Here is a 144179-nt window from a genome sequence, read left to right as displayed (position 1 = left end):
GAAAACACTCAAAGAGAGAAGTATGTGTGTGTGCTCAGTCGTGTGTGACTCTTTGCAACCCTGTGGACTGTAGCCCACCAGGCTCCTCTGTCCATGTGATTTTCCAGGCAAGAATACTGGAGTGGGTTGCTATTTCCTCCTCCAGGGGAGGTTCCAGACCCAGGGATTGAACCAGGTTCTCCTGCATTGCAGGCAGATACTATCTGTGCCACCAAGGGAACCCTAAAGAGATTTGTTAAAGAGGAATTTTAGAAAGTAAAAACTGGTTTGCACAGAAGTAGAAGCTATAATGCCTTTACCTGATGGAATATTTTGGAGTCATTATGTGCACTGCAGAATGTTACAGAACCTGTTAGTGTAAATTGTAGTGTTAATAGTTCACATGAGAAAAATCAGGTAAATATCTCAATGAATGCAAAAAATAAAACGACATAAAATCCAATATATATTCCTTTTATAAAGCAAAAAAGATCAATTCTTGTATTTAATCACATCTAAAAGCATCATCAAACAATGATCAGACTTTGAGTTTTCCATTTAAATTTCACAAACAAAACAAAGATGCTATCACCACTACACATTGCTCTGGAGGTAAAATTCAATGTAACAAAATAAGAAAAATAAATAAGGAGTCTACATACTGAAAAATAGTATACAAGATTGTCATTATTAGAGATTGTATACATGTGTGTATGCTGAGTTATTTCAGTTGTGTCTGACTCTTTGCAACCACATGGACTACAGCACTCAAGGCTCCTCTCTCCATGGAATTCTCCAGGCAAGAATCCTGGAGTGGGTTGCTATGCCCTCCTTCAGGGGTTCTTCCCAACCCAGGCATTGAACCCATGTCTATTATGTCTTCTGCATTGCAAGCAGGTTCTTTTACTACTAGCATTACCTGGGAAGCCCCATTAGAGATTATACGATGGTATTAAAGGTTGAACCAAAGTGACTAGTTAAAAAATGCAACTTGTAAAAATAGACACTTTTCCTATATAGAAATGATATTGAAAGAAAAAAGTAATTAAGCAATTCCTCAAAGAGCAAAACAGATAAATAGAATCATCTGAAGAGTGAATGTGCAGTACAAATATGAAGAAAATATTACAACTTTCCTAAAGAGACATAAAAGGAAAGTTGAATAAATGGTCCTGCATCACTATCAATTTAACCTTCAAAGAAAATCACCTGAAAAAAACAACAAGATTTTCAGAGGTATTTGACAAAACTATATTAAATTCTGGGTTTCTCCTGTGGCCCAATAGTAAAGAATCTGCTTGCAATGAAGGAGATGCAGGAGACTCAGGTTCAATTCCTGGTTCAGAAAGATCTGCTGGAGGAGGGCATAGCAACCTACTCCAGTATTCTTGTTCAGAGAATCCCATGGACAGAAGAGCCTGGTGGGTTACAGTCCATGGGGTTGCAAAGAATCAGACATGACTGAAGTGACTGAGCACGCACACACATGTCAAATTCATCTGAAAGATTAAATACACTAGAAATAGGCCGGGAAAATTTTTGGAGAAAATAAAATGAGAAAGGACTTATTTTATCAAAAGTTAAAACAGAAAGTTCCAGAAGCTAAAATATTTTGTGGCAGGACTAGGGTATCAGGGATCTATTGTTGCATAATCAGTTCAGTTCAGTCGCTCAGTCGTGTCCGACTCTTTGCGACCCCATGAACCGCAGCATGCCAGGCCTCCCTGTCCATCACCAACTGCTGGAGTCCACCCAAACCCATGTCCACTGAGTCAGTGATGCCATCCTCTGTTGTCCCCTTCTCCTCCTGCCCTTAATCTTTCCCAGAATCAGGGGCTTTTCAAATGTTGCATAATAAATGTCCCCAAAATATATCAGTTTATGAAAAAGGATCGAAGAGAGTCAGACCTGACTGAAGTGACTTAGCATGCACACAGGGTTGTCTTAAGGGTTAGCTAGGGAAGCCTAGTTCCTTAACCTGCTTCCAAACTCAGCCACTTAGTTGTTGGAAAGACTCAGCCCCTCACAGGCTGTTGGTAGCCCCTCACAGGCTGTTGGTCAGAGATCTTCCTCATTTTCCTGCCATATTCCTTCTCCAGAGGGCAGCTCACAAATGGCAGGTGGCTTCACCAAAGCAAGCCTAGGAAAAGGAGAGGGAGGGGGTGTGGGGTTAGGGGTGGGTGGGGGGAGAGGGAAACTAGCAAAATGGAAGTCATGGTTTTGTAATCTAATTGCTGATCTGACATGCCATCACTTTCTTTAGAAAAGTGTCCACTTCCTTAGAAGCAAGTCACTAGGTCCAACCCACACTAAAGGGAAAGGAATTACACAAAAGCATGAATACCAGGATACCATGAACACAAGGATCAGTGGTGATCATCTTACAAACCTTCCCACCACAACTAGAGACAAATCAATGAAAGAACATGAAGAGTATTTTTTTAAAAGACCCTAATTCCTTTGAGAATTCAGTATGTCATAAATACAGCATTCCATATGAATGATGAAAAGCTCTATTGATGATCATGGCATTGCCAAATCAAATTATTACCAAAGAATTATTTTTGGATAAACAGTTAGTGATCTGGAAAACAAAATCTGGACACCAATCTCTTGTTCTTATTGTTGTTCAATTGCTAAGATGCACCCAACTCTTTGTGACCCCATGGACTGCAGCATGCCAGGCTTCCCCATCCTTCCCCAACTCCCAGAGTTTATTCACATTCATATCTATTGAGTTGGTGATGCCAGCCAACCATTCCATCCTCTGTTACCCCCTTTGCTCTCCTGCCCTAGTCTTTCCCAGCATCAGGTCTTTTCCAATGAGTTGGCTCTTTGCATCAGATGGCCAAAGTATTGGAGCTTCTGTTTCAGCATCAGTCCTTCCAATGAATATTCAGAGTTGATTTCCTTTAGGATGGACTGGTTTGATCTCAGTGCTATCCAAGGGTCTCGCAAGAGTATTCTCTAGCACCACAGTTTGAAAACATCAAGTCTTCAGTGCTCAACCTTCTTTATAGTCCAACTCACATCCATACATAACTACTTGAAAAACCACAGCTTTGACTCTATGGACCTTAGTCAACCAAATGATACACCTGCTTTTTAATGTGCTGTTTAGGTTTGTCATAGCTTTTCTTCCAAGCAACAAGCGTCGTTTAATTACATGACTGCAGTTATCCACAGTGATTTTGGAGCCCAAGAAAATAAAATCTATCATTGTTTCTACTTTTTCACCATCTATTAGCTTTGGACTGATGGGACTGGATTCCATAATCTTAGTTTTTTGAATGTTGAATTTTAAGCCATCTTTAATATACAAAAATTAATCCTTGATGGATTAAAATGTAAATGTAAGAAGAATAATAAGTAGTAGTAGTAGGATTTTTAATAATTACTCTGTCAGAGTGATTTTTTAATCTGACACAAAACCCAGAAGCCATGAAAGTAATTTTTGTTATCATTTGCCTATATGAAAACATTTGAGCATCAACATGGAGTGAAAAGTTGGAAAAGAATGTGAGCTGTATATTTGACAAAGAATTTATTTCCATAATATAGAAATAGTACTTTTAAATAAGGAGACATTAATTCAATAGAAAAATTGATGAATATGTAGAGATCTAACATATATATGAAAAGGTGCCCAGCTGACCTCCTAAAGAAATGTAATGTTAGAAAAATGAGATACTGTTTTTAACTATAAAAGTTGCAAATATTTTCAAGTTTTACAACCTACAGTTGGCAAAAGTGCAGAGAGAATGTAAATTTAGGCTGTGTTTTTGAATTGGTTAGTTAATTCATAGTTAAAAATTGTGTATATTCTTTAACCCAACAACTCCAATACTAAGAATTTATCCTAGGGAATCCATGAAAGCATACAAAGATCACACACATAAATATAATTCTGGCTGCAGTCAGGGCTGCCGTGCATCATCTAGGTTATGCCCTGCACTGGTCACTCAGACAAAGTTGTAGAGAGTTGCCTGGGGGGTAAGAGCTCCAACCAAACAAATCAAACATCATTGTGTGGAGCTATAGCTGCAAGGAAAAACATGCGTCATTTTGAGTCCCAGTAGGAAATTGATGGTGCACTCAATTGGGTAATTTGAGTAGAGTTCAATAAATGGGCTGTTTGCAGAGGTAGAGCACAGTGTAGAGAAACTAGAAAGGCTAGTAATGCAATATCCTAGTACTCAAAGGGCAAGAAAAGGAACAGGTATCAGATGAGAAATGTAGGACTTTGGGAAAGAGAGAGAAAATTTGAGAGAGGAAGCCAGCCTCCAGCAAGCAGACCAGAAAGAGTTGGGGGAATAAATAGCCCAACCCCTTGTTGTTTCCTCTTTCCAATTTCCTGCAGCTGCTCCTATTGGCTGAATCCAACAAAAAGCTAAAAGCACATTGATATGATCCATATGCAGATCAGGAAACAAGCAAAGTGGAGAGTGGAACTGGAGGAGTGTGGAGAACATCCCAGTATCATTTTCTAACCCACGCCAAGGTGTCACACAATTGACAGCTCTCTTAGTACCCAAGTTTTATAATGGCAAGAAAACAGAAAGAGTTCAAATTTTCATTGCTGAATTAATGTGCATAACACAATAGAATGCTACTGAGCTTCTTAAAAAGAAATTATAAGGTTATTTGTTTTATTTTATGTATTCATTTTTAAATTTTATTGAAATATGGTTGATTTACAATATTGTATTGGTTTCAGGGGTACAGTAAAGTGATTCACTTATATATATATATATATATATATATATATATATATATATATATATATATTTATATTCATGTATGCTGCTAAGTCACTTCAGTTGTGCCTGACTCTTTGCGACCCCATGGACTATAGCCCACCAGGCTCCTCTGTCCATGGAATTCTCCAGGCAAGAATATTGGAGTGGGTTGCCGTTTCCTTCTCCAATATATTCATATATATATGTATATGTCAATTCTTTTCTAGATTCTTTTCTATTATAGGCGACAGGTTTGAGTACAGTTCCCTGCACTATACAGCAGGTCTTTGTTGGTTACCTGTTTTATATAGTGCTGTGTATATTTTAATCCCAAACTCCTAACTTATCCCCTGTACCTTTCCCCTTTGGGAGCCGTAAGTTTGTTTCCTGTGTCTATGAGTCTATTTTTGAAATTGCACAATGGAATAATACTCAGTCATAAAAAATGAATGTCATTTGCAGCGACATGCATGGATCTAGAGATGATCATATTAAGTCAAGTAAGTCAGACAGAGAAAGACAAATATGATATCACTTTTATGTGAAATCTAAAAAAAAAAATGATAAAAGTGAGCTATTGAGCTTTTATTTTAAAAATGAGGGATATGTTCATAGACTGGTCTGAAAAAGAAACCAAGGCATTTTAATACATTAAATACAGTCTGAATGATTCTCTTAATGTGTGTGTGCATGTCTAATAAACTGTAATGTGGAAAATGTTACATTATCTAAGAATACACTTTCATATGCCCAAGAATTTCTGATAGAACATCTGACACTCTTAAAAGAGATTCTCTTTAGGGAAAGACAGAAAGGGGGAAGGAAGAACATAGAACAGGAGACTTCATATTTTTATTTTATATTATTCATAATACCAAAACAAAACTTAAAAGGTTACTTTGGCAAAAACTATTTTTAATATTCTTTACCAGGGATGTAACAATACTGTGAAAATGCAGTTTATATAATATTAAAGCATAGTAAAATTTTCTATATAATATGATTATAAAAATATTTTTAAAAATGTATACAGGGGAGAAAACTTCTTAAAAACGAAATGAAGCATCAGACATTACCATGGTTGAATAAAGGAGGGGGGATTATTGGCATATTTTAACCCTTTGTACTTCCTAAATATTTTTAATCAGAATATGATACTTTTACAGTGGAGAAAGGAAATAATTCTTAAATTATGGTTTTGAAATTTTAAAGTGGAAATCACTTTCAAATGAATTCTAACGCAGAACCTCAATCACAAGGACAACATTTAGATATTTTTTAGATGAATTTTTTTAAGTGGCTTGCTTTTTCTTAATTCAAAAATTTTTAAAAAAAATTTTTTTTTCCTTACCCTATGTGGAATGTGGGATCTTGCCTGACCAGGGATCAAACTCACGTCCTCTGCACTGAAAGCAGAATCTTAATCGTGAGACTACCAGGGAAGTCTTCTAGATGAATTTTGAATTTTCAAAATTAACCATAGTTGGGAACATCCAGTATAATGAAATATTAAATCATCTTCAATCTCATCAAAGATACAGAAATGTGGGTACTGTTATCAGTCATCACTGAATGTTTTAAAAAGCATACAAACACATTATCAGTATTTTTTTAAACCAAGTTCTGATTTCTTAGTTTTGTTCTTCATTGGACAAAGAAACAGACTAAAGAAAAAATTTGAAAGCTGGAAATGTCAGCTTTAAACAGGAGGATAAGTAGAAATTTTAGTGCTAGCTTAAGGTGACTGCGTAGTTTTGTTCCAGAAATCTCTACACATAGTCTTCTTATCAGGAGAGACGAGATAGATATATATGACACAGTTTCAAGAGTTTGGATGGAACCCCAGATTTCCAGAATCTGGAGCAGAAGAAGGACAAAGGAGTGTTTGTCTTTTCTTCAGTGATGCTGACTCCTACCCACACAGCTCTCTGCAAAAATGAAAAGGCATATTAAAATTCCTTTTCTCATTTATGGCTAAATGAGACGTAAGAACACTTGCCGTAAGATATAATTTTAAGAGAAATTTAGCCAACCTTCTTGGAAGAAGAAATGAAATCATCCAAAAAAAGCACTTTGGGAACTCTGATGAAAAATGGGGAAACGAGCCCTTCCTCTTGTGTCTAAAGATTCAGCATTCTGCATCTAGTAATGAATACACTGGAAACAGAAACTGTTTAGGAAGGAGACTGACGGCTGTTAACATAAAAAATAAGCTACATAAAATTCACAACTCAGATCAGAAGTTCATGTGACCAAAAGACAAAAATTCTATTGGGAAAGAAAAATCATTCCATAGTATGTGTCCTATTCTGTGCTGACTATTTCCTCTACGCAAACAAAAATCATGACGCAGTAAAAGGGAAATGGCTATCTGGGCTCTGCATGAAATAGCACTGGATAAAATTTATTTTTTACCAACTCATGAACTGTAGAGTTATAAGGAATTGAGAGGTCCAGCATAAACCAAAGCTTTTCACTGGGAGATGGTAAAACCCACATTCTGAACAGAGATCAAAGTAAAGTTTACTGCCTACATTTCCTTACCTTCTTTATCAAAAGGACTTTTAAAAATTTATTTATTTGGCTGCATGAGGTCTTACGAGATCTCTCATTAAGGCGCATGGACTCCCTGGTTGTGGTGCACGGGCTTTAGTTTCTCTGAGATGTGTGGGATCTTAGTTCCCCAACCAGGGATCGAACCCACATTTTTTAACCACTGGACCACCAAGGAAGTCGCCTTTAGCATAAGGATTTTGAAGTGTGAGGAAGCTTCATGTAAACATTCTTAAGAAAGGTAAAAGATGTTTTTCATTTTTCCTCTTGTACAATCAATTAAAATATGAATTTTAAATATAAAATGTGAATATAGTTACAATTTCTTATATATATGGAATTTAGAAAAATGGTAACAATAACCCTATATGCAAGACAGGAGAAGAGACACAGATGTATAGAACAGACTTTTGGACTCTGTGGGAGAAGGCGAAGGTGGGATGATCTGAGAGAACAGCATTGAGACATGTATATTATCAACTGGGAAACAGATCACCAGTCCAGGTTGGATGCGTGAGACAAGTGCTCAGGCCTGGTGCACTAGGATGACCCGGAGAGATGGGATGGAGAGGGAGGTGGGAGGGAGGATCAGGATGGGGAACACATGTAAATCCATGGCTGATTCATGTCAATGTATGGCAAAAATCGCTACAATATTGTAAAGTAATTAGCCTCCAACTAATATAAATAAATGAAAAAAAAAGAAAAGAATATAGCTACAATTTCTGATGTTTGCAAAATTATTTCACTGGGCTTTATATTGTAGAGCAGTTCTAGGTTCACAGCAAAAGAAGGTGCAGATATTTCTCATGTACTCCCCACTCCCTCTCATTATAGCTCCTAGCTTCTCCATTATCAACACCCCCCCTCCCCACCAAGAATGTACATTTGTCATCCACTGTTGAACACAGATTAACACTTAACCATCGGAAGTCCGTAATTTACACTAGGATTCATTCTCAGTGTTATGCATTCTGTGGATTTGAACAAATGTATAATGACACATTTTCTCCATTTTAGTATCATGTAGAGTGTGTTTTAGTTACTTGATCTTGTCCAGTTATTGCGACTCTGTGGACTGTGGCCCACCAGGCTCTTCTGTCCATGGAATTCTCCAGGCAAGAATACTGGAGTGGGTAGCCATTCCCTTCTTCAGGGAATCTTCCCCACCCAGGAATCAAACCTGCATCTCCCGCATCACACACAGATTCTTTACCACTGAGCCATCTGAGTTGTCCTAAAAATTCTCTGCGGCCCATCTATTCACTCCTTCCCCTCCCACCCCATTCCCTAACAACCAGTAGCCCTCTATTGTCTACATAAGTTTGCCTTTTCCAGAATGTCACACAGTCCAAATCATAGAGTATGTAGCCTTTTCAAGCTGGCTTCTTTCAATCAGTAATATCCATATAAGTTTCCTCCATGTGTTTTCATAGCTTGAAAGATTTTCTTTTTCTTTTTTTACACTGAATAATATTCCATTCTCTCAATGTACCTTAGTTATTTATCTATTAGATTACCAAAGGACATCTTGGTTAGCTTTCAATTTTGATAGTTATGAATAAAGCTGATTTAAACATCTGCAGGTTTTTGTGTGAATGTTAAGTTTTCAATTTCTTTGAGTGAATACCAAAGAGTGTGACTGCTGGATTGCATGGTATGAGTGTGTTTAGTTTTGTAAGAAATCACCAAACTATCTTCCAAAGTGACTGTGCCATTTTGCATTTCTACCAGCAGAGAATGAAGGTTCCTTTTGCTTCCCATCTTTGTCGGTATTTGGAGTTGTCAATGTTCCAGATTCTGGCCATTTTTCAAAAGTGTGTAGTAGTATCTTGCTATTGTTTTCAGTTCATTTTCCTGATGACATGTAATGTGGAGCATCTTTTCTTATGCTCATTTACCATATCTTCTTGGATGAGGTTTCTAGTGTTAGTTCTTTTTTTTAAAGTACACTTGATTTACAATGTTGTGTTTTAACTCTTGTTAGTGACTGCTAAGAAAAATATTCTTCAGAAACATAGTCAAGTCCTTTTCTGCAGAAGAACAACCTTGACAGTGGTCAGCCTCAAATTCATAGCCCTGAATAAACTTTGCAAAGCTTTCAGGTGAAGAAATTCTTTCCTTTAGAAGAGAATCTGGGGTTTGCTGAGCCAGCAAATGGCTTGAAATCAGAAAGCGTGGATTTCAGATTCTGGCGTGCTTTTAAGAGCTTTGAGCAAGACACAACTTCATTTGGTCTCAGTGGTTTCATTTCTAAAATCAATAGGTCCCATATGGCTGTCACATCCCATAATTCCCACCAGACATCATCCCATAAATACTAGTTCTAACAAATCCAGGTTCAAGTGAAGATCGCTCTATAGCCTGTTTCTGTGTTTCCTCTTAACATCTTTCCCCTCAAGATTTCTTACTTAAAAACTCTAGCTTATTCAAGATAATATCCTATGATAAACCTGTAAGAAAGTCATTTCTCTTATAATCAAGCATTCTAAACAGATACTATTTAGCTAACAAAGTAGCCTACACACTGTTAGTTCTTAATAAACATTTGCTAAAACACATTGAAGAGCACAGTCTGGGACTTCCTTAGTGATCCAGTGGTTAAGAATCTGCCTACCAATGCAGGAAACACAGGTTCAATCCCTAGTCCAGGAAGACTCCACATGCCACGGGGCACCGAAGCCCATGCCCTACAGCTACTGAGCCCACTCTCTTACGCACCACAACCACAGAAGCCCACGCACCCTAGAGCCCATGTTCTGCAACAAGAAAAGTCACCCCATAGACATGTGTACCCCAGTGTTCATCACAGCACTGTTTATAATAGCCAGGACATGGAAACAACCTAGATGTCCATCAGCAGACGAATGGATAAGGAAGCTGTGGTACGTATGCACAATGGAATATTACTCAGTCATTAAAAAGAATGCAGTTGAATCAGTTCTAATGAGGTGGATGAAACTGGAGCCTATTATACAGAGTGAAGTAAGTCAGAAAGAAAAACACCAATACAGTATATTAATGCACATATATAATATATATGGAATTTAGAAAGATGGTAATGGTGAGCCTATATGCAAGACAGCAGAAGAAACACAGATATAAAGAACAGACTTTTGGACTCTGTGGGAGAAGGTGAGGGTGGGATAATTTGAGAGAATAGAATTGAAACATGTATATTACCATATGTGAAATAGATCTCCAGTTCAAGTTTGATGCATGAAGCAGGCACGTAAAGCTGGTGCACTGGGATGACCCTGAGGGATGGGATGGGGAGGGAGGTGAGGGGGGGGGGGGGGGCGGGTTCAGGATGGGGACACATGTCCACCCATGGCGGATTCATGTCAATGTATGGCAAAAACCACTACAATATTGTAAAGTAATTAGCCTCCAAATAAAATAAATTAATTAATTTAAAAAACAAAAAGAGAGAAGCCACCCAAATGAGAAGCCCATGTACTGCAGCTCGAGTGGCCCACACTCACTGCAACTAGAGAAAAGCTCCCACAGCAACAAAGACCCAGCACAGCCAAAAGACGACAGTCTGGACATTCTCCTCAACCGTTTTGTCTTCATAATTATTAAAAAGCATCAAATTAAGTCATGGGTTATCATTTCCTAACCCATTTCTCATGAATATAAAATTTGAATTAGGTGGAAATAATACATTTTAGGCATATTCGTGAAACATTTCTCAAAATCATTTGCAAATCACAATGTGAGGATGTCTTCATAGCATACAGTAACTCAACTGTAGTAACATAATATGACCGTAAAATTTGACTAAGTATCTACAAAAGAACCCTCAAGATTCTAGGTTGAAAATATTTGTAGAAATAAATTTGTGTGTCTGTTATTAACGTTCGACTGACAACATTTGGAATTAAAGAATGTAGGATTTACTGGCCAGCTTTATCACTATAAGCTGTAACTTTGAGCAACCGATTTTAACTTTGGCTTTTTTATCTATAAAATGGCTGTTGCTTTATGAAGGTCCTCACAGTTTGGTGTGTGGATAGGAAAGCATATGTACGACCCCGATTTAACTCAGATTTTGGTGCTAATGGTACAGGAGGCTTGGTTCTTTTGTGATAGTTCGAAACAGCTTAGGAATGGCACTGAACCACAGCAATGCGTTTTGTTATAATGGAGGTGGTGGACGTGGCTGTGGTTTCAATGGCTGAGTTTGCAGATAAGGGGACAGAGAACAAAAATGTCACCAAAATTTATCTGGCCGAGATCTTCTAGAAGGAGAAAGCTTGTCTGAAGTTGCAAGCCTGAGACCACTTGCAGCTATAGCCAAGTCGGGTCAGGTCCATGATCCCAACAGTGGATCTTTTGGTTGTTTACAGAAACATTTGCCTGAAGTGAGTTCACCGTCTTCAGCTGCCAGGATTAATGCCCCCGCAGAGCAGGTCTGAGCTGTTTTTAGGAGCACAGCTCGGGCAAGCTGTGGAGAAATGCGGCCGAGTGAGCACAGGATCTCGACATGGGTAATTATGGGCTGATGGTCCGGTTTGCAGAACTCTCCAAAATTACAGAGGAGGCTTGTGTTGGGTCTGGGCTTGTCCTGCTCTGTCATCATCATTTCCTGTCTCTCTGGTAAAGGGCTGGAGGAGATGCTTGCCAAGATGAGCACATGGAGAGACCAACTTACCCTAGTAGCTGCCAGATCAGAAACAGAAACTCAGTTGCCTGAGATTGCATCTAGCCTATTTCCCAGCCAACACTTCGACAGAGTAAATAAAGCCTCACTATTTATTCATTTGACTATGAAAATACTATTTCAGGTCTTCTACTGGATCCATACAGTATGCATCAACACAGAGCTTTTAGCCACGTGCTCTGGTGTGTGGGGGCTTTCCTGGTGGCTCAGTTGGTAAAGAATCTGCCTGCAGTGCAGGAGACCTGGGTTTGATCCCCGGATCGGGACGATCCCCTGGAGAAAGGCATGGCTACTCACTCCAGTATTTTTGCCTGGAGAATTCCATGGACAGAGGAGCCTGGTGGGCTACAGTCCATGGGATCTCAAAGAGTTTGGACATGACTGAGCGAATAACACTTTCTGGTTTGTATACAGTCTGACCACAGACTTCTTTTAGAAGCTCCTAGTTTAGTGTCTTTCAATTTACAAAACATCCATGTGGATATTCCTGAAGAACCATGTGTTAGAGGTATATATGTCAGTTTCATTCATGGTGAGCTCCCAACACTTGGAAATGCCCCTTGGACTACGAGGAGATCCAATCTGTCAATCCTAAAGGAAATCAGTCCTGAATATTCATTGGAAGGACTGATGCTGAAGCTGAAACTCCAATACTTTGGTTACCTGATGCAAAGAACTGACTCATTGGAAAAGACCCTGACACTGGGAAAGATTGAAGGTGGGAGAAGGGGATAACAGAGGATGAGATGGTTGGATGGCATCCCCAACACGATGGACATGTGTTTGAGTAGGCTCCAGGAGTTGGTGATGGACAGGAAGCCTGGTGTGCTGCAGTCCATGGGGTCACAAAGAGTCGGACACGACTGAGCGGCCGAACTGAACATTGAAAGTGAATGTGTGAGTCGTTCAGTCATGTCCAACTCTTTGCAACCTCATGGACTGTAGCCTGCCAGGCTCTTCTGTCCATGGAATTCTCCAGGCAAGAATACTAGAGTGGGTAGCCAGTGCCTTCTCCAGGGACACAGAAAGCATTCGCTAGGTATTTTTAAATGGATGCTACCATAACTTGGAAAAACGGTTACTTTGATGTGCTAGTGAGATAATCAGCAACTCATCTGAACGTGGAACAACTGAGCAAAATCCCCAGTGCTTCTTGCTCAAGGATGGGTTGCATAACAACAGTCTGACCATGTAGGTTATCAAGAAATGAATCAAATGTGTCAGCTTAACAAAGACACCTTGGTGAGTTATCTTGGGAATTCATCTTCTGCGTGTCTAAGGAAACAGCCCATTTTGACAGAAGAGTCACAATTCATGGTTTCATGATATAATTGACATAATTGCAGCACTGCACCTAAGGGTTTCTTACTTTGGGAGAGATCTTACCATTCTCTAGTGTACAGTGTATATTTTTAGAAGAGGGTATAAACAACGAAGGACACTCATCATAATTATACAAGTGTGTCAGTGTCATTCTTTTTAGAGGACAACTTCCTCATTGTAAGTAAGTTATTGTCAAATATATTTATATTGTAGAAGCCTAATTCTGAGAGGCTGCTCCTTTCAATGGAAAAACAAGAAAAGCACCAATGGAGATGAATGATTTATAGAGAAACTGTAAAAGTGGAACATATTAGGAATTAAAACAAGACAGAGGAACCTGAGTTTTGGGTTTCTATGGTATCAATAACCACTGCTTTGCAGCTAGAGGTAGAGACACTCCACCTGCCTGACATACTATCTGGGAAAGCCCAGGCTGAGAGGGGAGAGTAAGGTATGTAAGTAGGGGCCCCAGATAAAAACTATGAAGAAGAGCTATGTTCATTTCGAAACAAAGCCATGTGTAGATCATAGAAGAGCTACTGCTGAAGGCATGGACAGAAAACCCAGGCAACTTGTCTGTAGAAATGCCAACCCAAGTGGCTGAATCTTAAGAAAGAGAATTTTAGGCTAAATCAACCTCTTTGGCACATAAATATGAATCATTTTTTCTTAGCAATGTCTTTTTTTTTTTTTCCCAAGCATGAGTTGCAGAGTCAAATAACCATTGTTCTCATCTGAGTTTCACCAGTGCTGCGTGTTGGGCAAGTAATAGCTCTCCCAGGCCTTCAGCTCTGCCTCTCCAAATCAGAGAAAACAGTTCCTCTTCTCACGTCTGGAGGGGCCTTAACACAGGGTCTGGCATATGGGAAGCCATCAGTCAGTGGCAGCTACTCTTTTTCAACTTTTTTATGAAGGGGGTGTGGAAATTGTTTCCCATTTCTTTTTATATTTTCCACTGGTATTTTAATCAATTCTTTTTTAAAGTATTGAGCTCTACCCAGAGTGCTAGGATGGAGTAAGAAAAGGTGATGCTGTCGTTGCTTGCATTTGAGAGAGAGTGGCAAATGCAGGGAGTCCTGGCACAAAAGCTGCATTTCCACGCGGTGCATGAAAGGCAGAGACACCCAGGAAAGGAGCTAGGGAACCTGAGACAGTTCGTCCCCTCTCTCTTCAGTCTTCTTTTCTTGTCTGGCCCTGGACTGTGCATTTTGTTCATTCATGTGTTAAGTTACTCATTTCATTCAGCACAAATGTCAGGCATTGTACTCACTGTGGGGCAGGGGACAGACAAGGGCCAGGAGCTCAGGCAAGCTCTTTCAAATCCCAAGATCCAGGAGGGAAACAGATAAGGAACAGACAAAGAAACTGATAAATGTAATTCTGGGTGATGAAAAGAAAGGGTTTAAGGGAATGTTCTCAGGCAACTCCATTTCTGATAAAAGACCACTAGCTTTGGTGCCCACACACATGTAGATAATGGTAAAATATTTGACTGATGTTATGCATTATAATAGTCATTGTTTTTCAAAGAAGCCAATAAAAATAAATACAGGAGGGTTTATTTTATTTTATTAGCAAAGATAGTTTTGCATATGCCAAAAACCATTTTCATTTCTGAAAGAGAGGCAGATTCTCTGGTCATTCTATGCTGAAATCAAATTTTTCTTCTATTTCAAGTTTTACCATAGAATTCAATTACTGCTACAGATTAAAACACCTATCCTATAAGAAAGTAAAGAAAGCTAGTGTGTGTGCATGAAATTCTTGGATTACATATGGGTGCTCCGTCATATCCCCATAAACTATAGCCTGCCAGGCTCCTCTGTCCATGGGATTTCCCAGGCAAGGATACTGGAGTGGGTTGCCATTTCCTCCTCCAGGAGATCTTCCCAACCCAGGGATTGACTCCACAGAGAGGGATCAAACCCGTGTCTCCTATGCCTCCTGCGTTCGTAGGCATAGGCAGACTCCTTACCACTGAGCCACCTGGGAAGTCCCCTCACCATGGTAAATTAACTAATCAAGTAATCAGTTAAAATCATACAAATAGATGCATTTATTCTTACATCTCACTTTTCTTCCATCTTCTACTTCTCGAAGTCATCTTGATGCCCAGGTCTCTGTTTATGTCAATTCCCACATCTTCTGGCCTGACTCCAAACCACAATGATTTTGAAGCCACAAGAGCACTGTTACAGAGTCAGCCCAAAGAACAGCAAAGTGGACTTTTGTAAATACCAGAGCCACCAAATGAAACCAAGAGATGAAGTCAAACACAAATGGAAGCAGCTTATGGTGTCGGAGACATGGCTTAAGGCAGGAATCAGGAAACCTCGGGGAACTAGATACAGACTTCATCTTATAAAAAAGGAATACTGGGGAGGACTTTCCTGGAAGTCCAATGGTTAAGATTTCACCTTCAATGCAGGGAGTGTATGTTAAATCCCTGGTTGGGGCACTAAGAGCCCATATGCCTCGCAGCCAAAAAACCAAAACACAAAACAGAAGCAATATTGTAACAAATTCAATAAAGACTTTAAAAATGGTTCACATCAAAACACAAAACAAAAAACAAAACCTTTCAGGACTTCTCTGGTGGCATAGTGGATAAGAATCCGCCTCAGAGCAATTAAGCCTGTGTACCACAACCACTAAAGCCCACACACTCCAGGGCCCTGGAGCCACAACTGAGCCTATATGTTGCAACTACTGAAACCCTCAAGACTTGGAGTTTATGTTTCACACCAAGAGAAGCCACTGCAATGAAAAGCCTGTGTGTCACAGCAGAGAGCAGCCCCCACTCAGCGCAACTAGAGAAAGCCTGTGCAAAGTAACAGAGACCCAGTGGAGCCCCAAATCAATCAATCAATCAATACAATTATAAAAAGGAATCTTTAAAAAAAATAAAAGGAATACTGGTATAGGCCTTCTCAAGTGGGAAAACCAAAGAGATCTTCTCTGTCACACTTATATGACAGCCCTCAAGGACAAGAAAGATGGATCAGAGGGTTCTGCATAGACCCTCACTTTTCTTGTGAACTTACACATCTGGTATAGCACCCTGATGGGATGAATTAAGGTATTGTTCCCCACATTGGCTCTCTTCCCTGGAAAGTGATGATACATCGAATCCCATTTCCAGGTGACTTGCAGTGCCTCTCTATAAGGAGAGTACAGTTCTCCATCATGTTACCAGATCCGGCCATATGACTTATTTGAGCCAATGAAAGGCAAGCGGAGGTGACAGTGGCCCAGTTCCAAGAAAACACTTTGAAGAAGCACATTTTTCAGCCAATTCATTTTTCCTCTCTGTCACAAAAATAGCATGTTCCAGCTAACCACTGTTCTTTTGCTGGTTCCTGGAAAGAAGAAACACTTGGAGGGGAATTGTAACCACAGATGCACAAGCACCACCATGTAATGAGTGGGAGATGAGAATGTGCTATTGTGAGCCCCTGGGACGTGGAGGCCGCGTGTTACTGCAGTTAAACTGACTAGCATATCTGATAGCACAAAGTCGTAGCACAACTCCACTAGGATAAGCATCTCATCTCTTCGAGCATACCATCCTTTAAGGAGCTTGGATTTTATTCTAAAGGTGAGCCAAAGGAGATTAGATAGGATTTGTTCAAGCCTTATGTTGTCATCTATAGTCTGAAAGTACCAGGGATCAAAGAACAATTGTTGTACCATCCTACAAGAGCTGAGATGTTGAGGTAAGCCATAGTTATCCTGACAAGTCACAATGAGCTCTTCCACAATTCTGGGCGTGAACATGAAATACATCAACCTTGAAGGGGTGAGGCACAGCATAGGTTTATATTTGCCCCACTACGACCCATTTCTTAGGATCCACAGCAAATCAATTTGTCCTCCATTCCTGGAGTCTAGATGGGCTTCTGAGGTGGTGCCGTGGTAAAGTATCTGCCTGCCAGTGCAGAAGACGCAGGAGACCCAGGTTCGATCCCTGATTAGGGAAGATGCCCTAGAAGAGGAAATGGAAACCCACTCCAGTATTATTGCCTGGAGAATCCCATGAGCAGAGGATCCCAGTGGGCTAAAGTCCATCGGGTTACAAAGAGTCAGGCATGACTGAATGACTGAGCACACACACACACACACACATGGTCAGGGTGATCAGAAGGTCACTAAACCATGTCTTTGGGCTCCCTGTTCTGTACCTGCCTTGATGGCCCCTCCTCTTCATTTTCATTTGCCTGTTCATGGGCTGTTTGACAACTCTGCTGCTAAGCCAGTGGCCTTGTGGTGCAATTCCAGATACTTTAAAACTCAAAGTTGGCATATTTTCCAAATGAATTGAAAGCATTTAAAAATATCTAGAGAAGAAGCCAAGGGCAACTGAAGTCCTAACCACCTGAACAGGAACTGACAAACCCAGGTCCTGCCAGGACCAGCAGGGAGGGGAGAAGAGCTATGATTCAGAACAAGAGTTGGATGGCAGAGACGCAGGGCTAGGCAGAGGGGTTTGTTCCTAGAATGCTGCTGCCTAATCCAGGAAGGACAGACAGGGCTGGGAAGCCAACGCAAGCACAGCTACGCCTCAATCCTTGGCAAGCTCAACTTGGTGGAGGGGCGCAGGGCTGCTGAGAGCAGCCCGTGACGAGGTGACTAGGGGAATCAGAGATGAGGTCTACTGTCCCTGGAGTGATCCTTCAGATGAGTGGCTAAGACGATTCATTCTTCAGCCACACCCACTTGAGCAGATGACTCAGCCTCAGGGACATAAAAGTCTGGAAAGGATGAGCAGAAGGAACTCATGGGAGGCAGAGCTCAACAGTAATGAAACAAGGATTTTCCGGGGATGTCCTATCATGAAGCGGCCACAGCTGGCAAGTACAGAGGAGTCTGCTTCCTCCAAGGCCAGTCCCCTTCTGTGACCGATGAGGAAACTGAGCCCAAGGAGGTGGGATGACCCACCCGACACCATAGCCAGCGAGTGCATGGGCCAAATTTCCCATCTTCTGGTGAAAACTCTTTCTTAGTCCCCACACTGGACTGTCCACAATAAATAGAAATGCTTTGCCAGAACCCCTAGTGTCCAGGTCAGGTCAGCAGAAAGAAGCTGTGACCCCACAGGAAGGGCTTATGAACCTTGTTGCAACTGACAAGTGATCAGACCAAGACAATGACCTTTCTGCTCTAAATTTCCAAAAAGGTATGAAATACTGTTGTATAGACTTACAGAAAGCACGCTTATGGTTACCAGGGGAAAGGGTGGGCGGAAGGGATAGTTAGGGAGTTTGGGATCGACATGGACACTCCACTATATTTAAAATGGATAACCAACATGGACCTACTGTGTAGCACAGGGAGCTCTGCTCAGTGTTATGTGGCGGCCTGGATGGAAGGGGTGCTGGGGGAGAATGGATACGGGTATATGTATGACTGAGTCCCTTCACTCTCCACCCGAAACTATCACAACGTTGTTAATCGGCTATACGCCAATATAAAATAAAAAGCTGAAAAAAAGATACTGCTATATAATGATTATCTGCATATGGAGGGGGAAAAAAATAAAAATCAACCCATGTAATGCCCAAACTATTGAAACTTCATATGTGAGAACTCTGCGAGTCAGCCATACTGTCGGGGGTAAGGGGCCTCCTTAATGAGAATTCCATAAGGCACACCTAAGACACGTGACACTCCATTTGGGGCTGGGGGTAGGGAAGGCAGGTGGGTGGCGTGGAAAGGGCCCACAAGAGGAAGGAAGATGAGGGAAGTGCTCGCCAAAAACTCTCGCTGACAAATAATGAAAGCAAAGAACTTGGTTGGGGTGGGTGCAGTTAAATTAGGTTTTCATTTGAGAAACAGATCAAAGCACTCACTTAAAAAACTCTTGTAGAGCAATAAGCGAGTTCCTCTGAAACACTGGATTGACCCAAAGCTCTTAGAAATATCCTGGAATGATGCAAGTTTCTGTAGGTTTCCCTCACTCTTGCCAGTCACCATACTTTCATTTCCTCCCTAATCACATTCAAATACCCATTCAGCAAAATTAATGCATGAGATCCTAAGCAGAAATCTTCAGCTCTCAAAAGGGCAGCTTAACCTCACTCTACAATCACTGTCAGGCTCCAGCGGAAGACGCTCTTCTTTTTATCACTTGCTCGCTCACCCTTTGTCTGGTGGTGTCTGACTCTGCACCCCTACGGATTGCAGTATGCCAGGCTTTCCTGTCCTTCGCCACCTCCTGGGCTTTGCTCAGGTTCATGCCCATTGAGTCTGATGCTGTCTAGCCATCTCATCTTGCATTCAGATGTCACCAAATGATGAAGTTCACAGGAGGAAATATTTCTCTGGTACTTGCTAGATCCGTTTACTCGTGTCTTCGGACCGCCTCTCACAGTGCCTATTTTTGCTCTGTGGGACAGACTGACCAGAGTCTCCCTTTGCATAAACCGCACAGTAACCGTAACCTCAGAATAGCTTTCAGGGCTTACTGAGCTGTGACAAAACTCGAACAGTGGGAGCTAAAGGGTTTCAAAGAATCACTGAGGCATCTGAGCCTTCTGAAGGTGATTCTATCACCAGACTATCTAACAGGGGCCACAAGCTGCTTGAAAGTTAAAATTGAGAATGAGAAAATAGATAGGCAACGTGATGCCATGTAACTTGGGCTTTTCCTCTGCAAAGAAAGTCAAAGCAGACACAAGAGGGCACTTGAGCCCATACTCATTTTGGAAGCAAATTCCTTGTAACTCCTTCCACTCTCTTGGTCTCCTCACCTCAGGTCCCCACCTGAGTCTATGAACCTATTTCTTAAAGGCGCTAAAACCCACCTACAAAATGAAAAATATGAAGTGGGTTGATTTTAAGTTTCACATAATAAGGCATCAATTATCAGAGCAATACTGATGCTAAGATTGATACTAGCATGGACATTTAGTCTTGGTCCACAGCAGTAACTTTATTGCCCTTTTTGATCACAAGGCATGATGGGTTCACAGAGATAGCATGGCTCACCCTTAATCCAACGGCCTTTTCTAGTTTCAAAATCACCCTCCCCAAGAAGGGTGAGCAAGGCTCATGTCAGAGAAACCAAACTGGCCAGTTGGAGTTTCATTTCCCTCCATTCAAGAAGCCATGATGAAACACCACAAAAGTAACTGCTTTAAAAATCACCTAGATTCCCCAAGCTATTTTAGATTACCTCATGGGGAATAGCAAAATATACATGTGCTTGTTTACAAAAACAAAAACCTTAACAAATACTAAAGTATAGATTCTGTAGACAATATTATCTGATCTTAATTAATAAAGTTATAAGTAAATAATAAAAAGATGTGGTGCTAGTGGTAAAGAATTCGCCTGACAATGCAGGAGATGCAAGAGACCCGGGTTCAATCCTTGGGTTGGGAAGATCCCCTGAAGAAGGGAATGGCTATCCACTCCAGTATTCTTGCCTGGAAAATTCCATGGACAGAGGAGCCTCATAGGGCCACAAATGAGTGAGCACACAGTAAAAAGATGACAGAAAACATCTTAATTATCTGGATGTTAAGAAATAGCTTCCAAATTAATCCTACATTATTTTTTTTTCTCACTAGTTAAGACCTCAGGAAGGGCATATGCTGTGAGCTGAATTACATCCTCCTCAAAATTCATGTATCTGGAACCCTTAGCCCTTAGTATCTCAGAATGTGACTGATTTTGAAGAAAAACAGTCTTGATTTACACAGATGATTAAGGCAAAATGAGGTTGCTAGGGCAAATCCTAATTCAATGTGACTGATGTCCTCATAATAAAAGGAGATGAGAGCACAAACCAACACAGAGGCAAGACCGCGTGAAGGCACAGGGAAAAGACCGCCTTCTACAAGCCAAGGGGAAAGGCCTCAGGAGAAACCCCACACTGCCGACACCTTGAGTTCAGGCCTCCAGAACTGTGAGGAAAGAAGTTTCTCTTGTTTAAACCAGCCAGTCTTTGTACTTTGTTAGGGCAGCCCCAGTAAACTAATACAGTGTATTAACTCCTTCACAGTTTACGTACATACCCCAGTGTATTCATTAGTAAGTAAAAAATTCACCATTAGAGAGTCACTTAAAAGCTAAGTATAATCTATCTCGCTCACATTTCATGTTTTGTTGTTGTGTACAATTCACTGGAAGCATGTCTGAATTATGGAAATTATGACAAGGTCAGCTTGGAATTTAGGCTATAAATCCTTAACACTTGATCCAACTAGGTTACTATCAATCTCCATTTTACAGATGTGAAAAATGAAGACTTGAAAGGCTAATCAACCTGTTCAGGTTGTGCAGTTGGAAAAACGGAAGGGCTAGGGTTTGAACCAAGGTAGTCAAGCTGTGTTTATAACTACTGTGGGACATTACCTCTCCAAGCAGGGAGAAAAGAGATACTGATAAATTCTGAGCTTTAATGGCTGACAGAAAGTTTGTACCATGGGCAGAAACAAAGAAGATCCAAAGTTTTGTTTTGAGGAGAAAGATAATGAGTTGAATGTTAAACCTGTTAATTCCCATGGGGACCTGGGACAAAGAGCTGAGAGGGGAATAAGGGGGCTCCTTCGTGGAGAGAAAAGGGAACCCTCTTGCACTGTTGATGGGGATGTAAATTGATGCAGCCACCATGGAGAACAGTATGGAGGCTCCTGAAAACACTAAACGTAGAACTACCATACGATCCAGGAATCCCACTCCTGGGTATATATCCAGAAAGGACAGAAACTGTAATTCAAAAAGATATATGCACCCAATGTTCATACCAACATTCCTTGCAATAGCTAAGACATGGAAGCAACCTAAATGTCCAGCGACAGATGAATGGATAAAGATGCGGTACATAAATACAATGGAATATTACTTAGCCATGTACAAGAACAAAAATGCCATTTGCAGCAGCATGAATGGACCTAAAAGTTATCATATTGAGTGAAGTAAGCCAGACAGAGAAAGACAAATATATGACATCATTTATATGTAGAATCTAAAAAGTAATACAGATGAATCTGTATACAAAACAGAAACAGACTCACAGACATAGAAAACAAATTTGTGTTTACCAAAGGAGAAAAGGGAACACAGAGATTAATTAAGAGTATGAGATTAACAGATACACTACTATATATAAAATAGGTAAGCAATAATAATTTAAAGTATAGTAGAGGGAACAGTATTCAATATATTATAATAACCTATAATGGAAAAGAACCAAATATATATATATAAGCTAAATCACTTTGCTGTACAACTGAAATTTTAAATCAGCTATTTACTTCAATTTAAAAAAATAATAATGGGGCTCCTTCACAGACCACAGGGAAGTAGATAAGACAAGACCTCAAAGAAGAAGATCATGAAGAGACAGAGAATGAAAAAGATGTTGTCTGAGTAGGGACACAATTAAGATGAGAATGAGAAAGATGTTTGGAAAGAAGCCAGAAAGGCAGAGCAGAACCAGAAAACAGTGTCTCAGGGATCAAGTTTAAAATAATGTTAAGAATACGGTGGTAAATATATTAAACAACAAAATGCTGGTTTGTGTTGTTAGCAAACTGAAGTGTGTTACATTAAACAATTAGGATAGCAGGCAAGTGATTGGACCCAACTTTCTGTTATTACTTGGGTCACTATATGATAAACTAGCACTTTAAAATACTTGTTTATTTGGCTGTGCCTGGTCTTAGATGAGGCACACGGGATCGTCAATCTTCATTGCAGCATAATTTTGGCATGTGGAATCTTTTAATTGCAGTATATGGAATTTTTAGTTGCAGCACAAGAAGTCTTAGTTGGGGCACGTGGGATCTAGTTCCCTTACCAGGGATCTAATGGAGTATCAGCCACTGGGCCACCAGAAAGTCCTGATAAACTAGCATTTTTAAAAACTTAATTGTTCGTTTTCACTTAACTATGAAAAAATGTGAAATACATAGAAATAGAAACATACCACCAGCCTTGAAAATAATCACAATGATCTGAATATGAAAGAAAGCTATAAAATCACTTCTTAAATTCAGAAAAATATTTCAGGGCTCAAAAACCAAGATAGAAAGCTAATTACATTTTGATAAAAGAATGGATATTAGTAATGTAAATATCTAGTGATTCCTCATCGAGAAAATAAAACTGTAGTTTACTAAGAAAGAGATAGAAATCCCATGATATGGCTAAATTCATGAAATGAAAAGGTCCTTCAGTGAAGTATTGTTGTTAATAGAAAAATATATATCTCCCACATATTTACTATCATTTTTCAAAAAATTAGACTAAATCTTACTATTTGACATAGAAACCTTGAGTTAGAAATGTCATTTAAGCTTAATTGCCACATCATATATATCAGCAGGAATTCCCTCTGCTCCATCCCTAACAAAGGGTCGTTCAATATCCACATCTTTGCTTACATTGATTATAGAACATTCTTCTTAAAATTGAGTTTAAAGCTGCTTCCCTATAACATTGATCAAATTCTTCCCCAGAGACAAGATAAAACAAGTTTGGACCAAAATACTTATCCTGTCTCTCCTTAATCATCTCTTCTGCATGCTCTAATTCTTCCGGTAGGTCTACCAAGTCCAGAGTTTTCAGACCCTCCCACTGGGGCATCATTATTTGTGTGCATTCCAGCTTAGCAGCTGACCCTTAAACTGTGATGGCCAAATTTTAACACAACACTCCAGCTATGTCTGACCATTACAGTTGTCATTCAACAAACAATAACTGAGAATCTGTTAAATTCAAGACACTGGGAATATAAAGGAATGTAAGACACAGCATTTACAATTCAGATCTTCTGGGGAAAATCTGCACTGTAAGACTGTGTTTTTTTGGCAACCATGTGGTATTTTGGTCGCACAGAAAAGTCACAGTTGATTAATTTGTCCATGTTTTTTATTTTTGTTTTCTCAAAAACTGCTGTCAAAGAAAGGTTTGGGGTATCTTATTGTAAAACTGACCAATAGGAACTAACTTATTTCATGTCATTTTATAGCCAGTTGTCCAAACTGGTGAGATCATTGCAAGCTTTCCATCTTTTACCCCTTACTTTGTAAAGTGGACATTTGTAAATTTTATACACTTGACTTTTATGTTGATGTCAGGGTCACTGATAAAAATTTTCACAGGAAAAGTCCACAAAGGACTGTGGCATGCCTGGAGATATTTCCTGGTGGGTTGAACTCCCTTGATTTTGTGATTGTCCAACTACCTGAAATGTCATCTACTTTAGCATTGGCCATCCAGCATCCCTCTATCTTGTACCTAAGATCATTTAGATAGGCTTCCCCTAATGTATGGAGAAGGAAATGGCAACCCACTCCAGTATTCTTGCCTGGAAAATCCCATGGATGGAGGAGCCTGGTGAGCTACAGACCATGGGGTCACAAAGAGTCGGACACGACTGAGTGACTTCCCTTCCCTCTAATGTAGTACAATAATAAATACAATTCAATAATAATGAATGTAATACAATAATAAAGATTGCCAAGGTTTTATTTGTGCTGTTTATAATTACTTCTACAGGAAGAAGAAAAAGAAGAACTTTACAGATAGCTAACTGATAAGAAAGCCAAACGAGGAACGAACCACACAAACAACAGCAGAAATGGTGCCTAAGGAAACCACAGAGCTCCTGTAGTGGCCGCATCCTGAATGCATCAGTTCTTCAGTGCTAAGGCTTCTTGGTAGTCCAGCTCTCACATCCGTACATGACTACTGGGAAAATCATAACAAATCATTCATAAATGGTCGTGAAAACACAGAAAACTTTATCCCTTTAGCAAATGTCCATATTTTATACATTCAGTTCAGTTCAGTAGCTGTCGTGTCTGACTCTTTTTGACTCCATGAACCATAGAACGCCAGGCCTCCCTGTTCATCAATAACTCCCAGAGTCCATCCAAACCCATGTCCATTGAGTCGGTGATGCCATCCAGCCATCTCATCCTCTGTCCTCCCCTTCTCCTCCTGCCCTCAATCTTTCCCAGAATCAGGGTCTTTTCCAATGAGTCAGTTCTTCACATCAGGTGGCCGAAGTATTGGAATTTCGGCTTCAACATCAGTCCTTCCAATGAACACCCAGGACAGATCTCCTTTAGGATGGACTGGTTGGATCTCCTTGCAGTCCAAGGGACTCTCAGGAGTTTTCTCCAACACCACAGTTCAGAAGCATCAACTCTTTGCACTCAGCTTTCTTCACAGTCCAACTCTCACATCCATACATGACTACTGGAAAAACCATAGCCTTGACCAGATGGACCTTTGTTGGCAAAGTAATGTCTCTGCTTTTTAATATGCTATCTAGGTTGGTCATAACTTTCCTTCCAAGGAGTAAGCGTCTTTTAATTTCATGAGTGCAGTCACCATCTGCAGTGATTTTGGAGCCCCCCAAAATAAAGTCAGCCACTGTTTCCACTGTTTCCCCACCTATTTCCCATGAAGTGATGGGACCGAATGTCATGATCTTAGTTTTCTGAATGTTGAGCTTTAAGCCAACTTTTTCACTCTCCTCTTTCACTTTCATCAAGAGGCTCTTTAGTTCTTCTTCACTTTCTGCCATAAGGATGGTGTCATCTGCATATCCGAGGTTATTGATATTTCTCCCAGCAATCTTGATTCCAGCTTGTACTTCCTCCAGCCCAGCGTTTCTCATGATGCACTCTGCATATAAGTTAAATAAGCAGGGTGACAATATACAGCCTTGACATACTCCTTTTCCTATTTGGAACCAGTCTGTTCCTAACCATTATATGTACTACTGTGGGCAGGAATCCCTTAGAAGAAATGGAGTAGCCATCATAGTCAACAATAGAGTCCGAAATGCAGTACTTGGATGCAATCTCAAAAACAACAGAATGATCTCTGTTCGTTTCCAAGGCAAACCATTCAATATCACAGTAATTTAAGTCTCTGCCCCGACTTGTAGCGCCAAAGAAGCTGTAGTTGAACAGTTCAATGAAGACCTACAAGACCTTCTAGAACTAACACCCAAAAAAGATGTCCTTTTCATTATAGGGGACTGGAATGCAAAAGTAGGAAGTTAAGAAACACCTGGAGTAACAGGCAAATTTGGCCTTGGAGTACAGAATGAAGCAGGGCTAAATCTAATTATACATTACCATATGTAAAATAGATAACTAATGGAAAATTGCTGGATAACATAGGGAGCTCAGTCTGCTACTCTGTTACAACCTAGAGGAGTGGGAAGGGGTGGGGAGTGGGAGGGAGGTTGAAGAGGGAGGGGACATACACATACTTATGGCTAACTCATGATGTGGTATGACAAAAATCAACACAACATTGTAAAGCAATTATCCTCCAATTAAAAATAAATTTAAAAAACACACTTGAGGTTTCCATAACACAAAATATTTGAAAAGTTAGACAGGGAATTCAACTACCCCAAAGACAGAAGAAGAGATTCTCACTCTCATATTGAGTAAACTTGAAAATTCTCTCCTATTATTTTGAATATCTGTATTACAAAATTAAAATGTAAATGCTTATTATATAACCTTGTAATAAATATTAATTTTTATAAAAAATAAAATGCCTATGTTTCTAGGAAATATGCTTCTTCATTCCCCTAGAAATATTCTGAAATAATTTAAAATGTGTGAAAGGAAGACACTGGAGAAATGTTAAAGGATGTAGAGGTGATGATTATAGTCATGGAGAATACCTGCCTGGGTCATGGAAAATGAAATCTTCATGGACTTTGACAAGATCTGATCATTCCTTTAGACAGAGACTTGTCCATATTTGTTATCAAAGTTAGTTTTAATTTGAAGCTGTTTCTACCTTTAACTTCTCCTATTTGGATTGAGATTTAATGATGACAACTGAGGCTCCCAGAGCCAATAAGTATATAGTTTGTCTGCTATTTTATGTTGATCATAAAATCTAAGAAATTTAAGATAAAGGAAAATGGGAATCAATAAACTGACATTAAAAAAAAAAAAAAAGTCAGTCTCTTACTGATTACCATCTTCTCTTCCAAGAGTTCAGGGCTTGCCTTGTAGCTCAGTCAGTAAAGAATCCACCTGCAGTGCAGGAACCTGCATTCAATGCAGGAGACCAGGGTTCAATTCATGGGTCAGGAAGATCTCCTGGAGAAGGAAATGGCAACTCACTCCAGTATTCTTGCCTAGAAAATCCCATGAACAGGAGCCTGGCAAGCTACAGCCCATGGGGTTACAAGAGTCAGACATGACTTAGCTACTAAACCACCACCACTTCCAAGCATTCATCAACCAATTAATAAATGGTTCTAGACATCTCAAGTCTATTTTTTAAACATTTGCACATTGCCAGGCTTCTTTTCCTTCTCCTATTTCCTGATGTATCTGACAATACATAGTGCCATCCTATGCCATGCTAATTCACATCAGTTGAGTCCAACTGTGTGTGACCCTATGGACTATAGCCCGCCAGACTCCTCTGTCCATGGAATTCTCCATGGCAAGAATACTGGAGTGGATTACCATTCCCAAACTAGCTTTTCTCACATCTAACCTGCATTGGCAGGTGGGTTCTTTACCACTAGCGTCACCTGGGAAGCCCTACGTCCTGAAGACCTTTATATTCTGAAAGGCAACTTATCTCTACTGGAAGCATGACATTTAAGATCACTTGAGGCTCTCTTATCTATCTTTCTAAATCCCACACTTGATGACTGAGTGGAAAGAAAACAACTTTGAATTCAGAAAGCCAAATGTCAAACTCCTGGCTCTGTACTTACAAGTTGTGTAACTTTGGGCAAATTGCTCACCCTCACAAGCCTCATTATGTTTCTCTGTAACTGTAGATACCTCATAATTCACGGGGTTATTATAAGAATGAAATGAAAATATGCAAGCAAACCAAATAAGTAAAAAATATTATCAAATGAAATCCAGCAATATGTAAAAAGAATTATATAATATGACTAAGTGGGGTTTATCCTGGAAATGCAAATCTGGGTGATTCAATGTAATGCATTATATTGAAAGTACAAAACAAAAACTACATGATCTTATCAACTGATCAGAAAAGCATTTAACCAAATTCAACATCCATTCCTGATTTATAAAAACAAAAATTTCTCTGCAAACTAGGAATAGAATCAAACTTCCTAAACTTGATAAAGAGCATCTTCAAAAAAACCATCAAACAACATGAAACTTAATAGTAAAAGACTGAATGTTTTCCCCCTAAGATCAGAAATATGCCAAGGGTATACATTCTTACTTTACAACATCCGTTGGATCATCGAAAAAGCAAAAGAGTTCCAGAAGGACATCTGTTTCTGCTTTATTTATTGACTACTCCAGAGCTTTTGACTCTGTGGCTCACAACAAACTGGAAAATTCTTCAAGAGATGGAATACCAGATCACCTGACCTGCCTCCTCAGAAGTCTGTATGCAGGTCAAGAAGCAACAGTTAGAACTGGACATGGAACAACAGACTGGTTCCAAATCGAGAAAGGAATACATCAAGGCTGTATAGTGCCACCCTGTTTATTTAACTTATATGCAGAGTACATCATGCAAAATGCCAGACTGAATGAAGTACAAGCTGGAATCAAGATTGCTGGGAGAAGTATCAATAACCTCAGATATGCAGATGACACCACCCTTTTAGCAGAAAGTGAGGAAGAACTAAAGAGCCTCTTGATGAAAGTGAAATAGGAGAGAGAAAAAGTTGACTTAAAACTCAGCATTCAGAAAACTAAGATCATGGCATCCGGTCCCATCACTTCATGGTAAACAGATATGGAAACAGTGACAGACTTTATTTTCCTGGGCTCCAAAATCACTGCAGATGGTGATTGCAGCCATGAAATTAGAAGATGCTTGCTCCTTGGAAGAAAATCTATGATCAACTTATACAGAATATTAAAAAGCAGACATTACTTTGCCTACAAAAGTCCATCTAGTCAAAGCTATGATTTTCCCAGTAGTCATGTATGAATGTGAGAGTTGGACTGTAAAGAAAGTTGAACACCAAAGAATTGATGCTTTTGAACTGTGGTGTTAGAGAAGACTCTTGAGAGTCACTTGAACTGCAAGGAATCAAACCAGTCAATCCTTAAGGAAACCAGTCCTAAATATTCATTGGAAGGACTGATGATGAAGCTGAAACTCTGATACTTTGACCACCTGATGTGAAGAACTGACTCATTGGAAAAGACCCTGATGCTGGGGAAGATTGAAGGCAGGAAAAAACGGGGATGGCAGAGGATGAGATGATTGGATGGCATCACCGACTCTATGGACAAGAGTTTGAGTAAGCTCCGGGAACTGGTGATGGACAGGGAAGCCTGGTGTTCTGCAGTCCATAGGGTCTCAAGAGTCAAACACAACTGAGCAACTGAACTGAGTACTAGAAGCCTAACCTGCACAATAAGGTGATAAAACAAAAAGCATACATACTGGAAACAAACAAATAAAAATGTTTCTATTTGCAGATGATATGATTGTCCACGTAGAAACTCCCAAAGTGTTTACAAAAACAATTGCAACAGCAACAATAGTAAAACTCTTAATAATGAGTAGATTTATCATGATCACATGATATAAGATCACACCTCAAAATCAACTGTATTTCTATCTTCTAGCAATAAACAATCTAAAATCAACATTAAAATTATAATATCAGTTACAAAAACTCCAAATATGAATAGCTATAAATCTAAACAAGTATGTGCAAGATCTGTATGCTAAAAACTATGAAACACTAGTGAAAGTAATCAAAGAAGACGAAAATAAATGGAAAGACTAACTATGTTCATGGATTGGAAGACTCAACTCTGTAAAGATGTAAATACTGCCTAATTGATCAACACATCCAATGAAATATTCACCTAAAATCCAGCAAAATTTCTGTAAATATATGCAAATTTATTTTTATATTTATATGGACTAGCAAAGAAACTGGAATGGTCAAAATAATTCTGAAAAAGAAGAATAAATTTGGTGGAATCACACTACTTTATTCTAGGATTTCCTAAAAAGTTATAGTAATCAAGACAACATGGTACTAGTGAAAGTTTAGACATATTGAAGGATCACTTAGAACTGAGGATGCAGCTACATTACATTACCTACATTACAAATATGACCAAGTTTTGACAAAGTTTCAAAGCCAACTCAATACAGAAGGGTAGTCATTTTAACAAATGATATTGGGATCATTGGACATTCATATGTAAAAAAACTCAACCTGAGAGAGTCATTTCCTAGGCAGGTTGATAAGAAGTCTAGGGGTCCCCAAGGAGAGAGGGGTCTGGAATTCTCAAGAAGGAAGAAAGGACAAGCTTTTTCTCTTTCCTCTACATTCCTTAGGATTATGTAACAATAATGTACCCTGCCTGAGGACAGTCTTTGCATTAAACCTTCTGACTAATCCTGTTATCTTAAAATGTAAATTATGGGAGTAGGTCTGCTGAGGTCTTTACAACCTCCAGACATTCTTAGGATTCACTGGAGAGTATGTGATTCCACTGCTAACACTAGCGGAAGTGGGGGGGGGGGGGTACTCCTTCTGCCCCCTTCTGATGTCTATGTCAGAAGCTTTCTCTATCTCCTTTATACATTAATAAAACTTTATTACACAAAAACTCTGAGCGATCAAGCCTTGTCTCTGGCCCCGGATTGAATTCTTCTCCTCTGGAGGCCAAGAGGTTCAGCAACAACCTTTCAAACCTAAACTTTACACCCTACACAAAAATTAACTCAAAGTGGATCATAGATCTAAACACATACAACTATAAAACTCTGAGATGGAAGCATAGGAGAACATCTTCAGCATCATAACTAGGCAAAGTGTTCTTGGCCATGGCACTAAGGGCACAATCCATAAGAAAAAAATTATATATGATACTTCATCAAAATTAAAAACTTTTAGGACTTCCCTAGCAGTGCAGTGGTTAATACTCTGTACTTCCAGTGCAGGGTGCTCTGGTTTGATCCCTGGTCAGGTAACTAAGACCCCACATGCCAAACAGCCCCCAAAATTTTTTAAATGTTTTAACTTTCAAAAATTTTTTTTAATTTTTTTAAAATTAAAAACTTGTGCTCTATGAAAGATATTGTTAAAAGACTGAAAAGACAAACTATTGAATGGGAGAAAATACTTGAAAAAACATATATTTGACAAAGCACTTGTATCCAGAATGTAGGAAGATGTCTCAAAATTCAAGACTAGAAAAATCAAACTCAATTTTAAAATGGACAAAAATAAATAAATAAAAATAAAATGGACAAAAGACAGACACTTCATCAAACAGGATAAGATCATGTGAAGTTGCTCAGTCATGTCCAACTCTTTGCGACCCCATGGACTGTAGCCCACCAGGCTCCTCCATCCATGGGATTCTCTAGGCAAGAATACTGGAGTGGGTTGCCATTTCCTTCTCCAGGGGATCTTCCCAACCCAGGGAATGAACCTGGGTCTCCCGCATTGCTGGCACATGCTTTAACCTCTGAGCCACCAGGGAAGCCCAAACAGGATAAGAAGATGTCAACTAAGCACATCAAAGTGAAATGAAAGTCGCTCAGTCATGTCTGACTCTTTGTGACCCCGTGGACTATACAGTTCATTAAATTCGCCAGGCCAGAATACTGCAGTGGTTAGCCGTTCCCTTCTCCAAGGGATCTTCCCAACCCAAAGATTGAACCCAGGTCTCCAGCTGAGCCACAGGGGAAGCCCAGGAATACTGGAGTGGGTAGCCTATCCCATTTTACAAAGTGCATTCTGTTAAAGAAATGCAAATTAAAACCAAGATGAAATAATTCTACACAACTAATAGAATGTCCAAAACAAAAACTACTGGCAACACCAAAACCTGACTAAGACCCAGAGCAACTGGAACTTTCATGTTTTTGGACATGCAAAAATGGTGCAGACACTCTGAAAGATAACTTAGCAATTTCTCATAAAGTTAAATGCTTATTTGCCATATGGCCTGGCAAGCCCATTTCTAGGTATTTACCCCCAAAGAAGTGAAAATTTATGTTCACACAAAAATCTTTACATGAATGTTTATAGCTCCTGTGGCCATACATACGAAACTTGAAAGACCCTAAATATTCTTCAGTGGATGACTTAAATGGTGATTCTTAAAAAAATAAAAGAAATATTATTTAGCAATGAAAAGGAGTCAACTACTGATACATATAACAGCTGGTATACTGAAGTTGTATACTGAGTATACAGCGGTATACTGTAGCAAAGAAGTGGTATTCTGAGTAAGAGAAGCCAGTATCAATAAGTTAAGTGGTATAAGATTCCTTTATCAAAAATATAAAACTATAATCCAGAGAAAAGATCAGTGATTGTCAGCGGTTAGCTGTAAGGGGAGATTTTGATTACAAAGGAATACCACTGAGAAATGTTGGGGAGTAAGAGAACTAGTCTGCATCCTTATTGTGGTAATGGTTACATGAATCTATATCTTTGTTGGGGTTTCCCAGGTGGCGCAGTGGTAAAGAATCTGCCTGCCAATGAAGAGACGCAAGAGATGTGGGTTCGATCCCTGGGTCAGGAAGATCCCCTGGAGGAGGAAATGGCAACCCGCTCCAGCATTCTTGCCAGGAAAATTCCATGGACAGAGGATCCTGACAGTCTACAGTCCATAGGGTCGCAAGGAATCGGACACAACTGAGCACACACACATACATGTGTTAGAACTCACAGAACTCTACAACAAAAGATAAAATTCAACCTTACCATACATTAATTTAACATTGTTTTATGCTAAAGTGAAAAGACATACTCAAGGATACTTCATTCCTATATCCTTCTCTATAAAATAGAAGTTTTAAACTAGCTTTAGAGGTTACAATGAAATAACAGGAAAACTATCAATATGGTTTCTGCATTGAGTAGTCAAGTTTCCTCATGCATAAAAAGTGTGGAACAGAGGTAAGGATATATTTTAATTTTGCAAGTTTAATTAAAGTTGCCATGGCCCAACCCTCCATGATAACTGGAATCGAAAGGAGTTGCTTTCCTGAACTGACTCTCCAAATATTTTGTTTTAACTTTTTATTTTGTATTGTGTGTGCACGCATGCTTGCTAAGTCGCTTCATTCCTGTCTGACTCTGTGTGACCCTATGGATTGTAGCCCACCAGGCTCCTCTGTCCCTGGGGATTCTCCAGACAAGAATACTAAAGTGGGCTCCCATACTCTCCTCCAGGGGATCTTCCCTACTGATGGATCAAACCCACGTCTCTTGTGTCTTCTGCACTGGCAGGCTAATTCTTTAGCTCTAGCACCACCTGGGAAGCCGCTTAGTATTGGGCTGTAGCCGATTAACAAGGTTGTGAGTTTCAGGTGGACAGCAGAGGGTCCTAGCCACACATACACGTATATCCATTCTCCCCCAAACTCCCCTCCCACCCAGGCTGCCACATAACATCAAGCAGAGTTCCCTGTGCTTTGCAATAGGTCCTTGTTGGTTATCCATTTTAAATGCAGCATGTGCGTACATGTCCATCCCAAATTCCCTGACTATCCCTTCACCCATCCTCCTTTCCTGGAAACAAGCTTGTTCTCCAAGTCTATGAGTGTGCTTCTGTTTTGTAAGTAAGTATTTGTATCTTTTTTTTTTTAGATTCCACATATAAGGGATGAGTGTCTGAATCTTATTTCTAAATATAAAACTATTAACTATTTTTGAAACTGCAAAAGAAAAAGTTCTCCAGTAGTTTCCAAACAAAGTAAGGACACAACCCAGTGTCCTTAACTTTAATAAACAGAAACAAAAGAGGCAGAAGACTGTGGACACAGCAGAAGAGAATGACACAGATCCTAATCTCACTCCTATGCCCCAAGAAGCCATTCAGTTCAGTTCAGTTCAGTCGCTCAGTCGTGTCTGACTCTTTGCGACCCCATGAATCCCAGCACGCCAGGCTTCCCTGTCCATCACCAACTCCAGAATTTACTCAAACTCATGTCCATTGAGTCGGTGATGTCATCCAGCCATCTCGTCCTCTGTCGTCCCCTCCTACTCCTGCCCCCAATCCCTCCCAGCATCAGGGTCTTTTCCAATGAGTCAACTCTTCACATGAGGTGGCCAAAGTATTGGAGTTGGGCCATATAAAAAAATTCCTGAGAATTCTGACTAGCATACCCTCACACACATATCTGAAAAGAAGTAAATTCAGTATGTATTATTGTCTCTTTCCTCCTCTGACTTGGAAGGGTGAAAAATAGGCACCAAAGAAAAAGCAACCATGAAATTAAAAGCTGCTTGCTCTTTGGAAGAAAAGCAATGACAAAGCTAGGCAGCATATTAAAAAGCAGAGACATTACTTTGCCAATAAAGGTCCATCTAGTCAAAGCTATGGTTTTTCCAGTAGTCATGTATGGATGTGAGAGTTAGACCGTAAAGAAGGTTGAGCACTGAGGAATTGATGTTTTTGAATTGTGGTATTGGAGAAGACTCTTGAGAGTCCCTTGGACTGCAAGGAGATCAAGCCAGTCAATCCTAAAGGAATTCAACTCTGAATATACATTGAAAAAACTTATGATGAAGTTGAAGCTCCAATATTTTGGGCATCTGATGTGAAGAGCCATCTCATGGAAAACACCCTGATTCCAGGAAAGGGGATGACAGAGGATGGGATGGTTGGATGGCATCATCGACTTAATGGACATGAGTTTGAGCAAACGCCAGGAGATAGTGAAAAATGGGGAAGACTGGCATGCTGTATTCCATGGGATCACAGAGAGTTGGACATGATGAATGACTGAACAAGAACAAAGAAAAGCAGGAAGTGTAAACAATATGAATGGTTCTCTGAAAAAAAAAAAAAAAAACTGTCCCCCTAAAACGCTCGTGAATGGAGGACTAATGTGGATCCAGAGTCTAGGCATGGGATACACTCCAACCAGGTGGTGAGAAGCCAGGTGCCTGACAATAAGTGAAGTGAAGTGAAAGTCACTCAGTCATGTCTGACTCTTTGTGACCCCTTGGACTATACAGTCCATGGAATTCTCCAGGCCAGGATACTGAAGTAGATAGTCTTTCCCTTCTCCAGGGGATCTTCCCAATCCAGGGATCGAACTCAGGTCTCCTGCATTGCAGGGGGATTCTTTACCAGCTGAACCACCAAGGAAGCCCTGCCTGACAATAAAGACAGCCTCAAAAGTGAAAGCACAGACCAGTCCCCGGCTCCACGCACCAAACCCCAAGCACACAGCATGCCCTTAGGTTACAGGATAGTGAACAAAACACAAAACTCTGTTGCGGTAGTGATTGGTGGGGCAACAAAGAGAAGCCAGGTTAGTCACACAGTCTAGTCCAGAGACTGGTGAGAGTAACTATTCAGATTCCGTTTAAGTTACTTTTAATTGTTTCACTATCAAATCAACAAAACATGCAGAATTTCAAGGTTTCAAGTGGAGGGGGTAGATCCGAATGCCTCCCTTTGCTCTTCAGGGAGAGTCACCTAGATCCAATGGTATCAGCAGCTTGTAAAAGAAAGCAATGCATCTACAGGCTAAAGGAGTCAAGACTCATGGCCAACAATAAGAATGAATGATCTTTTTAAAAGTAAAAAAATGCTATAACACAGCGAAAAGAAACTGTAGGCAAACAGGGGAAGAAAGAAAACATAATATGTAAATAATAATCTAACCTAGGGAAAACAATGCAAGCAAGAAACAGGGAAATTTTTCCACAAAGCTTTGAGTAGTAAAATAAGTCAACAACAGACTCTTAAATTTGCCAATATAAAAGCACAAATATTAGAAGACAAAGAACACTATACCCTGAAAATGGGAAATACTTTTTCTTGGAGTTTAAATGAGGATAAAAATAATATTATTAAATATAAGCAAGCTCAGAACAAGAAGAAACAAGTAAATAAGACTTAAAAATAAGAAACTAAAGAGCACTGAAGAACTGATGCTTTTGAACTGTGGTGTTGGAGAAGACTCGAGAGTCCCTTGAACTGCAAGAGATCCAACCAGTCCATCCTAAAGGAGATCAGTCCTGGGTGTTCATTGGAAGGACTGATGCTGAAGCTGAAACTCCAGTACTTCGGCCACCTGATGAGAAGAACTGACTCATTGGAAAAGACCCTGATGCTGGGAAAGATTGAGGGCAGGAGGAGAAGGGGATGACAGAGGATGAGATGGTTGGATGGCATCACCGACTCAATGGACATGAGTTTGAGTAAATTTTGGAGTTGGTGATGGACAGGGAGGCCTGGTGTGCTGCAGTCCATGGGTTTGCAAAGAGCTGGACATGACTGAGCCACTGAACTGAACTGAAGAACAACAAGAAACAAGTAAAAAAAGACTTAAAAAGTAAGAAACTAAATCAACTTACCTTTAGAGAAAGATTATGATCATCACAGTAGTATAAAGGAGCATAGAATACTTCAAGAAACACAGAGAAACTACTAACAGAGAGGACTGGAACAGGCCACAAACAAATGTACAATTGGTGTCCCAGAAGAGAAATAACAAGTGGAATGAGAAAAGAATTGCAAGGATGTATTTACAAGACAGTATCCCTGAAATAAAGAACTAAATCTGCACAATGAATGAGTGTGAAAATTAGGCATAGAATTCTTTAAACTGATACACGTTGCTGTTAAATTAACGACTTCAAGAATGAAGAAATAATTATTGTGGCATCAGAAAAAAACTAGTTGGGACTTTCCTGGTTGTTCATGGGCCAAAACTCCACACTACCAATGCAGGGGCCTGGGTTCAATCCCTCGTCAGGGAACTAGATCCCACATGCCTCAATTTAGGAGTGCTCATGTTGCAACTAAAGATCCTGCATGCTGCAAGAAGATCTATAGTCTCTCATGCTGAAGACCCCATGTGCTGCAACTAAGACCCTGAAAGACCAAATAAATAAATTAAAAGAAAAAAGCTAATCACCTCCAAAGGGGGTGGGGGGTAAGGGGAATCAGTCCTCAGACTTTTGCATGTCAACATGTTGTGAAAATTGAAAGTGAAAGTCACTCAGTCGTGTCCCATTCTTCATGGCCCCATGGACAAATTCTCCAGGCCAGAATGCTAGAGTGGGTAGCTGCTCCATTCTCCAGGAGATCTTCCCAACTCAGGGTTCAAACCTGTGTCTTCTGCTTTCACAGGCAGATTCTTTATCATTGAACCACCAGAGAAGCCCATATAGTTCTTCAGGAAAGAATAAAATAGCCACCTAAGATATTTTAAAGTAATTTTTAACAAGCACGCATTTTTTAATATAAAAAGGGAAATTACAGATCTTATAAACCTTTAATGAAGAAACTCCTTGATGAAATTCAGAAAAGAATCAAAATAAAGGACTCAGAATTGAAAACGTCATGGTAAAGAGGGCTAGTGGTGAGCTCTGTGTCCATTTAAATGTAATGACACCAAAAAGTACATGAATTATGGTTACAAAGCAGATTATAAATAGCATAAAAGTAACAATAACAGGAGTAAACAAATTTCCCGAAAAAAGGCCAAGTAGTAAATATTTTACTATTTATTGGGCTACATGGCCTCTGTCAAGACTATTTAATTTCACTGCTATAGCTCAAAAGCAAGACTACACAATACAACAAAAAACTGAGCGTAACAATTGGACAAATTACAGCGAAACTTTATTTACAAAGCAGAAGGCCAGATTTGGTTGCATTTTCCTAACTCTATGACAGAATGGAGGGAAAAGCCAAGTGGTACAATAAAACCCCCATCTTCAGAGTGGGTGTTTAAAAACTACCATCCAGAGACTTCTTGGGTGTTTGGTGGTTAAGAAGCTGCCTTGCAATGCAGGGCACTTGGCTTCCATCCCCCGTCAGGGAACTAGAATCCCACACGCTGTGGAGCAGCTAAGCCCATGAGCCACAATTAAAGAGTCCGTGCACCACAACTAGCTCCCCCATGATACAACAAAGATCCTGCATGCCAAATAAATAAATAAATATGAAAAAAATTACCATCTAAAATGGAAATATATCATTTTTTAAAATACACAAAATCCATCTTTAAATTTTATATATTTTTCTTTAAAGAGAAATTTTTAAAAAAATAAAAAGAACCTTTTATGGAAAATAACCTTTGGGGATTAAGAAATCCATCTAAAATTCATTTATTTCCTTGGTTTCACCGAAGTTTAATTTTATCTATTAGTTCAATTCAAATAATGTTGAAAAAATTTACTTTAAAAAATTACTCACAGATTCTTTTCTGCCACAGGATTAATGTCTTCCTTCACTGTTGCTCTTTAACTTCTTTATGACCACATCCCCAAAAATGAGTATGATTCTATTTCTTTAGAATGGTCATTGAAAAATATTTTTACCCATTGATTTCACTTGGAACTGAAAAACTTCAGAGTACAAAATAAGCAGTTGTGTTACAATTATGATGTGCCTTGCAGGCTTAACATTCTCCAGATTTGACCTATTAGAACCCTCTCTGCTTGTTCTCTGAGCTCCCTACTGTTTTTCTATAAAATGTTAACTATACCTTAAAATAAGCCACTGTTTTTGTTTTTTCAGCTTATTCTCATTGGTCATCCCAGGTCAACTATCCTGATACCGTGTGATCCCCTCTCATATCATCTGACCCTAAAAATACATCCCTCCCAAGTCAAAGAATGTGTTTTTCTTTTTAAGTCATTTTGACAGGTATCCAGTTCCTAAAGCATTGCAACTGATGGAATTTGGAGCATGAAGACTACTTGTGTGAGAAAGTCTTTCCATCAAGACCACTGTGTCTAGTCACCATTTTGCTCTAGTTTTACTCCTTTAGTTAGAAAAAAAAAAAGTCCTTTCTCTGAAGGTAGAGTGCTGTTCATAGAACACAGCTAAAATCAAAAGGGACTTCCCAGTTCTCTGAGAAAAGCAGCAACTGGAGCTTCATAAAAAAGTGCCAGTAACTCATAAACAACTCAGATATCTTTTACAAGGGAGATTGATTTTCAAAATGATAAATCTTTTGACTGATGCTTGTTTAAACATGAACTCAAACTGCCTGAACCCTTTATCAGAAGATACTGTCTTTCAAGATAATTTCTTTTTTTAATACTTGAAAAATCTTCCTGTAATTCCAGGCATAGCTAGAGCACTTTGAACCAGATTGATAGTCATTAATTACATGCCAACCATTTAAATGTTAATACTTCTAATAACTTCTACCATGTATTTGAACATAAATCTAAATATAATGGTTCAGGCCTAAAAGAAAAGTGTTTTTTCACCCAAATAATCCCCATCAACCCTCAGGAGTAATCTCATCTCAATAATCATCCATTTTTCTGAAAACTGCTCTCATTCTAATAGAACCAGTTTTTTGTAGAAAAGAAAAAATGAATTCCCTGTACTGTGCCAATTACATCTATGGCCCTCTGATCTCACCTTGGAACCGCAAATTGTAGATTGTAAATTTTTATGATAGGTATATTCTACTCAAGAATCATTCAAATACTTAAAAATAATTTTCTCTTGAAGAGAAAAGTCTATTCTGGACTTCAGATAGGATAATTCTCCCGCACTCCTTAAATAGCAAGGTACATCATCAAACCCAAAGTGCCAAACACTCAGGGTCCCTACAGAAATAGTCATCGTGTTTGTTCAGCTGCACATAACCCCACCTATCTCAGCCCCATGCATGCCTGGTATATTTAGTAACCGTTCAAGTTGCTTATCTTTCTTTAGCATATTCCTTAATAATCCTAAGTAAGAAACTTCTGCCACTCTAAAAATGTATGGCCATTTTGCTTCAAGTCAGTGAATCTTGTGGTCTGAGATTCTTTCACCCACGCTCTGACTCAGAGTTTATCAGTTCTCCACAAAATTCCATGAAAGGAGTTTAGATAGGATATGAGGTTATATTAGCAATGTAAGAATCATTGGCTGTCTGCATCCACAAGGATAGCATTGTGGTAATTACAAGCATATGAATGGCTGGGCCCATGGGGCCCTTTGCTCTGCTGCTGGGTGTCTTGATTTTTTTATTTTGCCCAATGATGATATTGGTCAAGGAATGAGTAAGGGTTATGGTAAATTTGCATTAATACATCCAAAATACTGGTAGGTGATTTCTGGATTCCAAAGAAAAAGAATGAACCACTAAATAATTTCTAATTAAGCCTCAACAAATTTTGGTTCCAGGAAGACAAAGAGAAGTTGCTGTAATTTTTTTTTCCAATTATGATAAAAGAAGGAAAATAAAAAGGAAAGTGGGTATTTAAACAGCAATATCCAAGATCTGAAAGTGAAAGTCACTCAGTTGTGTCCGACTCTTTGTGACTGTATAGTCCATGGAATTCTCCAGACCAGAATACTGGAGTGGGTAGCCTTTTCCCTTCTCCAGGGGATCTACCCAAGCCAGGGATTGAACCCAGGTCTCCCACATTGCAGGCGGATTCTTTACCAGATGAGCCACAAGGGAAGCCCAAGAATACTGGTGTGGGTAGCCTATCCCTTCTCCAGCGGATCTTCCCCACCCATGAATCAAACTGACATCGCCTGCATTGCAGGAAAATCCTTTACCAACTGAGCTATCAGGGAAGCCCCAGATAAGCCAGTCCATCCTAAAGGAAATCAGTCCTGAATGTCCATTGGAAGGACTGATGAAGCTGAAACTCCAATAGTTTGGCCACCTGATGCAAAGAACTGACTCATTTGAAAAGACCCTGATGCTGGGAAGGATTGAGGGCAGGAGGAGAAGGGGACAACAGAGGAGGAGATGGTTGGATGGCATCACAGACTCAATGGACATGAGTTTGAGTAAACTCTGGGAGCTGGTGATGGACAGGGAGGCCTGACGTGCCGTAGTCCATGGGGTCGCAAAGAGCTGGACACGACTGAGCAACTGAATTGAACTGAACTGACTAATTTGAGATCTAGATTCAATTATGGAAGAATTTTTAGACCCATAATTTAAATATAGAGATGATTTACTGGGTAAGGTTGTAAGCTTGTCACATAGCAAGGTTTTAAGAAAATCCTCAGCAGTCTTTAGAAAACAACCATTTACTCTGGACTTACAAATAATCTCTTGTAAAAAAAAATAATAATAATCATTAAGTCCAGAAACTTCAGTATGTCTCCTTCATTAGTACTGACAGTCTGTCTAATATTATGTTAAAAGCATGGCCTCTGAGCCAGACCACCTGCACTCAAATCTTAGCTGTGCCATTTATGAGCTTGGTCAAGTTATTTATGAGCTTGATCAAGCTGATCTTCTAGTAACTCTATTGTCTTGTGTGTAAAAGTATCCACCTCAAAAGATTGTTGTAAAAATTAAATGTCTTAATTTAATGTGCCTGGCACATGGTGAGAACTACCTGTGATACCCGCAATTTATTGCACATCTCACTTTTCACTTCTCACCAGGATCAGGTATTTTGCTTAAATCCAATTTGTTTTATGTTTTTATGGATGTAATGGTCTATTTACTGTGGAAACCTGACCTAAAGGCAAAGAGAGGTGAGCTATTGAGTTCTATCATTCCTTATGTGTGCATTCATTTATTCATCTCATGCATATTAAACATCTGTTATGAACCTTGTAGTATGCAGGACCCTGAGGACACAAAGATAAATAACATATAATCATCAGGGAGTTCCAATACTTTAGCCACCTGATATGAAGAGCCAACTTATTGAAAAAGACCCTGATGCTGGGAAAGGTCGAGGGCAAGAGGGGAAGGGGGCAACAGAGAAAGAGATGGTTGAATGGCATCACTAACTCAATGGACATGAATTTGAGCAAGCTCCAGGAGACAGTAAAGGACACGGGAGCCTGGAGCACTGCAATCCATGGGGTCTCAAAGAGTCGGACATAACATAGAGACTGGACAACAATAATAAATCTTCAGGGAACAAGAACAAGTTATGTATACTACTAAGCACATCAATGTCGCATGTCTTATGGTAGAAGAATGAACAGAACACAGTGGAGATATGAGTAAGGAAAGAAAAAGGAATTCTACCCTGGAGAAGAGTTAGGAAAAGTGCCATTGAAGAAGGACCACTTCAGCTGACCACCTCATCTTTGCTGAAAGACGAGCAAAGTTTCCCTGGGGTCTGGGTCGGTTTGAGGACAGATTCTTCCACATGCCCAGTTTGAAAGAAGGAAAAAGGAACAAACCAGTTTCAAGACATGAGAGGGAAATCAAATGCAAAGAAGTAAGTCAAGCTGACTTAGCTGCCTCCCAAAGGGCTGTCACAGGATACTGGCGGACTACAGTCCATGGGTTTGCAAAACAGTCAGACACAACCTGGCAACTCAACAACAACAACAGTGCAACATAGTCCGTTTAGATAATTACTTGGAACGCAACATCTCTAAAGTGGAGAGGTGTGTGGAGTGGACAGATGTGAGGAGACTGTGTGTACCAGTGGGAATGTGCAGGTGGCCACGTGTATTGGTGGGGGAGGGGTGGGGGAATTGGAGGAGATGCATCAAGAGATAACCCATGAGAGGCAGACAGGATCGAGTTACATAGGGTCTTGGATGGCATCCTGAAAGGTTTGATTTTATCCCTTAACAGAGAAGACTGAAAAGTTTTAACCAAGAAAGTAGTGAATAGATTTCTTTTAGAATGTTCTCTTGGCAGTAATTGGAGAACGCTTGAAAAGAGATTAAGAGTAAAAAGATGGAGAAAACTCAGAGGCTTTTTAACACTAGATCATATGTCTTTAGCTCCAAGCTGCATTTACAGGCCCAAGGAACATTCATATACACTAACCAGAGCTGATGGCTCAGTTGGTAAAGAATCTGCCTGCAATCCAGGAGACCCGGGTTCAACCTCTGGATCAGGAAGATCCCCTGAAGAAGGAAATGGCAACCCACTCCAGTCATCTTGACTGGGAAATTCCATAGACAGAGGAGCCTGGGGGGCTACAGTCCATGGGATCGCAAAAGTTGGATGCGACTTAGCAACTGAACAACTACCACAACCAGAGTTCCAGACTCAGATTGCCCTGTAAATGTCAGCAGAGCTCCAGAAGCTGCAGGCTTGCTCCCAACTTTAATACACATGGAGCATTTACACTGTCAGACTTTCCAGATATTGAGGATACAGAGAGAAATAAAACATGAGCTCTGTGATTCTCCTCCAAGTGCTCACAAACTAAGAAGAGAATGAGACATGTACAAAAATCATGTGATGTATGTAAGAGAGATACAAGCAAACTACTAGGAAGGCTGAGGCAGAAGGGTGTTGAGAAAGTGATTACAGAGAAGAGAGCTTTTGAATTGAACCCAAGGTTCAAGAAAAATAAGAACATTTAAGGCAGATTTGTGACTGCCAAGACTCATAAATGTGACATCACTATGGTGTAGTTTCAGGAAGGACTTTTAGCGAACCTCTGTGGTGATACTCTGTCACATAAGTAATCATGTGGTATAAGCCAAGAATTAAACTTTATCCTCAGGGAGCATCTAATATAACAGTACCTCTTTTTTTGCTTCTTTTTAAATTTTTTTTCTTTTTTTTAATTGAAGTATAATTAATTTATAGGATTATACTAGTTTCAGGTGGACAGCACAGGGATTCAGTTAATATAGACACAATTTTTTCCAGATTCTTTTCCCTTATCAAAATATTTAACATGGTTCCCTGTACTATATAGTAGGTCCTTGTTGGTTACCTATTTCATATATAGGATTGTGTATATGTTAACTCCAACTTCCTAATGTATTCTTCCCCCCTTTCCCATTGGTAGTCTTAAGTTTGTTTTCTATGTCTATGAGTCTTTTTCTGTTTTGTAAATAGTTAATTTGTATCTCTTTTTTTCTAGAACCCACATATAAGCAATGTCATATGATATTTGTCTTTCTCTGTCAGGCTTACTTCACTCAGTATGATAATCTCCGTGTCCATTTGTGTTACTCCAAATGGCATTACTTCTTTCTTTTCATGGCTAATATTCCATTGCACATAGGTACTATATCTTCTTTGTGAATTCATCTGTTGATATACTTTTAGGTTGCTTCCATGTTCTGGTTATTGTAAATAGAGTTGCAATAAACATTAGGGTGCATGAGCCTTTTCAAATTATAATTTTCCCAGATATATGCCCAAGAGTAAGACTGCAGAAGCTTATGGTAATAATTCTTTATTTTCAGTTCAGTTCAGTTGCTCTTTGCAACCCCATTGACTGCAGCACAACAGGCCTCCCTGTCCATCACCAACTCCCGGAGTTTACTCAAACTCACGTCCATTGAGTCAGTGATGCCATCCAACCATCTCATCCTCTACCGTCCCCTTCTCCTCCCGCCTTCAGGCTTTCCCAGCATCAGGATCTTTTGCAATGAGTCAGTTCTTCCCAACAGGTGGCCAAAGTATTGGAGTTTCAGCTTCAACATCAGTCCTTCCATTGAATATTCAGGATTGATTTCCTTTAGGATGAACTGGTTGGATCTCCTTGCAGTCCAAGGGACTCTCAAGAGTCTTCTCCAGCACCACAGTTCAAAAGCATCAATTCTTCAGTGCTCAGCTTCCTTTATAGGCCAACTCTCACATCCATGCATGACTACTGGAAAAACTACACCTTCTTATCATGTACCAGTTGCCCTTCTGCCATGTTCTCCTAATGATCTCAGTCCCAGGCTTAGTAGTATTTATAAATAAGCATAAGAAACTGCTTATAAGGATGCTCGATTAGAGTCTGGAAATATCCCTGGGTTCAAGTAAAGGTAAGACACAGATGGAAAGGGAAATACCCAGGTATCAGATTAATATACAAAATAGCCTTGCTACATGGGCTGTAGCCTAAAGAGGCAATTGGAGATCAGGAAAGGAAGAGCTAATTTAAACTTAGGAAATGTGCCAAGGCCAGAACTGGGCTAAGATGGAAAAGAGGCATTTGGAGAGGTGATAGAAGCTTGTGAATCTGAGGACTGGATGGGACTTTAGAGTCTGTCTTCCTGTCACCCTCGCATCTTGACCTGGTGTATAAGCAAAGATCCACCTTGGACCACATGGAGCTCTGGGAGGAGGCCAACCTAACAAAAGATGTCAGGAAATGGTGGGAGAAGAGAAGGACTCAGAGAAATAGAAATCTGTGACTAATGAGTACTTCCTTTGATCAACAAAGCCAAAGTTAAAATTTTATTAAGTACATATTTCTTGTCCCTTAAAGAGTCCATTCTCCTGATGACCTGGGAGAGCCTAGGGGAACAGATTGTTCTTAAGGATGTACTATTTTCTTGAACAGCTGATATTCCTTGCATTCCTTCCACTCACAAGTACATTAGAGTTAGTGGGACTTAACTGCTCTGTCTTGCAGGGGAAGTTTCCTCTCAGTTGTAAATTACAGTTTTTATTGACTATCATATCTGCTAGACCACTAGCAAACTACTGAGAAAATCACTGTCAACTACAAATCGGCACTTACCAAGAGCATTGCCAATGACTGAACAACAAAGGTATTTGCTATCTGCCTCCACAGATATTGATCCCCAGGCTGCTATAGCTGTTGAACTTCAACAACCCTTGAGGGAGCTCAGGGTGAAGTGAGGCACTCTGTGTTCCAGGGAATCTGGTAGGATGGATTTTTAGATAGTTGGATGTTTTTAGGAACAGATTTTATGATCTCAGTCCTTGCATCTCCTCATATCTAGAGAAGCACTAAACTCCATCATGGTGACATCAGATCCTCATGACCAACAAAAAAACCTTTTGTAAAATGAGTGCTTCATGATACTGAACTCCATCACCAAAACCTTATATATTGACTTTCCCCCACTGCCGCTTTGGAGCAGTCTCTTAGAGCTATATGAGATGCTGCCTCCTGGGCTACAGTCCTCATTTTGCCCCAAATAAAACTTAACTCACAACTCTTAAGTTGTGCATGTTTTTTAGTTGACACCACTATTCCACCAGAATATACTATTAATATCAATTAAATCTGTAAAAATACTTTTGAGTTCTGGGGAAGAATAGTCATATACAAATACTCTTGGGTGGAATTAAATCAGTAAACCACTCTTAGTTTATTGTTGTTGGTTTTGTTATTGTTCAGTTGCTAAGTTGTATCCAACTCTTTGCGACCCCATGGACCAGGCTCCTCTATCCCTGGGGCTCTCCAGGCAAAAAAACCTGCAGTGAGTTGCCATTTCCTTCTCCAGTGGATCTTCCCAGACAAGGGATTGAACCCACATAACCTGAGTCTCCTACATTGACAAGCAATTCTTTACCACAGAACCATGCAGGAGCTGGCAAACTTGAGATACCTAAGGCCAAATCTGTGTGCCATCTCTTTTTGTAAATAAAATTGTTAGGGGAAGCACACTGACTGAAACCACCCACACTGACTGAAACCACCCACCCTGACTGAAAAGTTGTTGCTGAATTGTGAAAGACGCCAGGATTCTTGGCCTCCGGAGGAGAGGAGTTAAACCCGGGGCCAGTGATGAGGTTGATCACTCAGAGCTTTTGTGTAACAAAGGTTTATTAAAGTATAAAAGAGATAGAGAAAGCTTCTGACATAGGCATCAGAAGGGGGCAGAAAGAGTTGCCCCCCTGCTAGACTTTAGCTGGATGTTATATAGCTACTAGCAGTCTGCTAATTAGAGAAAGGAAATGTCTCAAAACTCAGAGACTGGCACCAACCCCTCACCCGCAGCATGCGTTTTGGAGGGACATCGGCACAAGGCGAGTTGTCCCGGGCCATAAAATGATTGACACGAATCTTGAAAAAAGGCAGGTTTCCAAGCGAAAACATAGTCTCATTAACATAGCTTAAGAAAACATTTGCATGAGTAAAACATACTGGTTTGTCAAGTAGGTTCTGAGTCTTAGGCAAACCGACTTGAAGACTGAGTCTAGGGTAAATGCATAATTCATTAACATAGCTTAAGGAAAGCATTTCCATAAGAAAAATGCATAGTTTAGCTCAAGACTTGAGAAAAGTTAAGTTCAGGTGGAACCAGGTGTTATTATGGAAACACAGAATTTTAAAAGAAACTCTTGTTAAATTTCTATAGAAAAGGGAAAAAAAAATCTAACACTTGTAGTTTGTTTCCTCCTGCTGCTTAAGAGAGAGATAAAAAATCCCTGACACTTGCAGCCTATTTCATCTGTTTGGAGACCCCTGGCTTTCCTGCCTGTCACCCTCTCATTCCCCCCTTTTCTTTTAGGAGAATTCTGTTGCCTAGGGAAAGGGGTGTCATTCTCATTCCGTAACTGCTTCTGAGACACCAATTTAGGGTGTCATCCCTAAATTGGTGAGGCAGCATATTCTCCTAACCCTCATATTGAGGGTCTCTGATCCAGGGGCCCCAAGTAGTAGTTGGAGGAAGCTGCCTCAGTGGCAGGAGTGTGAGCAACCACTTGTAACTTAAAAGCCTTCATGTGGATAGAAACAAATCCAGCTACACAGTTACAGATGCAGGGAGCAAGCAGCAAAAGCAGAACAAGCAGCAAAGTTAAAAGTCACATTATGTCCATAGTTAAGGTACAGAGTTAAGGTAAGGAAAGATTGAAGGCAGGAGGAGAAGGGGACAACAGAGGATGAGATGGTTGGATGACATCACCAACTCAATGGACACGAGTTTGAGTAAACTCTGGGAGTTGGTGATGGACAGGGAGGCCTGGCATGCTACAGTCCATGGGATCGCAAAGAGTCAGACACGACTGAGCGACTGAACTGAACTGAAGGTACAGGGTGTTGCACCAGTCCATCTTTGGATTGTTAGATGTCATCAGATTAAGAATATGCATCACATATGATTGTTGTTGTCAAAGGTATTTGCAGACTTGGAGGAAGTCCTTTCCTTGAAGTGGAGATGCCCACCACAGGAAGCCTTCCACTGATGAAGAGGGACCCAGCAGTTAGGCTGATTAAGGAATGCAGCATAGGAGTGAGCCCAGGATAGGAAGGCATTATCTTGAGAATCAAATAGCAGACTCGGGATTTTTGGAATCAGCAGAAGCAGCCTCACATAGATTATCAGGCCCATCTGAAACATACAAAGTCAGAGCATAGAAAGTAAAGACATAAAATGATGTCACTTAGTTCTGGTCAGGGTGCCACCTCTTAACTCGAGGGTGATGTACCCGCGGATCAATTCCTGGCACTTTGACAGCTGTGGGAGAAGAAAGAATAACTTGACAAGAGCCTTTCCAGAGGGGCTCAAAGGATTGGCCCCCAGATCCCAGTGTTTTTAACAGGACCTCGGTTCCTGGCTCAAACAGAGGCTTGCTTGACTCAGAGGCTGGGTCAGGAGTCACATCCCGGGGTTCCTTTAGTGCCTGTTGAAAAGTTGAGAACTGAGTCACATAATTAGTTAATTCCAAGCCTTCAGGGTCTATAACAATGTCTGTGCATAAGAAGGGCCTTCCATAAATACATTCAAAGGGGGACAGTCCCTCCTTTTGGGGGGCAATTCAAGCCCTCATTAAAGCTATGGATAGAACTTTAATCCAATTGTCCTGCGTCTCTTGAGTTAATTTGCTTAGAAGATGTCTCTTAATAATGTCATCAGCATTTTCAACCATTCCTGAGGATTGGGGTCTCCAGGAACAGTGTGTTGGGGTCTCCAGGAACAGTGTGAGTGATATTCTGTTCCTAGAGATTCTGAGACCCTCTGAGTAACAGCAGCTTTAAATGCAGAGCTATTGTCAGCCTGAAGGCTACATGGCAGCCCAAAACTGGGAATAATTTCATGGATTAAAATCTTTATAACCTCCTTAGCCTGTTCACTACAATGGGGAAAAGCCTCAATCCATCCAGTAAAGGTATCCACTCAAACTTGTAAGCAAGAATATCCATTTGCCTTTGGATATGAGTAAAATCAATTTCCCAGTCCTCTCCAGGATACTTTCCACTTCGTTGAAACCCAGATTTTGCTAGCTTTTCAGTCTTTGGGTTACTTTTCTGACACACCTCACATCTTTTGATAATGTTCTTTAAAGTTTTCATTACATTTTTACCTTCAAACAAATGAGAAGTCATCTGGTAAGTACTCTCAACACCTAAATGAAAACTCTGGTGTAAACCCTTAAGAACTTTCCGTTGAGCATTTTCAGGAATCATTAATCGTCCATCCTTGGACTATAACCACCCTGTAATATTAATCTTTGCTCCTCTTTTCTCATATCTTTCTAATTCTTCCTCAGTATATTGTGGTTTTCCCTGTTCCACAGGACCTGTCCAGATCAAAGGCATCTGCAGTGAAGGGGTTTCCTAAAGCTCTGCCTTTCTCCCTTGACAGTCAGCCAGCTGATTACCCTTGACTGCTTTACTCCTGACCCTGCTGTGCCCTTTGCAGTGCATAAGAGCTATTTCTTTAGGACAATATATAGCAGTTAACAGTCTCTCAATCTCTCTGAAATGTTTAATAGGTCCTCCCATTGCCACATTAAGCTGTCTTTCTTTCCATATTGCAGCATGAGCATGTAAAGTCAAATAAGCATACTTAGAATCAACGTAGATATTTACTAGCTGCCTTTTGTTTAACTCTAGAGCTTGAGTCAGAGCCGCAAGCTCCGCTAGCTGAGCACTCATTCCCTGGGGGAGAAATTTTGCGTCTAAAACCTGTTTGGCCATCTCTGTGGCATAACTTGCTTTGCGCTTCCCATCCTGAACAAAAGAACTGCCATCTGTAAATATTTCCGTGTCAGGATTGTCTAATGGGGTATCCATTAGATCTTCCCGAGCTGCGTAGTCTAAAGTTAGGAATTGGGAACAATCGTGATCAGGTGTTTCATTTTCCTTCTCAGGAAGGAAAGTGGCAGGATTTAAATTTCCATAAGCTTTTAGCTTAGTTACTGGTCCTTCTAACAACAATGACTGATATTTAAGAAGCCTACTGTCTGTCATCCAAATATTAACCTTAGAGTTTAAGATTCCACTCACATCATGAGAAGTCAGTACAGTGAGATTTTGTCCATTAATAATTGTGAGGACCTCAGGTGTTAATAAAGCAGTTTCTTCAATTAACTCAGACAATGGGGCCACCCACGTGACCCTACATCTAATTCTCTGCTCAGGTATGCCATAGCTTGCTGGTGAGGCCCTCGGGGTTGTGTCAAAACTCCCAAGGCCATACCTGTTCTTTCAGTGACAAGCAAATTAAATTCTGACCCTGTGGGCAAGCTCAAAGTGGCAGCTTGCAGAAGAGCAGTCTGAAGAGCCTTAAAAACCTTTTGAATATCTGGAGAGCAAACCAGTTTGTCGGTTCGGGCTTGCTGGGTTTCAGTTATAAGTTTATATAAAGTTCGGGCAATTTCCCCATAACCCGGAATCCAAATGCAGCAGTACCCTGTGATTCCCAAAAATCCTCTCAATTGTCTTAAAGTCATAGGTAGGGGATGATTTAGTATAGGCTTACTTCTCTTGGGGCCTATGGCCCTAGTCCCTTCTGATATGATTAGGTCCAAATATTTAACAGATTGTTAACAAACCTGAGCCTTTTCTCTTGATGCCTTATAACTGTGGCCAGGCACGACAGTAACCATTTGCATGAGTTGTTTTATGACAGGAGGTCCTGGTAAGGAACAAAGAACTAATAAGCCACCACAAACCGGGAGAGTTCAAGAAAGGTAAAAAAATGACGCCATGTGTCCAACCACCTCCCAGAATCCTTCTGCTGGCATCCGTCTTGGCTGAACAAGGCGTGCACCACCAGGAAAGACTCTGATGGAAACTAATCCCATCACCATAAAACCCGAGACTTCGAGCCACAGTGGCAGAGCAGCTCTCCTGGGTTCCCTTACCCTCCTGCTCTCCACCTGGGTGCCCCTTTCCAATAAAATCTCTTGCTTTGTTTGCATGTGTATCTCCTCAGACAATTCATTTCCCAGTGTTAGACAAGAGCCCACTTTCAGGCCCTGGAAGGGGTCCCCCTTCCTGCAACAAAATTGCATTGGAACACAACCATGCCCAATCGTATCATGTATAACTACTTTCCTGTTACAATGGCAGAGAAACTGGATGGCCTGCAAGGGATAAAACATTTACTACCTGATCCTGTACTAAAAGACTTTTCTAGCTCCTGGTGTATTGTAGTATTTTCCTCTCCCCAATAAACTTTTATTGAGCGCCTATTATGCAATAGGCACTGAAATCAATAGATACTACAGAGGGAGGGGTACAAGGTTGAAAAAAAGAAAGTTCCAGCAAGAAGTCTCTAAAGGCTAAGAAACATGAGTAATTTTAATGATTTATCATAAACCGGAGAAGGAATTCTGGAGACCTCAGACCACACTCAGATGACAAAGTCTGAGTAGAAGTTAGTAAATGAAAGGGCTAAAAAGGAATCAGAACTTGAGAGCCTATTGTGATCATAAAAAGCCAAAATTTGTCTCTGCATTTTTTTAATAAGAGTATAATTGCTTTACACTGCTGTGTTAATTTCTGTTGTTCAACAAATGAATTAGCTACATGCATACATATATCCCCTCCCTCTTGGACCTCCCTCCCACCATCTCCCTCGCCCCCACCCCACCCCATTAGGTCATTACAGAGCACCAAGCTGAGCTCCCTGTGCTACATAGGAGTCTCCCACCAGCTTTCTATTTTACACATGGTAGTGTTCACATCTCAGTGCTACTCTCTCAGTTCGTCCCACCCTCTCTTTCTCTCTCATGTTCTCATGTCCACTCTCTACATCTGCATCTCCATTCCTGCCCTGCAAATAGCTTCATCTACACCATGTTTCTAGATTCCACATGTATGTGCTAACATATGATGTTTGTTTTCTCTTTCTGACTGACTTCTCTCTTTACATTTCTGCTGTAACAATCTTTACTGAGATAATGGATACCTCAGGCTGGAAGGTTGGAGGGGAGGGGGCCGTCTTGTACATTTCCATTGCCATTAGAATGACTCAATACTTAAAGACTAATGAAGAGGAACAAAAGAATGAAAAGCTTGAATATTAAACAGTGTAAAAAGAAACTTTTCTCTCCACAAAACTCTAGCTTCACTTTTAAAAGACAGTGAGAACTTAGTGATAAATAATTCTACTTGCAAAAACTATAAACAGTGTACTCTTTAATGTGCAAAACTCTGGACAACATCCACTATTGTACAGAGTAGGAAATAAAACTTTTTCTGCCTCATTTTTTGGCTGAGCACGCAAAACCAGTTTAATAGGTGACACACAACTTCCAGAATAAATTCTTTGTAAACCCATCTACATGTTGCGAATTGAAGACAACAAATTCAGTTCAGTTCAGTTCAGTCACTCAGTCATGTCCAACTCTTTGTGACCCCATGGGCTGCAGCACGCCATGCTTCCCTGTCCAACACCAACTCCTGGAGCTAGCTCAAACTTATGTCCATTGAGTTGGTGATGCCATCCAACTATCTCATACTCTGTCATCCCCTTCTCCTCCTGCCTTCAATCTTTCCCAGCATCAGGATCTTTTCCAAAGAGTCAGTTCTTCGCATCAGGTGGCCAAAGTATTAGAGTTTCAGCTTCAGCATCAGTCATTCCAATGAATATTCAGGACTGATTTCCTTCAGGATGGACTGGTTGGATCTCCTTGCTGTCCAAGGGACTCTCAAGAGTCTTCTCCAACACCACAGTTCAAAAGCACCAATTCTTTTGTGTTCAGTTTTCTTTATAATCCAACTCTCATATTCACATGTGACTACTGAGAAAATCAATAGCTTTGACTAGACAGACCTTTGTTGGCAAAGTAATGTCTCTGCTTTTTAATATGCTGTCTAGGTTGGTCATAGTTTTTTTTCTAAGGAGTAAGCATCTTTTAATTCCATGGCTGCAGTCACCATCTGCAGTGATTTTGGAGTCCAAAAAAATAGTCTGTCACTGTTTCCATTGTTGCCCATCTATTTGCCCTGAAAGGATGGGACCAGATGCCATGATCTTATTTATCTGAATGTTGAGTTTTAAGACAATTTTTTTCACTCTCCTCTCTCACTTTCATCAAGAGCCTCTTTAGTTCTTCGTTTTTTGCCATAAGGGTGGTGTCATCTTCATATCTGAAGTTATTGATATTTCTCCCAGCAATCTTGATTCCAGCTTGTGCTTCCTCCAGTCCAGCGTTTCTCATGACCTACTCTGCATCTAAGTTAAACAAGCAGGGTGACAATATACAGCCTTGATGTACTCCTTTCCCGAAGACAACAAAGAAGGTCCTAAACTCCAAAAGTGTCTCTTCTACCAGCTACCATTGTGCCTTAAATTCTGGGCATTAGAAGCACTCCTGTGGGTTAACATAGCAAAATTTCCAAAGACTGTTTCCAATTCAGTTGTGTGTGTTTGGTACTCAAAAGTTATCACACACAAATGTCTTTTCTTTCACCAAAAGTACAAACAGGAATTATTTTTTCCCGAATAGCAAGTGGAAAGGGAAAGCCTATGACAAAAGCATGCAAATCCTGCCGGGGCTTAGAAGGCAAGGGAGATCTGTAGCTTGAGATATTGCATTGGAAGTTGTCAATGGATTATACGTTATAGAAAGAGGACCAGAGAACAAATAGGAAGTTTGAAGATGGAGGACTTGTTTTTCCATGAGGAGTGTTGCGGATATGTGTCCGTGTGTTTGTGCCTCTGTGTCTCTGTGTCTGGCAGGGGTCAGGGTCACAGAGCGAAAAAAGGCAGGTAAATACATCCTAAGCCTAGTGAAAGCATTTCTGAAACAATATAGCCATTCAAGATTAAGACTTGAATCCACGATCTTCTAATTAGAATCAACTCACCTGGTGTCTGGACTTACTGAGGCTCAGTTTCTTTGGTTGTACTCTTCATTCTGGAGGCTGCAGGATTATAGTTCTTGCTTCTTCTGTCTGCCTTCTGGTGGATGAGAATAAGAGGCTTGTGCAAGCCTCCTAACGGGAGGGACTGCAAGTGGGGAAAACTGGATCTTGCTCTGGTGGGCAGGACAGTAAACGTTTAATCCAATTGTCTGCTGGTGGGTGGGGCTGTGCTCCCTCCTTGTTAGTTGTTTGGCCTCAGGTGACCCAGTTGGAGTCTACAAGCTCTATGGTAGGGTTAATGGCGACCTCTGAGAGGACTTACTCCAGCATGCGCCTCCAAGGCCTGCTGCTGCTGGTGCCCCTGCTCCTGAGGCAGGCCACTGCCAACCTACACCTCAAACATTCACAGGTAGATCCGGCCCAGTGTTCTGTGGGGTCACTTCTCCTTTCTCCTGGGTTCTGGTGCACACAAGGCTTTGTTTGTGCCCTCTAAGAGTGGAGTCTCTGTTTCTCCCAGTACTATGGAAGTCCTGTAATCAAATCCCACTGGCCTTTGAATTCAGATTCACTGGGGATTCCCAGTCCCTATGCCAGTTCCCCAGGCTGGGAAGCCTGGTATAGGTCCAAGAACCTTCACAACAGTAGAAGAACTTCTTTGGTATTGTCGTCATCAACCCAGCAGGTATGAGATTTGAGTTTATTGTGATTGCACCCCTCCTATCGCTCCTTGGGGCTTCTTCTTTGCTTTGGACTTGGGGTATCTTTTTTTGGTGGGTTCCAGTGTCCTCCTGATAGTGGATGTTCAACAGCTAGTTGTAATTTTGGTGTTCTCACAGGTGAAGATAAGCGCACACCCTTCTACTCTGACATCTTGGACCAGTCTTCCAGTTTTTAGTCAGCTTCTCCACAGGAGGAATAAGGAGATTGCTGAGGATGCCTGTGCATGCTTGTCCGATCTCCCCGTGGGATGGTGGGAAGAGTGCTTTGCCCTCTTTCTCAAGCTGTCTTAGTCAGTTCTGGTTTCTAAAACAAAAACATTGTAGACTGGGTGATTTAAACAGCAGAGATTTATTTCTCACGGTTCTGGAGGCTGGAAAGTCCAAAATCAAGGTGCTGGGCAATTCAGTGCCTGGCGAGAGCTCTCCTCCTAGTTATACGGTAGATAAAGAGAGCAGAACTGAACTTATTTGTGTCTTTTCTTATTCAGGCACTAATTCCATCATGAGGACCAACCCTCATGACCTAACTACTTCCCAGGGTCACACATCTTAAGCCATCACATTGAGGATTAGTGCTTCAACATAATAAATTTGTGGAGGACACAGTGCCTAGCACACACCAAGTGAAGGTCTTTGAAAGGACCAGTTATAGAGACTGGAGTGTCTTGCAGGAAGGATTATGACATCTCACCACCACTGCACTCTCCCCCCCACCCCCCACCCCCAGGCAGCTGATGCCAGCTAAGTTGGAGCAACTCCAGGGCCTCACGGTGGCGTTGACCCTGAGTGGGGTTTCCAAAAATGAACTGGATTTTCCTGGATTTGTGGGGAGGTGAGATCATGTAACGCAGATTGGGACTTGAACCCAAAAGGCCAGGAGTTGAATCTGGCCAAAATCCATAGTGTTCCAATTGAGATCACACACCTTGTCTCAGGAATTAATAAAGCTCAGGTTCTTAATCTTTCATTGCCAGAAAGAATTCAGTGAGAGACAAAGTGATAGGTAAGAAGTGGATTTATTCACAGAGAATCACACCACACACAGAGTATGGACCACCTCAGAAGATGAGAGTGGCCTCAGAATACGGTGTGGTTAGCTTTTATGAGTTGGGTAATCTCATAGGCTAATGACTGGGGAAATCATTCCAACTACTGTGGGTAAGGGGCAGAAATTTCCAGAAACTGACTTGACTCTATGTTAAGCACTTTTATCACTATATAACAGCATCTAATGGACCATTTATGTTGTTATTTCCCAGAAAATGTCTCTAAACAATGGTTCCCTAGTGGCTCAGATGATAAAGAATCTGCCTGCAACACGGGAGACCTCGGTTCAGTCCCTGGGTTGGGAATATTCCCTGGAAAAGGAAATGGCAACCTACTCCAGGATTCTTGCCTGGAGAATCTCATAGACAGAGGGGTCTGGCAGGCTACAGTCCATGGGGTCGTGAAGAGTTTGTCACGACTGAAAGTAACACACATACACAAATACTATGGAGTTTGTTCTCATTTGAGGTACAAAAGGGCTTTTTTCCTAAACACATAAACTAGAGAATAACATTAAGAAATAAAAATATTGCTGTAAATTTTAAGTTAACAAAGGCAAGAACATATTCCTAAGACTTCACTATTCAACATACTATGTATGCTATTGAAATTTATAATAAAATTTAGTCTAAAGCTTAAAAAATGAAAATAAGGTAGAACTAATAAAATAAGTTAGAAAAACAAGACTGGGAGGTGACTGTGGCTCAGATCATGAGCTCGTTATTGCAAAATTCAGACTTAAATTGAAGAAAGTAGTAATAGCCACTATGCCATTCAGGTATGGCTTAAATCAAATCCTTTATGATTATACAGTAGAAGTGACAACTAGATTCAAGGGATTAGATCTGATAGACAGAGTACCTGATGAACTATGGACAGAGATTCATGACATTGTACAGGAGGCAGTGATCAAGACCATTCCCAAGAAAAAGAAATGCAAAAAAGCAAAATGATAGTCTAAGGAGGCCTTACAAATAGCTGAGAAAAGAAGTGAAGCGAAAGGCAAAGGAGAAAAGGAAAGATATTCCCATTTGAATACAGAGTTCCAAATAATAGCAAGGAGAGATAAGAAAGCCTTCATTAGTGATCAATGCAAAAAAATAGAGGGAAACAATAGAATGGGAAAGACTAGAGATCTCTTCAAGAAAATTCATGCAAACATTTCATGCAAAGATGAACACAATAAAGGACAGAAATGGTGTGGACCTAACACAAGCAGAAGATATTAAGAAGATGTGGCAAGAATACACAGAAAAACTGTACAAAAAGATCCTCATGACCCAGATAACCATGATGGTGTGATCACTCACCTAGAGCCAGACATCCTGGAATGCAAAGTCAAGTGGGCCTTAGAAAGCATCACTATGAACAAAGATAGTGGAGGTGATGGAATTCCCGTTGAGCTATTTCAAATCCTAACAGATGATGCTGTGAAAGTGCTACACTCATTATGGCAGCAAATTTGGAAAACTCAGCAGTGGCCACAGGACTGGGAAAGGTCAGTTTTCATTCCAATACAAAGAAAGGCAATGCCAAAGAATGTTCAAACAATTGAATTGCACTCACCTCACGCCCTAGCAAAGTAACACTTAAAATTCTCCAAGCCAGGCTTCAACAGTACGTGAACCATGGACTTTCAGATGTTCAAGCTGGATTTAGAAAAGGCAGAGGAACCAGAGATCAAATTGCCAACATCTGTTGGATCATAGAAAAAGCAAGAGAGTCGGCAGAATGCAAACAACTAAAGAACCTCTTGATGAAAGTGAAAGAGGAGAGTGAAAAAATTGGTTTAAAACTCAACATTCAGAAAACTAAGATCATGGCATCCAGTCCCATCACTTCACGGCAAATAGATGGAGAAACAATAGAAACAGTGAGAGAAGCTATTTTCTTAGGCTCCAAAATCACTGCAGATGGTGACTGCAGCCATGAAATTAAAAGACGCTTGCTCCTTGGAAGAAAAGCTACGACCAACCTAGACAGCATATTAAAAAGCAGAGACATTACTTTGCCAATAAAGGTCCATCTAGTCAAAGCTATGGTTTTTCCAGTAGTTGTGTATGGATGTGAGAGATGGACTATAAAGAAAGCTGAGCACCAAAGAATTGATGCTTTTGAACTGTGGTGTTGGAGAAGACTCTTGAGAGTCCCCTTGGACTGCAAGGAGATCCAACCAGTCCATCCTAAAGGAAATCAGTCCTGAATATTCTTTGGAAGGACTGATGCTAAAGCTTAAGCTAGCTCCAATACTTTGGCCACCTTATGTGAAGAGCTGACTCATTGGAAAAGACCCAGATGCTGAGAAAGGTTGAAGGCAGAAGTAGAAGGGGGCGACAGAAGATGAGACGGATGGATGGCATCACCAACTCAATGGACATGAGTTTGAGCAAGCTCCAGGTGTTGGTGATGGACAGGAAAGCCTGGCATGCTGCAGTCCATGGGGTCTCAAAGAGTTGGACATGACTGAGCTACTGAACTGACCATATGATCCAGCAATTCTAATTCTGATCATTAATCTGAAGGAAATGAAATAACCATCTCAAAAAGATAATGCACCCTTTTGTTCATTGCAGCATTATTCATAGTAGCCACGACATGGAAAAAACCTACATGTCCATCAATAAATGAATGGGTAAAGAAGATGTGGTGTATATGTATATATAATGGAATATTATTCAGCAACATAAAAAAGAAGGAAATCTGCCAGTTGACACAATATGGGTGGACCTTGAGGGCATTATGCTAAGTGAAATAAGACAGAGAAAAACAAATACTATATGATATCACATATATGTGGCATCTTAAACAAACAAACAAAAAAGAACAAACACAAAAAACCTCATAGATACAGAGAACAGATTTGTGGTTACCAAAGGCAGGGAGTGGGAAGGGTAAGCAAAATGGGTGAAGGTGGTTAAAAGTTACGAACTTTTAGTTTTAAGATACATAAGTCCTAGGGATGTAAGGTACAGCATAATGGCTCTGGTGAATAATAGTATATTGTCCATCTGACTGATACTAAGAGAGTGGATCTTGATGTTCTCATTGTATGAAAAAAATTGTAACTATGTGGTGATGGATGCTAAATCAATTTATTGTGGTAATCATTTCACAATACATACATATGTCAAGTCATTATGCTGTACACCTAAAACATGTAATGTTACATGTCCAATATATTTCAATTTAAAGAAATGCACTTCTAAAACATTAAATAGCATCTTGTTCACACTTGCCGTTTCACTAGCCACATGTGGCTAGTGGCTGCCACATTGGACTGTGTAGTTATGGAATATTTTCATCACTTTAGAAGGTTCAGTGGGACAATGCTATTTTAGAGTTTCAGAGCCAATCATTTTTGACACTGAGAAAACACTCCTCTGCATGACTAGATTCTTAATATTTTAATCTTCAGTGAATTTGAGCTTTTATAAAGTATGAAGATACCTGATATCAGAAGCTTGTAAGAACAGAATATTATTTCTCATTTTAGAGGCCGGCCAAGTTCCCCTGATAACTCTATTTTTAAACAGCCTAACTAGGCCAAAAGACAGGCAGAAATCCAAAGTTGCAAAACTTTTTCCTAGAAGCCTGAATGTCTTTCAGATTGCTTACAGACCATAAAAATTCAGCACTGGGAGTTTTAAACTGTTGAATTAGTGACCTCAGGCATTCAACTTTTTCTCAGAAGTTTTCATGACTTCTTTTCTAAGCATACAATGCACTTCTTTGTATCACATTCTTTTCCCATATTTGTAACTTTCACTTCCCTTTTACATGATACATATTTTAATGTAATGCAATAAGGTTGTATTATTTACTGATGTGGATACATATTTATGTGAATATTAAAGAAGAGAAAAATTTAAGGAATATTTTTGGAATTCTGTCATCTTAAAAGCTGATAAGGGACTTCCCTGATGATACAGTGGTTAAGAATCCAGCTGCCAATGCAGGGGACATGGGTTCGTTCCCTGGTCCAGGGAGATTTCATATGCCACGGAGCAGCTAAGCCCAACTGCCACAACTACTGAAGCCTGTGTGTCCCAGAGCCCCATAGCACAACTACTGAGTCCACGTGCTGCAATCCTGAAGTCCGTGCTCCCCAACAAGAGAAGTCAATGCAATGAGAAGCCTGCAGATCACGAGTAACCCCCACTTACTGCGATTAGAGAAAGTCCACATGAAGCAACTCAGTGCAACCAAAAACAAAACAAATAAATAAATCATATGCATATTTTAAAAAGCCGATAAGTTTCATTAGGTCCCATTTGTTTATTTTTGCTTTTTAAGCCAGAAAGATAAAGAACATTACAGCATACTAACACATATATATGGAATTTAGAAAGATGGTAGCGATAATCCTATATGCAAAACAGAAAAAGAGACACAGAAGTACAGAACAGACTTTTGAACTCTGGGGGAGAACGTGAGGGTGGGATGTTTTGAAAGAACAGCATGTATATTATCTGTGGTGAAACAGATCACCAGCCCAGGTGGGATGCATGAGTCAAGTGTTCAGGCCTGGTGCACTGGGAAGACCCAGAGGAATCGGGTGGAGAGGGAGGTGGGAGGGGGGATCGGGATGGGGAATACGTGTAACTCTATGGCTGATTCATATCAATGTATGACAAAACCCACTGAAAAATTAAAAAAAAAAACAACCATAAAAAAAATAAAAATAAAAGGGTAAAAAAAAATAAAATTAAATTAAAAAAAAAATAAAAAGCTGATAAAACTAGAGTTTTTCTCTTTGCTAGAAACGAGAAAAATTACGAGTTTTGAAAACTTTAGCATTCATTATACAGCTCTTCTTCTCACACCAAAGAACAAGCTGAAAAAATTAGAGCCTAAATTTTCTCTAAATGCTTCCTCTAGAAATACTTAAGAGAACAGGATCATCACTATTGAAGACATGCTAAAAACCCAGAAATTCTATCCAATGTTTAGTCAGAATATGTTATCTATATCTGTCTAGGGTGGGAAAATCTGTTTAACCTATAGAGTCTCATTATGGCTTTTTTTAATAAAACTGTCAGTGGATTATAAGACGACTGAAAAGGCATAGCCTCTTTACAAGCAATATGGCCACCAACACAGAGCAACACCTTATATCTTCTTGGAGCACTGAAGCCCCCAGGGAAAAGAACTGATTACAGAATTCTGTATATGTGATGTGTATTGTGGTTACCACTCTACGGCTCTGGCGCCAAATTTCCGAAAATAAATTATTATGACGAAAAATGTTTTTCATATATGCAGATTTTTTTTTAACTCTTAGGAACCTTTTTAAAATGGAAATTGATCATTCATACATGCCCCCTAACACTTTCTTATGATTAAAGGAAGACAGACAGACTGACTTTGGAAAACTAATGGATAATACTCAACAATTTATGACAAGTTTATTGACTTTCTAAAGTTTACTGCAGTCCTCTTAGAATTATCCCAGACATAGCATGGGTTTACATAAAATAAACCACAAATGATATTTGAAACTAGAGAAAGGAAAGAGTACCAAAGATTTGGATTGAAATGAACTGTCAAGATTTTGAATTTCCAGGAAGGGCAACATTGCAGTGAATTCTAGATGGAGTAGGCAGGGAAAGAAGGTGACAGAAATGAGCTAACTTCTCTCAGGGTTTTGTAAGAATGCAAAATGCTGTCTTCAGTGCTTTTTAGACTTTAGAGTACATAAGAATCAAATCTACCCAGAATGCAGCTTTTAATAGACTAAGTCTAGATTAGAGCCTGAGGTTCTCCATTTCTAACAGACTCCCGACAAAGGTCCATCTATTCAAAGCTATGGTTTTTCCAATAGACATGTACAGATGTGAGATTTGGACCATAAAGAAGGTTGAGCACCGAGAACTGATGCTTTCAAACTATGGTGTTAGAGAAGACTCCTGAGAGTCCCTCGGACTGCAAGGAGATCAAACCACTCAATCCTAAAGGAAATCAACCCTGAATATTCATTGGAAAGACTGGTGTTGAAGTGGAAGCTCCAATACTTTGGCCACCTGATACAAAGAGCTAACTCATTGGAAAAGACCCTGATGCTGGGAAAGATTGAAGGCATGAGGAGAAAGGGGTGACAGAAGAGGAGATGATTGGATGGCATCACAGACTCAATGGACATGAGTTTCAGCAAACTCTGGAAGATGGAGAAGGACAGGAAAGCCTGGCGTGCTACAGTTCACGGGGTCTCAAAGAGTCTGACATGTCAGAGTGACTGAACAACAACCGACTCCCAGGTAATCCAATGCCTCGTTTCCACAGACATCATTTTGAGTAACAAAGAAAGTTGTGATAGATTCCACTATCACAATCAACAAAGAACTCATGTTTATATTGATGCTTTGTTGTCTAAGTCCAGTCCTCATATATTTTACTTCATTTGATTTTAAATGATAAAACAGGATTCTGTATCTGCTCTTACATGTCACCTCATATCTTCTATATTGCCCTTCCCAAATTGAATCCAATTAGATATGCCAGCAATAAAAGTGTGCCACACTCAAAAAGGTTTGGAAAATGGTGAGTTAAACAGATAAGCTCCTTAACTACTACAGGACTTTGAGAGCCTTTAATCCAAATGTACATTATGCATCTTCAAGAAAAAGAATTGATCACACATAATGCTTTCTTAGTAAGCTTCTTCATACCTCCTGGAGTAGCTTCCGTATGCTGTGAATAGTGAGGTTTTGAATACAAGTTCTGAGGTCTCCTTGAGTCTTACCTTTATAGATACTACTTTGCTCAGCCCAAGTGATGACCTACATTTAACTGAAAGTTGCTGATAAGAGAGTTTTCAAAGATGACTAAGGTATTGGGTTAAAAATAATGATTATCTTTGGACCAATCAGGGCAATCTTTGCAATCAATCAGATGAGGTTGAGCAAGGAGTGACTACTGTATTTAAACACCAGAAGACACGTTATAGAATTAGGACGTTACCATTTCACACATCACAACAGAGCTCCTATAACCTGTTAGGAAATGACAGTGGCAAGCAGGACGGGCCAGTCTTCTGTGTACCGAACAGAAACAGAGCAACATGAAAACTAAGGCGAGAAAGTGCCCGATTCAGGGATACGGTTGACTTGGAAAGTCTTCCAGTCGTGCCGCATAGTGCCTTGTGATCATCGCCTTTGCAAGTGAAGAGCAAGAGCGAATGTTTTCCAGTGCGAGATCTGGGAAGTCTGATCTCATTCCCACCCACTGTGATGACTGGATAAGAAGCTTGTAGCTATACAAAACATGTGAAATTCAAAGCTTCAAGAAATACTTCGACCTCTCCTTAGACTGGTCATGCTGAAATAAGTGGTAGACTGAGAGTTTGCCTACAACAAATGGGCCCAGGGTGCTGCTAGGTTCCTCCATCCTGTGAATTCTGAGTATATCATGAACTTCCTTTTAACATAATAAATGAAAGGAGCTTTACCCAAACTGGCTTTATATCTTATACATATGTAGAATTTCATGCCTTCAAACTTCAGGAGGAAGTAGCAAATACACTTTCATGGCAGCTACTGAGGCTCCTTGATATCAAAGTCTCATCTCATAGGGGACTAGAATGTGATGATTTTCAACATTTGACTGCATTAGAATCACCCAGAAAGTTTGTCAAAGCACAGATTACTGCAACTCATCCTGGATTTTCTGATTCAGCAGGACTGGGATAGGGCCTGAGGATTTACATTTATCACAAGATCTCAGATGATGCTGCTGCTTTGAAGAGGGCTACAGGAAGGGAAAAAGCCTTACTGATCAGCTGAGGCATCCCCTTTTCCTTACAGATGCAGCATCTGAGGCACGCATAAGAAGTCAACACCCAAGCTGGGGTCAGAAACAGTCCCTTTGACTACAAGTCACGTGGGCCATCCTTGTAGTACACACCCAGATCGCCTCCACTGCTTCAGTCTTGTGCAGTTTCTCAGAATGTCACACACCTCCTCCCTACACACTCCTCCTCTCCATTGCTGTATCAGAAAAGATTGTGAAAGACTTTGATGTGGGCAAAAAAAATCACTGGGTGCCCTGTCTCTCTACCCTGCTAGTCTATCTTTGATTTTCAATGTCTTTCTGCTATTTTATGACTCTAAAACTGTGGAAAACTGTAATGATGCAAATGACTCTTGTCTATAGAAATGAACATGAACTGGGACTTTTGGAATAAAACTGAGCATTGGGTTATAGGTATTAACCAGGTATGTATCTATTTATAAAGCCATTTCAGCATTTTCAATTGCCTGTGTATATATGTATGTGTTTCTTTTAAATCTCTCTTGAGTCTGTAACATCTTACTGAGTCCCACATTAAGTAATGAGTTAAATAAAATCCCTGGCATTGGTTCATCTACTATTTTGTATAATTTGTCTATCACAACTTTACATTTTTTTAAAAAAATTATCTTTTAACATCCTAAAAAAGAAGAGTGCTTCTTGAATGACAGATTAAGGGTCTTCAAAAATCTGCTTCTTCATAAAAAGCAATCAAAGGAGTGGCCAAAATTGGCCAAATTAACTTTTTCTTGGAGTTTGGAAATTAACTAAAGTATTGCAAAATTCCAAGGAGTGTTTATCAAGAAAAAATGCTGAATTTTGGTAAGAGAAGCTAGCTGTTTTGTGGCATTTTAAGTTGACCTGATCCCATCTTCCTCTTCGAGTCTCTATGGTAGCCTTGAAAACAAAAGACCTCACAACTATGGTAGCTGTGCAAAGGAGCAGTCTGACAACCACTGGAGAGGACAGAATGAATTTGGAACTTCCCCAAAGCCCCATAACTGCTCAGCTTTGACCACTGTGGAGGCTCATTGAAAATCCCCATGCTCAGGGTTTATCCTTATTTAACCTGACTCAGAACCTGCTCTGTGCCAACAGCCCCATCTCTAGGGAATTTGCTAGAAAAGAAAAGTCAGTGAGAATATTTCAGCTACTTAAGATGATGTTACTACACTGGGCAAACCAAAACACTTAAAAAGAACAACTGGGAAATGAGAGATTCATAAAGGACTTTGAAAAACTCACACCTGTTCTTTAGAATCTATAAGACCCTGAATAGGGTTGTAAGTTTGCACAGGAAAGACCTGATAAGGTTCTAACCTCTCACCACCAGATTTCCTTGACATTCTGCACAAGCAGAAAGTAAAGAATAAGGCAGAGGTTTAAACTGCCTGCAAGACTGTAGAAGATAAACCTCAGCACACACACAAAGCCAATCAGCAAAGGCTGAGTTATTGGTTCAAAGCATTTATGGAAATCTCTCTACTCATTTGCTGACATTAAGCTAACCAGGCAGACTTCAATGGCCACACGTGACAAAGAATATACTTTATAAAATTAGTCCAGAAAAGTCACAAATGAATAAAAAAAGCAGCAACAATAATAACAAAAAACAGCACAAAAACAAATCCTGGAGAGAAGAGAGTGATTTTCAGAGTCACCACAATATGTTGTTTCAAACATCTGGTTAGCAACAACAACAACAAAAATTAAAAATGAAGGACTTCCCAGGTGGTCCAGTGGCTAAGACTCTGCACTCCCAATGCAAGGTAGCTGGGTTTGATCCTTGGTTGGGGAACTAGAACCTACAGGCTGCAACTAAAAATTCCCATGTTCCTGAATGAGCCAAGACTTGGTACAGCCAAATAAAGAAAATTAATTAATTATTTTCAAAAAGCAGTGTGTACTTAAAAAAAAAAACAAAAACGAAGCACACAAAGAAATATGAATGCATAGCGCATGGAAAAGAAAGTATCCAATCAATTCTCCCTGACAAACTCCAGATTTGGACTTACTCACCAAAGACTTTAAGAAGAACTTGTCAGTTCTTCTAACGAACTAAAGGAAACTGTGTCCAAATAATTAAAAGTTCAATAATTCAAAAGTGAAATCAAGAAGATAACCCCTTCAAAAGAGTATAAAGATGCAAAATACTTAGAAATAAGTCTTTTTAACCAGAAGACTTGTACTGAAACTCTGTAAAGCATTACTGAAAGAAATTAATATCTAAATAAATGCAAAGATAGCCCACATTCAGAGATCAGAAGACACTATCTATAGGATCGCAACATTCCACAAATTGATCTACAGACAACTCAATTTCTATCAAAACCACATCTGACCTATTTTTGCAGACATTGACAAATTGATCCCAAATTTACATGGAAATTCATGGAAACTGAAGTACCCAAAGCAACCTTGAAAATGATAAAGTTGTAAGATTTAGAATTCCCAGTTTCAAAGCTTATTACGATGTTATGGTCATTTAGACAATGTGGTACTGGCATAGGATAGACATGGAGATCAATGGAGCAAAACTGAGTCCAGAAATAAACACTCACATTGATGGTCAATTGATTTTTAGCAAAACAATTCATTTGATAAACAACAATCCTTTCAACAAATGCTGCTGAAACAACTGGGTGCAAAATAATAAAATCAAACCCTACCTAACACCACACATAAAAATTAACTTAAAATGACATTGGGTTCAGCAATGGTTTGTTAGATATGACACTAAATGCACAGCAACAAAAAGTAAAAACAGATTAATTCAGTTTCATAGAAGGTAAAATCATTTTGTGATTCAAAACAATAAAGTGAAAAGACAGTCCACAAAGGGAAAGTATATGTAAATCATGTATCTGATAAAGGACTTGTACCTAAAATATAATAAAAAAAAATCTTACAACTCAACAATAAAAAGAGCTCAAAGACAAAGGAGGAAAATTTTTCTCCTTTAAGTGATACTCATTGTTACTGTTCAGTCATTGTGTCATTATGTCGTGTCTGACTCTTTGAGACCCCATGGACTGCAGCATGCCAGGCTTCCCTGTGCTCCACCATCTCCTGGAGTTTGCTCAGATTTGTGTCCATTGAGTTGGTGATGCTATCTAACCATCTCATCCTCTGCTGCCCCTTTCTTGCATCTTTCCCAGCATCAGGGTCTTTTCAAATGAGTCAGCTCTCTTCATCAGGTGGCCAAAGTATTGGAGTTCCAGCTTCAGCATCAGTCCTTCCAATGAACACCCAGGACTGATCTCCTTTAGGATGGACTGGTTGGATCTCCTTGCAGTCCAAGGGACTCTCAAGAGTCTTCATCAACAGCACAGTTCAAAAGCATCATTTCTTTGGTGCTCAGCTTTCTTTATGGTCCAACTCTCCCATCCACACATGACTACTGGAAAAACCATAGCTTTCTCTGTATAGACCTTTGTCAGCAAAGTGATGTCTCTACTTTTCTAGGTTTGTCACAGCTTTCCTTTCAAGGAGCCAGTGTCTTTTAATTTCATGACTGCAGTCACCATCCACAGTGATCTGCGAGCATAAGAAAATAAAATCTGTCATTGCTTCTACTATTTCCCCTTCTACTTGCCATGAAGTGATGAGACCGGATGCCATGATCTTAGTTTTTTAATGCTAAGTTTCAGGCCAGCTGTTTTACTCTCCTCTTTCACCCTCATCAAGAGGCTCCTTAGTTCTTCTTCACTTTTGCCATTAGAGTGGTATCATTTGCATATCTGATGTTGTTAATATTTCTTCCAGTAGTCTTGATTCCAGCTTATGATTCATTCAACCCAGCATTTTGCATGATATACTCTGCACAGAAGTTAACTGAGAAAGTGACAAGATAGAGCCTTGTCATACTCCTTTCCCGATTGTGAACCAGTCCATTTCTCCATGTCCACATACAGGTTTCTCAGGAGACAGGTAAGGTCATCTGGTACTCTCATCTCTTTAAGAATTTTCCAGGAGCTGATGACCTTCACAATGTCTGGCGATAAAGGAATTTCTGCTTTCCTTGAATTGGACAACCTTGTCAAAAGGGTAGAGACCGTTCACGGAACAGCTGGCACTGAGGTATGTGAAGACCTGAGGTATGAGCTGTCCCTGGAGATCCCCAGTGGCTACGCTTACAGAATACTCATGGTGAAACTGCTCACACCCTCCCACTGCCCCACTGTGGGCACCCAAGGTAACAGCTGCCTGGACATTCAGAAAGGCGAGTGACCGGCCCAGTATGACATCTGAACCACTCTGCTGCCCAGCCTGAGCCTGCTCAGAGCCCAACATCATAGCCCTTTGAACACATACGCTGCTGAGCTTGGGAAAAACACCCACAGCCCTTAAGAAGAACCTGCAAAAAACCCACTCAAAGCACGTCTCCAGCCAAGAGCCCTGACCTGGGATGTCCAGCTCTTCTTGTGTGGTCTTTTTATTATTTTTCCTTAGGTGCTCTGCCCTTTCCTCGATTTCTGTACAGGACTCTGTATTTTTCCCTGCAGTGGCATTTTCATTTTATTTCTTTTTTTTTTTTTTAAAGAACTATTGGGAAGGATGTGAAAAAGTTGAAACTCCCAGACATTGCTGGCAAGAATGCAAACTGATGCAGGCACATTGGAAAGCAGCTCCTCAGAGTTAAGCATAAAATTGACCCAGAAATTCCTAGGTATACATCAGTTTCTACTCCTACCCAAGAGAATTGAAAACATATGCTCCCCTCAGATTTATAAATTAATATCCACAATAGCATTTTCATAATAGCTAAAAAGTGAAAACAACTCAAATGTCTGTCAGCTACTAAATAGATAAAATTCGGTAAATCTATGTAATGGATTATTATTCAGCATGAAGTACTGACATGTGCAACAACATGAACAAAACTTAAAACTTATTTTTGTAAGTGAAAAAAAAATTCAAAAGATTACAGATTGTATGACCACATTTATATAAAAATCCACAATAGGCAAATCCATAGTAACAGAAAGCAGATTAATGGTTGCTAGGGGTTGAAAAAGGAGGAATGATTGTTAATGAGTACGATGTTTTGGGGGGGAGTAATAAAAACCTTCTGAAATTAAATAGTGGTGATATTTGCACAGCTCTGTGTATTTACTGAAAATTACTGAATTGTATACCTCATTTCTTTCAACTTTATTGATATATAAGTAACATACAGTATTGTTCAAATTCAAGCTGTACAATGTCTTGATTTGACACCACTTCTGTATTATAAAAAGATCACCGCAGCAGGGTCAGTTAACAACTCCATGACCTCACGTTATCACCATTTCATTTTTATGAGAACATTTAAGATGTAATCTCTTAACTTACAAGCATATAATATGTTGTTGTTTTTTAGTTCCTAAGTCATGTCTGACTCTTTGTGACCCAGTGGACTGAAGCCCACCAGGCTCCTCTGTCCATGGGAGTTTTCAGCTAAGAATATTGGAGTGGGTTGCCATTTCCTCCTCTAAAAGATCTTCCTGACCCAAGGATTGAACCTGTGGATGCTGTATAGAAGTTGGATTTCTTACCGCTGGGTCACAAGGGGAGCCCTTATATAATATGATACTCTTAACTGTAATCATCATGCCATATATTAGATTCCTCAGAACTTATTCTTCTCACAACTGAAAGTTTATAGTCTTTGACCAATATCTTCTCATTTTCTCTACCCACTACCCCTGATAACTGCCATTCTCTGATTCCATGAGTTTGATTTTTTTTTAGATTCCACATTTAAGGGAGATAATACAGTATTTCAAGGCCCATCCATGTTGTCACAGATGGCGACATTTCCTGCCTTCTCTGGCTAAAGAATACTATATACAAAGGAAATATATGGTATTTATAGCTTCTTTGTCCACTCATCAGTAGACAAACGCTTGTTTCCTTACCTTGGCTGTTGTGAATAATGCTACAGTGGCCATGGGAGTGTAGATATGTCTTCAAGATCCTGATTTCATTTCCTTTGACTCTATTACGAGAAGTGGGATAGATGGGTCATAAGATGGCTCTATTTTTAGTTTTGAGGAACTGCCATCCTGTTTCCGTAGTAACTGTACCAGTTTACACTCCCCCCAGCAGGACACAGGGGTCCCCTTTCCTCCACATCCTTGCTAACATTTGTTATGTCATGTCTTTTGATACCAGCCATTCTAACATGTGTGAAGTGATACCATGGTGGTTTTGAGTTGTATTTCCTTGATGATTCGTGATGTTGAGCATCTTTTCATGTACCTGATGGCCATTTGTATATCTTCTTTGGAAAAATATCTATTTGGTTTCTTTGCCCATTTTTTTTAATCAGAATTTTGCTTTTTTCTTTTTTGCTATTGAGTTGTATGAGTTTCTTACATATTTTGGATATTAACCCCTTATCAGATATATGGTTTCCGCATATTCTATCTTATTTCATAGGTTACCTTTTTATTTTGCTGAATATGTCCCTGTTAAACAAACTGGAGAGCTAAATGTGTCTTCCCCACAAAAACAGTACTGCACGTACTTCAGCCACTTGGCTACAGGATGTGCATGAGTGAGCCAACCCAGGAGTCCTCCTGACAACCTTAGAGGGAAACTACGCTCCCACATGGAAGTAATCAGTTTAGTAAATGTTTAGATCAAATCCATTCTTCCGTTCTTCGACCAAAGTTTCTGGTTTTTTTTTTTTTTTTTTAATGTCTGTCCTTCCTTCTGTTTATAAGCAAACTGATGTTGCATTTTTAGACAAAACTCCTGATTATGTGTCCTGAAACCTGTAACCCGGGACCTTGAGAGAGAGCAACATGAGGAAGATGGAACAGGGGTTTTCCTGAGGGTGTGTCAATAGTAATGACTCATGCTACTTCCTCATTCTAACCCTTTCCATCCATGGGGTGGAGAAAGTGCAGTCAGGCCTGGGGGAAGTCATCTTTATTTAGAGGGTGCTCTTCCTATGTGTGCTAGTTGCTCAGCTGTGTCCAACTTTTTGTGGGGCTTCTCCAGGCAAGAATACTGAAGTGGGTTGCCATGCCCTCCTCCAAGGGATCCTCCCAACCCAGGAATCGAACCCAGGTCTCCCACGTTGCAGGCAGATTCTATACCATCTGAGCCACCAGGGAAGCCCTTGCTATAATGACACCTTTTTGCTTTCCTTGTACCACAATGCAAAGCAGGAAAATTGAAATGAAGGGCAAGATAGAGTTTAACACAATGTGAGTCACCTGTAAAATAGAGGTGACATATACTAAAATTAATTCCTCAGTGTATACAAAAGAGAAAGGCAAATTCAGCATATTTCTTTTTGTGTGTGTAGTCAAGTACTAAGGGACTCTTGAGTCATGCAAAGCCTGTAAAGAGAAAAGAGACAAAGAAAAAAGAAGAGGAAGGAATGCAAAGAAGATAAGTGGGAACATAAATTACCTTTCCAATGTGGGCAGTCCAGATAGTATCTCAGTTCCCCAAACAATGCTTGTTTTGTAATTTCATTGCATTACTCATTCAAATGTTTTCTCTCCGGATGGCTCAAAGTCCGCGGTTCCAGACCTGAAATCTGTCTATTAAGGTAAAGCACTCACATCCTTTCTAGGACTCTCCACTCATAAAAAGAGGAATAATTGAGGTTTTCACACCTTGAGAGATTTCTCAAAGCACTGCACAGATATTAAACATCAGCTATTATACACTGCTATCCATTGATTAAAACTGAGGAGAAAGAAGCCAAGTTGTTGAAGCCAGAGCCAGAAAAGGACTGCTGTTTGGTTTGCTGAGCTGTACTGCCTTTGAAATAAAATAATTCAGATCATTCGATGAAACAAGTTTGCTTACATTTTTTTCTTCTTTACTAAAAAGAAAGAGTAAGGAAGGCATGAATTGCTATTCCGTAAAACAAGTATAATTATACCCACTGAATGTGGTGCTATAAAAATTAAATTTTAAAGCTTATAGGTAAAACAGCTTAAGAAAATTAGAAATAAAACACAGTGCTGGTACATGTTTCAGTAAGACTTGGCTGTCATAGTTTTTTACTTTTATTGTTCTTATTCACTGGTTACTATTATAGAGGTGGATCTGTGAGTGGCAGAGGGCCCACGGTAGCCAGGTAACTGATCCAAATCATTCATCGTGTTTATGCTGAAACTCATGAACCATGTACAGAAACTAGAATGATATTTCTAGTTTGCATTTGAAAGTATCACTAGTTGATACCAGATCTTTACAAGAATGCTTATTTTCGCTTTATTATCCAAAACGAATTTCAGAGCCACATGCTGCGGTGAACCTTTGTTGCTGCTGCTTAGTCGCTCCGTCGTGTGTGACTCTTTGTGACCCGCAGACTGGAGCCCTCCAGGCTCCACTGTCCGTGGGGATTCTCCAGGCAACAACACTGGACCAGGTAGCCATGCCCTCTTTCAGGGGATCTTTCCAACTCAGGGATCGAACCCAGGTCTCCCACATTGCAGGCAGATTCTTTACTGTCTGAGCCACCTGAGAAGTCCTATGTGAATATTTAACCCCCATTAATTAACTTTATTCACTAGCTATTTCTGAATCTTGAATTATTTATAAATACAAAGATGTCAGATGCACCAAAAGCACTTTTTAAAGAAAAAAATACATGAGAAAAAAAATGTTAAACATTTTGAAATTTACTAAGTGCCCTGTCCAGCTCATCCATCTGGGTTATCTGTGCCTTTGTTTTCCACTAACTGGACTATATTTCAGATCTTTTTAGATACAGAAGTTAACTTAGAGAAAAGTGATTGCAATGCAAATAATTCCTGTCCCTAAAAATGCAAACTGCACTCTTGTGAGTATTAACCAGTTTTACCAGTTTTGCATCTATTTATAAATTCACTTCACATTTTTTATCCAACTATAAATGTGCACTTCACTTTTGAACTGGTTGAAGAATCTATTGGTCTCTCGTTAATTCCTGAGTTAAAATATTTGATACATGTTCATTTTATATTTTATGAAAGTCATAATTTTATCATCATTGAAAATGTATCCTTTAACAAGTACAAGCTTCAAATTTATATGACTTCCTGAGGACACATCCAAACAAGTTACCTTCCTGGCAAACTTTCTAGCCAAGGCCAGAAGTGTCTTCTTATTATGGTTTCTGAACAGTTATTATTAGAAGATCTGTCTGTCAAATATGGCGGTGTAAGTTCACGAAAAAAAGAGCAGTGCTCTGGGCATTTTTGAATAGCTTCTTCTACACCCCCTCCAAAAAAAATTTGCAAAGCTTCTAAGGCAACATACAAAAAGTTTAACCAAAATGAGTTAAGATTTGTTGAAAGGACTTCCTGGAGAGAGGATGTGGAATCCAGATTTAAGTTGAAACAGCAATATTAGCCCATCTCCCAAGAGTATATTCAAGACCAACATTCTGATACTTTAAATGAAAATTTAATTAATGTCTCGAGATAAAAAAAAATAAAAAGCATTTTGTTTTCAAGTGTTATTACTACAGTTGTATTTTTTTTTAATATAAGAATAAAACTGTTCAGACATTCTCCAGGGAATAGGTTGCTAAAATACCAGATCTTTCTTTTTACTTATTTCAATCCTACATAATTACAGAATTGAATATTTTACAACTATAATATCATTCCAGTTATGTAAGTAAAATTTTATATAATTGAAATAATTCAGTCAATTCAACTATATAACTATTCATGTAGGTTATAGAATTGTAAAGACATTTAAAACATTTCTATGTGAAAGTATAGTGTTTCTAACAAAATTAGTACCAAACTAAAATCATAAAAGTAGTTGAAGATTATAAATAATGACCATTTAATGACTATGACTAATGATAGACTAATGATACTAGTGGGTGCTTCATAGAAAAAGGGAACAAGTATGAGAATTTAAGTGTGTGTCATCAATGTGTCGCACTTAATAGAAGATTACAGAAACATAATGAGAGGTTTTTAGAATGAACTTCCATATCTGTTTTTAAAATTATTAATGCTTTTTTAACTTGTGAGTATTCTTCATACATTTCCTGTTATTAATCTTATTAGGAGGTGAAATAATTCTGTCCATCACTACTCAAGCATCACTTCCCCTGCAAAATGATCCTTGATGTCTACAAGACAGAATTAGATGTTCTCTCCTTTCTGTTCCCACACTGATTATGCCACAAGTGTTCAGTAATTGTTTATATATGAGTCTCTAAGTGTGATAGAGGGCTTCCCTGGTGACTCAAACGGTAAAGAATCTGCCTGAAATGTGGGAGGCCTGGGTCTGATTCCTGGATGGGGAACATTTCCTGGAGAAGAGAATGGCTACCCACTCCAGTAATCATGCATGGAGAATTCCATGGATAGATGAGCCTGGTGGGCTACAACTCCCATCAGAGAGTTGGACATGACTGTGAGGTTAACACTCTAAGTGTGATATAATGGAAACAGTGTAGATGCTGGATTCAAATCAGATTGAATTCTAAAATAATTAATAGCCAGTTAATGATCATGGACAAGCAAATAAATCTTATGAACCCTAGCAATATTTGCATGACAACTTGTTATAGTATTGTATGTACTTACAGAGGTGTGCATGCGTACCATGTCCAACTCTTGACCATAGAGACCCTGTGGACCATGGCCCACTAGGGATTGTCCATGGGATTTTCCAGGCAAGAGTACTGAAATGGGTTGCCATTTCCTCCTCCAGGGGATCTTCCTGACCCAGGGATTGAACCCACCTCTCTTACATCTCCTGCATCAGCAGGTGGATTCTTTACCACTGAGCCAGCTGAGAAGCCCATGAACTTATATATACAATAGTATGACAGTATTATTGTCAAGATTAAGGGAAATTACATATGTTGTTACCTGGAACATAGTAAGTGCTCAATAAGATTATAAAAATGAGACTTCTTTGGTGGTCCAGCAGTTAAGACTCTATACTTCCAATGCAGGGGGCATGAGTGCAATCCCTGGTCAGGGAAGTTCTGCATGCCTCAGGGTAGGGCCAAAACCAAAATTCCCAAAGATTATAGAAGTATTGTAGTTCCACCTCTTTTCAACATCAGGAATAAGCTATTTTTGTCTGTTTCATTATATATTTGCCATATAGCATATTACTATATTTACTATATAATGTTGTTATAAATAAATGTTTTAATAAAAAATTGGAAAAAACTAACATTACAAATGCCATTAAAGTTGTTAGTATTGTTAGTATTTCCCACGTCATTCTTCTTGTTTTGATAAGTCATTATTAGTGTTCACTTCTTCCTCACTAGAAATGCTGTTTTGACACCAGTGTTTGAAAAAAATGCAAATGGTTGAGCAATTCACGACCCTTGCAAAATGCTACTGGTGTTTCTTCTTCATTCTTTACAAAGAGAGACGAATGCCCAACCCTGCTCATCTAGGTAAGGTTGAAACTTTCGCCCAGGCTCCATCCTGTCTCTACACAATCTTTGGCCAAGATGAAGGGGGCGGGAGTGCTCAGGGGAGTGAGACTTTGACTCATGTGGAGTCACCCAACCCTCCTCAACCATCTAGCTGGGTTTCTCACACTTCTCACACTGGCGAAACCAGATTCCAGCCTGTTCTGAACCTCCCCTGTCTTTTCCCCTGAGACATCTCTGTGGGAACTCATTCCTTCACATTTTGGCTCACATCTTTGGCAATTCAACTCAGTTGGTATCTTTTCTAGAAAATCTTTCCTGAATTATCTCTCTTTCTCAAATATACTCCCTTGCATTCCCCCCATAAAAATATAAAAATAATCCCTTATAGGCTACATTCCTTTCTCATAAAGTGGATAAAATACATGAGGTCCAGTCAAATCTTAATGTTAATCAACAACAACTTTTAATGGTATTGCTAAGTCCTGTCTGACTCTCTGCAACCCCGTGGACCGTAGCCCTCCAGGTTCCTCTGCCCATGGAATTTTTCAGGCAGGAAAACTGGAGTGGGTTGCCATTTCTCTCCCTCCTCCAGGGGATCTTCCCAACCCAGGAATGGAAGCCATGTCTCCTGCATTATTGGCACGTGGATTCTTTCCCACTCAGCCACCAGGGAAGCCCAACAATACAGTATGTCCCAAATGTTTCATGAGACTTATACATACTACTTGTTATCTTGAATTCATATTTAATTGGGCATTCTGTATATTTATTTAGTCAACTGAGCACCTCTAATCTCCTCTCTTGCTCTGTCGTACTGTATTATGTAACTTGTATTACACCATGAGTCACAGGTGTTATCCAGGCTGCAGGCTCTCAAAGGCCAGGAATGGTGTCCAATTCCTCTGTTTCACCACCACTTCTACCTCACCTTTCCTGATGCTTCACACCAAACAGTGTCTTAAATGCCAGTGAGAGAGCAGGGGTAGAGTCTTCATTCAACCTTTCATTCCTTCCTTCAGCTATCAAAAATCCATTAAATACCCACCAGGTGCCAAGCCCTAAAAAACATTCTGGAGATACAACTTTCAATGAGACACAGCAACTGTCCTCAAGGAGCTCCCAGCTCATTCAGAAAAACAGGAAGTTCAGGATGCTATTTCTATCAGTATGATAAGTTCTAAAAGAGAGTAAGATAAGAAGGCAAAGGAATGGCACCAAACCCAGTCTCCAGGGGTCCAAGGAGACATTCGACCAGAAATATTGTATCAGTGAGGTGGAGACCTAATCATTAATAGGAGTTCAGCAGGGAATGGCAGAGAGAGAAGGCTCCCCAGGCAGAGAGAGCACCGTGAACAAAAGTTTAAAGTAATGATGAATATGGCAGTAATGTCTAATTAATTAATCAAATCTTCCTTTTAGTTCAAACCTTCTTTGACTCATGGATGCCACTGTATCTTGAGTCCTCAAACCTCTTGACAGTTTCTCTCAAAGAATTCAGTGATGACAGCTCTTCCTTCTCTCTCACCTCACCACCTCTCTTCTCGTTTCTTTGCTCCTTGTAGTCTAAGCATCTGCGGCTGTTATATCCACAGGTTGTTCAGCTCTGTGCTCTGTGATGACCTAGACAGGTGGAATGGGGAAGGAGGTAAGGAGGCTCACAAGAGAGCGGATATATGTACACACATGGCTGATTCATGATGTTGTGCAGCAGAAATCAACACAAAGTAAAGCAATTATATTCCAATTAAAAAATAATTTAAAAAAAAAGAAGGTAAAACTAATCTGTGATGACCTAGAGGGGTGGGATGAGACGGGGTGGGAGGGAGGCTCAAGAGGGAAGGGATATATGTATACCTATAGCTGATTCACGTTGTTGTAAAGTAGAAACCAACACCGCATCATAAAGCAATTATCCTCCAATTAAAATTAAATTTTAAAAATGTTAATACATTTTAAAAAAAAAGAAAGAAAGAAAGAAAGAACATAGAACCAAAAGTGACCACCTGTCTTGGCTTCCTGACCTTCCTTCTGTCAGCCTCGCTCTCTCTGCTCCATCAAAGATTTTCTTATTTTTCCCTCTGTTTACTCCTTCCAATTCTTGTTACTCCACGAAGACTGATGCCTCTGGCCATCGCTACTTTCTAGTCCTCTTTGGGTGATTCCACTCACTCCTCATTCTTTCCTTCCTACATAACGTAACCATACTCCACACAGAAGTGGCAAGACAGTTGTAGGGTTCCAACCTTTAAAAGTGCAATCACAGGGGAAAAGAAAATCACATCCCTGGTAAGAGGGATAAAAAGTAAAGGAGGAAGTTCTCAAGTGAAACCCTTTTAAATAAAACTGCTTCTCCACAATGCCTATTTGGACTAACCAACCGTTCTTAGTCATTTCCACAGCCCAAGCTTGCAGCACAAAGCAAGCATTCAGCAAACTGTTGATGCAAGAATTTACCTTTTTCTAATTTTCTCATTGACCTTGTTCTAATTAAATCTCCAGTTGTGGCAAGTGGTAGAGTTGAATAAATATGATAAACAGTAGCCAGCTCTCTGTACTAAGTGTGAAGCTAGGAATTTGAATATAGAGCTTGTGATGACAGGGTATTTGTGATGGTTAGCTTTTTGTGCCAACTTGACTGAGTCACAGGAAGCCCTGATAGTTGGTGAATCATTATTCTGGGTGCATCTGTGGGGGGTGTTTGGGGGTGAGGGTAGAAACCTTTAAACTGACAGGGCTTCCCTGGTGGCTCAGTGGTAAAGAATCTGCCTGCCAATGCAGGAGACATGGATTCAATCCCTGATCCAGGAAGCTCTCTCATGCTGTAGAGTAACAAAGCCCGTGCTCCACAGCTACTGGGCGTGTGCTCTGGAGTCCAGGAGCTGCAACTACAGAGCTCATGGGCTACAAGTACTGAAGCACATGCACCCTAGAGCCCATGCTCCACAACAAGAGGAGCCATGGCAGCAAGAGGCCCAAGCAATGAGAAGCCCATGCCCAGCAACCAGAGAGTATTTGCTGCCCACCACAACTAGAGAAAAGCCCACATAGCAACGAAGACCCAGCACAGTCAAAAATAATGAATAAACAGGTGAAATTATTTTTTTAAAGGGTAATAAGTAAACTCATAGACTTAGCAAAGCAGATTGCTCTCCCTAAGTTGGTGGGCCGTACTCAATCAGTTGAAAGCATGAACAGAACAAAAAGGCTGACCCTCCACCCAAGTAAGAGATTCTTCCTGCCTGAAAGTTATCACATTGGGACATCAGCTCCTCCTAGGTCTCAAATGTGCTGGCCTTGGACAGTAACAACACCACTGGATCTCCTAGTTCTCAGACCTTCAGACTCAGACTGGAATATACACTATCAACTCTCCAAGTCTACAGTTTACAGACATACCATGAAGATGTTGTAATTTGCCTGCCTTCATAATTGCATGAGTATATACACTGTTTCTCTGGAGACCCCTAACACAGTAGCATAGGAAATAAGATAATCAGAAGCTACTTTGATTATAATATCTGCCTCTAATTTGCCTCATAAATTTTTCATGATCTAGGTATGTTGCATCTCCCCAGGTAATTAACTCACTCTTCATTACATGAGAATGATTTGATTCTTATAGGCCATTTTTCCATATTAAATATCAAGGGCCTTTGAAGAATAGTCTTAGTTTATTTGGTAGGATTCAATCCCCTACAAACAGCACCATGTATGTTCACTACTTGTGTATCCATGACGATAAAGCTACCTAAGGTACCACATCGTGTTAGGATCAGAAGATAGGGAAATGCCTGTGAGCTCTGATATTCAGGAATAAATGGGGCAAAAAAGCTAGGTTAAATCCAATTAATGCTTTCTTATCAGGCATGTCCCATAATATTATACAAAAGTAAAGATTTCAGACGTAAGAGCAGAGGCAAGGATATGGGATGAGGGTATGAAGTGAGAGTTTGGTGGGGACTTCAAGGACTAAAAGACGCTGAAGTGCTGAACCTACAATGCTAGTCAGGGCCAGCATCATAGATGTGCCACCTGTTCAGATGCCCGGAAATGCCCCACACGTTGGTGTTCTACAGTCACCATCTTGAGACTCTTGACAATTTCTGAAACAAGAGCCCCCAAATTTTCATTTTGCACTTGGCCTTGCAAATCATACAACTGGTCCTGATGCTAAACAAATTTTTCTTTCAGTTTGGTAACCAGTTAATTAAAACTACAAGTTTATTCAACTTTCCACCTACTGATTATTCTAATGGTCTTATGTTAGGATCCAAGAATAACAGCAAACCAAACTGAGATCCCATCGTCCCATATTCTTCCCACAGATGGAAAGAACAGGAGGCAAGAGATGACCGTGAGCAGCAACCACCAGGAGCTACATACAACTGGTCCTTGTGCAGAGCTTGAGAAGAGTTGCAAGCTAATTAGCAGTGTTCCTAAGAACTTGAATAACCACTTCTAAAATCAAGGACTAGACCTCTAATAATTGGATGACACTATGGTGTAATGGTGGTCCTTCACCAGTGAAATGGCTTGAAAATTCCCAACCTACAAACTGAGTAAAATAATTTGGCATCACTGTCAAAACCTTCCTTTGACATCCCTCACTCTTGACGAACTTTACTTGGTGTAAGGAAGAAAAAACCTGCCTACAATCTGTGAGTATATTACTTGCTGTAACTAACACTGACTTCCATTTCAAGCATTAAGACAGACAAATATCTTATAAATATTTCCAGGTTTTCATATAAACACAAATATGCACCAAAGTTTTCCATCTGTAGAAGTATTTGTATCTAACATATTCTGGATAGGCGTTAAAAGTGAAGGAATCTGTGGAGTAGGAAATGGCAACCCACTGCAGTATTCTTGCCTGGAAAAGTCCATGGACAGAGAAGCCTGGCAGGCTGCAGTGCATGGGTTACAAGACTGAGCATGCATGCATGGGGTGGAGGGAGATGGGTTGGTAGCAATGAACTGGTAGAACAACAACAACAAAAAAAAGTGGAGGCATCTGGATATGATTAATATCTTCCTACAATTCTCATCTGGCGGGACATCTGTCTTCCAATTTGATAAATGGAGAACTTGACCCGCTGATTTGGCAACACTCTTGATCATTTCCCCAAATAAATAAGACCGCGCCAACATCACTGCTTACTCACAATTGCCCTGAACAGTCTGAGTTTCCCTCCTGCAGCAGAGTATCCTACTTTCACCCCACGTGTTTCACCCCGTATACTTCTCTCCTTCAGTGGTAAGTTCCAGGCAATAACATCGTATTAGTCAGAGTTTGCAGAAAACAGAGCAATAGAGGCATAGAGAGAGAGAGCTTTATTATAAAAAATTGCCTCATGTGATCAGAGGCTGATAAGTTCCAAGATCTATCATGTACAAGTTGATGACTCAGGAAAGCTAGGGGTGTAGGTCCTTTCTGAAAGTCAGCAGGCTTGAGACTCAGAAAGAGCCAACATTTATCTTCTACTCTAAAAGCAGGAAAAACTGATGTCCCAGCTCAGGGCGGGCAGGCAGCAGGAGTTTTCATAGAAAGGTCAGAGTTTGTGCTCCACGCAGGCCTTCAACTGACTGAGGGGCCCACTCACATTAGGGAGGGCAGTCTGCTTTATTCCATCTTCCTATTTGAATGCAAATCTCATGCAAAAGCACTCTCACAGACTTATCCAGGATAATGTTTGGCAAAATATCTGGGCACCCTGTGGCCCAGTCAAGTTGACACATAAAATTAGCCATCTCGGGAATGTCATTGGAAGCATCCTGGGGCAGCTCCCAGGATAATCAGCTCTCTCCTAAACCACACCCCTTCTTGTCCCTTTTTCCTCCAGCTGCCACTATCTTAGACTGTGAAGACTAGGGACATCCCTAAATAAGGGCAGAAAAAAATTGAAGCTCTAAAGATTTTATTGGGCTTCCCCGATGGCTCAGCAGGTAAACAATCTCTCTGAAATACAGGAGACACAGAAGACCCAGGTTTACCCCTGTTTCAGGAAGATCCTCTGGAGGAGGGAATGGCAACCCAGTCCAGCATTCTTGCCTGGAAAATCCCATGGACAGAGGAGCCTGGCAGGCTACCATCCATGGGGTCACAAAGAGTCAGACACAACTTAGAGACTCAACTACAACAACCAAATCTAAACTGCATTTCAATGGAAACTCGTGGTCACTGTGGAACCAAAGGATATTAAGCTGTTATCTGTTCACTGTGATTTCTTAAAAATATTTATTTATTAGGTTGCACCAGGTTAGTTGGGGCACGCAAACTCTTTTCTGTAGCATGTGGGATCTACTTCCCTGACCAAGCATTGAACCCAGGCCCTCTGCAGTGGGAGTGCAGAGTTTCAGCCACTGGGCCAACAGGGAAGTCCCTGCTGTGATGGTTTTTAAATAAAGTGAGAAAATACTATTATTGGTGTCACAGTGCATGTTAGTATTAAATGCTAGGAGAATTCCTAAAGCTGCAAAAACTCTTTAATTTAGCCCAGTGTTTCTCAAACTTGTATGATTGTGAATCAATGCTTTGGTGTTTTTTTTTTTTTTTTCTGGTTCTGTTTTTTATAAATACTTTACATTTCAAACACTGGTGTTGCAAGAGCATGTTTTCAGAAGCTCTATACCACTTTCTACTTAGAGGCTACTTTCTTTGCACTGAACATGCGGCAGTGAAGGACAAGTTTGGGGGCAAGGGGCAGGGGACGGCAGATTATGTGGCTACACTTGCAATGTCTTCACCACCATACCCCCTAATTAGGATTGCTAGTATTATCCAATAAAAATACAGGATTCCCAGTGAAAAATTGAGCTTCAGATGAACTGCAAAAAAAGAATTTTCTGTGTGAGTCTGTCCCGGGTAACGCTTGCCTGGAGAAGGGAATGGTTCACCACTCCAGCGTTCTGGCCTGGAGAATTCCATTCCAGGGACTGAGAAGCCTGGTGGACTCATTGATGTTTGGGACATACTTACACTAAACATCTATTTATTGTTTATCTGGTTTCTGAAATCCAGCTTAACTGGACATCTTGTATTTTGTCTGGCAACCCTACTCCTGATCTGTCTCTGGGGAGAAGGAGCTTCTGGTCCTCCTGGTTTGTATTTGCAGACATTTAAAGGGGCTTTATGATATGGGCTTCCCTGGTGGCTCAGATGGTCAAGAATCTGCCTACCACGTGGGAGACCTGGGTTCAATCCCTGGGTCGGAAAGATCCCCTGGAGAAGGGAATGGCAACCCACTGCAGTATGCTTGCCTGGAGAATCCAGTATGCTCTGGTATGCTCCCCATGGAATTGTAGCCCACGTGGGCAGAGGAGACTGGAGGGCTACAGTCCATGGGGTCACAGAGTCAAACACGACTGAGAAACTAACAATTTCACTTTCATGATATGACAAGGAAAGAACACAGGAATCAAATCTGAAACCTCTGTCCCCAGGTTTGTAAACAGTCCACCCATGAAGTTCTCTTCTAGCGGCCCCTTTTGGGTGTTCCTTACAATACCCAGTGAGACTGAGATTTAAGGCAGATGAAGATGCCCTGCCTGAATTTCAACCTCAAATTCAAACCTAGATTTTCAGATAGTCTTGTTTTGGGGGGTTTTGCACCAACAGTAAAGAGATTCCTTTTCAATTTCTGGGCCAACAAGCTATAGATCAATGAATGCTACTCAGTAGGCTTAATATAAGCTATTGCTAGCCCTCCATTATTATTCTTTTAGCACCTTACATATCTGTATTGATAATATTGCAATGGTTGTATAACTGTTTAGGGGTCAGGGGCTGTGTATACAAAGGCCATCAACACTCATCTCTCCTTTATAGAGAAAAGGAAAATTTGCACACAGACCACAATGACCCCGTAGTAAGTGTTGGGTTTTGTTTTTTTTTTTCCTTGCCTGGGGTCTGAGATCTGCTTGCTGTGTTCACCGTGTTCATTTCCAGAAATCATAAAACCCCCAAATTTGGTTGACAGGCCAGATATTCTAAGAATACCTAGAGCTGGGCACAATAACAAATTCAATTTTCAAATTTTTTCAATTAAAAAAAAATGAAAACACCCCAACTTACCCATGGTCAATTTCTTGCTCTTTTTCTCAGCTATTTTTAAATAACCAAATCACCATAGTCTCTATGGCACTCTGGAGATTGCAGGGTTTGTGAGTCATATCCTTATTTACAGGAATGATGGGGAAAGTCAGCCACTTCAGCATTTACTCCATTTTTGAGAAGTGAGCAGGCAATTAAGAAGCTGGGGGTGGTGGGGCGGAGAGCTGTTTTCATACATAATTTTACCTCTTCCAACTATTTCTCGATCTTTGGCTTTTCAAGGCTCAAACCTTGAGAGACAGCCACTGCCCAGACATGTCCAGAGACAGATAAAACAGATCAGTGTAGCAGATGGCAGACGCAAATTCTTCCTCGTTTGGCTGCTGAAAAATTTGATTCCTTCTAGAAAAATGAACCTATTCGCAGGGCAGAGATACAAAGACATAGAAAATGGACTTATAGAAACAGTAGGGGATGAAGAAAATGAACAAATTGGGAGATAGGGATTACCATATATACACGACCATGTGTAAAATAGATGGCTAGCGGGAAGATGCTGGATAACACAGGGAGCTCAGCCCAGTGCTCTGTGATGACCTAGGTGGGTGGGATGGGAAGGGGGGCGCGGGGTGAGGAGGAGGGAATATATTTATACGCGTAGCTGTACATATATATCTCTCTATATATAGGTATACATGTATATATGTATAGCTATACGTATATTCCTCTCAAGGAGGAGGGAATATATATATATATTCCAGCAGAAACCAACACAACATTGTGGACCAATTGTTCTCCAATTAAAAAAACAAATTTTAAACAATTAATGAAATGAAATGTGATTCCTCCTTTGTTCACACTGGCTCAGTCCTTCTGCTCAGAATTTCTTGTCTTAAACTTCTTAGTCCAAAAGAATGAGAAGGTTTTAAAAGACAAACTCCTTGGGGAAAACTTTTGTTTTCCAGCTTGTGTGACTCAGGCCATCACCTCACGGGCATTACCTATGGTTTTAAAGGCTGCTGCTTTTTATCAACCTGCCCCAGAGCAATCTGAGAAACGTGCAAATATGAGGACTCATCAGGAACATGCTCAAAGTTTCAGGGAGCAAATGGAAGTGGATATGATTTTAACACTAGAACTTCAAACTCTCTTGAATATAAGACACTTTTCTTTCAGGGAGTATTTGCTTCTAACCATGGGAAATAATTGGAGAAGGAAATGGCAACCTACTCCAGTATTCTTGCCTGGAGAATACCATGGACAGAGGAGCCTGGCGGGCTACAGTCCATGGGATCACAAGAGTTAGACATGACTTAGTGACTAAACCACCACCATAGGAAATAATGTATTCCCGTTAAATTAAAACATAGAATGTAAGAACTGGAAGGATGTTCAAAGAAGCTGAAGGTTAAGGCTGTCAGCTTTGTGGGTGATTTCATCTCTGCCCTGCGGACATTTCACACGTGTGTGACTCGATCTACACGTCCACTTTTTATCATTATCATCCTTTAAAAATAACATGGCGGGAGGGCGGGATAAACTGGGAGAGGAGCGTTGACATGTATACACTGCCGTGTATAAAACACACAGCTACTGGGAGGCCGCAGTGTAGCGCAGGGAGCTCAGCCCAGTGGTCTGTGATGACCCAGGGGGGTGGGAATAGGGGGAAGAGGTCGGAAACGCAACAGGGAGCAGATATCTGTGTATATACGGCTGATTCACTTTGCTGTACAGCAGAAGCTAACACAATATCGTAAAGCAATTATACTTCAGTTAAAAAAATAATAAGTAAAAATAGTGCTCGCTTCGGCAGCACGTATACTAAAATTGGAATGATACAGAGAAGATTAGCATGGCCGCTGTGCAAGGATGACACACAAATTCATGAAGCGCTCCGTATTTTTGAATATACAATGGAAAAAAGACAACCTCTTTAACAAGTGGTGCTGGGAAAACTGGTCAACCACTTGCAAAAGAATGAAACTAGAACACTTTCTAACACCATACACAAAAAGAAACTAAAAATGGATTAAAGATCTAAATGTAAGACCAGAAACTATAAAACTCCTAGAGGAGAACATAGGCAAAACCCTCTCCGACATAAATCACAGCAAGATCCTCTGTGACCCACCTCCTAGAATATTGGAAATAAAAGCAAAAATAAACAAATGGGACCTAATGAAACGTAAAAGCTTTTGCACAACAAAGGAAACTATAAGCAAGGTGAAAAGGCAGCCTTCAGAATGGGAGAAAATAATAGCAAATGAAGCAACAGACAAAGGATTAATCTCAAAAATATACAAGCAACTCCTGCAGCTCAATTCCAGAAAAATAAATGATTCAATCAAAAAATGGGCCAAAGATCTAAACAGACATTTTTCCGAAGAATACATACAGATGGCTAACAAACACATGAAAAGATGCTCAACATCACTCATTATCAGAGAAATGCAAATCAAAACCACAATGAGGTACCATTACACGCCAGTCAGAATGGCTGCTATCCAAAAGTCTACAAGCAATAAATGCTGGAGAGGGTGTGGAGAAAAGGGAACCCTCTTACACTGTTGGTGGGAATGCAAACTAGTACAGCCACTATGGAGAACAGTGTGGAGATTCCTTAAAAAACTGGAAATAGAGCTGCCATATGACCCAGCAATCCCACTTCTGGGCATACATACCAAAGAAACCAGAACTGAAAGAGACACGTGCACCCCAATGTTCATCGCAGCACTGTTTTTAATAGCCAGGACATGGAAGCAACCTAGATGCCCATCAGCAGACGAATGGATAAGAAAGCTATGGTACATATACACAATGGAATATTACTCAGTCATTAAAAAGAATTCATTTGAATCAGTTCTAATGAGATGGATGAAACTGGAGCCCATTATACAGAGTGAAGTAAGCCAGAAAAATAAACACCAATACAGTATACTAATGCATATATATGGAATTTAGGAAGATGGTAATGATAACCCTATATGCAAGATAGAAAAAGAGACACAGATGTATAGAACAGACTTTTGGACTCTATGGGAGAAGGCGAGGGTGGGATGATCTGAGAGAACAGCATCGAAACATGTATATTATCAAGTGTGAAACAGATCACCAGCCCAGGTTGGATGCATGAGACAAGTGCTCGGGGCTGGTGCACTGGGAAGACCCAGAGGGATGGGATGGGGAGGGAGGTGGGAGGGGGGTTCAGGATGTGGAACACATGTAAATCCATGGCTGATTCATGTCAATGTATGGGAAAAACCACTACAATATTGTAAAGTAATTAGCCTCCAAGTAATAAAAATAATTGGGAAAGAAAAAAAACTAATAATAATAAGTAAAAATAAAACAGGTGGAAAAAATTGTCTCCAATTGGTTAAGATTTGCTAGTGGCTAAGTCGGTGAAGAATCTGCTTGTGATGTGGGAGATCCATGTTTGATCCCTGGGTTGGAAGATCTCCCCTGGGAAAGGAAATGGCAACCCACTCCAGTATTCTTGCCTGGAGAATTCCATGGACAGGGGATCCTGGTGGGTTACTGTCCATGGGGCCACAAAGAGTCGGACATGACTGAGCAAATAACATACTCACAACTTATATTCTTTTATCAGGTCTGAGTTTGGCAACTTTGAAATATGAGTGAAAGTGTTGAAATATGAAATAAGCGCCCCCTCCAAAAAAAAAGAAAACAGGTAGATCACAAAAATCTTCGTGAAAAAGCAGGATTTTGAATGTCATTCAATTATATTTGTTAATGGTGACAATGGAAGTAGACTCTCTCCTGTTCTAAGCCAGGCCACCTGATATGATTAAGGGTTAACTAACTCAAGAAGGAGAAAAATGTTCTCTGAAATGACTTCTCAAGTTAAAGGTAACTCTATACAAATAATCCTATCATCTGTTTAGCTAGCTAAATCTGTATAGTATAAATGACTCTTTAAAGTATAGCACTCTAAGCAGCTTAAAATGAATTAACAAAGAAAATTCTTAAAACATGTTTCCCTAGAAGATAATGTGTTAACATGTTACTCCTGTGATTTAAAGTCTTCATCATTTCCTTCTGTTTTTAGGATTTTAGCCAAAATTCTTAATGTGAATATCAAGGTCCTGCCTTATTCTGCAACATCATCTCATCCCATATTCTGTATACTTCCTCATGCTCAGCTACACAGGCTTCCATGCAAGTCTTTGAACATGCCAGAGGGCCTTTGCACGTGTTTCACTCCATCTGGACTCCTTCCTCTTCCTGCTTTCTTTGCCTCTCCAGCTCTTACTCATCCACCAGATCTTAGCTCAGTAGTCACCACCTTAAGGAAAGCATCCCAGACTCCTATCTCAATTAGATTCTTTTTCTTACATGAACTCATGTGTATGTGCTTTCTAAGCTGCTTCAGTCCCGGCCAACTCTTCTGTGTCCCTAGGACCATAGCCTGCCAATCTCCTCTGTCCATGGGGTTCTCCAGGCAAGAATACTGGAGTGGGGCTGTCATGTCTTCCTCCAGGGGATCTTCCCAACCCAAGGATCAAACCCAGGTCTCATGTCCCCTGCTCTGACAGGCAGGTTCTTCACCACTAATGCCATCTCAGAAGCCCATATGAACTCATAGACTATATATTTTTTTTCTGGTTGGCACTTACCTCATTTATTTGCTACATTTTTTATCTATTGCTGCATCACAAATCACTCCAAAACCCTGTGGCTTAAAACAACATTTATCATCTCCAAGATCCTGAGACTCAGAAACAGGAGCAGCTTGGCGGCTGATTCTGGCTCAGAGTCTATCACGAGGCTGCAGGCAAGAGGTCAGCCAGGCTGCTGCCATTTGCAGGCTCTCCGGGAACTGGAGGACCTGCTTCCGTGTGCCTGTTTCTTTTCATACGTGCCTTGCCTTGGGCTTCCTGAGTCTCTTCAGAACCGGGCAGCCGGCTTGCCTAAAGCTCCCGAGCAAGACAGAGCAGATGAGAAGGAAGCCCTGTGTCTTCATGACCTCTGCATAGAGAACACATACAGCCACCTCTGCTTTATTCTCTTTGTTAGAAACAAGTCATTACGTCCACCCCACACTCAGTTCAGTCGCTCAGTTGTGTCCAGTTCTTTGTGACCCCATGGACTACAGCACGCCAGGCCTCCCTGTCCATCACTAACAACTGGAGTTTACTCAAACTCATGTCCACTGAGTTGGTGATGCCATCCAACCATCTCATCCTCTGTCATCCCCTTCTCTTCCTGCCTTCAATCTTTCCCAGCATCAAGGTGTTTTCTAGTGAGTCAGTTCTTCGTATCAGGTGGCTGAAGTATTGGAGTTTCAGCTTCAGCATCAGTCTTTCCAATGAATATTCAGGACTGATTTCCTTTAGGATGGACTGGTTGGATCTCCTTGCTGTCCACACTCAATGGGAGGACAATTAGGTTCTACCTAGTGATAGAATTTGGGGATAGATTTAAGGCTACCCAGGGTAAGTATTTTGGGGGCTTCCTAGGTGGCACTAGAGGTAAAGAACCCACCTGCCAATGCAGGAGACGCAGATTCAATCCCTGGGTTGGCAACCCACTCCAGCATTCTTTTCTGGAGAATCCCTTGGAATGGATAGTGGAGCCTCTCAGGTGCTACCGTCCATGGGGTCGCAAAGAGTCAGATGCGACAGAAGCGACATTGGGCACACGCACGCATGGGTAGGTATTTAAGTAAACGGTTTCCTCTCTAACTAGACTAAGGGTTCCTTGAGTACTGAACCCACATTTCTGCAGTTCACTGTGTATCTCTGGCACTTTCCAATACAAGAATTCAGTGAAAGAGAGAAGGAAAGGAGGAAAGGGAGAGAAAAAGAAAGAAGGAAGGAAAAGGGAAGGGAAGGAGTGAAGGAAGGAATGGAGAGAGGGAGGGAAGAAGTCAGTTTTCATTTGAATCCCTGCCCTGGTGAACACTGAACACTGTATGAATCCTGGGGCCTTAGATCTGACTCTGGAGAATGGGGATAATTACAGCTACCTCTCCGGCTGTTCTGAGAAGTAAAATAATACAGCCAATGTGATGAATCTGGATTGTCCGGCATGGAAGGGGCTCATCAAACATCACTTCTCTTCACCTTCAGCGACACGTGCCATCCATCCCAAGGCACATGGATTCCCCTTCTCACTATGTCTGTCACAACACTCCTAATCTGCGCTCCATCCCTGCTGTGGCCACCACACACCCCTTGCTATTGACCTCCTAACAATTCCTTATGTCTCTAGTTCCACGCAGTCTGTGCCCCGCAACCCTATTCTTTATCTTCAAGTCCGGCCCTGATCATTCACTCCTTTTTCGAAGGGTTTATTTTGTCCAAACGCTCCCACAAACAGGGCCCAGTGGAACTTCCCAACTTCATGCCTCGCTAACGCCCTAGATACACCCTCTGGGAAGGCTACCGCTCTGCAAAGGGTGGAAGGCTGGCATTGAGTCATTCACTTTTGGGTCCTATTGTGGCTACTCTGCCTTGCACTTGGTAAATAAATAGTAAACTTCTGTGCAACTGAATTCCAGATCCCTCTCAGTTCCTTGTTTGTGCCGAGTTAATAATACATCCCAGCTCAGGCGCCAGAGTGACAGAGACACCGAGAGTGATGAGTAGAGATTGGACTGTCAGTCACCTGTAACCACATCCTCCTCATGTCTCTACACAAACCAGGCGGCTCACAAACAGGGAATTCTTTAGCAATTACAGAGTATAATGTGGGTTACATTTTTCTCACATTCAAGTACCTACATTCTAATACTAACAGAACCTCTGTGCTCATTTTTAATGCTCTATAAACCTTTCATTACTGCTAATCACAAGAACATTGCAAATATATTTGAAGAGAGAAAATTCTTAAGTGATTCTGTGTTACATAGATGATAAGCAATGTAAATAGAATTGGGGAGGGAATTGTCAAATGAATGAAAAGATGAACATGACAATGAGAAAGTTCGCCTTTCAATTTCCCTTGCAATGCTACAGAAGTAGACAGTGCTTGCATATTTTTTCTGAATTTTATTTGTCTCTATTTACAGCTGTGCTGGGTCTTCGTCGCTGCCCGCGGGCTTTCTCTAGTTGCGGTGAGCAGGGGTACTCTCTAGTTGCGGTGCATGGGCTTCTCACTGAGGGGGCTTCTCTTACCGCAGAGCACAGGCTCCAGAGTCTGTGGGCTCGGTAGTGGTGGCTCTCGTGCTCTAGGGCTCACGCAGGCTCGGTAGTTAGGACGCACTGGCCTTGTTGCCCCGTGGCATGTGGAATCTTCCCGGACCAGGGGTCAGACCTGTGTCCTCTGCACTGGCAGGCGGATTCTTAACCACTGGACCACCAGAGAAATCTTGTTTCCATGTTTTTAAAGAACAAAATCTGCTTAAAACTCACACTCCTATGGTGAATCACTGTGTTGTACACCTGAAACTAATATGACACTATTAAAAACCAACTATACTTCAATTTAAAAAATCAAAAACACATACACACAAACCTAGAGAGATGCTGGCTTTTGAGTCATGAATAGGTATCTTCTGGGAACACAGTAAAATTTCAGGCTGAGACTGATATGAAAACCATTTAGATATGCAGAGACATGAAAACTATTAGTGTCTCCCACATAATAACAAGTGTGTTCAAGTATTTTGACCTTGTAAGATTATTTCCATTCTAGGAGAATGGAGAGATTTTGAAACTTTATTTCCCTGCTCCCTCCTCCCCCCTGCCATTTTCTATAAGGTGCCATGACTGCTTGAATTCCATAAATACGTGTAACCTTCTTCAGGTGGGCAGTGAGCAAAAACTAATCCTTGTATGTAAAGATTAGTAACTTACCACTGATCCATTCCATTAACCTTAGAAACATATAAATTTAGTGAACAAATCCTCCTCTATATGAGTATTTATGTCTTGAGGTTACTGAAAAAAGAAGATTCTAACAGGATAATAGGGACTTTCACCTTTGGTTAAATGTTTGTTTTTTTGTTGTTGTTTCATTTTGCTTTTTCTATCTTTGGCATTTTATTTTTGTTGTTATTTTAATTGGGGCATAGCTCCCTTACAATGTGGGTTGCTGCTGCACAACGAAGCAGAACAGCCATATGTATACACACACCCCCTCCTTCTTGAACCTCCCTCCCACCTTCCCCCCATCTCACTCATCTAGGTCATCACAGAGCCCCAAGCTGAGCATTCTGCACTCTACAAAGCAGCTTAAGGGTGAATAGGCTCACATAACATTTCAAATTGAGATCCATCAAAAAACTTCATCTTACAAATGAGAAGACTGAGGGTGAGGATGCTAAGACCTTATGAAAACACACCACATGACAAGAAGCCCATGGCCCTGCATCACATTTCCCCTTGGCACTGTGTCCGACTGTCCAGTGATTACTCTGAGGTACATCAACCTCGGTGCCACTAGCACATTGAAAGTCTAAGTCAAAGTCAAAGTCGCTCAGTCGAGTCTGACTTTTTGTGATCCCTTGGATGATACAGCCCACGGAATTCTCCAGGCCAGAATGGGTGGGTAGCCTTTCCCTTCTCCAGGGGATCTTCCCAACCCAGAGATTGAACCCAGGTCTCCCGCATTGTGGGTGGATTCTTTACCAGCTGAGCCACAAGGGAAGCCCAAGAATACTGGAGTGGGTAGCCTTTCCCTTCTCCAGCGGATCTTCCCAACCCAGGGATTGAACCAGGGTCTCCTGCATTGCAGGCGGATTCTTTACCAACTGAGCTACGAGAGAAGCTCAGGTGAAAGTCGCTCAGTCATGTCTGACTCTTTGTGACCTCATGAACTATATGGTCCATGGAATTCTCCAGGCCAGAATACTGGAGTGGGTAGCCTTTCCCTTCTTCAGGGGATCTTCCCAACCCAGGGACTGAGCCCAGGTCTCTTGCATTGCAGGTGGATTCTTTACCACTTGAGCCATAAAGGAAGCCTGGGCCAAACAATTCTTCATTGTTGTGATGTTGTCCTGTGCATGGCAGAATGTCTAGCAGCATCCCTGGCCTCTCCTCTCTAAATGCAAGTAGCACCCCCATCCTAGGCAAGACAACAACTAGAATTTTCTGAATGTCCCTTGAGGGCATCAATCCCAGTTAATAACAACTGGTCTACCCCAGGCCATCTTAGGACTTTAATCAACTATTCTGTTTTATATTTTCTGGGCAAATACTTTAAGACATTAATGCATCATTCCAGGATAGAGTTCTAAATTATTTATTTGAGAAACCACAATCTTACCAAGAAAAGAGACTTCACTGCTTTTTTGGCACTTCCAAATACAACTAAGAGCAAATTCTGACTAGGGTTAGCTTATGCCAACTTTTAGCATAAATTAAGGTTAAGAAAGAAACAAAATACAGACTGGAGAGTTTTGATCCATGTTTAATGAAAAAGAAATTACAAGAATAGAAATGGACATAAAACAAAGAGATCAATTTGGGGAAATATTGTGATAGAACAGGGGAAAATAATTTTAATCCTGAATTTACTCATGTATTCTTATTAGTTATCACTGACCCAAAACAGAGGGGTAGTTAGAATTTTACTGATGTTTACATGGGAACTCACCAAAGTAATGTCCAAACAATACCTTTCCATTTCCCCTAGAACACACGCAAGCAAAGGCAGAAATGTTTACCAGGAGGTAATGTGGCGTGAAGAAAATGCACCTTTATCAGTTCTTTATTACAACAGCAAGTTAGCACTACAAATGTGGGCTGACACAGACATACCTGCTGCTAATATTTTCATAAGAAAGCTTTTATGATATGCAACCATGCATTCGTAGTGCAATCAATCATGGAGGGATTAAACCTAACTGGTGAACATAAATATATGCAGTGAAGTATCTGACAGTTCACATTGGAGCACAGTTGAAATATTAAAGACATGAAATTTAAAAATACACCAATGTAAAACTGCAGTGGGCATCTTACTAGGCTGTTTCATGGCCGAATTCTGCTTGTGATTCTTAGTAGAAACAGTCAACGTTCTCTATCATTTTCTACCCGGATATATACAGTATGATCATATCTTGCTAAATAAGGAAAAGAAACATTTTGAAACGAATTCTGATCTCTAAAAACATCTGGTAAAGGTTTGCTCTCATTATCTTATTTAAAAGAAAATAGCCCTTCTGTCCAACTAGATTGGCAAACATGCAACTCTTTAGTGTAGACCTTGGCCGTGTGTGTAATAAGGAGAAGTGACAGATTTTACTAGATACCCCTTGAAAATAAAAACTGTTTTGGCCAGTGCTCCGCAGTCACCAACCTCTTATGCTCACATTGAATCATGTCAGGTTAGGACGAGCCCTGTCTCTTCTGATACTGTATTCTGAGTTTCTCCAGTTGTTCTACACACTGGGACTGGGCCAGCTTCAGCGTCCGATTCTCCTCCGTCAGGGCCTCGAATTCCCGAGCCAGCTGAGCAGCATCCAGCTTCTCCTTCTCTGCCTGATCCAGCTTGGCGATGAGCTCCTTTCTGAAGATGCACGGGGCAGGTGAGGCAGAAGCACAAAACGTAATGAAACAAGTTAAATTACACAGCAACAGCATACTGGAAGCCAAATATGTCATTCCGCTCTGCTAAATCGGACCGATTTCTGCTTCTCCAATGATTTACTTTAATTTTTCCAGCTTCACAAATGTTAGCTCCCTTTATTTTATTCCAGTACCTCTATTAGGTATATCCAAAATACTTAAAATACACTTCCATAAAGCTCAATAAGTCCATCAACAGTCAGAAAGGTGATCCTTTAAAGAGTTCAACAAACTGTAAATGTTACCACTATTTTGGAGAAAAAAAGCAGAAAATTTTGTTTACAACTTAAGATGCTATTGTCTTAAGGGTAGGGGGACTATAGTTTGTCCCTTATTGATTAATAAGTTTTGTCCTCCAAGTTCAGATATTACTTCTCTTGTTTTCTGAGTTTAACAAACCTTGACTAACTTTCTTTGAACTAAGAAATTCCAGTTGCTTCCTGCAGGTTTTGTTTTCCATGCCTTTCTCTAGTCCTTATGTATATCTTGTCACTTTAACTACAAAATGATGTGCCTACATTTGGTAGGAGTCTGACTCGAGAATTCAGGAAGCAGGCTAAGGTTATTGGAGGGAGCCTGTAGTGATAATGCCTTAAACAAAATCAGTTTTCAATAAATATTTGCAAGTAGTTCATTGATGTAAATACACATAATAAAGAGCCAAAGATTTGGAGTCCATGTTTAGATTTAATAAATTGGGGGTGGGGGGCACACGACCCCATGGACTGTAGCCTGCCAGGCTCCTCCCTCCATGAGATTTCCTAGGTAAGAATCCTGGAGTGGGTTGCCATTTCCTATTGCAGGGGATCTTCCCAATCCAGAGACTGAACCCGCATCTCTTGCATCTCCGGCATTGGCAGGCAGATTCTTTACCACTGGAGCCACCTGTGAAGCCATTAATAAACATGACAACCCAAAACAGGTCCACTCCACTTATATGTGTCAGTTAATCCTAAACTAGATTTAACTGAATTCTCCTTTACCTCCACATAAGGGTATGTCGCATTTCTCCCTCCTCTGTAGGAAAAAGTGCAGAGACCTGGAAGACCACTTGAACCAGGAGATCAAACTTGGCATTTCTAGTAATGAGGTCAGCAGATGTTGCACGCATCACAAAAGACCCCACATCTTTTCTGTGGTGTGTGCCAGCTCTGCTAAGTCACAAAGGCTGACTCTTTGTGAGTCTATGGACTGCAGCCCTGCAGGCTCCTCTGTCCATGGGATTCTCCAAACAAGAATACTGGAGTGGGTTATCACGCTCCTCCAGGGGATCTTCCCCACACAGGGACTGAACTCATGTCTCATGTTTCCTGCGTTAGCAAGCAGATTCTTTACCACCACTAGTGCCACCTGGGTATTCCTTCCAGAACATGCAAATACCAGACAACCTCAAACTGAGGGAAATGCTAAAAAGAATAGCTAGCCTGTACTCTTCAAAATGTTTAAAACAACTGTTCCACATTTTAAAACACTAAAGAGAAATGACAACAAAATCAATATGCAATTCTGGACTGGATAAAAAAAAAAGCTGTGAAGGACATTATTGGGAGAATGATGCAATTTCTTGTTGCTGTTGTTTAGTTGCTAAGTCATGTCCAACTTTTTGTGAACCAAGGACTGTAGCCCACCAGGCTTCTCTGTCCATGGGATTTCCCAGGCAAAAATACTAGAGTGGGTAGCCATTTCCTTCTCCAGGGGATCTTACAGATCCAAGAATCAAACCCATGTCTCCTGCATTTGTATATGGGTTCTTTACAGCTGAGCCACTAGGGGATGCAATTTAAATATAGGCTATGAATTAGATAACAGTATGTGTCAATGCTAAATTTCTTAATTTTAATTATTGTACTAAGCTCAAGTGACAGAAAGTCCTTGTCCTTAGAAAACGTCACTGAAGTATTTAGGACAATGGAGCTTGATAGAGATATAGATGTTGAAATTGACATACACATATATATCTGTATATATACATGTGATACAGAGAGATATATATCCTACCTCTCTCAGAGAGAAAGAACCCCAGTAGTGTGCAGCTTTTGGGAGAGGGAGAATAAACCACAACTGGGGGAATTTTTAATAATTAGTGAATGCAATAAAGGAAATATGGGGGTTCTTCATACCATTTTTGCAACTTTTCCATAAATTTGAAACTATCAAAATAAACAGTTGCCTTAGAAAAAGAGCCAAAAGAAATAAGAATAGAAGTTCTAGTATTTTCTTCCTGCATTCAATGGACTACCTTGTAGACCCAATTTGGTGACCATTGAGTAGTGATCACGTATGGATGTGAGAGTTGGACTGTGAAGAAAGCTGAGTGCCGAAGAATTGATGCTTTTGAACTGTGGTGTTGAGGAAGACTCTTGAGAGTTCCTTGGATTGCAAGGAGATCCAAGCAGTCCATCCTAGAGGAGATCAGTCCTGGGTGTTCACTGGAAGGACTGATGTTGAAGCTCAAACTCCAATACTTTGGCCACCTCATGAGAAGAGTTGACTCATTGGAAAAGACCCTGATGCTGGGAGGGACTGGGGGCAGGAGGAGAAGGGGACGACAGAGGATGAGATGGCTGGATGGCATCACCAACTCGAAGGGCATGAGTTTGAGTAAACTCCGGGAGTTTGTGATGGACGGGGAGGCCTGGCGTGCTGCAATTCATGGGGTCGCAAAGAGTTGGACACGACTGAGCGACTGAACTGAACTGAACTGAACTGACTGAGCAAAATCAGCCATTGGAAAGAAACAGCCCAACAGGGACAAAGGGAAGATAACCTGGAACACTGATATGCATATACACAAAGTTCCTTTGGGCTCTAATTGATCTTTGAATCTTCCATGGTGTTTAGAATACAAAAGCTCCCAAAGACAAATTAGAAGTTTGGGATTAACATAAACACATTACCATATACAAAATAGATAAATAACAAGGACCTACTGTGTAGCATGGGGAACTGTACTCAAATCTGAAAAGAATCTGAAAAAGAATTTCTATGTTTATATATACATAACTGAGTAATTTTGCTGTATACCTGAAACTAAGATAACATTGCAAATTAACTATGCTTAAATGGTTTAAAATGGTTTTTAAAACTGGTTTGAAAAAAGAACATAGGGAATTCCCCAGCAATCCAATGATTAGGACTTCACATTTCCACTGCAGGAGGCATGGACTTGATCCCTGATCAGGTTCACTGTGGCCAAAGGGGAGGGGGAAATATAAAGTCTGCAAAAAAATACTTGTTGATTAAATATAATTGAAGAGTAAGGTACCTCAAGGTCAACATATGTTTTAAAGATAAAGAAACAGAAACTCAAAGTACTAAATCTAATTGGGAAAAGTCACACACCTATTAAGAAATAGCTGTGAATCGAACCTATCCTTCTGATTAAATGTTTAAGGTTCTCGCCTCTAAACTTAGCTTAAGCAATAAACGTTAATCATTAAATGTTACTTAATTATGGGGTTATGGGTTTCCCATTGACTCAGCAGCAAAGAACCCACCTCCAATGCAGGAGATGTGGGTTTGATCCCTGAGTTGGGAAGATACCCTGAAGGAGGGCATGGCAACCCACTCCAGTATTTCTGCCTGGAGAATCCCATGAACAGAGGAGCTTGGCAGGCTACAGTCCATAGGGTCACAAGGAGTCAGACACAACTGAAGTGACAGCATACACACACAGCTTCTTATGTAACTATCTTAAAGAAATTGATCATAAAACTTATGTAAGTAAAAAGAGACATGCTGCCAAATCCCTCACCCGTCAGATCATCTATTCCTGTTCTTTTCATCTCTTCAAATTAACTGTGTCACACAAATAGTGGCTACTTTCCAGTTTCCATGTCTGATCTTGCTTAAAACTCATGAGGACATCCATTACCAGTTTTAACTGGTAGGGAAAATAAATCACAAAATCACAGATTTTACAACTAAAAGGAATGGTCATGATTATCTAATCCAATCTTCTTGTGTCGGAGAAAGTCAATAATAATTTATTCCTTACTGGAATCAAGAAGACTCAATTGATAGGTTTCTAAATTAGTTTCATGTATTTGATAAGCAATTCTACATCTATTTAATGAATACTGTCAAAATGTCTATTGCCTCCTGCCCAAGACCTATTTATAAAGACAAATTGATGCTCATCCATTGTGCTGTGCTGTGCTCAGTCGCTCAGTCGTGTCTGACTCTTTGCAACCCCGTGGGCTGTAGCCCGCCAGGTCCCTCTGCCCATGGGGATTCTGCCAGCAAGAATACTGGAGTGGGTTGCCATGCCTTCCGCCAGGGGATCCTCTCAACCCAGGGATTGCACCCAGGTTTCCCGTTTATATAGACAAATTGATATTCATCCATTAGCAATTCATAATTAAATCCTGGCACATCAAGCTACAAAGACAATCTTATAAATAGATGATCTGAAGAACAAGTCAATATGTATGACTGACTAGATAGGGTCTTGCTTTGATTTCTTATTTATCATTTCTATCATTCCCTTCAAAAGAGTTGTGATAAAGGTGCAGAAGAACATCATCACAGGAATCTTATTTCTGATGTCAAGAACCTGTAACAGTTCTCCACGTGATGTTCCTCAACAGTGAAAGGTCATAACCTTGGCTGCACCAGAGATGATCTGTTGTCCCCATCCTAAGCTGCATGCCTGCAAAGGTTTTATTTGCTAAAACAAATAGGAAAAGGGGAAATCCTAGTGAGTTGGTAGAAAGAACTTGAAGACTTTCTGCAAAGTAATTCCAAAATGAAGGATATTCTTTATGTTGTAGGAGGTTGGAAATAGATTCATCATTAGGACAAATATTTCTCTGTTTCTATGAAGACCACTACTAAGGCTCTTTGAACTTTCAAAGCTGACTAAAGATTTTTATTTGGAAAAGAAAATCCTAGGCAGGTTAGCCCCTAGGAGCTAAAGTATTATAAATAGTAAAGTAATAAAATGCTATCTCCATCACGGGGAGACGTTTAGCTTAAATAAAGATTTAGACTGCACTGTTAGTGATTCTCGAAAGATCTGGGCTCTGTTGTTGTTTAGTCTCTAAGTCCGACTGGACTCTTTTCAATCCCATGGACTGTAGCACTCCAGGCGCCTCTGTCCATGGGATTCTCCAGGCAAGAATACTGGAGTGGGTTGCCATTTCCTTCTCCAAGGGGGTCCTCCTGACCCAGGGATTGATCCCACATCTCCTGCATTTCCTGCATTTGTAGGAGGATTCTTTAAAGGCCCAAATCATTATGACTGCGGCACCAATGGAAAGCGTAACCTCGTAGTCTGATGAAATCTGGGATAGCGGGATTTCACATAATTCTCACTCCTAAAATGAAAGAATCCCCTTGACCACACCTCCGCCTCTTGGAGCAAAGTGAAGACTCAAGACACTTCTTTGGCCCTTCCACTCATTCACTCCACATGTATTTGTTGAAATCCTGTTGCAAACCAAGCCCTGTCCTCCATTCTTTTTTTTTTTTTTTTTTGGCCTTTTTTTTTGTCCTCCATTCTTGATTGCCTAGTTAGTCTCAGGAAGTGTATCTCCCCTGTTGGAAAATGAACTCAAATCTCATAACTTACACAAAAATCATCTTATCTATATTAGACATCTTAGGAAAGAGGGTCGAATTTCACTCCCTCATTACTACATACCCTGCAAACACTTCATTCACTGTTTCTTTATAACGCTGAAAACCTACTTTCTAAGGGCTGTGTAAATATTTCAGAAAAATATGCTGGGAATGAAAAAAAGCGAGGTTTGGTTTTCAGTGTTTGCTAACCGTGGTACTGTGGAAAGAAAACTGTTCCCTGAAGTGAAGCAAGTAAAACACGTAAAATTGAAAACCTCCACCCTCTGGCCCTTCCCTGCCGCTCACCCTCTTTGTCCCCAGTCTTTGAGCGTTTCCCCAGAACACAGGTTAAAAACCTCTGAGTTCCAAAATGTAACACAGGACTGTCCCAAAGAAATAAATGTTTTTGGCGAAATAGAAAAACCTTTTGCTGCTGGAAATTTCAAAGCAAATTAAATACCATAACTAAAATCAAATCAAAATAGGGCTGTTTCTAAACTGACTTGACAAACTGCTTACGCTCCATTTTCCTCCATCCCGATATATTCCCCTCAGTGAGATATTGCTCCCTCAAGCATCATTTTAAATACTTTAAAAAGACATGAAGGGACTTGCTTTGCAATCCGGCAGTAAAGACACTGTACTTCCAATGCAAGGGATGTAGGTTTGATCCCTGGTTGGGGAACGAAGATCCCACATGCCATGCAGAGCAGCAAAAAAAAAAAGACAAGAAGCACAGATAAGATGTTAATTGTGGTATTTCCCCTGTAAAAACCCTTTTCTAATGTTTTGCCATTAAAATTATATATCTTTTTTTTCAACTCAATAATAAAAAGACAAATCAATATAAAAATGGGCAAAGGATCCAAATAGACATTTCTCCAAGACATCATAGGAATGTCACAAAGCACATTTTTAGCTATCAGGGAAGTGTAAATCAAAAACCACAAAGAAACATCATTTTATAGGCACTAGCATGACTATAATCAAAAAGACATAATAAGTGTTGGCAAAGATGTGGAGAAATTGGATCATTCATACATTTCTAATGGGAATATAAAATGGTGTGGCCATTTCAGAAACAGTCTGGCAGCCCCTCAGAAGGTTATGGGGTTTCCCTTGTGCTCAGCTGGTGAAGAATCCTCCTGAAATGCAGGAGACCTGGGTTTGATCCCTGGGTTGGGAAGATCCCCTGGAGAAGGAAAAGGCTACCTACTCCAGTATTCTGACCTGGAGAATTCCACGGACTGTATAGTCCAAGGGGCCGCAAAGAGGAGGACTCGACTAAGTGACTTTCACTTCAGAAGATTACACATGGGGCTATCACAGGACCCAGGAATTCTACTCCTAGTAAAAGTGAACTGAAAAGATACATCCCCTCAAACACTTCTACTTTAATGCTTGTAGCAGCATTATTCATAATAGCCAAAAGTGCAAAGAATCCAAAGGTCCATCACCTGACAAATGGATAAACGAATGTGGTATAACCATACAGTGGAACATTATTTGACAATGAAAAGAAATGAAGCACAGTTGTATCTCATTTTATTGCACTTTGCTTTATTGCGCTTCACAGATACTGTCTTTGCTTTTTTTTTTTTAAACATTTGCTCATTTTGTGTCTCTGTATTACATTTTGGAAATTCTCAAAATATTTCAAGCTTTTTCATTATTGCTATATTTGTAATGGTAACCTGTGATCTATGATCTTTGATGTTATTGTGTAAAAAGAGCACAATTTTCTGAAGGTTAGCATTTATTAGCAATGAAGTGTTTTTATATTAAGATAAGTACTTTTGGGGGCTTCCCTGGTGGCTCAGCAGTTAAGAATCCACCAGCAGTGGAGAAGTTGCAAGAGATGTGGGTTCAGTGTCTGGATCAGACGATCCCCTAGAGTAGGGAACAGCAACCCACTCCAGGATTCCTGCCTGGAGAAGCCCACGGACAAAGGAAACTGGCAGGCTATAGTCCATAGGGTCGCAAAGAGTCAAACATGACTGAAGCAACTTAGCATGCACGCGTATACTTTTAGACATAATGCTGCTACACATTTAGTAGATTACATACTATACTTAACAGATTAATAGTATAAACACGAAAGGGAAGCGAAAGTGAAAGTTGCTCAGTCGTGTCCAACTCTTTGAGACCCCATGGACTATACAGTGCATGGAATTCTCCAGGCCAGAATATTGGAGTAGGTAGCCTTTCCCTTCCCCAGGGGATCTTCCCAACCCAGGGATCGAACCCAGGTCTCCCACATTGCAGGCAGGTTCTTTCATAATCACTGGGAAACCAAAGAATTTGTGTGACTCTCTGGTGCAATATTCACTTTATTGCCATGGTCTAGAGCCAAACTTGCAATACCTCCAAGGTCTGCCTGCCCTGACACATGCCACAACACAGATGGACTTCAAAAATATTACACCGAGAGAAGCCAGTCACAAAAGACCACATACTGCATGACTTCATTTCTCTGAAATATCCAGAATAAGCAAACACACAGAGACAGAAGGTAGATGAGTGGCTGCCAGTGGCTGGCAGGAGGAAGGGGAATGCGGACCGACTACTTGGGGCATCAGGGTTGTTTTGGGGTGATGAAAATGTTCTAAAATTGTGATGATGGTCACACAACTCTGAGTCTGCCAAAAATCCCTGAATTGTTTCTTTTGTTACATAACATTTTTCAACCCAAATTTTCTAAGACTTTACCTCTTTTTCTGATATTCTAAGTCGATCTTCCCACCACCACCACCCCAGCCACACCCCACAGCATGTGGGATCTTAGTTCCCCGCCCAGGGATCTAACCCTCACCATCCCATCCCCCCATTGAGTGGAAGCTCAGAGTCTTAACCACTGAACCTCCAGGGAAGCCCCTCTAAGCCAAACTTTTAAACACTACAGCACCTAACACAAGTTTTCATACATAGAACAAGAAGTGGTTTCTCCTCTGAATGAGATAAAACACAAAGCAAATTTTACTAATTACAAATTTAATGATAGAACTAATTATAGTTTAAATATACTTTTTCTTCTTTTTTTTTGCTGTGTCGCATGACTTGCAGGATCTTAATTTCTCAACAGGAATTGAATCCAGGCCCCCTGAAGTGGAAGGGCAGAGTCCTAACCACTGGACTGACAAGGAATTCCCAGAAACAGTTTTAAGACATGTAAACAATTCAGTGATAAATTTCAAATGTCATAAAATATCTGTGGGAGATTTGGGCTGACATATATACCTTACTATATGTGAAAATAGATAACTAATGAGGATCTACTTATAGCACAGTATACTACTACACAGACTTCTCAATAAGTCTGTAATGATCTATACGGGAAAGAATCTAAAAAAGAGTGAATATATGTGTGTGTGTGTGTGTGTGTGTGTGTGTGTGTATAAATATATATACGAATATGCTCAAAATTCTCCAAGCCAGGCTTCAGCAATACATGAACCAAGAACTTCCAGATGTTCAAGCTGGTTTTAGAAAAGGCAGAGGAACCAGAGACCAAATTGCCAATATCTACTGGATCATCAAAAAAGCAAGAGAGTTCCAGAAAAACATCTATTTCTGCTTTATTGACTACACCAAAGCCTTCGACTGTGTGGATCACAATAAACTGTGGAAAATTCTGAAAGAGATGGGAATACCAGACCACCTGACCTGCCTCTTGAGAAACCTGTATGCAGGTCAGGAAGCAACAGTTAGAACTGGACATGGAACAACAGACTGGTTCCAAATAGGAAAAGGTGTACGTCAAGGCTGTATATTGTCACCCTGCTTATTTAACTTCTATGCAGAATACATCATGAGAAACGCTGGGCTGGAGGAAGCACAAGGTGGAATCAAGATTGCCGGGAGAAATATCAATAACCTCAGATATGCAGGTGACACCACCCTTATGGCAGAAAGTGAAGAGGAACTAAAAAATCTCTTGATGAAAGTGAAAGAGGAGAGTGAAAAAGTTGGCTTAAAGCTTAGCATTCAGAAAACTAAGATCATGGCATCCAGTTCCACCACTTCATGGCAAATAGATGGGGAAACAGTGGAAACAGTGTCGGAGTTTATTTTTTGGGCTCCAAAATCACTGCAGATGGTGACTGCAGCCATGAAATTAAAAGATGCTTACTCCTTGGAAGGAAAGTTATGACCAAACTAGACAGCATATTAAAAAGCAGAGACATTACTTTGCTAACAAAGGTTCGTCTGGTCAAGGCTATGGTTTTTCCAGTGGTCATGTATGGATGTGAGAGTTGGACTGTGAAGAAAGCTGAGCACCAAAGAATTGATGCTTTTGAACTGTGGTGTTGAGGAAGACTCTTGAGAGTCCCTTGGACTGCAAGGAGATCGAACCAGTCCATCCTGAAGGAGATCAGTCCTGGGTGTTCATTGGAAGGACTGATGCTGAAGCTGAAACTCCAATACTTTGGCCACCTCATGAGAAGAGTTGACTCATTGGAAAAGACCCTGATGCTGGGAGGGATTGGGGGCAGGAGGAGAAGGGGACGACAGAGGATGAGATGGCTGGATGGCATCACCAACTCGATGGGCATGAGTTTGAGTAAACTCCAGGAGTTGGTCATGGACAGGGAGGCCTGGCGTGCTGCAATTCATGGGGTCACAAAGAGTCGGACATGACTGAGCGACTGAACTGAACTGATACATATATATATATCTATTGTAAATCAACTGTACCACAATAAAAATTTTTTAAATACTAAAATAGATAAAAATGAAATCCTAAAAACTATTCAATTAATCCACAGGATGGCAAGGAAAAAAACAATGGAAATGGCAAGAGAAAAAAAAAAACAGAGGAAACAAAAAGAAAACAATAACAAAATAACCAACTCAAGTTTACAGCCCAAAAAAATAAAATAAAATATCTCATTTCTGTGAGTTTCCATTACATACACAAAATTTATATGTGTTCTATAAAAATACTCATAATATTTACTGAAAAAAGTATGTATATATTTTATGTTACTATATTTGTACTTATATAAATATATTTATTCACATACAAAAGAGTTAGAAAAAAATAGGCAAAAATGATAGGAGTTTTGCAAAGATGTCAGAATTATTGGTAAATTTTTAAAGCTTTCAGTAAAATTGTCATTTTTTTTTTCAACTGAGAAGAGAAAATTTTCCAATGAAAGTAAGAAGAAGCTATTTGTATATCACTGGTCAATAAACCAGAAACTATTCTTTAATTAAATTCACCCCATTGTGAGTTTGTAATCTTAGAAAATGTTTGATTCTCTTTATCCATCCAACAGGCAAGATTTAAAACAATATATAATCAATTCTTCTCTCCCCTCTGTGAAGTCTCTCAAACTAGATCCAGGGAGACCCCCTCTGGAGATGAGAGTGAAGTTCAGTTTAACCTGTGCCCACATGGCTCCAACATTTAAAAACTCTCTTAAAATACCTGGGTTAATATGTATAGGGCTCCTTTCAGTGAGGTATAGGACATTCACTGCACAACTGAACACAGTGACTGTCCTTTTTTTTAACGGCTTATTTTGTGCTGGTGTAAGGCCAGTTGACAATGTTGAATAGTTTCAGTGAACAGCAAAGGGACGCAGTCATATATATCCATTCTCTGGATGTATATATATCCAGTCATATATATACATGTATATCCATTCTCTGCCAAACTCCCCTCCCATCCAGGCTGCCACATAATACAGAGCAGAGTTCCCTTGCTATACAGTAGGTCCTTGCTGATTATCCATTTTAAATACAGCAGGGTGTACATATCCAACCCAAACTCCCTCACTAACCCTTCCCCCATCCTTCCCCCCAGCAACTATAAGCTCCTTCTCAAAGTCTGAGTCCATGGCTATTCTTAGAGGAGGAATTTTGGGAAGCTTTACAGCATGTCTTTATGGCATAAGTTTGCTATCATTTCATCTTGCTTTGTCATCTTGTGTAGATTTTTCTTCTGTACAAGATTATAAATTCTGTGAAAGTGAGGACAGGGCAGGACACATCTTAGATATTTGCTATGTATAGATGGGTTAGATAGAATGGAATAAAGTCTTTTGAAAGACACAACAAATAAATAGAGTGTTTAAAAATTAAAATAGAACACCTGGATTAGCATCTCTCTGTGTGTCTAGCTTATGCTAGCCAATCACCAGAAACAACGTAATCAGTCACATTTTATTAAATAATAGGGAAGAAATTCTCAGCCAAATGATTGATAAATGAAGAGGTGGTTTATTTCAGTCAAATCCATTTGGTCCACTCTATTTTGACTAAGTATCAACAACCTCAGATATGCAGATGATACTACTCTAATGGCAGAGGGTAAAGAGGAACTAAAGAGCCTCTTTTTTTTTTTTTTTCTTTAAAGAGCCTCTTGATGAGGATGAAACAGGAGAGTGAAAAAGCGGGCTTAAAATTCAACAATCCAAAAACTAAGATCATCCGGCTCCATCACTTCACGGCAAAGGGAAGAGGGAAAAGTGGAAATAATGACAGATTTTATTTTCTCAGGCTCCAGGATCACTGTGGACAGTGACTGCAGCCACAAAATTAAAAGATGATTGCTCCTTGGAAGAAAAGCTATGACAAATCTAGACAGTGTGTTAAAAAGCAGAGATATCACTTTGCTGACAAAGGTCCATCTAGTCAAAGCTATGGTTTTTCCAGTAGTCATGTATGGATATGAGAGTTGGACCATAAAAAAGGCTGAACACCAAAGAATTGATGTTTTTGAATTGTGGTGCTGGAGAATATTCTTGAGAGTCTCTTGGACTGCAAGAAGATCAAGCCAGTCAATCCTAAAGGAAATCAGAGTATTCATTGGAAGGACTGATGCTGAAGCTGAAGCTCCAATTCTTTGGCCACCTGATGTGAAGAGCCAACTCATGGAAAAGACCCTGAAGCTGGGGAAATTGACGGCAGGAGGAGAAGGGGATGACAGAGGATGGGACGGTTGATTAGCATCACCAAATCAATGGACGTGAGTTTGACCAAACCCCAGGAGACAGTGAAGGACAAGGAAGCCTGGCATGCTGCCATCCATCGGGCTGCAAAGAGTCGGACACAACTTAGCCACTGAAAGACAATCTTGCCTAAACAAAGAGACCATTCAGGAAAATATCTGTTGCAAAATGAATTTCTACTTCAGTAAAGTGTTAAAAAAAAAAAAAGAAAAAGAAAAACAACATGATCCGCACAAAGCCTTTGTAGGACCAAACTCATTTTTTTACAAATATAAAATATAACCATACTTCCAATTTTAACAATTTATCTTGGCAATTCTTTACTTCTGATACTGACTCCATATTTTAAATACAGACTGTACAAATTACAAATTTAAAAAGCCAACATGGCGGATATAACGATCTCCTATAATCAGCTACTGTCAATCACCCCAACTCATATTTTATCCTATGCTCAGCTCCTGATTCAGTGACTGGGATACATAGGGAGGTTAAAGGGTATCGAGCCCTGCAGCGAACTAGACAGAGTCAGAAAGACAGGACATACAGTTCAGTGATAGTAATAGTCACTCAGTCGTGTCTGACTCTGTGACCCATGGACTGTAGACTGTAGGCTCCTCTGTCCATGGGGATTTCTCAGGCAAGAATGCTGGAGTGGGTTGCCATTTCCTTCTCCAGGGGATCTTCATGATCCAGGGATCAAACTCACGTCTCCTGTGTTGCAGGCAGATTCTTTACCATCTGAGCCCAGTCAGAGAGTAACTAGTGATAACACTACCCTACAAAAAGTGCCCAAAGAATCATTCCAGTAAGTTTTTCTTCACCCAGGAAAAGCATTGATCACAGTGGGATGGTTGGGGAGGGATACAGGCTAAGTTCTTTTCAAGGGTAGCATTTGGACAGATGAAGAGGAAGGAGGGAGACTCTAGACTAAGAGCCTGGTGTGAGCAGGGCACAGAGGCAGGAAAAGTGAAACAGCGAGAACGAGCTAAAACATTCTGCAGAGGTACCACAGCCATACTGAGGCAGATCTCACAATCTAGGCGGAGAGCTTCATGTCCTTTTCTAGCAACGTGAAACCACAGGCAGGGAAAACCGTTAGAATATTACACTGACCAAGATTTGAAGTAACAAGTCCCAATCCCAAAGGGCAGAAATGGAAATGAATAAAAAGGACTTGGAGAGACTTTGCCAAAAAGAAAGGAAAAAAATAATCAAAGAATCTGGCCTTTGTCTAAAATCTAGTGAATTACTTAGGGAGGAAAAAAAAAAAGGACAGTATCATGGTTTCAAGAAAACTCCAAACCCTTCCAAATAGGTTTGAAGAGAGGAAGTAAGATGAGCTTTGCAGAAACAGCAAGAATATATTTCAATAAGAGAGTGATGAATCACTCTCATATTGTTGTCCTATTGTATTTTTTGATGCAGCATACAAAATATACACTTACAAAACGTATAATTTAGTGGGAAAGTCTTGTATTGCCACCCCCCAAAAAAAGCTACATGTGGGGCTAATTTAAATAACACTATACCTTCAGTCTAAAGTATTTACAAATAAATACATAATTTACCTGGGACTTTTTTCCCTATCACAACACCATAGTTCACACACACATATACACCAACTGGAAGATACATTTATAAGCCACTGATAATACAAGTCCTCCTTTAACTTCATCGCTGGTTACATTATTAATAGGCATCTTCAGTTCCTTTATGACACTTCTTTAAGGACTCAGATTGTATGTAAATGTACAGTCAAAGCATTCCAACCAGTTTGTGAAAACTCTTAGACCAAAAAGAAAGTCTCAGACATACAAAGGAAAAGCTGTGTTTCTCATCTCCTCATGGGCATCTTTCAATGCCCTACAGCCAAAAGTCCAGGTATGACTTTGTGTTTGAAGGAAAGTAAGGAAGTAAGAAGATATTTGTAACATGCCAACTGGTCTTAGAGTAAATGACGTCCGACCCTAAAACCAGTGTGGCTCCCCACCATATTATCCTGTCCAACTACCATTTTGGGGAGTCTTCAAAGGGTCCCGAGAGCTTCATAATCTCTCAAAACAAACTATGTTTCCCTTAGAGTCATTTAAAAATTATGCTTTATATAAGTATAAATATAAATATGTTGTGATACCATGTATCACTCCAGTAAGAAGGAGAAGCAGAAACTTAAAGACTCACAATATGTTTAGATTATCTGTCACTCATTCACCAAAAATGTATTCAGTATCCACATGCTATGTACTGTGCTTCAGGAAAATGATGGTGGGAAACAGCTGACTATCCCCCCCTTTTTAGGACACTTACCATTTGGCAGGAGATGCAAATATTCATTCAAAGATCTCCCTAATAAATGTGTAAGTATATGCTGACCAAAGCTATGAAAAAAAGGCGTCTACCCAATCAAAAAATGGGCCAAAGAACTAAACAGATATTTCTCCAAAGAAGACATATAGATGGCTAACAAACACATGAAAAGATGCTCAACATCACTCATTATCAGAGAAATGCAAATCAAAACCACAATGAGGTACCATTACACGCCAGTCAGGATGGCTGCTATCCAAAAGTCTACAAGCAATAAATGCTGGGGAGGGTGTGGAGAAAAGGGAACCCTCTTACATTGTTGGTGGGAATGCAAACTAGTACAGCCACTATGGAAAACAGTGTGGAGATTTCTTAAAAAACTGGAAATAGAACTGCCATATGACCCAGCAATACCACTTCTGGGCATACACACCGAGGAAACCAGAACTGAAAGAGACACGTGCACCCCAATGTTCATCGCAGCACTGTTTATAATAGCCAGGACCTGGAAGCAACCTAGATGCCCATCAGCAGATGAATGGATAAGGAAGCTGTGGTACATATACACCATGGAATATTACTCAGCCATTAAAAAGAATTCATTTGAATCAGTTCTAATGAGATGGATGAAACTGGAGCCCATTATACAGAGTGAAGTAAGCCAGAAAGATAAAGAACATTACAGCATACTAACACATATATATGGAATTTAAAAAGATGGTAACGATAACCCTATATGCAAAAAAGAAAAAGAGACACAGAAGTACAGAACAGACTTTTGAACTCTGTGGGAGAAGGTGAGGGTGGGATGTTTCGAAAGAACAACATGTATATTATCTATGGTGAAACAGATCACCAGCCCAGATGGGATGCATGAGGCAAGTGCTCGGGCCTGGTGGGCTGGGAAGACCCAGAGGAATCGGGTGGAGAGGGAGGTGGGAGGGGGGATCGGGATGGGAAATACGCGTAACTCTATGGCTGATTCATATCAATGTATGACAAAACCCACTGAAAAAATAAAAAATAAAAATTAAAAACAAAAAAGGCGTCTGATGCTTTGAAAGGATGAAAGAATGGGGATCACTGAGTTGATATCAGCAGAACTTAGTGCAATCGAGAAAATGGATACATGTATGGCTGAGTCCCTTTGCTGTCCACCTGAAACTCCCACAGCATTGCTAATCGGCTATACTCCAATGCAAAACAAAAAGTTTAATATAAAATAAGGAGGAGAATTCAGAAGCATAAAGTTATGAGTAGGTAAAGTGAGAATGCTTTGATTAATAAACTCCCTAACTCCCTACAGCAGAACTTTAATGATAATAGAAGCTGTCAAAATAAAAAAAAAAAAAAAAAAGAAAAGAAAACTTACTGGACTACTGAGCTATAAAATGCAGTTAATCCACTAATACATTTATTTACCTTATCCCGAGGAGCCATCCCAGTGGCTCCTTTACCTGAGGTGGGCATGCCAGCATTAATTAAAATCCACCCTAAGACAAAGTGCCAGGGCCTTTGAAGCACATTCACAGGGAACATCACATGGCTCTAGGTGGTATTTTGGCATCTTTAATTTCCCAAATTAAAGAATGCTCATTAAAAAGTTAAGTTTTGAGTAGTACACACTCCCCTGGTTCCTCTCACCACTCTCTTTCATCTAGCACAGTTCCACTTGTATCACTCCTAGGATGACAGAGGAAGGCACAGAGTGCCTGAACCACAGAAAGTTCTCCTGCCCACCCGCCTCCTTTCCTCTCGCCCCCTCGCTCAGCCTGTCCTCCCCGACCATCCACAGTCCATGAGCAGCGGTCAGCGGTCAGGGAGGCGGGTCCCCGGGGGGCACGGTACTTACTTTCTTTCCTCCAGCAGGGCGATCTCCTTTTTCACCTCGCGGTATTCCTCTGCTATCTGACAGTGCTGCTTGTACACCTGCATGGATTCCACGGAGTCATGACAAGGCGGCAGAGGCTTCACAAAAAAATGAGAAGAAATCAGTCCATTTCCTTGTAGCAGAATAAATTACCAACCATCGTGCTATCCTGATGATCTTCAGAGGGAGAGGTTTAGCAGGAGAATGGCATTGTCAACCCACACTGGACAGGGATTGGCTGATTCTATCGGACTACAAATGGAGAGGTGGCCCGATGCCTCCCACCTCCATGCATCTTCCAGTGTTATTCCAGGGCACCCTCAGGCCCAGGCCAGAGTCGAGACCCATGACAGGTCAGTTACCTGCCATGCACTGAAAAATAAGTCCCCTATAATTCTAAGAATCTTAAACTCTGCTTTATAGAATATTTCAGTTGTCTGTTCAATCATTCCTTGATTTCTATTCCTGATGCCCAGAGGCATAAAGGCAACTTGTAGAGAGGGGGAGCCCTACAAGAAAGGAATCCAATAAACTTACTTACAAAAAAATAGAGTCACAGAAATAGAAAAGAAACCTATGGTTACCAGGGGAGAATAGGGGGGAGGAATAAACTGTGAGATTGGGATTAATGTACACACAATACTATACATAAAATAACAACTAATAAGGGCTTACTGTATAGCACAGGAAACACTATTCACTAGTCTGTAAGGACTTTGTGGAAAAGAATCTTAAAATAGTAAGACGCAAGTGTATAACTGATTCACTTTGTTGTACACTTGAAACTAACACAATATTGTACATCAACTATACTCCAAGAAAAAAAAAAAGAAAGGAATCCAAACTGAAGAAATGATGCTGGCCTGGAAATAATGCTTGCAAGAATTAACAAACCATATGAAAGACCAAATCCCAAATAAAACAACGCTTACAACATGTGCAGGCAAAGAGAACAAGGATTCCTGTCTGTGCATTTCTCCCATCCTTGGGGGGTAAAACGGCCAGCGCACAAGTTGTTCTAACCACAGCATGCTGACTTCTTTCCAGAATTTATTTTTAAAGAACTGGTTTTCCCTCAGTTCGCAATTCTAAGTTCTAATTAGCAGCATGATATTAAAAACATTACTTTGAGAAAAACTAAGTTAATATGCTTTTAAAGAGGCTTGTAATCACCCTTTTCAATTATTTATTTATAGAAAAATGTTGCAAACTATCTGAGAAAGGGTTAGTCGCTCAGTTGTGTCTGACTCTTTTGTGACCCCAAGGACTCTAGCCCGCCAGGCTCCTCTGTCCTTGAGATTCTCCAGGCAAGAATACTGGAGTGAGTTGCCATCCCCTTCTCCAGGGATATTCCCAACCCAGTGATCGAACCTGGGTCTTCCGCATTCTCTACCATCTGAGGCACAGGAAAGCCATATATCTGAGAAAGATGACTTAATTGTTATACAGGCTCTTCCGTCTAAACTTCTCTTCACAGTATTCTTAAATATGTAAGCTATGTGTCTGACTAGGTTACAATCTCACTAATTTTATATTAGTAAATGAGAAATAATGAATTCCTTACTACTTGTGCCTCTCATTATATTCTTCAAGGACACTGATTCCTTTGGGTGTCATATTTAGCAGTCTCACGCAAGATATCAAAAAAAATTCTAGAAAGTTCTACAAAATTCTATAAAATCTGACTGATAAGATAACCCTTCCTATTTGTCATGAAGCCTTCTGAATAGAGATCTTCTAAAGGAAATAAAATTCAAACTAGATGTGGATGAAATTAACCTTTATGTGGAACATCTGTTGTGTTCTAATCTATGGAAGTTCATCCAATAATTCTATTATGTAGTATCTTTCCCCACTGCCCCATGAACACATTCACAGCATAAACTCAGCCTGTTGGAACCATTATGCTTTTTTATAGTGAAATAAATTGCAAAGTAGTGCCCAGGAGAATTACAGTACAACTCACTCCAGGAGATAAAGCCATCGCCAAAGGCATTCAGAACTCCTGGCTCCTCTAGTCCTAGAAATCACCACCCCCTTATCAATTTTCGCCTGCTACACTGGCAAATGACCAGATGTAAGAGTAAGGATAATGAAAGCAATTTACTCTGGGTACCCTTGCCAAGCTGCTATTAAATCACCTGTGCCCTGTTAAAGGATTTGCCTACTGGAAAGCCCTAAGATTCAATGCATCCTATTTCCTGCCCTTATGAACACTCATAAACTATATTCAGCTCAGCCCATAAGCTGCCACATGGGGGTACCTGCACCATGAATTCAGCGTAGCCACCTATGAGACAGCCAGAAAATTCTAGGACTCCATGCTTGCATGCCGAAGAGGATACAGATGCAAGAATTCACAGAAAGGAAGAAATGGCCTTCGCTGCTATAGTTTAAAAGGAACACTGAAAATTACAGACAATAATTTTCTTAAGAGGCGAGAGGCCTGTTTTCCCCCTTGGCTTGCCAACACAAAATGCTTTTTTTTTAAAAAGGGCAAGGTTTTCATGACTTCTTTTTTTATTGGCATTGTTTTTCTAAAAGCCTTTTTTATACTAATTTACTTTTTAACTTTGTGGCTGCATTGCCTGGCATGTAGAATCTTAGTTCCCTGACCAGGGATCAAAAGTGTGCCCCGTGCATTGGAAGCAAGGAGTCTTAACTATTGGGCCACGAGAAAAGTCCCTAGATTCATTTTTAAATTGTTCAAATATAAGTGTCTTCTTGCTTTCTCATAACCTTAAGGAAAAAACCCAGCTGAGTCAGAACCAGGTAATCCATTGTACATTCTAAATGATTTTCTTCTATGTGAACCATTTCATAAGTCTTTATTGAGTTTGTTGTGAGATTGCTTCTGTTTTATGTTTAGGTTTTTTGGCCACGAGGCATGTGGGATCTAGTTCCCTGACCAGGGATTGAATTTGCATCCCCTTGCGCTGGAAGGCAAAGGATTAACCACCAGACCACCAGGGAAGTCCCTGTTGGCACTTTTTTTTTTTTTTTTTTTTTAAATATTATTTTATTAGTTGGAGGCCAATCACTTCACAACATTTCAGTGGGTTTTGTCATACATTGATATGAATCAGCCATATAGTTACACGTATTCCCCATCCCGATCCCCCCTCCCCCTGTTGGCACTTTTTAACTCTGGGAAATTTGAAGATGTTTTTATGTACTGGTAGCGTGATCATTGCTAAAGGGACATGAGGAAAGGGAGCATTTCAAGATATATTCAATATCCTCACATGCTCTCAGCAGGCTGACCATGCTATATATCACAATATTTTCAAGACTGCCCACAATTAAGAAGTTTTTCTCAACTTTTTAAAAAGCCAAAAATACTTAGTGTTCAGTGTTTCAGGGAGTGAAATGAGGCCAGGGTCACTTCAGTCTCCTGCCCCCAAGAGCTCTGTCTTCACCCAGCCTGACTTGTAATTCAGCACCAATACACATTCTTCCAATTTGCATGAAAGCATTGAAGAGCAAAACAGATTTTTTTTTTTTTTAAGCAAGGCAAGAAGTGATATTGCACAACCACCACAATATTGTAAAATTGTCTTTTTAGTTGCCAGGGGCTGGTGGAGGCAAGTGCGAGTGAATGAGGAATTATTGGTTAATGGGAACAGAGTTTCAGTTTTGCAAGATGCAAATGTTCTGATGATTGGTTGCACAATAATACAAATATACTTAACACTACTGAACTGTACCCTTAAAACTGATTAAGATGATAATATTTATGTTATGCGTTTTTACCACAATTTTTTAAAAAGTTAATGGAAAAAAAAATAAAGTATCGTTAGATCCTTCTGCTGCCCCCAGCCCATCTTCTAAGCATCGCTTGCAGGATTCCCCACCTGAGACTCACTTTGTTCACACCCTATCTTTCTCTCCTTCCCAAATTTCTCCCCAGGGAATTAAAATTTCCCAGCCCTTTATAACTTGAAACTGTGTGCCTCTAACCCACATGTTGCTGGACAAACTGGAAGTATCCTCTGGTCAGCAGGACCCGCTGCCTCTGGAAAGGCATTTAACATCATTGGTCACTCACCCCGGTTCAGGAAACTAACCCAAGAGTTTTCTAAGCACACATTGTTCTCATCCCAGCAGGAATTTACCTGATGTAAAAAACAGAACTACAGAGTAGTGGGATGTGTGGTCCGGCTTGGCGGAGCCCACTCTCACTGTTTCATGATGAAATGTGGGATTGTGGGTGTGTGTCAAACCGTAAGGTCTTCACCAAAAGTGAGTCGCTCTTCACTTCTTATAAGCCCTCAAAATAGGGGACAATATTTAACCAACGGAGCTCACTGAATAAAGAGTTCGCCTGAGGAAATAGATTCCTAAAATTCAAGCGCAGGAATCAGGTTTCCAGTTTTAAAATGGGGCTACTAGTAGGCTTACATCATGTGACCTTTAAAACACTGGCACTCATGAATTAATCAGGCACACGTTGATTTAAGATACTATTTAGCATGTGCTCACACTAAAAAAAAAAAAAAAAAAAACTAAAAAATAATGTAAAAGGATGCCTGTAGTAACCAGATGAAAAACAGCTATTAATTTCTTGGAATAATAATTAACGCATTTAAAAAAATTTTTAAGTATAGTTGATTTATAGTATTGTGTTAGTCTCAGATATATACAGCAAAGTGATTTTTTTTTATATAGGTGTACATATACATATATACATATATTCTTTTTCAGATTCTTTTCCATTATAGGTTATTACAACATATGGAATATGTTTATCTGTGCTATACAGTAAATTCTCATTTACCTATAACACTTTTATTTTTTGTTTCAATTCTCTTTGCTTGATTTTGACTATTCTCCATCAAGAGATTTTCATACTTATATTCCCATGCTAGGAATGAACAAGCAATAAGTAAAGTCCATGTTGACAGTGAATTTCTTTTCGTTTCATGAAGAGAAATTTTCCTTTCTCCACAGTTACCCTAAATTCTCCCTTGGTTTGGATGCATTTATTGCACGTTCTTATTTAAAGAATGAAATATTGAATTTCGAAGAAAAGGAAGCCAAAGATACCCTATTTGAGTTAGGGACTTTGGGAAGGTCATGTACACACTGCTATGTTCAAAATGGATAACCAAGAAGTACTTATTGTATAGCACAGGGAACTCTGCTCAGTGTTATGTGCCGGCCTGGATGAGAGGAGAGTTTGGGGGAGAATGGACACATGTATATGTACGGCTGAGTCCCTTCGTTCTTCACCTGAAACTATCACAACACTGTCAATCAGTAATACCCCAATATAAAATAAAAGATTGACAATTTGAAAAAAAATCCCACATATACAATCATTTGCAAAAAAAAGAAAAAAATTAAAAAAGAAAAGAAACTGAAAGCATGAAAGTATTCTTCAGGCCCTAGAGCACAAACACTGCAAAACTGCAGAAACAACTTTTCCGATACACTCAATATGTGGTATCTGGTCTATTCACAACACAGCCAGTTCTAAGAAGGTTAAATTAAGACCTTCCCTTGACAGTGTCTCAAGCCAACGTTGAGACACACTTTCCCAAGACACAGATTGGAGTTTGGATGAAGTCAGAGCCCAGGAGAAGGCACTTCCTCCTCTCCCCTATCCCCTCCCTCATCCTGCCGCTGCCTAAGGATAGAGTTTGCAAGGGCTTTAAATTACACAGCAGTGTGAGTGAACCAGTACGATCTCTGGTATCCACCCCAATCATCAGGACCAATTTAACAAGATGAAGTAAGAGAGAAACCACAGGCTCCTATTCCAAGAATGCTGGCTTGAGCCACACCATCCCATCCATCGTTTTATAGCTAGCGCCTCCCGAAATGGACTCTGTCCTCTGGAAAGAGCCCCGTGGGAACGGACCAAGCCAAGCATCTCTCCGCAAGGGGCAAAGCCAGCTTAAGCATTTCCGTTTTCTGCTTGGCTTCTTCAAATACTACTGGCCCCATCCACTTAAAAAACGTAAGAATTTAATTTTCCTCTCCCAGCTTCCCACACAGAGGATATATTTAGAGAACTAAATATTCTACAGTTGCTGAGCAGACTTCTTATTTATTCCTTGATTCTCGGTGTTATCTTTATTTTGGGGGTAGCATGGGGGGTGTCTGGTTTAAATTTGTGTCTCATTTCAATGTCCCCAAATGAACAAGGGTAATTTGTTAAAACTAAATGGAAAACCACAGTCAGGACTAACTGCCATATTTGAAAACTCTTTTATCTTGGAATTGTAAATATTTTTCTTAATATTTTAAGAATTCACATTTCCATAGTATCTACATCATGGTCAAAGTCATCACTAAATAATAATTATACTGCCTATCTTATACATTATATAATATATTATATCATTTATATATTATATGAGTATAATATATTAAACACACAAAATTTTATATAATATTGCTATACATATATAATTTTATATTACACATATATAAAATTGTACTTATGTATAATATGACTTTATATTATATATATAATATTGGAATGAAGGATGTTTAAGTCAATTCTATCAACATAAGCAATTATTAAAGGGACAGATAAGTTGAGTGTCCCAAATGTTTCTAAGAATGCATATCCCAAAAACTGGACTGCTCAAAAAATAATAATAATAAAGCTCCAAGTTATCTATATATGCTTTCTGTGTAGTCACAGCAGCCAAAAAAAACAAACTGTAATATACTTTTTAATACATGTGTGAGAGAGGAAATGGCAGAACTTTTTTTAGTGTTTTATCTGGATGTTCAAGAGCAGTGTAGTAGAATCCTGGAATGCTCACCCTCCATTTTATACCATCTTTGTTTCCCAGACAGCAAGTGATACACTGATGCAAGGCCTAAAAGAAGTTTCAGGAGAGACTGCTAGGCTAACAAGACACTGTAGTATACAACCAAAGCTAAGAAATTGGTTATTTGTGGAGGTGACATCAGTTTCTGCGCTTACCAAACTCTGCCTGAGAAAAGAGCAAGTTCAATGTGTACCGCAGACACCTGTTACTGTCTTCTCAGATTAGATGGGAGGACTTTAGAAGGGATTGAAGCTATTGCTCAATTTGGTTTGGAAAAAAAAAAAAGTCATTGTTTTCCAAATATCTTAAAGAAGAGGGCATCTCCATTCCTAATTCAAAAATCCAAAGAGATGCTTCTCTCATTTCATTTTACACTTATAAAGATACTAGTACTTCAATAGTTCATTCGATAAACAATTTCACTAAAGCAGGAAATTAACATTAATTGAGCAATTATTTTGCCAAGCACTGTGCTATATCTATTCGTCATCTCATTTAATTTGCACAATGATATGAGACGTTGTCTCTACTTCGCAGTCACAAAAGTGAGGTTTGGGACTTCCCTGGCAGTCCAATAGTTAAGACCTTGGGGCTTCCAGTGCAGGGGGCGTGGGTTCGACCCCTGGTTAGGGAACTAAGATCCCACATGTCCCATGGCATGGCCAAAAAAAGAGAAAGAAACTGAAAAAAAAGTGAGGTTTACAGAAAGGAAATAACATGTTCCAAATTACAAAACTAGTAGATGGGGAGCTATAATCCAAATTCAGGTCAGCCTGACGCCACTGTGCATATTCTAATCATTGTCATTCCCCTTACCAAGTTTATTACAATCTAGTTGTTGGCATGTCCTCCACCTGATTATAAAAGCATAATCTTCCCAGGGTAATAAAGATCACAAAGCTTAGCTTTGGATCTTCCATAGGTCAAACTACAATCTCCAAAACATAACCATGTGGTTAAATTTTACTAATAAGACAAATTTGGTTCTGACCAGGCCCTGGGACTGTTAAAGGATTGTGCCATCCTTCAGAAAAGAGAGGGAGGTCAGTCACGACCTCTTCTTCAAATGAAAGGAAACGGAGGCCTAAAGAAAAGTCCTGTTTTTCATTCTTACAAGTGGATATAGAGTTGAACCTCCTTTCTTTTGACAGTATGGTCTAAACTAGCTCTGCCTAAACACTGCCCCTAATGGACATGAAGAATTTAGAAACGAAGTTCCAGGAAAGGAATCCACACAAAATAGAACCAACCTACCATCTGCCACTGGGCTGAGGCCTATATAGAGTTGCTCATTTTAACACCTACCTTACCCCCAAGGTCTCTTGCCCAACATTTCGCATTAATAGAGACATCAAGAGAAATGTTTGTCACTGCTATTCTTGCCCAAGGCTTTTTTTGGCTTCTTTGAAAATAGAAGCACCATAAATTACATGCTCAAACATGTCCAGATTCTTGGCAAAGCAACTGAAAAATCTTGGGGGTCAAATTGGTGGTAGAGTAACTACCAAATACTTTATAGCTGCATTTTATAAACCATGAAAGAGTGTGTAATGGACATCTGAAAGTCAGAACAGATTTTACAAGTCTGTCCTATAACCACAGTATAGCAACCTCACAAATCAAACATTCTCCACATATCAATGTCATTTAAGCAGCCCATAGGTTCTGCCACAGTTGAAAAGAAAAAAATGTTACCTAGATTCAGAATCAGAGATCTAGTCAGAAATAGCAAATTTATGTAGACCAAAATTTGACTCACATGTTTCATCCTTTAAGCGGAGACATAATAGCTTGCACAAATGTTGCAAGGATCAAATGAGATAATTTGTGGGGAAACACTCCTTGTCCAAGTAACACTCAATGTGCATGGGTGGGATTTAAATGTGAGGGTATGCAGAGAGTAGGGCTAGCAATCATCACCTAGCATTAATTATTTTTCATATTTATAAGGCTCTAGGGCTTCTCTGGTGACTCAGATAGTAAAGAATCTGTCTGCAGTACAGAAGGCCTGGGTTAGATCGCTAGGCTGGGAAGATCCCCTGAAGAAGGGAATCGCTACCCACTTCAGTGTTGTTACCTGGAGAATTCTGTGGACAGAGGAGCCCGGCAGTTTACAGTCCATAGGGTCACAAAGAGTCAGAAACTTTAACTTACACTTTCTCGGAGATAAGTAAGAATCAGTTCATCCTCAAGCAAACAGTTACAACCACAAAGCACTTCATATACCTCTGTAACCTAACTTTTATTCTTCTGTAGAGGATTATGATGGTCGGTAAAATTCCAAGAGCCATTATTATGTGATGAAACCACAAGGAACTGACTGTAAAGACAACCTGCTCCACAGAATCGATGGTTTCATACATAAAGCATTTTTATTGCTTTCAATATAGAGACTTTCTGCTGCAGAGTGGCTTAAATTTATATGTTTATGCTAAGCATGGAGATAAGAATCTGCTTTTAGATATAGCTTTGTGTTATCTTTCCCCTCTCAATCCCTACCTTCTTATATTTTAGTCACTCATACCCTAGAGTGTACAATAAAGGTAACAGACAATAGTCTTAGAAGCAAACCTAACCAAATGGCTTGACTAATGGTAAATGTTTATAACAAACTCAATCAGATCCTTCACCCAAAAAACAAGCCCTCACTTAAGTGCTTTCAGCTGTACTGCTGGGAACGCTCTCTCTAGTCATGAAGTGGTAAAACAATGCTATGGGGACTTCCCTGATGCTCCAGTGGTTAAGACTTTGCCTTCCAATGCAGGTCATGTGGGTTTGACCCCGGTCAGGGAGCTAAGATCCTGCGTGCCTCGTGACCAAAGAAACAAAATATAAAACAGAAGCAATATTATAATAAATCCAGTAAAGACTTTTAAAATGTTCCACATCAAAAACTCTTTAAAAAAAGAAAAATAATGCTATATTTTAGGGTGGGAAAGTTGGGGGTATCATAACCCCTGAAGCAGAAATCAGCCTCCCAACTGACTAATTCACTAAGGCTCAATGAAGATGAAATAGTCTCACTGGATTAAATAACTAAATAGACTTAATTTATAATACATGTCAAATGGGACTAAAGCTATAAAATTCAAATAGATCTTGCAATACTTTAACAGAAGAATTATCTGGATAGCTTCCAGGGGTGCTATGAATCCTGTGAAGAGTGATCCACAAGTCAGGGAAGACCATTAATGTTCCCAAAGGAAAAAATTTGTCAATACAAAAAAGTAGAATTCACGATCCACACTATTGATGGGTGAATAAGAATCTGAGCACACATTCACTCTTTTACTTTCAAAACATGCTAACTCCTTAATTTCAGCTGTCTCCTATGATAATAAAATAGCTTTGAGGTAACAGTAAAATAAAGGAGAAAAGTTGTGGCTGGGAAAAAAAAATAGAGTTATTATTTTGCAATCCCAACTACACCACGAGTAGCACATACATAGGCCTCTGGAAGGACAGAGCCTAAGCAAGGGAGGTTGTATGCCATGTGAGCATACCAGACTGGAAAGCAGAGGAACGGCTGAGTTGTCCTCCATGATGAGAAGAGAGGTTGGGGGTGTGGTTATATCTCAGGAATCAGGAGAGCTGGGATGAAGACCCCACACGGGGACGGGAGAGGAAGGAGGTACTGTAGGTCACAGCTGCAGAAGACATTTTAGAGGAGAATGGAGCTGTCTTTTGACAGCTGTGTGGTCATAACCTCCCACCTCCTGGGCCACCTTCAGTAATCTCCACATCACTGATATGGCTCTGTTGGCAGGCTTTCTATCGGAGGACTGGGATGATGCCCAGGACTGTGCAGAGATGAGGTAAGGACTCCTCCAGGAGGTCTGATCACACCTGATGTTGACCCATCTTGGGTCAACACTTGTTGGGTCAGCACCACGTCTAGTCAACATATACCAACGTTGGGTACATTTGCAGGGGACCACCCCAGCAGTGGAGCACCACTCTTCAGACCCAACCTAGGTGCTTCCAGATTGCAAAAGAAGGACCCTATCTCGGGTTGCACAGGGCTCATTCTTGGTTCTTCCCACCTCTGTCAAGGGCTGTTCCGGCCCAGGAGTCCCAAATTCAAAAGATATTAGGATACCAGGCACATACACATGGGAAAACTACCCAGTATAAGTCAGGAAGAAACATCAGCTGGGAACCAACTGGAGGCGGTAGACCCCCTCCCCCCATGAAAGATTTCAGAATTGGTATTTAGAGAAAAAAAGTGGTGACTAAACAAATATCTGTAATGGGATTCAAGACCCCTACTAGACTGGTCTAAATGTGACTGCAAAGTGAAGTACTCAAGAGAACATCTGACCCAAGGCCAGTATCCAGTATTTCCAGCAGAACCTTGTCCTAAAGTCATCTTTCTGAAATCATTATACATCATCTGAAGAAAATTAATGTGTCATAAATTAGCTCCTTCCAAATAATTCTGCTGTATTAAAAGAGGATATCTTTGATAGATCATCCATAAGTTATGCATACAAAATATCAGGGTGGCCAAAAAGTTCATTAGTGTTTTCCATAAGTACATAAAATATTCAGAAGATTTAACTTAATTACATTCTATTAAGAATTCTCAGAGAACTGGGGAGGGGTTAACGGTGGAGTAGAGAAAGGAAGATTATTCTGAATCTTGCCACACATGGCAAGTCTCCCTTGTAGTTTATCACTAAATCACCAACCCACCATGGGCCAAAACTGCAATGGCCCAGAAACATCCACAGGCAAGGAGAGCAGGGACCAGACCATCCCCACGCTCCAAAACTCCTTCAAAGGAGGAGCTTGCTATAACAACTTAGGGGGTGGGAAAGGGTGGGAGGTGGGAGGGAGGTTTGTGAGGGAGGGGACATATGTATACCTATGGCTAACTCATGCTGGTATATGGCAGAAATGAAACCAACATTGTAAAACAATTATCCTTCAGTTCAAATAAATAATTTTTTTTTAATGTAGGAACTTGTTTATATCCTGAGTTCTTAATATTCTTATGTGATAGCCAGATAGACAGGGACATTACCTGAGAGTTCGTGACCATGGAGTCCTAGAAATTAAGACCTTGATGACGTGAAATCTCCACTCTGTCTACAAATCAGTCTTTCCCAATTAGATGACTTTTCCATTCACTGTATTTTATGAAACTAAGGAGGAAAAGTGAAAGATTCTATAGAAAAACACTTACCTGTAGTTGTTGCTCTAATTCTGGAAAGGCCAGAGGAATGGCATCTTCAGGTGGTGTATCATCTAAAACATGAAAATAAAAATTCTTCACCATGAGAGCCCTTTCTCTGGGGAGAGTTGTCCTGCTCTTGCCATCTTCGGACCTGTATACATCGGTTAGGGACAGAAAGAATGCAGAAGGCAATTTTGCTCATTTTTGGTACACTGTGATCTCTCTGTCCCAAAACTTTGCAAGCAGAATCCTCAAATGCTCAGTCTGGTAGTTCCCCAGTGAAGAAACACTGCTTGTCTTTCAATACTCTGACGTTAGCCAAAACCAAAAAATATGATATGCAGGAAAGTGCTTTATTTAACAAGGTGATAATGAGGTGGCCAGGACAACCTCAACAGAACAGAAGAACGTGTGAGTGAAAAGGAGAAGTGTTACTTCTGCCCTGAAAGACTCCAAGGGCGGCCGGCTTTGATGGGTTTGCCCTCTGCCCTTACCACAAACCACCACTGCCAGGCAGGTGACCAGAGCTCCGTCGTCTAGGTTACAGGCGGCCACCCAGTCAGGGCGCTTCTTCCCAGAGCAGCAATGCCAACCTGACGTCCAAGCCGCTGCCCTGATGCAGGAGAGCCCGCAACTCTGCCCTCAGCTGCCCTCCCTGGCTGGCAGCAATAGCAGGTGTTGGGACGTCCCCAGTGGCCCCGTGCTGAGAATCCACCTCCCAACGCAGGGGACGTGGGTTCAAACCCTGGTCGAGGAATTAAGACCCCACATGCCAACGGGGACAACTAAGCCCATGACACAACGAGAAAGCCCACATTTCTCTAGCAGAACAGAGAAAGCCCAAGCGCCCCAAGGAAGACTCAGTACAGCCAAAAACATTAAAATAGGCGGGTGCTGCTGGATCAAAAGAGGCGGTCCACAGAAGCATCAGAGGAAACCTGAGAGGTTTACCCCAATCTCTTCAAGAATCTGCTGCTGCTATCCTTGCCGTAGCAATAAGGCTGACCTCCTTAGACAAAAAGACTATGGGGATTGTACCAGGCAATCACTGGCAGGAGGAAAGTTTTCTACAGCAGAATTTCTGAAAGAATTCATGTCAGTTGCATTCACATGGGAAGAAAAGCTGTGCATATAGTCAGAAGAAAGTGCTTCTCAAGAAAAATATGATCTTGAAATAGAGCATTTTGACCTTCACTAGGAAGTTTAAAAGAGTTATGGAATCCAGAGTAGTGAGTAGCTGTTGGTGTTCATTCTATTATTCTGTACAGATAAAGACAGAACTATGGGGGACTTCCCTGGCAGTCCAGTGGCTAAGACTCCAAGCTTCCAATGCAGGGGGTGCAGGTTCAATTCCTTGTCAGAGAACTAAGATCCCACAAGCCTCAAGGTGTGGACAAAAATAATTAATACATAAAATATAAACGAACAAAAAATTAGAAAATTCTGAACAGAAAATATATTTTTTAAAAAAGAAGTGTAGTGGTTCCAGTTGAACCTTAACAAAGCAATTTTACCATTAATAAAGACTGTTTTTAAAGATTTTTTTTAAAAGAACATACTTCTGACCTTTAGCCATGGTATGAAAGGACAGCCCTCTCATCAGCAGAACCTCTGTATCTCTGGCCCTGTGGGTCCACTCACCATTCATTTCCAGTCCTCTTCCTGCTGACCACACCCAACCCAGGTATGACTATGAGAATAAGATGAAATACAGGCTAAATGAATAACTGAAAAGTCAAAACTATTTTAAATTATAAGAAAGAAAGATCGTGGGGTTTTTTTTATGTTCTCACTACCATAACAAAATTCATTTATAAAATCTGTTGAAGTTCTATTTGAAACTCGAGAAGGGATATGGTCCATACACAATGCAGAAGGCAGCATCCTCTATCCATTTGTTGACAACACAATCCAAATAAAATGCAGTAGACAAAGAGTGTGGGCTTCCCATGTAGCTCAGCTGGTAAAGAATCCAGCTGGATACTTGGGTTTGATCCCTGGGTTGGGAGGATCCTCTGGAGAAGGGAAAGGCTACTCACTCTAGTATTCTGGCCAGGAGAATTCCATGGACTGTGTAGTCCAAGGCGTCGCAAAGAGTCAGACACAAAGAGTGACTTTCACTTTCTTCCAGACAAAGAGTTCTGAGTTTCTGAGGGATTACATTTCATCCAAGGCACCAAAGATTATCACCAGAAAGATAATTCAAACAAGGACAGGATTCATCCCTGCCAAATGCGTCAAGAGCATCTGGTACATTTTAGCCAAGGGTAGTATAAACAACAATAGAAGTGTAGCAATACCCCCACTTAAGAGTGGCCTCAGACAATAACAGTGTGGTCCCAACGGTGAATTCATCTGCGCCTGTACCTACCAGACAATGCCCCCAGGTCCACTGACGCTATGCAGCTTCAGAGAACGAGTACAAATGGGGGGGGACCTTCTTCCCAAGACCCTCGCTGCAGGCTGGAGGGCCGTCTCACCATGAAATGAGGACAGTCAGCCCCCTGGTCCTTGGAGTGGACTCTTCCTACTCAGAAGTGACAACTTCTGCCCAATATTTTGTGTCTTTTTCAATCCATCTCATCATTTGCAAAGAATTGAACAAAAAACAAGATTTTTTTCAGGAGCAAGTTGACACTAGAGAGGCAAGAGTTTAGGTGGTAGCCACAATGCAGAGGCTCATCCAAAACCTTTCCTGATTTGTTTCTATTGACTTTTTGGAGGTAGCCTTTATTATAAAACCTATCATTTGTAAAACAGATTTTGGTTTAAGGTGCATTTAAATTTACTCCAGTAAAACATTCATAACTCAAAGAGGAAAGGGTTAGTCACTCAGTCATGTTCGGCTGTTTGCAATCCCATGGACTGTAGCCCGCCAGGCTCCTCTGTCCATGGAATTCTCCAGGCAAGAATACTGGAGTGGTTGCCATTCCCTTCTCCAGGGAATCTTCCCAACTCAGGGAGTGAACCCAGGCCTCCTGCACCGCAAGCAGATTCTTTACTCTCTGAGCCACTGGGGAAGCCCCGCACAGAGATCATCATCAGCAAGAACCCAAATCATGACTATTTCGGCTCACTGAGCTCAAGGCCAGCAACACTGTTTGGCATGGGTAAATGGGAGCCAAAGTATTCTTCTTTGGCACCCCAATCCTAACAGTCATAGATGAGCAGGCACTTGTTAGGAGGAGAAACCACTCCTATGACGTACTAGAGCAGACAGTGCATTCCAGAATTCTAAAAGACAACCCAGGAATGGAACTCAAGGCTTCCTGGGACTTAATCCACCTTGCCCCTGTGAAGTCATGCTCCTTCCTGCTTAACTATAAAAAGGGGAGAGGGGAACTATTCATCTTTATTACTATAGTAAATAGCAAATATCTGGTGTGACTCAGGATTAATAAAGCCCAAGATAAAAATCTTTCATTATTGATACACCATATATGATAGAAGCACATATATGGAACCAAGTTGACAATTTTGCAGACAAGAAAAGGCTTAAGATTGAATCCTAAAGTTGGGGAAAAAAAAAAGTCTGATTGATTGACATAGAAATAAACACATAAAAAATATTTTCGAAAATAAAGGCAAGATTTTTGTTAAGGAATGGATTGGGCTGGATTAATCCAAGCAGGAAATGACAGCAGAAACAAGAAAAGCAAAGACAGATGTAAGGAATCGACCGTGTTTGAGAGCCAGTCCTGTATTTCATTGCCTGATGCCATCTGGTTTAGCTGGCATCCCTGCCAGCCAGAAATTTCAGGGCTTGCAAAGCTGCTTACAAAGCTGCTCCAAGTTGATGTGTGGTGTGTTTACTTTTAAACAGTGGCTGCCTTCTCTGACTGGTTTTAAAAATAGGCAAATATTCTAAAAGCAGAATAATGAATCACTGGATCGGGCCAAAATGAAAGAAGAAAAATGACTCAGGCAGACTAGTAGCACAGCTGTTCCACAAACATTTGGCCAAATCATTGTAAAACACTTTGACAGTGATATCAGATCGGAGTTCCTAAGTGCAGTTAGGTTTGTTTTGACAATTCCAGAAGCACAAAGTAGAGTGTTCAGTAGCTATGTAAGACACCCCGTTGGTAAATTCGGCTTTTGTTAAAAAAAAAAAAAATAAAGGAGAGTAGCTGCTGGATATGTTTATAATGTGATAAAAATCAGAATGCAAGTACATCTTCTAAAATGTATTTATTTACCAAATATTTATTGATTATTTATACCTATTACATTCAAGGCAGGGACTGAGCTTCTGTGCTCAACTGGTACATCACTTTATCACATTTTTAATGCACTAAGAAAATAATTCATAGGCTTCCTCTTCAAAATGGCACTATGGGCTTGATGGATCGAGCTAAATGTATCCCCAGGAATTTATAAAAGGATGAAAGATAAAGGAAAGAATGAAAGAGGCATTTTTTTTTTTAATAAACAGATGTTCACTGCCTGTTTTGCAAACACAGTGTGACTAAGTCAATGGTACTTAAGATAGAACTTTCTGATTGGTATCCCAACCATTATGACATACCATAGTACATTTTATGATGGGCTTGTCTAAGCATCTATTTAGCAGCTGTTGGATTGCTTCGGTGGTTATTCTGTTTCAGATTTCCTTAAATTGTCCGCTCTGGGTTTCTCCATGAATGGGATAAGCAAGACCCATTGGGTCTGTAACCCAAATCCTCCCTGATATTTAGTAATTAGAGCTATGCAGCCAGAGCTCTCAGAGAATGCTGCAGCTGGAAGGGACTGGGCAATCATCTGGTCCCAGATTCTCAGAGCAGAGCTGGAGACAAAGGGCCCCAAGAAGGGAAAGGAGTCTCATAAGCGGCGTCACACCGCCCAGGGCTCCTCTCCTCTGCCCTGAGCTTCTCCACCTTCTGCTCCGCAGTTTCCCATACATTTGTACTTCATGAGCCAGGAACACATTCCCCAAAACACTGGGAACCATGCCCTCGTGTGTGTGTTGTCTGTGTATCACTCAGCTCTGTCTGACTCTGTGATCCCATGGACTGCAGCCCACCAGGCTCCTCTGGGGACCTTCCCAACCCAGGGATGGAACCCAGGCCTCCTCATTGTAGGCAGGTTCTTTACCATCTGAGCCACCATGGAAGCCCCATGACAACAATAACATTGGATAAATTGAGCTTTATAGACACACATAATCACACACACACTACCATGTTCTTATTTCTTTTGTTTAACATCAGATAGTACAATTTCATCAAAACCAAACCATGTCTATGAACCAGTGTTTGAGAACAACTGCTCTAGACAACATCTTGACTGGATTCTGGAGTCAACCATCTCCCCCTACCCCCCAACCTCTGTGTCCTCAATCCTACACACAACTAAGTCTATCTAGGCTTCCAAACTCTAAATCCTTGGTAAAACAAGTATAGCTTTCCACCCAGAGAAGATGACCTCAGGAGAGGAAGAAGTCACGTTCAGAGAACATTCCCAAGCCTCACTCCACTCCCCAACCAAGAAACTGAGAGACAGCTGGCATAGAATCCATTCAATGCGTCTACATGTCCGGCAGTCAGAGCCGGCTTCCTGGGAATGGACCCGCACAATCGCAATTGCCCTTCACCCAGGCGGTTCACACTTGGCTTAATGATCTGATCTGGGTATGCTATCTTTAAATTCTTAGTAATTTTTGAACAAAGAGCCCCAGAATTTTTGCACTGTGCCTCCACAAATTGTTGTCCTGCCTACAGGACAGCCCCTGGTGCTGGTGCCCAGGAGACTGTGTTTCAAGATACACCAGGGGCAAGTTGACACTAGAGAGGCAAGAGTTTGGGTGGTAGTCACAATGCAGAGGCTCATCCAAAACCTTTCCTGACTACTGTTTGCCTGTGAAGACTCCTAACCACTAAGGACATGGGTCAGGGCCACTTGGTAGGATAGACAGACCTGCATTTGAATCTCGAGTTGGCCACTCTTTAAGTGGTGAAAGTGGAAGATCAACATCTCTTGGAGATTCAGGTTTCTCCTCCGCAAAATGGGTGTGACATTCTCTGTCAGAGATTTATTAGTAAAGGAATTTATATGTCAATCATTTAGCCTAAAGCCTAGCACCTAGGAAATAATCAGTAGTAATAATGAATGCTTAATATAATCGTGTTTACTTTCTCCATCTTTTCACCATAAACTCAGCCAAAGTTGTAACGGTAGAGAAGGGGTATGTGTGTGTGTGTGCATGCTGGCATGTGTGAGTATATGTATAATGGTAGGGATTAAGGGTATTATCTTCATTATCTGAATAATCCAAAGAGAACAGATAAGATCAAGATCACTGACTCTAATTACTGAATTAGAGTAATTCAGTACTCTATGTAATTTAACTCACCCTATTCCAATCCCAAAGAAAAGCAATGCCAAAGAATGCTCAAACTACCGCACAATTGCATTCATCTCACATGCTAGTAAGGTAATGCTCAAAATTCTCCAAGCCAAGTTTCAACAAAACGTGAACCATGAACTTCCAGATGTTCAAGCTGGTTTTAGAAAAGACAAAGGAATCAGAGATCAAATTGCCAACATCTGCTGGATCATCGAAAAAGCAAGAGAGTTCCAGAAAAACATCTATTTCTGCTTTATTGACTATGCCAAAGCCTTTGACTGTGTGGATCACAATAAACTGTGGAAAATTCTCAGAGATGGGGATACCAGACCACCTGACCTGCCTCTTGAGAAACCTTTATGCATGTCAAAAAGGAACAGTTATAACTGGACATGGAACAGCAGACTGGTTCCAAATAGGAAAAGGTGTACGTCAAGGCTATATATTGTCACCCTGCTTATTTAACTTCTATGCAGAGTGCATCATGAGAAATGCTGGGCTGGAGGAAGCACAAGCTAGAATCAAGATTGCCAGGAGAAATATCAATAACCTCAGATATGCAGATGACACCACCCTTATGGCAGAAAGAGAAGACTAAAGAGCCTCTTGATGAAAGAGGAAAGTGAAAAAGTTGGCTTAAAGCTTAACATTCAGAAAACTAAGATCATGGCATCTGGTCCCATCACCTCATGGGAAACAGATGGGGAGACAGTGGAAACTGTCAGAATTTATTTTGGGGGACTCCAAAATCACTGCAGATGGTGATTGCAGCCATGAAATTAAAAGACACCTACTCCTTGGAAGGAAAGTTATGGCCAACCTAAATAGCATATTAAAAAGCAGAGACATTACTTTGCCAACAAAGGTCCATCTAGTCAAGGCCATGGTTTTTCCAGTGGTCATGTATGGATGTGAGAGTTGGACTGTGAAGAAAGCTGAGTGCAGAAGAATCGATGCTTTTGAACTGTGGTGTTGGAGAAGACTCTTGAGAGTCCCTTGGATTGCAAGGAGATCCAAGCAGTCCATCCTAAAGGAGATCAGTCCTGGGTGTTCATTGGAAGGACTGATGCTGAAGCTGAAACTCCAATACCCCTTTGGCCACCTCATGCGAAGAGTTGACTCATTGGAAAAGACCCTGATACTGGGAGGGATTGGGGGGCAGGAGGAGAAGAGGACAACAGAGGTTGAGATGGCTGGATGGCATCACCGACTCGATGGACATGAGTTTGAGTAAACTCCGGGAGTTGGTGATGGACAGGGAGGCCTGGCGTGCTGTGATTCATGGGGTCGCAAAGAGTCGGGCATAACTGAATGACTGAACTGAACTGAACTGAACTGATGCCAAGTTAAAGATTTCCCTGTTGTGGCCATAACTTCGGGTCTTTAAGGTTTAATCTCTTCATTCAAATCTGAATTTTAAAAGGGTTTCTCTTTACTTCCCTATCAAAGCAAACATTATATAAAATAATGTTTAAAAAAATTTTTAACTTAGACATGAAAAGTCTTTTGAGTACTTTCGTTTGAAATCTAAATAAAGATTCACATTATTTTTAGAAATAAATAAATGACATTACTAATTAATTAATTACATTACATTAATGTATTAATTATGTATTAATAATACATATTGTATTAATTAATGTATTAATGTATTAATGTATTAATTAATGTATTACATTAATTAATTACATTAATGACATTACTAAATAAATGACATTACCAACTCACATTACTAATACATCAAGAACCTATTTTAAGATTTATAGATAGTGTGGTTCTTGTTAGAGCATCATATCATTTTGAAACACTTCATCCTTTTTTTGAACTTTGTTTTCTGCCTGTTAAACTTTAGAGATGAGACTGCTTTAATACACATTGAATTTTCAGGGCCCATAAAATTAGGACTAGAGATATGGATATGGACAAAGGTATGATACCGTTGTATCATATTGGCATGATATTGGTATGATACCTAGTAGGTTGTCAATTAGTAAAAATCACCATGTTACCTTAACCAGTACCTAAAACTATCAGGCAAACAAGATCATATATCAAATAGACTGAGTGATATTTCTCTGCATGGAGAGACCTGATTAAGTTTAAACACAAATTTTATGTTTCTATGAAACACTCATCTAGTCACTATTATTGTAGCTATCATTTTGTGAAGCTTATTGATTTATCCTTTTGTAATAATTTTTGGACTTATTTAACTTAGAAACGGGCTTCCCTGGTAGCTCAGACAGTAAAGCTTCTGTCTGCAATGCTGGAGACCCAGGTTCGATCCCTGGGTTGGGAAGATCCCCTGCAGCAGGAAATGGCAACCCACTCCAGTACTCTTGCCTGAAAAATCCCATGGACAGAGGAGCCTGGTGGGCTACAGTCAGTGGGGTCGTAAAGAGTCGGACACAACTGAGCGACTTGACTTTCACTTTCAGCTTAGAAACACAGTCACTCACTCAGAAACATGTGTTTCAGGAGCTCTTTGGAAATATATTTATTTCTCAGCACACCACTACATAACATTTACCTCTCCCTTCCTTCTTGCCCACTCTATGAAAACGTATCAGAACTAACTTTCCTTCACCATTTCCCAGGACCACTAGGGAAGACATTTGCTGACCATTCATTCTTTTATCACCCGGATTCCTTCTTGACTTGCTTGTGCTCAGTCGTGTCTGACTCCTTGCGACCCCATGGACTGTAGCCGGCCAGGTTCCTCTGTCTAAGGAATTTTCTAGCCAAGAATACCGGAGCGGTTTGCCGTTTCCTCCTCCAGGGGATCTTCCCAACCCAGCGATTGAACCCTCGTCTCTTGCGTCTCCTGCATTGGCAGGCAAATTCTTTACCACTGTGCCAACTGGACCCTACCTCTAAATGGATAATAAAGTAAAATTAACCCCAAGGGCCTGGCTTTGACTCCCTTCCCATTATTTATATCAGCTGCTTGATTAGAGTGTCTGTGTGCTAAGTCGCTTCAGTCATGGCCAACTCTTTGAGACCCCATGAACTGTAGCCCGCTAGGCTCCTCTGTCCATAGGATTCTCCAGGCAAGAATACGGGAGTGGATTGCCATGTTCTCCTGCAGGGGATCTTCCCGACCCAGGGATCAAACACGCGTCTCTTCTGTCTGCTGCATTAGCAGGTGATTTCTTTACCACTAGCGCCTCCACAAGTTATTTAACCTTTCTTAGCCAACATTTCCACTTCATAAAATGGGTATAATAACATCTTTTCAGTAGAGCTGTCACTTGAACTAAATTGATGAGATAGTACAAGGAAAAGCACCCAGGAACTCCATAAGCATTCATTTCCATTCTGATCTTTCCTTTACAACCTTCAGCAACAGATTCCAGCCAATATATCCAGCTGTATCTCAAAAAATCTTCACCTGGTATCAGAAGAATGAACTCCAAGGGGTTATAGATATGGTATTATAGATTTTAGAGTATTTATTAAGTTCTACTAGGGTTCCCTACTCTGTGCTCTATAGATCAGGGATTCCCAACACCTGGGATCCAAAACGTCATGATCTGAGATGGAACTAATATAATAACAGAAATAAAGTGCACAATAAATGTAATGTGCATGAATCACCCCAAAACCTACCCCTCCTTCCGTAGAAATATCGTCTTCCATGAAACTGGTCCCCGGTGCCAAAAAGCTTGTGGACTGCTGCCGTAAAGGATATAAATACAGGAGATCATGCCCCCACTTCTAAGAGCTTGAGTGGTTTTCAGCTGATTGTTGTCCGTTCATGCAGAGATGAACTCAGTGTAGGGTCAGAAGTGGGACAGAATGTGACTCAGGAAAGTGCCCACGTCCTCAAATGCCACCCTTACCAAGCTGGCTGGTAGAATTCCCGTGGGAACTTGATCCTTAGGCTTCCTACTGATTCCCCCATGGATACGCACAAACACACCGAGAGAAATAAAAGGGTCAGTCTTGACATTTACTTATTGCTTAGCGTGAATGAGGTTTTCCAGAGTCTTTCCTGAAAACAAGGATTGACTTGTGAAGAGAAGGGAGTACGGAAACTTTGGGACCCTGCGGAGGAAGAGAGAAACGACACCAAAACGTACCACAGACAGAAAAAGCCAAAGAAAGGAAACAGTGGCAAGAGGCACTTCACCTGTATCAGTTTTGCTGAGAGCTAGCTTTGCAGGTGTAAACCTTGCTTCCAAAGACACATTCATATAATATGCAGTTAAACTGGAGTCAAGGATAGTTGTTTCAGCTACTCCACCTAATTCCCACTGCCATACAAAACACCCGATTGTGGGGAAAAAACAGCTTACATAAACAGAGTGAGTCTTGATTTTTGTAACTAAATGTCTTCTAATGAAATCATACCCAGATTTTTTTTTAAAAATGTTGAAAGCTATGAGCTTGGGCTTATATCTCTGACTCTAAATAGTAAGTATCTCGGACTATAATAATAATAAATTTTTTTTTAAAGCCAAGGCCTAGATTTTTTCAACAGTGTGCCAGATTTTGGCTCCACTGAAGATAAGGAAAATTCTCAAGTAATTAACATCAAATCCTCAAGTCCATTAGACTCTAAATTCTAATTGGAGAAGGGCCAGGTTATTCTCCCTAATAACCTAAGAGATGCGATCCATATTTCTCTTCTGCACATTTTCTGTTGAGGAAAACTGACTCCGTGAAAGTCCCTATTTAGAAAGTCAACTCTTGGAATTCGAAGTTTGGAGGCAATACAAGTTATATTATTGGTTTATTAAAGACAAGCATTGCTGGGAATTTCCTTGTAGCCCAGTGGTTAAGACTCCAAGCTTTCACTGTACAAGATCAAGGTTTGATCCCTGGTCTGGGAACTGAGATTCCTAAATCTTACTAAGCCACATAGCACAGTCAAATAAATAAATTAAAATTAATTTTTTAAAGATTTTTTTTTATGTGGACCATTTTTAAAGTCTTTATTGAATTTGTTGCAGTATTGCTTCTGTTTTATGACTTAGATTTTTTGGCCCAGAGCCATGTCAGATCTTAGCTCCCTGACCAGGGATTAAACCCGCACCTCCTGCATTGGAAGACAAAGTCTTAACCATTGGACTGCCAGGGACGTTCTAATAAAATATATTCTTTAAAAAAAAAAAGAAAAAAAGAAAGACAAGCCTTGCTGCCTCTGAGAGTTGTGGTTAGCTAAATGTTACTTAATAAAGCATTCTAATGTTAGGCTAGAAATGGTGATTGTATTTTAAAAGGTATTTATTTTTTCCCCTAAAAATGTACTTCCTTTATTTAACTCCTTGGAGGTCCATAGTCTTTTTGGAGACTTGTGGCTCACTTTGCTATCAATGATCTATTCCCCATCTCCCAGGCCAGTCTGTCACCAAGTCTTTCCAACCCTTCCTTCAAAATATACTCTGAATTCAGTCATCCCATCCCATTCTCTAATCCAGGCTTTCACCACTTTATCTGTGTGCCATGATAAGAAGCCTCTTCCATTCTCTCATATCCTCACATTCCAGGCTATTTCAACTGAACACTTACCATTTTCATCATATTACTCCCTGGCTCAAGAATTTTTGACACTCTGCTGCTTCTGATCAAAACAAATTCTTTCATTGCACTCTGAAGATTGACTTGGTAATGCTAATTTACTGCTATCTAAAACAAAGTGAGCAGCTGAACTGAACTGCAATCAAACTTTCTACACAAGACCCCAGCAAAACGCCCAGCTCAGAGAGAGGCTTAGTAAATGTCAGGTTACTCTTTCACAGTTCAGAACTCTGCTCCAGTTAAAGAGAGTTTAAGAATTTCCTGAACAAATTGTGCTCTTCCTGACTTAGGTTTTGCTCATAATTTCTGTCTGAAGGAGAAAAGAATTGTTTAAGGATATGTTGTTATTGTTGTTTAGTCACTAAGTTATGTCCGACTCTTTGCACCCCCCTGGACTATAGCCTACTAGACTCCTCTGCCCCTGGGATTCTCCTAGGGAAGAACCTGGAGTGGGTTGCCATTTCCTTCTCCAGGAGATCTTCCTGACTCAGGGATCAAATCCACATCTTCTGCATTGCAGGCGCATTCTTTACTGCTAAGCCACCAGGGAAGCCCCAGAAGATCTGTAGCTTCCTTTTTTAACACCTGGTTTCCAGAAATGGTATCTTTCCTACACTCTCTTTCTATACCCTACCTGCCTTCAAGCCCAGGATGATTATCGCATCACACCGATCTGCTCTGGGTGACAGATTTTTCCCCAAATCTCTCTGCCTCTTAAAACCCATAGGAGATCTCACTGTACTTCTCTGTTGCAGAGCCCACCAGACTTTGACAGAGAGCCAGAAATACAGAAACTAAGTAAAACTCAGCTAAATAATAAGATCAGAGGCAGAGATACTCACAATCCACCAAGTGGATAACGAGTTGCTAAATAGTTGCAGCTCATTCATCCCATAGACCCTACCTTGACAAGAGGCAGAAGTGTGAGATGTAGGGGAAACACAAAGCTGCCTGGTGGTTTACACTTTGCTTAATACTCCAGAATCAGTCATCACAAACACAGGGGCTAGTTTAGTCCTCAGCTCATGTCAAGCATGATGCTAAATGCTTTATCTATATTATTGTTATTGTTTTAGTCACTAAATTGTGCCCGACTCTTTGCAACCCCATGGACTGTAGCCCACCAGGCTCCTGTCCAGGGAGATTTCCCAGGCAAGAATACAGGAGTAGGTAGTCATTTCCTTCACCAGGGGATCTTCCCCACCCAGGGATCAAACCCACATCTCCTGCACTGAAGGCGTATTCTTTACCGCTGAGCCACCTGGGAAGCCCTCTTTATCTATATAGTGTTATTTAATTCTTCCAATAACTCTATGAGTTATTACTAGACACATATGGGAAACTGAAGTTCAGAAAAGTTGAGTGATTTACGCAAGATCACACAAACCATGATGGAAATGAATCTGGAAATGACCCCTCACTCTTTCCAAAGTCCTAGGCCCTTAACTTTTACACTAAATTGTCTCAGAAAAATATGAAGCAAAATAAAAGATGACTAGAGGAATAAGCACTGAATTAGGCTCATGAGAAATGAACAAGTCAACATTCACAGACAAAGATGTCTCCTTTTCTCGTGGACTCTCCTTACTCCCTACAATAAATTCAAAAATACGGAATTACTTTTTAAAAGTTTACTTGGTTTTCTCACTTATTATAAATGAGATGTTTTCCTTTGTTTCCCCCCTACATGTGTGGTCTATAGAACACATGCACTGGAATTCAAGAGGCATGCACAGTGCATGAGATGGCAAGTGTTGCGTGGTGTGACACTCCACACACTCCTCACTCAAGAATTCAGAGGGAGTGCCCCAAGTGTCTGCAAAGCATCCTTCTGTACACTTGTAACTGCAGGTGCATAGGGAAATACAGATTGCTGGACTTCAGTCGGAACTTACTGCAGTAGGAGTAGGGCCATGGAACATACATTTTTGATGAGTGCTCTCAGACGATTATTTTAAGAAAGATGGAGAAACAGGGAACTCTAGCTCCTGCCTTGGATTCTCTAGTTAGGTGCCTTTTCTAGAGCTATGGGAATGCATTGATCCTTTTTAAAATTTAATTTTAGAAGGTTGTTCATAAAACTTCATGAGCATCCTTCTGTAGGGGTAAAAGGCAGGAATTAAGTGAAATAAATGACAACCCTTATTGGAAGCTTCCATATCAAAAAAAACCCATGAATTTCAGAAGTGGACATTCTTGGGACATTTGAAAGAGACTGGAACAAACCAATCAAAATTGACTGATGAAAAGTATGCAGGAATTCTCAAAATGCTCAAAAAGATGGTGGTAAATTAATTACAAGTTGTACACCTTGTACTTCAAGGAAGAATCTATTCATACAACCCAGAGAGCAAGGGCCCCCTCTCCTTGGCTCTTTTCTGTACATAAATTAAATTTTGTTAAAATGAAAATGAGGGAACATTTATTTGTGCCATTCCAAATTATGACATAATCATACTATTTAGAACAAACAAGCTTTATATAGTACATTGTCTCTGTAACTCTGTTGATTATAACAGGACTTGTCTCGCTCATGTGGAACAAAAACACAAGGAAGAAAATTGTACATTTTCTTTCTCCCTGGAGTTTGGGTTTACATGTGTCTGCCTTGAGAGCCAGCCAGTCAAGCACTTGGTATTCCTCAAAATCTTGCATTTATGAAATGCAAAAAAACAGAAGGAGCTTTACCTTTTTTTGTTTGATTTTTCTTTTTGTTTTGTTTTTAACAAGAGACTCTATTCTTTAGAGCAGTTTTAGGTTTATAGATAAATTGAGTAGAAAGTACAGAGAGTTCTTACAGACTGTTTCTCCCTACACATGTAGTTTTCTTTTTCTTCTTAGAGATGCAGCTCGGAATAATGGAGAGGGTTTAAACAGTCCAGTCCAGGGATGTGAGTTTAAATCATAACTCTGTTATTTATAAACAGTGTGGTCTCTGGACTTCAATCTTTGTCTCTGCAAATTAAGAATACTAATAGGTACATAGCACGGTTATTCCAAAGATCAGAAATAGTATAAATGAAAGTCTAATGAAAAGACAAATGCAATTGATAGTCATTGTCATTTCTGAGCTGGGATGGGTTGATTCGTCAGTTGGGAGTATTTCCCTTCATCATTGTCTTTCAGGGCAACATTGAGTGGGAATACAGCATAACAGCAGCCACGGGAAAAGTGTCAGCAGAGTAGGTGATGAAGAATCAAGGCTTCACCTCTTTCCCCTCTAGAACGAATCCGCCACTGGGGGCTGCACAGTCCAGGCATCCCAGGGTAATTGTCACCCCCATAATCATGCAGTCTAGTAAAGTCTGATGAAGGAGGAAATGGCAACCCACTCCAGTATCCTTGCCTGCAAAACTCCACGGACAGAGGAGCCTGGTGGGCTGCAGTCCAAGGGGTCGCAAAGAGTCAGATACGCCTGAGCGACTGCGCACACATAGTCAAGTCTGAATGGGCTGTGTAATGTCAGACATCACAGAGCCCAGATCCTTACTCTGGATTACTTTGTCCCCTTTCAATCATTACTTTGTAAAGTGTTCCTTCCTCCAGAAGCACCGTAAGAAAGAAGGAAGGAAGGAAGGAAGAAGGAAGGAAGGAAGAAAATGAGGGAAGGAAAGAATCAATTCTCAGAAGATCTAAGGTTTTAAATGATCATGTGGTTGAAGGTGTATGATTATGTGACTGCAACGGATGACATTAGACTACAAGCAAAAGCTGATGCCAATGGAAGAAACCCAAGCCTTCCCTCCCTCACGGCTGTGACCTCACACCACCTGGGGTCCCCTGTCGAGGGAGGTGCAACTGAATATGCGTGTTAAGAGGTCACTGAAGAAGCCATGACACAGGTCTCTAAGTATGGCAGCCTCACCTCAGACCGAACTATTTCAAGAGGGTCCGCCTCACCTGTCCCATTCATCACTCCCGCCGGAGTCTGTTTATTTAACCGGACGTGTGGGAGCGCCACGAGAAACCAGCATTTGGAACTGGGTTTCAGGAAATGCTGCTGGAACCAGGACAGTGATATTTTTATCTTACCTAGCCAACTGCCAGCTCTTAGTACACATTTCCTCATGCAGTTTGAACAATGACATAATTTGCTCTCCTTAGAAATTGTTATAGCTTCATGAATTTTATAATAAGAGAAAGCGAAAATGGAGAAAGTGAAAAAGAAATGCACTCAAACCACCCAAGGTTTAGAGGTGGACACATCACCAGAGGGATTTCTGGAAGCCACACTTCAACAAGGCGTGAAAAAAAAAATCACATTCCCCATCACTGGGTCATACCAGACATGCTCTTTTTTAGGTCATGCAGCATGCAAGATCTTAGTTCCCTGACCAAGTATCGAACCCGTGGCCCCTGTACAGGGGGTGCAGAGTCCTAACCACTGGACCGCCAGGGAACTCCCCAGGCATGCATTTTTAAATACGCTTCGTGGAAAAGCTGATGGTAAGAAGGCAGCAGGTGGGGTGGTGTAGGGGGGCGCTTTTCCTCAGAGCAGACCATACCTGCGGCATTGTCGAGGCTGAAGGCGATGCGTACTGGCTTATCTGCAGGTACCCTGGCTGTGCTGATCATGTGGGCACCTGAGCCTTGGCCTTCCTCTGGGTCTTCCAGCTGCAAGGACAAGAGAGACCCATGGTCACTTTATCCAACATCGTCCCAAGAGCCCTTTGGAAATTAGAAAAGAAAATTAGTAAACAATGTTTTCTTATTTTAAAGCTGTTTCTAGCTCCTAGCTTCCTTTCCCTACACCTGCTGCATTGAAAATTCTTTTTCTGGCTTATAAAAAAAATTTTGCATTGGAAATACATCTAGAATGAGATTTACAGGATGGAGCAAAGTCTCCACCCACCTCACTTTTTTTAATATCCCCTACACTGACCCGTCCAGCCCTGGCCCTTTGAGGTCTTACATAGTGCTTTATTTTTGAGGGGGATAAAGAATCTTAATAAGGCATCAGACAGCTCTTCACACTCAGAAGCCTAAACTGGATCTGAATTATTGATCTGGGAGTGGTAACAAATGAGTATCGTATCATGGAATTATTTCAATGACTACTTAATTATTTCAATACCAGAGACTACTTAAAGACATTCCCCCGTTACATTATGAATAGTATGTGCTTTAAATATCTGATTAACTACCTATAAGTCTATCAAACATTTCTAAAGTAGATATGATAAAAGCAAAAGACAACATACAATATAAGCAAAAGACAAATCCTAAAACATCCTATGCATACTCCACCCCACCTACTAAATTATCATTGAATTAATAAACTAAGATAGAAATGAATAGAAAAAGCATACTACAGATAAGATGGGTTGGGGTGGGTGAAAATATATGACTATTTCTTTGTTAAAATAAGAGAATTTAGCCCAAATACATTTTTTAAAAGATATTTGATTGTTTTTATTCAATGGAACTAGGAAAAGATGTTATTATAAATACACGATATCCTTGTCATTTAAACCCATATATTTAACGTCTCTATTTTTAATCAAGCATCCCCCTAAGCCCTCTATTTTCCTTCTCATGGAGACAGTAAACCAAAAACTCCAAATGATATTTTAAGGAAAATGTTTCTAAAAATGGCAAAATACAAATCATCTATTTACCCATCCTTAGTGAGATTCTGGGAACTGCTGTTGCAGGGCATTTTATCACAGCAAGGTTTCTGATTCTTTCCCATAACATTTCTCTATCTAAAAATAGTGTTCTACAAAACCAAATTTTGTTTTTACAATTATTTATAGATTCAAAGCAAGTGCATATATAGATATATGTATATTTAGACATACATACATATGGAATCATCTTACCCAGTACATGAAAAGAGAACAAGCTTATATTAAACACCTAGTATAGCTTTGGAGAAAAACCAGCAACTGTTTATCACCCAGTTAGAATCATAGTTGGCCCATTCATTTAACACTCCAAGTAGCAATGAACCATAAAGCACTCCAAGTCATGTCATTCTCAGTTAGAAAAAAGTATTAACATGAAACATTCGACTCAAGAAAAGGGTAATATAAAATCACTGTTACTTGACTCAAAATTTGCTTTATCTTAGCTCTGACATACATTTGTGTGTAGTCTCGTCTGGTTAGAATCAACCATCTCGTTAGCCACCTGTTCCTAGGGAATAGAACAGACTGTCTCAAATTAAACAAAACAAACAATAAAAATCCCCTTAAAGTTGCAGCCAAAAGAAGAAGTCTTATCATCACACCCTGTACCATCACCAAACCATTTTATCGGAACATCTGAGGGTGAAAAGCTTCACTCCTCCTTTGGCTAAATCTCCCAGTGCTTTCCTGCACCAAGGCATAAACCACAAGGGGTGGAAATGTGCCTCCGGGGGTTTTGTAGATAGATCCCTGGCAGGCTTTCCAGCCCGGGGGTGGGGGGGTGGGGGGGGATGAAATTGATCAACACAGCTAATGAGAGCCCCTCCCCTCCACACGACGGAGAACATCTGTCTGCCTCCCAAAGGATGGCGGGCGGCAACATTGGGTGGATCTGGAGTTCCACACGCTGTCAGCCCCTGCACCCACTTGCCTTTTCATCACACCGCCTGGGGGAACCGGGCTGATTCCTCCTGGGGCGGTAGCAGAGCTTTGGTGAAGTTGCTGGTGCTCTGAGAGTTTGGCTGGCCTTTCACACCTGTCGCCTTACCTCACTTAGCCGAGTGTCTGGACTCGAGTAATCCAGGGCCAGCCGCTGCCTTGGCCGGTCGCTGCCTTTGTGGAGGAGAGGCCTGGAGGCAGGGCAGGCTGCACCTGCCGCATAGCAGCGTGACAATCTGAGCAGCAGGGACAGCTGGGAGGGCGGCTCGCCGCTACCTGCCGTCCCCCAGACCCCGGCGTCCCGCGGGGCCTCCCCCTGGTCCGCTTCCCTCCGCGACCCCTCTCTCCTTTCCCTGCCTCTCCCGCAGCCAGGATGTTGTCATGCTTCTAGAAAAAGCAAGCGCAAAAGAAAACCCTCCTCCTGTCAAGAGGCATTGATAAACAGCAAGTTGCGGAGCGTCCAAATGTTTTAATTCATTAGTCCTGGCAAACCTAAAATACAAACAGACTTGCTTCACAAGACAGGAATGTCTTCAGCGTGACCCAATCCGTGTCTGTGTCTATTCCAGCAAGCGGGCCGGGAGAGCATGACTGCAGTCAGCAAAAATGTTTCGGCCGCTCCAATCGGCTCCCCGCGACCCGGCCAACTTGGACCGGCCACCGGCCAACGCGGAGGAGATGATAGAGCGATGATTCCGCGGAAGATCGCGAGGGCTGCGGTGGAGCTGCTGTTGGGCTTGATGACTTGATCCCATCTACGATGCAACTGACCGCGCAACGAGAGTCAACGGTAAACAGGCCGGGAGTGTTCAAACTGTCCAAACTTTTCACCAGCCATCAACCTGGAGGTCAGAAGCACTTCAGAAGTATTGGATGTTGGAGTTTAAATAATGAAAGATAAACAAATATTAGGAGGATGCACCAAAACAAATATTGTATATGAACACGTATATATGGAATCTAGAAAGATGGTACTGATGAACCAATTTGCAGGGCAGCAATAGAGATGAAGACACAGTGGGGGAAGGAGAGGATGGGGCAAATTGAGAGAGGACGTGGAAACATTTCATTACCATATGCAAAATAGAGAGCCAGTGGGAATGTGCTATATAACACAAAAAGCTCAACCTGGGCTCTGGGACAACCTAGAGGGGTGGGATGGGTGGGAGGAAGGTTCAAGAGGGAGGGGGCACATGTATTCCTGTGACTGATTCATGCTCATGTATGGCAGAAACCAACATAACGGTGTGAAGCAATCACCCTCCAATGGAAAATAAATAAAAAAGAGAGAATGTACAGACTGGGAGAAAAATCTTTGCAAAATGCATGCTAGGTAAAGGGCAGATATCCAACTCAGCAACAGGAAAACAATCCAGTGGGCAAAAGCTCTGAATAGACATCTCACAAACAAAGATATACAGACAGCAAATAATCATGAAAAGATGCTGAATAAGACATGTTGTTAGGAAATTGCAAATTAAAGCAAAATGAGATACCCTATTAGATATGCTATTAGAATGGCCAGAATCCCAAAACGATGACAACACCAAATACTGGCAAGGGTGAAAAATGGTGTGGCCACTTTGGAAGACAAAGTTTGGTTTGGTAGTTTTCTACAAAACTGAACATATTCTTAGCATATGATCCAGCAGTCACACTCCTTGGTATTTACCCAAAGGAACTGAAAACTCGTGTCCACACAAACACTTACACACAGATGTTTACAGCAGCTTCATTCATGATTGCCAAAACTTGGAGGCAAACAACACATCCTTTCACAGGTGAATAGCTAACAAACTGTTGTATATCCACACAATGAAATATTAGTCAGTGATAAAAAGAAATAAGTTCTCAAGCCATAAAAAGACATAGAGGAAGCTTAAGGGTGTATTTTTAAGTGAGAGAGGCCAATCTGAAAAGACTACATACTGTATGATTCCAACTACACGACATTCTGGAAAAGGCACAATTATGGAGACAGTGCAAAGACCAGTAGTCGCCAGGTGTTTGGGGAGAGGGGACGAGGGGTGGAGAGGGAGAGGGGGATAAATAGATGGCACGTGGGGTTTTTATGGCAGTGAGACTATTCTGTATGATACCCTAATGATGGATTTATGTCATTATACATTTGTCCCAACCCATGATATGTACAATACCAATAGTCACAAACTACAGACTTTGGTTAATAATAATGTGTCTATATGGACTCATCAATTGTAACAAATGTACCATACTGATGCAAGATGTTAAGAATTGGGGAAATTAGGGGAGGAGAAGTGGAGGGAGGAGATAGATGGGAGCTGCATGATTTTCACTCATTTTTCCCTATAAACTTTAAATTGCTCAAAAAAATGCTAAATAAATAAGTAAAAGGCTATAGCAACTTTCCTTGCTCTAATGAATAAAAGGCTAATTTGTTATGCTACATACAGTGTGTGTGTGTGTGTGTGTGTGTGTGTGTATGCTCAATTGTCTGACTTTTTGTGACCCCATGGATTGTAGCTCACCAGGTTCCTCTGTCCATGAGATTTCCCAGGTAAGGATACTGGGGTGGATTGTCATTTCCTCCTCCAGGGGGATCTTCCCGACCCATAGATCACACCCACATCTCCTGCACTGGCAGGCAGTTTCTTTACCACTGTGCCACCTGGGAAGCCCATGAACAGTAATAAGGGGTATAGATTCAAATGAATAAAAGCATTCATATATATGCCTATTTGCATTTCTAATGGCAAATCTTTCCAGAAATTTTATGTTTGATGTTATTTTATGGTTAATAACATCATTTATCTATTGCATTAAAATTTATCAAAGAGTCTTATCTAAAAGCAGAGAAGGCAATGGCAAGCCACTCCAGTACTCTTGCCTAGAAAATCCCATGGACGGAGGAGCCTGGTGGGTTGCAGTCCATGGGGTCACTACAAGTTGGACACAACTGAGCGACTTCACTTTCACTTGTCACTTTCATGCATTGGAGAAGGAAATGGCAACCCACTCCAGTGTTCTTGCCTGGAGAATCCCAGGGACAGAGCCTGGTGGACTGCCGTCTGTGGGGTCGCACAGAGTCGGACACGACTGAAGTGACTTAGCAGCAGCAGCAGCAGCTTATCCAAAAGATGTTCATCTTCATCTTGCCAATAATCCTGTGAAATAAACATGGTCGATGCTGTCATCTCTATGTAATGGATGAGCACACCGAGACTCAGACTAGTTAAGTAACAGGTTCAAGGAGAAATGATTATCATGGAATAATGACCCAGGAAAGATTCAGGTTTTCTCATTTGGGGGCTTCCCTGGTAAAGAATCTGCCTGCAATGCAGCAGACCTGGATTCGATCCCTGGGTTCACGCTATTTCTGCTGTACCGGGAGGCACTCTGTATGGAAGATCAGATTGGGTAGTTTTGTGAACAGAGCCTGACTCTCGAACGTCCTTGGTGGTCCACTGGGGAAGGAACTGGGGAAGGAATGCAGAGGACACGTATTTGATCCCTGGTCCTGGAAGATCCCACAGGTTGCAAGGCAGCTAAGCTTGTGCATCACAACCACTGAGCCAGCGATCAAGGCCTATGGGCCACAACTACTGAGCCCACGTACCTCGAGGCTGGAATGAAAGAAGCCACCTCACCGCGAAGCCCACACACCGATACAAGAGTCGCCGCCACTCACCTCAACTAGAGAAAGCCCGTGAGCAGCAACCAGCATGGCCAAAAA

At 40.5% G+C, this 144179-nt stretch overlaps 1 protein-coding gene, 1 non-coding gene and 1 pseudogene across 3 annotated transcripts; 2 read left to right on the top strand and 1 right to left on the bottom strand.

Annotated features, from left to right (window-relative positions):
• The first annotated feature begins 67395 nt into the window (after positions 1–67395).
• Positions 67396–67819, top strand: LOC136152510 (ubiquitin-conjugating enzyme E2 C pseudogene; annotated as a pseudogene).
• A 16807-nt stretch (positions 67820–84626) lies between these two features.
• On the top strand, positions 84627–84733 carry LOC136152560 (U6 spliceosomal RNA). Its single transcript, XR_010660236.1, has one exon. It is a non-coding gene; the product is annotated as a U6 spliceosomal RNA (small nuclear RNA).
• Positions 84734–92207: 7474 nt separating this feature from the next.
• MAP3K7CL (MAP3K7 C-terminal like) lies at positions 92208–140668 on the bottom strand. 2 transcript variants are annotated; one of them, XM_065913665.1, is made up of 5 exons: positions 140577–140668; positions 138404–138512; positions 122039–122100; positions 110045–110160; positions 92208–93305 (listed from the first exon to the last, which is right to left on the bottom strand). In XM_065913665.1, exons 2-5 carry the CDS (start codon positions 138471–138473, stop codon positions 93125–93127), a joined length of 429 nt encoding a protein of 142 aa, XP_065769737.1. In that variant the 5' UTR covers positions 138474–138512; positions 140577–140668; the 3' UTR covers positions 92208–93124. The 2 variants fall into 2 exon arrangements, with proteins under 2 accessions (XP_065769737.1, XP_065769736.1); XM_065913664.1 differs by lacking the exon at positions 140577–140668 and adding an exon at positions 139983–140134.
• Between the last annotated feature and the right edge of the window lie 3511 nt (positions 140669–144179).

Source organism: Muntiacus reevesi, chromosome 21 (genome assembly GCF_963930625.1).
Source record: "Muntiacus reevesi chromosome 21, mMunRee1.1, whole genome shotgun sequence".
NCBI lineage: Eukaryota > Metazoa > Chordata > Mammalia > Artiodactyla > Cervidae > Muntiacus > Muntiacus reevesi.
The sequence above is the reverse complement of the archived record's forward strand: the minus strand, read 5'-3'. Positions and strand labels throughout refer to the sequence as shown.

Excerpts from the sequence above, each read along its gene's own strand:
- MAP3K7CL (XM_065913664.1), bottom strand. The coding sequence starts at position 140,018 with ATGGTTGATTCTAACCAGACGAGACTACACACAAAT. Across the intron at positions 138,513-139,982 it reads AGACGAGACTACACACAAAT|CTGGAAGACCCAGAGGAAGG; the intron begins GTATGTCAGAGC and ends TTGTCCTTGCAG. Across the intron at positions 93,306-110,044 it reads GCCCTGCTGGAGGAAAGAAA|AAAGGAGCTCATCGCCAAGC; the intron begins GTAAGTACCGTG and ends GTGCATCTTCAG.